General features: G+C 44.1%; 2 protein-coding genes across 4 annotated transcripts; one reads left to right on the top strand and one right to left on the bottom strand.

The window, feature by feature from the left end:
* The first annotated feature begins 43,254 nt into the window (after positions 1–43,254).
* LOC147422949 (uncharacterized) lies at positions 43,255–51,539 on the top strand. Of its 2 annotated transcripts, XM_086501970.1 has the most exons (3): positions 43,255–43,443; positions 43,938–44,105; positions 44,331–51,539. In XM_086501970.1, exons 2-3 carry the CDS (start codon positions 44,009–44,011, stop codon positions 51,050–51,052), a joined length of 6,819 nt encoding a protein of 2,272 aa, XP_086358096.1. In that variant the 5' UTR covers positions 43,255–43,443; positions 43,938–44,008; the 3' UTR covers positions 51,053–51,539. The 2 variants fall into 2 exon arrangements, with proteins under 2 accessions (XP_086358096.1, XP_086358095.1); XM_086501969.1 differs by having other exon boundaries at positions 43,255–44,105.
* A 7,329-nt stretch (positions 51,540–58,868) lies between these two features.
* On the bottom strand, positions 58,869–134,626 carry LOC147422948 (protein EXECUTER 2, chloroplastic-like). 2 transcript variants are annotated; one of them, XM_086502161.1, is made up of 11 exons: positions 133,885–134,624; positions 133,664–133,780; positions 133,524–133,589; positions 133,321–133,427; positions 133,149–133,227; positions 132,354–133,061; positions 131,987–132,113; positions 60,033–60,205; positions 59,865–59,939; positions 59,652–59,744; positions 58,869–59,565 (listed from the first exon to the last, which is right to left on the bottom strand). In XM_086502161.1, the coding sequence occupies exons 1-11, from the start codon at positions 134,464–134,466 to the stop codon at positions 59,464–59,466; spliced, it is 2,229 nt and encodes a 742-aa protein (XP_086358287.1). In that variant the 5' UTR covers positions 134,467–134,624; the 3' UTR covers positions 58,869–59,463. The 2 variants fall into 2 exon arrangements, with proteins under 2 accessions (XP_086358287.1, XP_086358288.1); XM_086502162.1 differs by lacking the exons at positions 58,869–59,565; positions 59,652–59,744; positions 59,865–59,939; positions 60,033–60,205 and adding an exon at positions 131,135–131,455 and having other exon boundaries at positions 133,885–134,626.
* Positions 134,627–144,179: the final 9,553 nt, after the last annotated feature.

Here is a 144,179-nt window from a genome sequence, read left to right as displayed (position 1 = left end):
AAGTGTATTATCTGGTTTGAAGTGGTTCACCTAATTGAGTCAATTATCTTTAGTCATTTCAAATTTTTCATTTAACTGTCAGGGTTCAATTAGTCACAATGGTTGTGATTGATTTAGTGGATTCCGCGCACTTTCTCTGTGAACGAGAAGTTGCTATATTTTTCATCTATGAGACTGTTGAATTGTGAGAATATATATTTGCCAATGATATTGAATATTTGTCTATCTGTTGACTGCAGCTCTAAGAGAAAATGGCCGATGAAGAACAAGATATTGGCACCCAATCATTGCCCGATGATCAACAACAAGCGGCTGTTAATGCATTTCAGTGCATGAAGTCTCTGGCACATGGCATGTCGGCACAACAAGCGACGTGTACTGCTCGATGACTCTCAAAATGGGCAAATCCAAACCACATGCAATGGAAAGAGATCAATAAACAAGTGACAAAGGACATGATCAAGACAATATGGCCATGTGAGGATGCAGAGATCAAGAAAGGAAGGTGGAAGGTTTCGAAGTCCAACCATGATGCGATCAAAGAAAACATTGAGAGGATTTATTTGGAGGTTTATGGCCATCCCCTGCACAATGCAGATTGTGCGCTATATTTTGCAAAAATGTTATATGTTCACTTTGTGCAACAGCGACCACTAGACTTCTCGTCAAAGGAGACAATTGTTGCCACTCATGATTTAAGGGAGAGTTGTGTCACTTTCACTGGAGATGAGTTAGCATTGATAATGGAAGGCACTGGCCTATAGTTAAAAAGAGAGAAGGATATTTACACGACACACTTGGCAGAGAAAGATGCAAAAATAACACGGCTTTCTATAGCCACCCAGACACCCCAACCCTCACAAGTCTGGATGGAGAAAAGCATTCACCGCTTAAGTCAGGACGTTCAAAATCCGACACACTGAGTAAATCCAACACCTGTACAAGGGACACACATCAACCACCTTGTCATGCATCCAGATTTGGTCCCCTCATCTACTTCAAATGCATCCTCATCTTCCCAATGTCCAGTTTGCTACACGAATTTTGATGGATGAAGTGGATATTATACATTGACATGTGGTCATTATTATCATTTAGTTTGTCTTATTCGTTTAATGCAAAACAGTAGTCAATGTGCAATCTATTCACAAGATATTCCACAAGGAATATATATTATGTTTGGCATGGCAAACGAATATAAATTCAAGCAAGCATGCCAAGATACCCCTAGCACAATTAGAAATTTGTTTGATGAGCAAGATGCTGCTTCAAGGCAACACAATTGAGATCAACAAACTATGTACTATCGCGAATATGAAGCATTGTAATTACTCAAAACACATTTGAATACAAGGTCTTTTACAATGGTTTTTGACATTTACTCGTTCTACTCTCAAGCTATATTGAATTTGTTGAGTTGTTATCTAGTTCTAAGTCTGAATGTTGTGGTTCTCCTTGTAATTCAACCTCCACATCTTTTTTCAAATTCTCTTCTATTTCGTCTACAGTGCATTGAGATACACCAACATTGAACTCTTCTTCATCTTCATTTTGACAATCATACAAACCAGGTTGGCATTTCCTCCTCGTAGCCAGCACTTTCAATGTGATTCAATATCTTTTTGTTGCAAAACATATACACTAATTTTTCTGCTCTGTTTGCTAATAGTCTGTTGCGAATAGTGCTGTGAACATACTTGTACATACTCCAGTTTCTCTCTGAACTTGAGTTTGCTGCACATTGTGCGAGTACTTTCATTGCAAGGGGACGTAAGGTAGAGTAATGCTCTCCACCATTCATCATCCACCACTTCCATGCAGGTTGCTCTTTGGCCATTACCAGTACAAAATCATTCACAAAAGGACCTTCTTTTAATCTAAATGCACTCATTTCTTTGATGCAATCAATTCGGTCTTGAGCGTTGGAGTAGAACGTGTTGACCACGTGATAGAAATCGCTTACCACCTCTGTATTGGACATCAAATCTAAATTCCAATACTCTGGATCAAGCATGTAAGCAACACTATGGAGTGGACTATGAGCGCTCTTCCACCTTGCATGAAAATACTTAGCTAAAATCTTTTGTTGTTTTTGCCAGAGAATGGTAATCGCCACTCCTTCTCTACTACAGACTCTTTCAGCTCTTCAGGATTTTCAAGACTCTGTTGGACTGACCACCATGTCATCCACACTTTGCCCAAGTTTGGCGCCCTTTGATCAAGATTGCGGATCGCGAACATAACGGGCATCATTACATGGTATGCATGCATTACACTTCTCCATCAAGCAGCCTTGTTTACATTGCCACATAACATGTACTTTTATCTTTCACTTTTTCTTTCTGCTCAAGCTGCTATTCATCAAAGGCCGCGCAAATTGAATGTGTCAATCACAACGCATTTATTACGGAGAAGTGATTCCAAGGTATAAAAGTGTGTGCAGAACCAAGTTTCAGCAGGAAGTTTCAAGATCACTTCTGACATGCGCATCCTATACAAATCGAGCACTCGTTGTCATTTCAAGATAAATTTCACAACCTGACGTGCTGTATCAATTATTTTCGCGAACCATGTGGTTTCTCCGCTAGTGTACCAATCTTTCAGCACCAAGTTTAAGTTGTGTGTATTACAACCATTGAAAAAAATGTGTGAAAAGCACTTCTTTATTAATTTACTGGCGTTTTTATAATTCTTGGCATTGTCCGTGACTACTTGAACGACATGTTCAGCACAAATTTCTTTAATTACATTAATCAAGACCTCAGAAATATATTTACCACTTTTAATTGCACCAGAAGTATCAATCGCCTTTATAAACATTTCTCCCCTTCGACAAACCAACATTACATTGATAAGCGGTCTTCTCTAAACATTTGACCAACCATCACTCACAATAGTACATCCTGAAAGCAAAATATTCTCAAGTATTATTTTGCCAACACGCTCTTTGACTTCGATGTAACATTTGTCCAAGAAAATATTTCTTATCGTGTGATAAGAAGGAGCTGAAAATCTTGGACCAAACTCACTGATTTTCTTCCATGCAGCCTTCCAATGATTGTTGTCTACCATGACCAAAGCACTTCCAGTAAAGAATATTTCTTTGGCGAGTGCAGTTTGTGCTTCTTCTAGAGACTCCAGACGAAAGCTTTGATCTAATGATTTTTGACGCATTTGACAAACGCCACCTTCATTGTGACGTTTAAAAGGAAGACTGCCTGGAATTTTCTCTTGTTCCGCAGGTTATTCTCCAAGGTTAGTTGGCGTCACTACAGGATCTGTGAAGTTAATATTTGGCTCTGGGAGCTCTTGACTCAAAGCCACAGAGCTATATATATGTTGTCTCTTGCCACCCTTTTTGGCGAGCTCTTCTTTCAAACGCTTTGCAACTGCAGGTGCCTGAGGATGTTCACATATCTTGCAACTCTTTTTAGCGCTACCCAGAAAATGATCCCTAATATGTGGTGCACCACCTGATTTTGTTGTGTAACAAAATTTACATTGCCACTCCATATATCGGCCACATATGTTATAAGCATAATCCCACTCTTTGCCAAGAGCTTTTTTATTCTTTGGCTTCTTCATACCACTTGTGCCCACATTTTGCTCCATTGCTTTTAAATTAAAACTAAAGACAAAATAACCAAATGTTCAGTTTTTGAAACATTTTTTTTATTTTCAATATATATTATAATTTAAAAACCATTCAATATGAAAGTAACCATGATGCACAATATGAGATTTTCAATGCACGCTAGTCAATCCACATATCGATCACCTATATTGTGAGCAACCATACACATTGCAATGTAGTCTATACATGACATAATAACTATAACAATGATTATTTATATGTCCACTTTGATTTGCAAACAATAAGACACATCTAATTTCAATTGCCACAAAAAAACAAACGAAAGCAATAAATATATGATTGGTCATTTTATGCACTAATAATCTATCGTAATACATAATGCACTCTCTGTATAAACCAATGCATGAACTAACGCAAATAAAGCTTCAATTTAATCACTCAATTGAAGACTACTTGTACCCAGTGAAGGACTATTTTAACCCAATCAAGGATTATAGCTCTTATATTGTGGAGTGACAAGTGTAAATCAACTCAAATGCAAGACTTCAAGGATCTTTATATGCCCGGTACACTAGTATAGGACATCCGACCCTTGACTATCGACTCATCATTTACATATGCTCATCTTCTAAAACCAATTACAGCCCTCATTTGGGCCAATGGCTTCTTCGCAATGAGCATGATTCTCCAAGTTTTCAGTTGTTTTGGTTTCATACTTTTATGTCGGTAAAGAATTAAAAAAAATTAGAAGTGGTTACCGAATTAAGAATCACGTTCGGCCCAAAAAAAGGACATGTGACTCTGTAACCTTAGGTCAATTCACAAGGAGATGACTATACCCGGCACTCGTATACACTCCCCAAGTATTTTCCTAGCTAAAAGACCGCGGTTAACACACTGTTAACTATATATAATTACTCCCGTCGGGCTTTTGCATATACCCGACGGGCCCGCGGGGAAAATGAAAAAGCTCAGCGGGCCCGTAGGGGAAAATAGAAAACCCGGAGGGCTAACCGGCTCTATAGGTTTTTGCAGGTCATAATCAAAGTCACGTTAACAATTAACGTGATCACGTGATTTTTTTGTGTAAATACTAAAGTTATTGACGTAATCACCTGATCGTCGTGATTACGTTAATGAAATCCATGTTGGGGACCCATTGATATGTACTCTTAGGTCATGCAGGTTGAGTACTTGCAATATTACTACTTGCTGCAACTACAAGGTTGAAGTGCTAGGTTCATTGGCAGCCGACAAGGACGAGTTAACCACTTTTGAATCTTGGCTATCCTGCAACTTCGCTAGAGTATGCAACATAGGTGACTTTGCTTCAAGGATAGGGGTAAGAGTCGGTGGTCGTGTCGTGACACTACCAGTATCCCAATCAATAGTGCATCTAGTTGCCAACATCCACATGCGTCCAAGGTTTATGTTGCCCTTGATAGTTGCAACAGGCATGACCAAAAATTATTGAGCTACAACCCCATTGTCATAACTGACAAAAGTGTACCAAATACCAAAAAAAAATTCATGTTGACACTCTTGACTTGGATAATACTCTCAGATAGAGGTGGCTTCCCTAACTGACACCAAACTCCATATGACAATAGATTATATTTAGCACCCGTGTCCAATAAGGCGTTATATAGTACTTTTCCATAGGGGCTATTTAGCTCAATTGGGTATCGTAGAGGTGTATCAGAGTCCAACCAATCATCCTCTGTTTCAACGTGGAATGCATGTGTAACTCCAAGGTTGGCCTCTCGTCGGCGGCGTATGTGTTGTTGTCGCTCTTTAGCCTTAGCTTGAGCTTTTATCCTCTTCAATTATGTTTGTGCCTTGGCTGCCTTTCTTTTATGGATGGCACGTAGCTCTTCCTGGCTTAGAGGATCATAGTACCTTTTGAATCTACTCCCATTGAGGAATCCAATGGTTTCAACTCCATCTAGAGTCTCCACACGAATGGTTCCATGTGGGGTGATTTCACATACTCTATATGGTCCTTTTCCCGCATATTTCAACTTTTTCTTTTCGTTACGCACTCCATACATAAGGACTTTATCACCAACATTGATATCTTTGTTATGTAGATGACGATCAAACCGTTTCTTCCTTCTATCTTTCTCCACAAGTGCATTTTGCACTCTAATTGCCTCTCTTCATCTAGACTTTCAAGGATATATAATCGCTCAATTAAGGGGTTACCATCCCAACCTTCTTGACAAGCTACTCGAAGACTAGGAATGACAAACTCCCATGGCATAACCACTCTTGGCCATACACCATCTTAAACAGTGTGCAGTTAATGGAACCTTGTACGCAGTACGATAAGCCCATAAATCTGAAGTCAGCTTTAAATCCCAATCTGTGCGATGAGCTTCCACCATCTTGGTCAAGATAGCGATTAAGGTCTTGTTGGTGCTCTCAGCCTGGCCATTTGCTTGTGGATAATAAGGTGTGGACTTGCGGTGAGCTATCATGAAGTTGGTAGTGAGTTCTTTTATCACTCCATTTATAAAATGAGTACCATTGTCACTCACAATCTCAAAGGGACGACCAAATCTTGTAATAATGTTCTCAAAGAGAAACATGACAATTGACCTCGCATCAGCCTTACGTGTCGCCCTGGCTTTTGCCCACTATGTCACATAGTGGCAACGATTATATATCGAGATTGAGTGCTACGAGTTGCCGGACTAATTGGGCCTACAAAGTCCAAACCCCATTTTTCAAATGGTTGAGTCACTTTAACAGGATGTAAGGGCATCTTATTCTTTTGTTATGTGATCTTGAAACGTTGGCATTCATCACATCCTTTTGCAAAAAGTGATGCATGCTTCAATAAGGTAGGCCACCAATAGCCTGATTGCAACACCTTTCTAACTGTTAGTTCTCCTTAGAAATTTCCTCCGGCTATACCCATGTGGGCTTCTTACAGTATGTATAAATACTCATCCTCACGGGCACAACGTCTAAGAATACCGTCCTTCCCTACCCTATAGAGAGTTCTTGCAATGAGAGAATAAGGTTCACATTCTTTTAACAATTTTCGAGCTATGTTCTTACGAAGCTCTTTGGGTGGAAAACCATTAACTAAAAAGTTCACAATCTTCTCACTCCATTCAGGTATGGTCTCTACTAGGAATAGAGAAGTATCAGGCAATTTATCATCGACTCCAGTAGGGGCTTCACCATTGGATATGCGAGACAAATGATCCGCCATGACATGTTTTTTATCAGTTCTCACTACAACGGTAAAATCAAACTCAAGGAGAATTAACAACCATCGTGTAATCCTTTCCATGGAACAAGGTTTATTTACTAAATACAACAAGGCTTGATGATCCACATAGAATAAAAAATTGTTGGCAAGAAGGTAGTAGCGGAATTTCTTTACTGCATAAAACATAGCTAAACGTTCTCGCTTTGTAGTGGTGTAGTTTCTCTCTACATCATTCAATTGACGACTTGCAAAGCTAATGGGCCAATTTATGTTCTCCTGGTTGAGCTAGAACACACCCAATAGCAAAGTTTGATGCATCAATATGTACATGGAAAATTACATTCCAATCGAGCACTCGTAGAATAGGAGTGCTAGTCAAGGTCTTTTTCAGTGACTCATAAGCATGGTCACACTCCGCGGTCCAATGGAACTCAGTAAGAAGCTTGTACAAAGGACAAGCTATCTCGGAAAAGTTTAAAAATAAACCGTCGGTAATAACCAACATGGCCCATGAACCTTTGTACTCCTTTATAGTTTGTAGGTGGTGACAATTCAGCAATGGCTTAAATTTTTCTCTCATCTGTGGAAATTTCCTTTTTGGATACTATATGCCCTAAAATGACTCCATGTTTAACCCAAAATTGGCATTTGAAGGGGTTTAAGGAGATGTGATACAATCTGCACTTCTTAAACACTTTTTCTAAGCATGATAGATGTTCTTTCCAAGAGGAATAAACACAAAGGTCATCTAAGAAAGCTTCACAAAACTCCCTCAAATATTCTCTAAAAGCAGTGTTTATTAATCTTTGAAAGGTAGCAGTGGCATTGGTTAAACCAAAAGCCATAACACGAAATGCAAACACTCCAAATTCGGTTATAAAGGTTGTTTTTGCTTGGTCCTCTAGCGTTATTGTGATTTGATTGTAGCCAGAGTACCCGTCTAAAAAGCTATAAGCTTCCTTCCCTACAACTCTTTCAAGCACATGTTCTGAATATGGCAAGGGGTAATGGTCCCTCCTAGTGGCGGCATTTACCTTCTTGAGATCCACGCACACCCTGAGTTTCCCATTCTTTTTTGGCATAATCACTATTGGAGACACCCATTCTGAGTACTCAATAGGGTATATGAATCCTCATTTCACAAGCTTTTCAATCTCTTCTTGAAAGATCTTTGCATATTTAGGATTCATTGGGTAGGGTCGTTGTTGAACTGGTTTAGCCATGCTATTCATGGGAATTGTGTGTTGCACCACGGAAGGTGGAACACCTTTCATATCATGATATGTCCAAGCAAATATATTCATGAATTCCATGAGAAGTTCTTTAAGTACACACTCTTTGGTCTCTGTCAGATTTTGGGCAATGAAAACAGGTTTGGACTCTTCTCCTGGGTCTGCTAACTCTATTTCCTTCACTATCGTTGGATCGTCATAGACTCCATTGCTTCCATCGATAGGTTTTCTTTGAGCCTTTGTATACACCACCTTACGTTCCTCTGTGGTGTAGGATTTGAAATGTTCAGGTGCGGGTGTAATTCTATGGGGTCATGTTGTTCTGTGGACTGCGATTTTACTTCCAATTCCTTTTGTTGTTGAGCTAACTCTCGATTTTCTCGTCTCCTTATGGTACGGCTCAACTCTGGCTTCTCTGTAGTCTCTAGTTGTGCGATGTCAATGGGTTGTGGACTACACCACATAACGCTTTGAAGGTATTCACCCCAGTTATCTACCAACTTCTGATGAGCATCACATGCCCCTATATAATTAAGCCATTCTGCAGTAGATTTCTTTTCATTTATTCTAGCACGCACATTTGCTCGATATCTTCGCCTCTTATATCTCTTACTCTTCTTGTCTAATTTTCGATTACGGCCGATCTCTAGTGAAGTGTCACTAGATGAATTGCTACTTGTGTCTTCTGCTCCCTTGGATAGATTGTCATCTAGGGTACCATTGGGCCCTGAATGGTTTGTCCCCACATTTGCACTAAGATTTAACTCAGATTCTTCGTCCTCAGAGTCAATTTCAATTGATGATTCTGACCCCAAATCGTGTGGGCTATAGTCTTGTGAGACGCTACTGGTTCCAATGCCAGTCAAACCTTCATCTTGCAGGTCATCAGAAGCTATATGAATTGCTTCTAGCATATTTAAGGGTACAAGTGGTGGCATTTCATCCCCCTCAGGTGTTACCCAAGTCGTCCCCCTGTTTCCCCAAGTGTCTATGGTTGCTGCTAGGTGGACCCAATCCACATTGTTCGACTCAGTTATCCCAGGTAGTACATACATATAAGGAGAATCTTCCCCAACATCAGTGTCCGCTTTACATGTGTAACAATACTGTAATGGGGCCGAGTGAATTGTGGTGTCAGATCTATGATCAATTACAAACGTGTTTTCTAGAGAATATGCTCACCCAGTTACAAGATCCACTCGAATGACAAAATCTTGGAACTGCAAGTAGACATGGTTTTTAGACCAGTCATGCACCATTTTTGCTTCCCTCATGAAAGGACGTCTCAAGATCATCCCAGATGCCATAGTGTGCTTGGAGAAATTCATAAACAATGAAGGTAATTTTTACTTTATGTCCAAAGACCTTGATCTTGAGATCTTCTAGCATCCCAATAGGTTTAACAACAGACCCATTGGCCATCTTTACTACTATGGTTGTGGTTCCAAGGTGAGGTCTTCCCATAGTCTCCCAGCAATTTTTAGTCACAATTGCTAATCCCAACGCCACCATCAAGTATTTCCTTCACAGTTAATCCCTTGGTAGTGATTGGTATGGTTGCATTGGATTCATCTCCCTCAAAGTATTGTTCCAACTTGTTAACATGTATTTCTACAATAGGGTTCTCATCTAGGTTGGGTTGTGGATCTAAGCGCTCCTCCTCTATTGGCATCTCCCTAACTCCATCCATCTGTGCAAATTGTGGTAGCCCGACCTTCAGTTCTCCATTGAGGAAAGCTCGAAGAGCTAAGAATAGCTCAGGGTCTCCATATAGTTTGGACATGATGGTGATTCTAACTTCGGAATCCATGAAATACATCAATTTGGCAATATTTAACGGCACCTTTTGGACTTCAGTCCCTTGTCGTGGGAAAGATGGGATCTCCCATTTTTCGATAGGGTCAGGTAGTTCCTCTGTAAACATTCTTTCCAATAAGAAGTGAGTACGCCCACTTTCCCATAAATTTAAGTCACTTTCTTCTTGGATGACACTAGGTATGGCTAGGGTTCTATGGACTGTCTAAGGTTGTTTTGCGTAGGGAACATTGTGTCTGTAATCTAAATCTGCATAGGTGCTGGCTCTAGATCCCTTTGGGTATCTTCTACCAAACTCCTTGATTGCTTGACCCGCTCGATCTCCTCTGTAGGGTTTGGATAAGTTCCTATCTTCTTCTTGGATCCTGACCATTGCGGCTCATGACGATCTTCCTGGTTGGTTTCTTTCCTAGTGGTCGTTTTGGTCTCCATAGTTTCACCTGAATCAGAATCCTCTTCAGCGTCGTTCATATATACGGGTCGTCCTCACCATTCCCTATGTTGGTCTTTGAACTGGGGTCTGACTTCGCTGCTTTTTGCGATCTCTTCCTTCGCGTTTTCTTCTTCATTTGAGATTGGGCAATTGATGTTGTGTCTCTTTCTTCCAAAACATAATTTTGTTTTTGGAGCATCGATCATGTGAGTACGTTTACTGGTACCACATGTGTACTTTGTGATGGCTCCTCAGTAACCTCAATCAAGTTTAATGGCGTGATCTTCGGCGCATTTGGATTATTTGGGCATTGGACAATCAAATGATCTATGCCACATTGTTAGAAGCTGGACACACCCCACGGCAACTAACTACTCGGCGGATTATTTTTTTTGTAATTATTCATTCATTGAGGAAAACCTGATTTTTCACCTTGTAAATATTGGGACTTACAGAAGTTTCCAGATTGTATCCCAGTTTTGATAGTTAGATTGAGTAGATGGTTGATTTTGGAACTTTAGGGTTTGAGAATTGTAAGGTATATATACCACTTTTTGACCTTAATGAAAAAACCTTTTGTCATTTTTAAAGCAAGTTTTGAAGTCTGTGAGTGAGCGTACTGTGTACGAGAGTGTGAGCTTCATCTTGACGCTACGTGTGCTCTGGTGGTCGGAATCGAGTGCGGAGAAGTGCAGCGTGTTGCCCTCGACGAGAGCTACGTGTCGATACCTACATTACGCACGTACGGTCCGGTTTTGCGAGCTCCTTCTACGAACTTCATCGGGTGTTTGGGTGAGCATACGTTGTCCGATTTTGCATTCTAGCATATCCACGCGTTCCAATGAGTAGAGCTACACATTAGGCACTTTAGATTTTGGAAACGAAAACCTGCAGATTTCGGCCAGACATCCTACGTGATTTTGCACCGGGTGTTTTGGGTTGGGATTTTGGTTCATAGACCTTAGGGAGAGCGACCTATTGGTATTAGTAGGGTCTCATTCAAGTTCTATGGTCTTTCGAGATTGTTTGATGGGTGTTCGGCTCTAGAAAGCGTCGTAGGAAGTTTTCTCTTATGCACTCTTGAAGGCTGTGACTTAAACAATTGGTAGAGACCTCTGTAGGAATTAGTTAGGAGTCGGTCGAGTGTAGGTTGACACCTTATGCTTGCTTCCACGCGCCTGCGAGTCGAGCTTCGTCCTTAGCTGACATTATATGTTAGGTGAGTTCTCGTTGTGCTGACGTCCGTCGCGGCGTATCCGTCCAACATTGGCACCGCTGCCGGGGACGAAAACCTTAGGTAGTTGACCAAGACTAATCCTTGAGGATTGGGATTTTTGGCTTGCCAAGAATCTTGTTTTACATTTAGATAGGATCAGAGGGTGGAGGACTCTCTAGGTCTTAGAGGGAGTCTAGGAAGCGTGTGTCTCGCCTAGATCCTTCGACTTAGGTAGATTAGGTAGACCAAGATACTTTTAGGTAGTAGTCGAGTTCTTGAGTAGGAGTTGGAGTAGTAGAAGCGACGAGAGGGGAGCTTGAGAGTCCGAAGAGACCAAAAAGCAACCAAAAACACCATTATCACCATTTCACATGATAAGTAGGAGTAGAGTAAGTAGGACATCATGATTCAGGATCTAGAGCATTTCATGCATGTACACTTGCTTGGTAAAGTCATCACAAGTTTGTAAAAGACGCAAAAGTGTGTTTGGAAGCCTAATTGAAGTCCAAAAGTTACTGTGAGTGTTTCTGATAAATCTATAGAGCATCAGGAGCATTCCAGTCAGAAAAAAAAATTAATTTTAAGCCAGGAGACATCCTACGCGTAGGATGTCTATAGGCTTATCTGGTGGGAATTTTGGGATTTTGAGTTGACCAGTGTGTTTAGAAGGTAGGGTTTACCCTAATTTCAATCGGAAAGTGGAAATTTGATCATATAGACCAGATAGACTGAAATTGCTAGACATCCTACCCAATTTGTGCCAAAGCATTATTTTGAGACCAAAACCATAAGATGGCTGCATGAGCATGTCTTGCATGATATATTGAGTGACTGAAAGGGGTTTCATCTCATTTGGGTGAGAAAATTGGGTTCAAAGCGGACTTTAGCACTTTTGACTGAAAAAGGCAAGAACAGCTAAAATTTGGGACTTTTGAAATCCAAACCAAAATCTAAGCATACCACTGGGTTACTGACATCAAGGGGAAGCTGTGGGACAAGTCTGGGGTCAAACAGGCCAAAAAGACATTCTACGCGTAGGATGTCTTCTGTGTGATTTTGGACTCTAAACCAAATTTTGAGTATACCAAAGTGATCAGTAACTCAAGGGGAGCCTGTGCTTTGAGTTTGAAGCCATTCTGATGAAAAAGACATCCTACGCGACATCCTACGCGTAGGATGTCTAAAGCAAGAAATTGAAGCCAGACTTTGACAGTGAGCATAGCAAGGTGTTGTATAGCCTAAGGCAAGCCTCCTAGTTAATTTTGGTCCAAATTGGAGTTGATTAGACTGATCAATATCAGCAACAGGCTGTCGGAACAGATTTCTGACTCATTGACCAGCTAATAGGTGTCCAAATCAAAAAGTAAAAACAGATGTGGGCTCAGCACATCAAGGGAAAACCATAGTGCAAAAATCCAGGCAAAACAAAGCAGGAGACATCCTACGCGTAGGATGTCTATTGAGGCCTACTGAAGAGAAAATTTGACTGGGCATAGACAGTGAGATTCCATTTGGCTTAAGGGTTCCAGAACTTCTTTCAGAAGTGAATTTGGACCTTGTTTGCCTATTTGACGAAGCAAAGACTGAATTCAGACTTTTTCGCGTAAATCGACCAACATCCGAGGAAAGCATAGTTTCAGATTAGCAGACCTAATCCAGAACATCAGCAGTGTATAAAATACAGTAGTGGTTGAGATTAACTCTCCAGTTATACCAATCATTACTAAGATAACCTCTAGCAGATAAATTCTTTGACTCGATTGCCAAAATTAAAACGCTTGTGTACAGGTATATTCAGCAACAAAGCAAGAAGTTGTGCAGAACCTGATTCTTTTCCAGGTGAGTGGTTGGATTTGTGATAAATTGCTTAACCATAACCCAAATGTCACTCGCATTTGGATACCAAAACAAAAGCAAAAGGAACTCCCTTCAGTCCAAGCAACAATGGAAGGCAGACAGCTGCATTTGAAAAAGGAAAACCGACTTATGTGGATGCCAATCAACAACAAACCAGGGGCAAACAAGGGAGTGCCAAAACATCTAACAAAACCGACATCAACAAAATACCAATGGAAAGCAAAGGCAATACGGCCCATAGCCATTCTGGCCCAGCCAATTCTCTCCTTAGAAACAGCTACGGCTCTATCAACAGTGTCGGCGAAGCAATTGCCTTTTGCAAAAAAGACAATTAAACAGAGAGCAATAGAGTTACAGCTGTTACTTGCAAAGAAAAGAGGAAACCTCGACGGCGAATGCCAATAAGCATCTTGCTTATTCCCTTCTCTTGCACAGCATTAATTTTTCCATGCATTGACCGAGTATGCATAAAATAGGGCCACATTAATCGGCCAGGCATTAGCACAACGTTTTTAACCTATGCACGGCACATACTCCGAGGCGATACCTTGTCGTCCGGGAGGACTCTGGCTAGGAGGGGGGGAGGCATTCTCAAATGCGGAACCAATAACAGAAATAGCAAAAAAGGGCATGATTTTCGACTATTTTAAGGGTTGTTGTTTGATTGCGAAATCTTCTAGAGTAACCCAAGTATAGATGCCCTTATGCAGCATGTATCTATAGGTATATGGGGCCAAACGCCAAATGTTAGAGTTTTTTTTGGCCGCACAACAGCATGACTGCATGAGAATTGCACTTGAAAAGATTTATTTTATGTGCTATTTGTTAGCGATACTTGCACTTGATCGGCTAGTTGGAGCTGTTTTGCAGGTAAACAAAGGGAAACGTGAGGGCCAATAGCTAGAGATCAAGCAGGCAATGGAATTGATGCGGTTCAAAACCATGAAGGGAAATGATTATGTTATGCTTGTTTTTCCACAACCTACGTCTCACTTCTAACATCGTTTTTCTCTGCACTATATAGCACATGCTTTGGTTTGCGTGTATGCCATATCTAGAGATAGAGTGCTAGTATGATTGCTATGATAGATATTCAAATAACGCATTGCCATGGGACACCGTGCACTTTGAGAGCACGAGCCGCCAACCAGTTGTAGTGGGGCAAACCATGCGAGCAAGGCCAAGGGTTGTTGCAAGACGTGGGAGAGATGAGACGGAGAGTTCCTCTATAGGTGGCCAAGTCGGAGGAACGGGGGTGTGAACAAAGCCTTGAGGTTTTTTTTTTAAATGGGAAAAATGGGTGATTTAAGGGTTTTTGTTAAGCTCACGAGCCGCGACCAGGTGGGAAAAAAAAAGAGGTGCCGATTGGGACGAAAGGAAGAGCCGCCGTATGCAGGCCAGGCGAGCAGAACGGGTGCTTGAGAGAGGCCATGCAGGCCATAGCCGCGAGGGAAGCAAGAGGATGAGGCTTTCAAGCATGCCATGAGAGAGGCCGTGGAGATCATGAGGCCATGGCTATAGCGGATAGCGAGCAGGCCGTGTTGGAGGTTTGTGTGATCCCGAGGGACGCTGTAAAGCGAGTAGGAGAGGCAATACTCCATATAGAGCCGCTCAATATTGCAGGGGGAGGTTGCTGCCAATACCAAGAGCGGGGGCTGAGAGATTGCCGAGTGCTGAGGCTGTTGCGAGCAGGCCTGAGTGCCATGACCCGAGAGGGAGATTGAGAGCCCTAGTAGGCTGTTGCAAGTCGCGAGCAAGAGGGGTGTAGGCACCTCTGCAGAAAGCACGTGAGTAAGAGAGAGAGACGTGGTGTGGCAGGCCATAGCCATTCGAGGAGAGAGAGAGCGAGCCCTCGTGGACTGCTGTAGTAGCGCGACCCATGAGAGGGTAGGGAGTCCTTTGCTGCGAGGCTGGGGCTTGTTTTGAATAGTAGCATAGCGAGGGAAAGAGGGAAAGAATCCAAGGCGGAGAGTGTGTACTCCCCATCTGAAGGGCGGTTGGTTCTTAGCAATAACTTAATGGGTCCAAGGATGTGATGAATGTAAAGGCCTTTTTTTTGAGTTGGGTGTGAGAATTGTAAAAAGTCAATCACAGATGGGTGCTTGCATTTATTAATAAAGGGACAATAGAGAGAGAAAGAAGACGCTTGGGACGCCTGTTCGGGGCTACTCTTGAGAGAGAGTGAGTGAGTTTTTCATGAGGCTGTTGTGTGTGTGTGTGTGTGTGTGTGTGTGTGTGTGTGTGTGAGAGAGAGAGAGAGGGAAGAAAGAAAAATTACTGCGCTGCCCTATTGGGTGTAAGCTTGTTGTCACGCTGCCCTATAGGGTGTAAGCCCTGATATCTTCAAGCAAAGTGGAAGCCTACGAAGCTGCATCGACGAAAGGTTTTGAAGCCAAAGATAAGTTTTGTAAAGCTTGCTGTAAAAACAGTATTCTCATTATTCAAATTGCTCAATAATTTCACAATATCTCGTTCTCGTCTCGATTTTCGTTTCTCTCTTTCAAACTAAAGACAACATTCTCTCTCTTCCCTTTTGCTGAACTGTTAAGTGATCATGTTCGTGGATAATCATTGATACAATCTGGCACCGAGACTACATTGCACATTCCTTGGTAGCAGATTTTAGCAGTACATCTCCAGCCATAGTTCCTTGTTGGTGGGCTTGGGTTGGGGGTTTGTCTTTTTGTCTTTGCTTGGTTTTTCTTGTCTGGTCCTGCTCCATGGCCCAGGCATAAAAAAATATCCATCACCAAATCAAGCCCCTAGATGTGTGTATATAAGTAAAAATAGCCATTTTTCAGGCAAAATATTGGTAAAACGGAGAAATCCGGCCATAAAAATTGCATGAGAGTGTATATAATGTTTTGCGGTGATGTTTGTGATTTATTATGATTTTTGGGGATCTTTTGGGTTTGATTTGCTATTTTCCTTTTAATTTTGCTAATTTTCGACAGAAAAACTTCAAAAATACAAAAAGCAGGTGAAAAACGATCGTAATGAAAAACAAAAAATATAGGGATGATCAGTGACTATAGGACAACCTATGGTACAGTGGGGGTGCAATTATGAAACTAGAGCGGAAGGCGTGTTTTGGCCAAGTTTTGACCGAAATGCCAAATTTCTGGTAAACAGAGCAAATGGAGTCCAAATCAAGAAATTTTTTAGCATAAACCGCATCTCGCAAGAAGATAGGAGTACATGTCAAATTTCATGAAAAGTGGTTCGGGGACCTCCATTATAAGAAATTTTCATCTTATTTTTAGCTCATTCTCACTATTGACTTTGTGGAGAGAGCTTCTGCCACCTAGAGCGGATCGACCTTCGAGCAGCTTCTACGATGCGCATCACTACCCGACAAGCTCCAGACATGAAAGGTAGGCTCACCACCTTGAGCTTTTTGCGCATGTTTGTCATTATGTCGCGAAAACTAGCGTAGGGGTCACACACAAAGCGGGCGGTAGAGACCTACAAGTAGAGACGGTGGCCTAACGGCTAACCCGAAAGCAACAAGACTTCATCGGCAGCTTACCCTAGCCTAGGAGACCAGTCCTAGATGTTTAAAAGCAGTAGAAAACCATCGGGAAAAACCCTAATTCCCAGAAACCCGCAAGAAGCCACCAAATGAGAAATCGGCGAAACGACTACCAAATGCTACCAAAATTCATGGGTAGGAGCATCTCGACATGCTCGACAAGTCTATGTGACCCACATGACCAAAAAGTGACCCGAGGTGGCACTAAACTTCAGAAACGGCATCAGACACACAAAGCGTCAAATTGCTCTTGCGGTCAAACTGCAAGTCTGTTTGTCACCAAACTTCACGAGCGGCCTTCCTAGACCATCAACAACCAAGTCCTATGGTAGTAGACCACCACAAATCATCGAAGGTATGTAAACGCAACCACGGGTGCTTCTAGAGCGACAAATTGCCAAATGAAGCTCCGGTGAAGCCAAAGTCGACAAAAACCATACGGCAAAGATCCCCAAGGGATCGGGAAGCTATGGAGACCAACATCAAGAAATTTCATTGCCAAAAAGCACTCCAAAAGTCAGAAAACGGCTCGGAGGCTCTGAAGTCCACACAGGGAGTTATTCTCTATCCATTTGACTTTTTTGTTGAAATTAGGCTCAAAAGGGACTCAGGGGGACCAAGGGCAAGCAATGAGAGCACCATCCATAAAAAAATCACCAGGAGACATCCTACGCATAGGATGTCTCAAGGGCACTTCTGGGCACAAACTCCAACATTTTTCATCCTACACATTTTCTGAATGACGTTTATAAGCTATCCACCAAGTCTCATCACATTTGGACCAAAATTGACCTCATATGCATGAAAAAACGCAAAGTTAGGGCATAGAGGCAATAATGGGCCATAAACCTACCAAATCTTGTCCAAATCCCATGAAACTTGCACAACACATTCACCAACACATCAAGAACCAATCTGTGTGGTCAGAAGCAAAAAATGATGAAATAGACATCCTACGCGTAGGATGTCTATTTGACTTTTTTGCCATGCAGGGGATGTTTGATCATTCCAGATCCAATCACCTCATCATCAGGAGCCCATATATCAAGTTTGAAGCCATTCTAATCATTTTTGACCCCCAACACCTTCAAGATACACTTTTTGAGCCCAAAAACACCACACAGGCCCTTACAAGCATCAATCCTTGTCCAAACCCAAATCCAAGAGCATCGCCATGTTCCATAGGCCAAGGACTATCCACAGGACAAGTTTCATGTCATTTTGATGAAAAAGACATCCTACACATAGAATGTCTCCAGCATAAATTTAGCCTTCTATGCAAAGAGTGACATCATGGGAGCCAAAACCATGGTGCAATGAGCCCATATACCAATTTTCAACCCATTTGGACATCAATTGCTACCTATGATGGACTTTCTACCCAAATTGTGACCTAAAGCCTGAATCAACCCAAAAATCTACTTTTTGATATCCAAATCCAAATCCAAGCATATAGCCATGTTCCATGAGCCATACACTACCAGCATGTCAAGTATGAACCAATTCTGATGAAAAAGACATCCTACGCGTAGGATGTCTAGATGAAAATTTTTGGCCAGATTTGCACTGTGAGCACATGCACAGCTTCACAAGTTCCTTTTAAGATTTATTTTCAATTTTCAAGTCATTTTCACAACTAATATGGAAAAAACGCTAACTTCTGACTACTGAGTGCAACAGGATCTATGGCAGCCGCGAAGTCATCGGCAAAGAAGAAAAGAATGACCATCAAGGATTACCTGGAAGAAGTGGAACCCTTCGTCATTCCAGAAGGAACACTAAAGCCCACCAGCACATGGATACAAGAAGATCTGTTAGAGTCCAACGACCTAAAGATCTACCAAGGAGTGTTCAAAGACACTAAAGGTAATGTTATCGAGCTACCAATGCTTCCAAGAGAACTCAATGAGTTCGTACGAAGCAAGATGGCCGGATACTTGGAGAAGATTGATCTCCACAACTACTTTGAAGCAATACCGGCAGGGGTGGACATCAAGAGAGTCTGGGAGTTTGTGAAAAGCATCAAAGAGGATGGAGTGGCCAAAGTAACAGATTTACAAGGCAGGCCAGGAACAGAGATAATCATCACTAAGCAGGTTGTAGCAAATGCACTAGACCTCTCCAACGAGGGGGATAGTGTAACAAAAAGAAGGGATGAGGTCAAGGTGTACCATGAGAAGAAAGGGAATTACACCTTTGAAGATATTGCCAACCCAAGAGTAGCAATCATGAGCCAGTTATACAACCAGTACTTCCACATGTGCACGAAGAGGCAACAGAAGTATAGGATGCCGCCATGTGCAATTGCCACGACATTCACTTGGGCAATGACGAAAGGCACCCCAAAGATAATCAACTATGAGGCATATATACATGACAACCTAGTAAAGATGGGCAACAAGAAGCCAACCTATATAGTGCCAGGAGAACTAATCACCAAGGTGATTTATGGGGCACTACACGCAAAAGGAAAGTGTCCTGACCCCCCGTCTCAGAACGACTGGCTAAGGCTAAAAGAAGACAAGGAAGATGAGCCTCAAAGAGCACCAAGGGTGGCTACAAGACTGAAAAGACGGCTAGAGCCAGTTCAAGAGGAGCAGCCCGAGAAAAAGAAAGGGAAGAAGGAATTTGCCCAAGTGCCTGCCAAAGAAACAAGGTCACAGAAAGCGGCAAGACTAGAGAGGTTGATGGAAAGCTTCCGAGCAGAGAGAGCCCTCAAGGGTGATTTAAGTGAAATCTGGAAGCCTTCTCTAGAGTCTATGTCAAGATCGTCCTGAAGAGTGCAAAGGGACCGATTTGAGGACTATATCAAGAATTTTGAGATTCTTGATGCTGCATCAGAGAATATACCACATGTCCCTTTCACAGAGGAGGAAGTGCAGCAAATACGGCAGGAACTGCTAGATGATCAAGAGAACCAAGAAAGAGAAAGAAAAACTAAAGCAGACAGGGATTTAAAGGGCAAGCCTGCATCTCTACCGGCCAGCCCTAAACCCAGCCCACAGCCCTCACCACCACCCTCACCACCTCCTAGCAGCCCTCCACCAGAAGATAAGGAGGCTGAGGACAAACAAGAAGAACAGCAAGCAGGTGAGCAAGAGCAGAGACAAGAGCCGGAGCCAAAAGAAGAGGCTAAGCCTCGAAGTGAGCAAAAAGAATTAGAAGATTCTTATTACGCATTTTTGGACCTGCTAGCTACAGGATACACGAAGGTAGAAGCCGCCACAGTCGCATTCGACTTGGCGAGGACAGGGCCTAAAGATCAGATGCAAGGCATCAGGCTAGTGGAACTAAAGGAAATTGCTACAGATACAGTGGACCTGCACCCGCCCTCCAACGACTGGGACGTGGTGATGACGAAGCTAACAGGTTTGAGAGCGCAATCCATGGCTTCAGAGAAAGAGATGAGAGCTCTCAAGGCCACTGAAGTAAAGATTAAGATGGAAGTAGACGCTCTGCAAGGACAAAACCAAAGGCAAAAGGAAAGGGAAGCTGAGCTACAGGCCAGCCTAGCAAGGACACTACAAAGCTGCCAGGCAATGGAGGAAGCAAATCAGGCAGCCGCAAAAAGAATGCAAGCAGTTGAAGAAGAATGTCAGCAGCTCAGCAAATCATTGCTAGATGCCGAGAAGGAAAGAGATAACTTGACACTACATTTGACAGAAGAATCTACAGAAGTAGAAGCCATGAGAAACGCCAAGGAAAGGGCTGAGATAGATCAAGAAGCAATCCAGGATGAGGTCCTTGAGCTCAAGGACCAACTCAAAGTAAAAGATCAGACCATCCAGAGGTTGCGAGCATCACCTGCCAGAGTCAGAGCTACTAGCTCGACTCAAATCACAACTGAGAGTCAACTCTATGAAGAACAAATGCAAGAACTTTAGAAAGAGCTGACTCTAGAGAAAAAGCAGAGATTGATGATGGCAGAAGGATCTATCGTCATGCAAACGAGAATGGAAGAAGGCCAAAAAGCCCTGCAAGAGGAAGTAGAAAGCATGAAGAGAAAGCTCGAGGAGGCGGAGAGAATAAACGCCGAACTAAATGACCTCCTCGTGAATATGGGCGAAGAAGCAGAAACGGAAAAGCAAAAACTCCTGAGGCAAATTGAGGAGTTAAAAGGGCAGCAAGCAGGAGAGCCAGAGAGCACAGGGCCAGCGGCCAATGAGGGCATTGACTTAGAAAATGTGGTAGATCCGGTGGACACACCTATGCAAGAGGAAATCCTAGAAGGATCCTCTCAAGAGCCACAGGAAGAGGAAGAAAAATTGCGTAAAGCAATAGAGGTGGAGCTCAGAGAGACCACAAAGGAAGCCTTGGAATGGGAGCAGAGGGTCTTCAAGTCTATGACCATTCAGAAGATCGACGCCAGCAACCTCAGGCGCGAGTGGCTTCAACCCTCTCTCCCATATCCCTTGCTGAAATATGAGGCAGCTACCATAAACAAGCAGATTAGAGAAGAGCCAGTCGTACCCCTTTACAATGCAGATACCTCAAAACCAGAAGGGGTCAAGCTCATTGTTGATTCTCAGCCAAAGTGGAGGAAGGCCTGGCTTACAAAGTACCCACAATACCTAATCCACTTGGTAGAGGCACCGAAAAATATCAAGGACAACCTCAGCTTTTGTCCTCTACCAAGGATCAGGACGTGGAAAGCGCAGGAAATATTTCAAAGAAGCCAACCCACTTGGCTGAACTACCCTAAGCTGCCGGGCTTGAAGGCAGGTGAGAGAATAAGTGTCCAATACATGGTGAAAACCCTAACGAGCGCCATCAAGTTGTTCACTGGCTCACCTGACCTTACATGCATTATGATGAGGAAAATCTGCAGAACCCTCTTAGCAGTGTTCGAGACTTTCAAGCCAGGCCAGGTGACCGACGACATCTTTTTCTTCCAGGATACTTACCGATGCGCTTATGATCTGTCTGGTCAGCCTTCCAAGGAGGTGATACATGCACTGTATCAAAGGATAATGTTTCTACCATCCTATCACCTCCAGGATTTTGAAGAAGCGTTCTACACATGCTTCTTCACAATAAACACTGACATTTTTGGCCCGACAATGATGAGCCTGCACGCAAGATACGAATCTCTACTAAAGATGCGAGAAACGATACGATGAAGAAGCAGATCAACGGCCATGTCGGGGACGACATGAGCAAGGAGGGGGGGGAGTGTTAGAAGCTGGACACACCCCACGGCAACTAACTACTCGGCGGATTATTATTTTTGTAATTATTCATTTATTGAGGAAAACCTGATTTTTCACCTTGTAAATATTGGGACTTACAGAAGTTTCCAGATTGTATCCCAGTTTTGATAGTTAGATTGAGTAGATGGTTGATTTTGGAACTTTAGGGTTTGAGAATTGTAAGGTATATATACCACTTTTTGACCTTAATGAAAAAACCTTTTGTCATTTTTAAAACAAGTTTTGAAGTCTGTGAGTGAGCGTACTGTGTACGAGAGACAGTGTGAGCTTCATCTTGACGCTATGTGTGCTCCGGTGGTCGGAATCGAGTGCGGAGAAGTGCAGCGTGTTGCCCCCGACGAGAGCTACGTGCCGATACCTACATTGCGCGCGTACGGTCTGGTTTTGCAAGCTCCTTCTACGAGCTTCATCGGGTGTTTGGGTGAGCATTGTTGTCCGATTTTGCATTGCAGCATATCCACGCGTTCACATTGAGTAGAGCTACACATTAGGCACTTTAGATTTCGGAAACGAAGACCTGCAGATTTCGGCCAGACATCCTACGTGATTTTGCACCGGGTGTTTTGGGTTGGGATTTTGGTTCATAGACCTTAGGGAGAGCGACCTATTGGTATTAGTAGGGTCTCCTTCAAGTTTTATGGTGTTTTGAGATTGTTTGATGGGTGTTCGGCTCTAGAAAGCGTCGTAGGAAGTTTCCTCTTATGCCCTCTTGAAGGCTGTGACTTAGACAATTGGTAGAGACCTCTGTAGGAATTAGTTAGGAGTCGGTCGAGTGTAGGTTGACACCTTATGCTTGCTTCCATGCGCTTGTGGGTCGAGCTTCGTCCTTAGCTGACATTATATGCTAGGTGAGTTCTCGTTGTGCTGACGTCCGTCGCGGCGTATCCGTCCAACACACATCGATTACACATGAGTATCGGCATTGTAGACATGCTCGCTTGATTGGTTTGCATTAGTGTGGCATTCTTTTGTAGCCTAATAGGACACTTGGCCACACGATGTGGACCTCCACACTCATAGCATTGAAGAGGTGGCCTCTTAGCACTGTAATTGATATTTTGGCCTCTTACAGCAAGAGCAGCTACTTGATAGACAGGTTTGACTTGTCCCCAGCAGTCCTCCATGTAGTATTGTGGACTTTCTTCAAGCACATGAATCCTATAGGCAATATTAGGGTCTATATTTTCCTCACAGCCTTCCAAACAAAGCAATAGATGACTCACAAACCACTTGATTCATAGAAGTGATTCTTGGATGTGGTGGTTGCGGTCCTAGCACTGGAGGTGGTAAGGGTGTTGTTTGAACAACATTTTGGGCCCTAGGGACCATGTGTTGTGACGTTTGTTCAAGAGGTGGGACCGACATCAATGTAGAAACTCGAGGTGTATCTGCTCATGCTAAGGTTGGTCTATTGGCCATCGCATGCTTAAATACTATGCAATCCTTAGCTTGATGACCATACCCCCCACAGGCATTGCAATTCCCATTGAATTTCACTCTAAAAGTAGGGTATTCACTGGTACTATGCGGACCATAGCATACTGAGCACCATTGTTGCTCCCTTCTTGGATACATATGATTGTTTTGCGGAGCATGATTGTCTCTAAGACTCTCTTGAATGGCCTTGGTGAGATATGCTAAAGTCATCTCAGATATATTTAGCTCCTTCGCAATAGGATTTAGGGTCATTGAATAATGCCCCGATGCTTGCGAGCTAATAGATTTAGGCTTAACAGACACTCTTTCTCCTTGAATCATTAAATTATCCTCCAATTGGATCACATTGGTGGTGACCGCTTTCCAAAAGGTGATACCTCTAATGACTAGGCTATTGTAGATATCCTCGTGTCATAATCCCCTGATGAATCTATCAAGCAATTGATTATTATTGAAGCGCTCATTTGGATTACAACAAGAATTCAAATGCTTTAAGCAACTAATAAAGTCTCTCACCGACTCTCCTTCCTCTCGTTGGGCTTTCTGGAGCTCAGAGGCTACACCTCAAAGCACTCCCTCTCGTATGTATTCCTTCAAGAACAGTCTCCTAAGAGTAGGGTAAATCGTTTTTTCTTCCACCTTAGGGTTCTATTCCAATCCCCAACCTTCCCACTTAAGTTTAGGCTTAAAGAATTACTCTTATACAGGTCATTGTGTTCTCCTAGAGAATCGCATATTTGTTCAAACACTTCGATATGATTTCTCACATCCCCGTCTCCACTAATTTTTTGTGTGAGCTTGGCTATTTGTACTGTCTTACTTCTAGGTTCTCTATCAAGCGTGTTACACATATTCTCAGCAATAGATCGATCGATAGCTTGAACAAATGTTGCCAAGTCACCTAAGTGAGCAGGCACCGTGGGTGAAGGCGCTCCAAAGACTACATGTGGAGTAGGTATTGGCATTGGGCTTGACGCATAGAAGCCCTGGGTTCCACGTTTGGTACAGTGTTGTGCCATGTGGCGGCCCAAAGTTCATATATGTGGCCCTAGGCATAGCAGATGTCGGATGTGACATGCTAATGCTAGCCGGTATGGTCCCACGGAAATAAGAGCTTGGGTGTTGTGGTTGTGGAGCATAGGTTGTTGAAACAATGGGAGGGGTAGGGGCTACATGAGTGCGAGGACCCATAGGTGTATACGATTGATACATCACTTGTAGGTATTGTCGCAGGCATTGGCATTGAGCTACCATGTAGCGGTGCTTTACTAACAAATGAGGTCCATGGTGTGTTTCTCGGCATGCCCATCATTGGGGTAGGCATGGTAGCCATGGTGTCATCAAGGGAAAGATGAGCTAGACTTGGAAAAGTAAAGCTATCACTTGTGGGCTCAGATTGCATTGAGACCCCTGGTGAAAAAACATATAGAGGATCCATCGGGCTTACCGAGGGAGTCTCCATTTGCGATAAGGTTGGTTGTTTAGCCTACTCTGTATCCAAGAATCTCATGAGATCCGTTGAAGGCATGTGGATCCCCTTGTTCTGTCTTTCTAGCTCAATAACCCTATGGATGACCTCACAAACTCTTTGTTGTTGATCCTCCACACTAGTAGCACTCGTTGTGGATTGTAGGACATCTAACCAACCCACGTGATATGTGTGACTTGTGTATAGGACGGTTAGAGTTTTTGTTTGTAGTTCGTACTCCCAGTTCTCATTTAGAAATGCTCCATCTCGGCTTGAGGTGCTAAAGGTGTCCTTTGAACTAGATGCAATGTGGCTCTCTATGGGTTGACCCTTAGTGGTCGCTAATTCAGGAGCACTCGATTGATCTCCTAGCAATGATATTGACATAAGATCTTTCGATTTTAACTCTCTTCGTTGCTCCGCCTTGCGTAAGCTCTCAATTTCCTTTTCCCTGGCCGCAATGATAAATCGCTCAACCTCTTGCACTTCGGCAAGGCTTCTACCATCATGTAATATAACCTCGGAGGGGAATAGCTCTGAAGAGTCAGGGGATGCAGTGAATGGAGTATTCACGTGCGCACTCTCCAAGAGCATGGGGTCTACGTTGGTCATGAATGGCGAATTTACTTCCCCACTCCCTCATTTACATCGTTAGCTCCATGTTCGGAGCGAGTGGCTCTACTAAAGGTTTCCTTCAAGCAACTAAGCACGCTTGGCCCAGACCGTGGGCCATGGCATGCATCTCTTGGCTTGAGCTAGCAGGATTAGGCATTGGGTAACCCTCCATGATGTCGTAGTCAGAGGAAGAGTCACTAGACGCTATATGCGGGTCCTGAGTGGTACTACCTTGGGTTCCCGCTGAGGGCCTAGAGCCTAAGGTAGAGGAATAATGAATGCCCACATAAATGGAGACACTCTCGATGTGCTCGTCCTCTAGCACATGACCAGAGCGTAGGTGCATGTGACCTCGACACTTTAGAGCTGTTGATGAGTGCCCGTGGAGGCCGCTCACCTAGTTTTTTATGTATTGACAACCCAATTTTTTTGTATTTTTGGTCCCTTTTTTAACTGAGCCACAGAATATGACATGTGATAGCTCAAAACGAGCATCTTGGCTAGAGGGATGTGTCCTGCTTTACAGCCCTTGATTCGGTACAGCCCTCGAAATCCTAAAACTAGTCTTTTTCTAGGTGGGGAGAGAAGTAGAATTAGTAAGTCCAAAGGGTGAGTGTGAAGGGGATGGTGGAGGACTTGAGGAACTTGTCCCACATGCCCTCATTCCTTCTTGTGGGGGTAGGGTGTATATATAAGAGTGAGTCTAGTATACATCATAAGACTGAGGACTGAGGCGTGGGCCTCGGCTTGGGCTTCAGACCCCGATCCAAAATTTTCCCAGAACACACTCACATCTCACGCTTAAGTATTTTAGGTCTTTTTTTAATTTTTTTCGGGCGGTTGCTGCGTGCGCGGTTTCAGTGGCCTTTTTGGACCACACATACACTACACCTTTACCTACTCTCCTAACTAACCTAACCTTATCTCTACAGCTAACTAATCTGCTAACTAAGCTCAACTACTCTGCTAACTGCTAACTCACACTGAAGCTTTCTACTCTGCTAACAGCTTACTCATTCACTACCTAACACACCAACTACTAACTGTGCAAATAAAAAACTATGTAAAAGTAGACATTGGTAGAAAATGTAAAGACTGTGTGCAAGCAGACATTGGCAGAAAACACTCATTCACTACTAACACACTAACTACTAAATGTGCAAATTTAAAAAAACTGTGTAAACGGTGACATTGGCACAAAACAGAGATTATGCAGGAAATTAAAACTTGCAGAAAATAACTTCTTCTTCATCTTCCTTCCCAACACAAACACTCACAGAAGAAGCACAGAGTGCCTCTTGAGCTTAGTGCAGGACAATTCCCCGGCAATGGCGCCAAAAATGTGGGCTTCTACCGCATGTATCGAAGCAAGGGCCTTGCGTAACCCTGTGTGCGAGCCACAGATGGCTCCAAGCACGCAACTAGCCTAAACTAGTAAGCTTAAAGATGACGATGGTGTGTCACTCACCGCTCTACGCTTGCTGTCGTGGAGGATTCCTCGCGTGAAGAAGAAGGAGCCGTCGTTGTGCCGCGCTCAACCACCTCACCGCTGTCGTGTCGCTGCAATGCTCGATCACTCTCTCTCTCTCTCTCTCTCTCTCTCTCTCTCTCTCTCTCTCTCTCTCTCTCAAGCACACACACACACACACTCTAGTACACAAAGGAGACGGAGAAGGAGATGGAACAGGAGCACTCTTCTTGCATTGCACAAATGAGAGGATGAGGTATTTTAAGTTTAGATTGACTTTTATATGGGTTTGCCCGTTCACATTTGGACGCCCACACTTAGCCAATCTTACCCAAACATTATAGGTTCCAGTTTTAGAGTGCTTCCTCTCAACGGCGATCACTCTTAACCATTCCTACCTGACCGACAAGCCCTGCCAATAACATAATACACTACTAGCGGGTCCGACAAGCCCAGCCCATGGCTACATAAAAGGTGGTCACTTGGTGGTGGTGATCGCTTGGTGGTAACAATGCTAAAAAAAAAACCTAGGTTTACTGTGATCCCATGTGCGAAATAAAACCTTCAAATATAGTAAATTTGCCTCTAAAACTTCTCATACGTAGGTTTTTCCATGTTTTTGGGAGAAAGTATTGTGTATCTGAGAGCTCAAAAACACCTACGTTTATTGTAATCTAACCTACAAATTTTTAGATTTACCTCTAAATTCGAGATTTGAAGGTAAGAACTCCTACAAAGTTTAGACAAATTTAGTGTAAAAACCATCAAATACAATAAATTTGCCTTTAAAATTTCTCATAAGTATGTTTTCCAAATTTTGAAAAAAACATTGTATACCTGATGCTCGAAGAAAAACTAAGTTTAATGTAAATATAATAAATTTGCCTCCTTGAAAAGTGACCTGAAAGAGTAAGAATCCCTAGGAATGGGGGTGCCAAGGGCCACATAAGTGCATTCCACGAGGCTACATTCAAATATGGTGTAAATGATGACCAAAACATTTTCAAACAAGAAGGTTTTTTAAAAGAGTCCCTCAATAGCCATTTTAGTTTGTTCATGTCCAATACTTGCATGCTGCCACATGCCTTTGAGATATAAAGGCACCTCTATAGTACGCTTCCTTTTGGGTCGAAGGTTTTAGGGAGGAGTAGATGGTTGCTCAACTTGGCTCGTGCTTGCATGATGTGTAAGGGCACTTCAAGAACTCGATACAACAATCATTACATGCAACCATACACGTGTGGTTTCCCTCTCCAAAGAGGAGTTTTGCTAGTCTTTGTTTTTAGGTATTTTTGTATGTGTCTCTATTGTTCACATATCAAGGTGCTGTATTAGGACAAAATTTAAGCAAAATTAAACGTGGCGATATGTTCTTTAATTAGTTCGTGCATGTTTCATTGTATGAGTCCCATGTTGATAGCCAAGCTTATGGTTGGGACCCGTGGTACATAAAGGACGATCGTTCTTAACATTTACTGATTTATTAAGATTGTTGTTTTTAGGGTTCGCGCAGTAGGAGTCACCGTTGTACTTTGCTCTGCTACATCTTGCATGCAAGTGATCGCGAGTTGGGGAGCTCAAGAGGATGTTCTACAGCAAGAGATGCGGTCAACGTCTCACGATCAAGGAGGATGTAGGAGACATGTTCTGAGGAGCGAGGGTCGTCCCGGTGGGAAATGCCTGGCTGTCTCTGCTCATCTCTCTCTATTGTGACTCCTTGACTCCCTTATTTGTGGATGCAAGAGAGGTCGCCCTCCCAATCCCCTCTTGGGTGACAATGACAACTGGCTAGTCCTCGATGGCTTTCGGCAAGGGCGGCGGCTTGTGGCAGGATTCACTGTCCTTGGTCGCTTTTGAGGCTTCTTTTTGGTAGGGTGGACTCCCTTGAAGGTCCGATGTGCTCGTGCCAAAATCCTGGTGAAAACATCCTTTCGCCGATGTCTGGCTCTCCGTGAAAGCCTATTGCTTGTCTTCCTCTGGTTTCGATGGATCTCGTGTTCTACTTACTTCGCATGTTCTTTCTGAGATTATGGTATATGATGTTGTGTTGTGGCTTCCCTTCAGCCGGTTGGGCTAGTTACCTTTTTGGAACTTGTTGAACTACTTATTTGGTCCTCCATGGCTATGCCTCATGACTAAGTAACACATCGCATAAAATCAAGGGCCCAGCAGTCCACGCACGAGGAACCGAGGAGACCGTAGCGGGGAGATGGCTATTAAAACTAAAGCCGACCACGAATCAAACCCTTTAAACCCGGTCAATGCATGGACGCTTACAGTAAATGGTTATTAAAAAGGGGCAAGGGTATAACATGTGTGCATGGGTGAGATGGCTAGCCCATGTGTCACAAAACTTGGGTTGCGAGGTCCTGGGTTCAACATCGAGTGATGGGGGGCCCATTTTTTGCGATGCTCGGGTTTAATATCACCCAATATTGTGCTGCCCGGGCTTAATTTGCCATGGCCTTTGTGCGTGGAGTTTCGGGCTATCATTCCCCTTAAACCCCTCCCCCCCTTCCTTTTGAATGCGCTGTGTTACTTAGTGTTGTGGATGTCCCTCGTTAGCATGGAGTCTTTGTATCCATGTTTCATTTTAGGGGAAATTACCAAAATACCCTCTAATTTGTGGAAATTCTCAAAGTACCTTCAAAAGTGCCCAAAATACCCCTGTTGGATTGTTCAAGATTTTCTAATCTTATACCGTGTGTCTCTGTTTTAATTGGATTGTTCAAGATTTTCTAATATTTAATTCATCTCCAAAGCCTACATAACCAACTCAAATTCTAGTTGAGTTTGTGCTAGGATGAAGGCTTGAACATCGAACAGCGCCTGAGGCAGCTGGTTCATGTGTGCAGTAGCAGGGTCTCGCAGGCATCTTTGCAAGCCAGCAGGTTCCTTCTTGGTTTACGCACGCTCTCTACACCACAGTCCCCACTCTTTCCCTCCCCCCCCCCTCCCCCATTGGGGGAGGGAGGAGTGATGGAGCTCCATGAAGCTCTGCGGAATGGTCTACCCGCTCCCCCTTCTCTGGTCAGAGCCAACACACCTGTAAGGCAAACGACAGGCCCCTCTAATGCTATGATTGGACCCAATATCCTTTCTCAGGCTAACTCCTACATCATGCAAGAAGGGATTGGTATGCAGGTCACCCCTGCAGCAAATCTGGAGGGCAAATCAACCTCTGTTGAAGATGGATCTTTGCTCAATCCCAACATGCTGTTCAACAGAGGCCCTCCCATTCAACATCCTCAACAGTTCTCTTATGCAGCAGTTGCGATGATTCCTGCGCAGCCTTCTCACATGAATATGAATACTGTGGTGGAACCTTTGCACTTTGGAGAGGCGTCGATCCATCATCTGAATTTACCAGGTTCTTCTTCACTCCCTCCCCAACAGATATCATTTAACACTAACACTGTCATGTATAAAAATGAGGGGAAAGAAGGGGCACACTCTGCAAAAGAAGCTATTAAAGTCAATCCTCATGCTTCTAATGTTAATCAACAGTTTAATCTTCCGGAGGAATAGATAGGCATTGAGGAACAACAAAAAGTAGGTGAGGTTCACCACGGATCAGATTTTGAAGGAGAAGCTAACTTGGAAGGAGGGGATTCTGTTGTTTCTGAGGAGGGAGTTACTATTCCCTCTGCTGAGCTTGAACAATGGCATGCTCAACTTCAGGAAAGAGTGGTCATTGGCCTTTGCCATGGAGTAAGACCATCCCTAGAATCCCTTAGGACCTGGATTTTTCAATTACAGACTCTTCGTACCGATCGAGGAGGTGAATACATGTCAGGTGCATTTAAGGATTTTTTGGGAAAGAAAGGCATTAAACACCAATGCACTATGCCATACACACCACAACAGAATGGTGTTGCAGAAAGGAAGAACAGGTCTTTAATGGAGACGGCTAGATGTATGCTCAAGGCTAAGAGTTTACCTCATAAGCTATGGATGGAGGCAGTTGCTTGTGCAGCACATGTTTTGAACAGGTGTCCTACTCGTGCCTTGAAGACCATTACTCCATATGAAGCTTGGTATGACAGAAAACCTTCAGTCAGTTATCTTCGTGTTTTTGGTTGTCTTACTTATGCTCACATCCCTCAGCAGTTACGTGGGAAGCTTGATGATAAGGCAATCAAATGTATATTTGTGGGGTACAGTAGTGGAAGTAAAGGTTATAGACTTTACAATCCTGCTACAAACAAGATTTTTGAAAGTCGTGATGTAATTTTTGCAGAAACTACTGCTCAACCTATGGTTGCTTTTGATGTACCTCATATGCAGACACATGATGTATTTGAAGGTTTGCTTCCTTCTTTTGTGGAGAATCAAGAATCACAACAGGTTGATAATCTTGATCAATCTTTTGATCAGCATGTGACACCGCATGATGTAGACGAAATTGTGCGTGAAGAGCAAGAAGTTCTCAGGGAAGAAAGAACCTTGCCTAAATGGGTTCAGAAAACTTTGCAGGATAGCAAGTTGGATGCACCGTTGCCACGAAAAACACGTGCTGGTACTACTTTTGGCAGAGAGCAAGTAGATTTGGCTTGCTTTAGCACTCTTTGTGATGCAGATGAGCCTGATTCATTTGAACAAGCTTTAGAGTGTGTTCAGTGGAAAGATGCTATGCAGCAAGAAATTGATTCTATTCATAAGAATCATACATGGGATCTAGTGGACTTGCCTACAGGTAAAAAGCCTATTGGTACAAAGTGGGTTTTTAAGGTAAAAAGGAAACAAAATAGTACTGTTGACAGGTACAAAGCAAGGCTTGTAGCAAAAGGCTATGCGCAACAGAAAGGCATAGATTATGATGAAACCTTTGCTCCTACTTCTCGTGCGTCCACAGTTAGATCACTAGTTGCAATTGCTGCTCATCATGGTTCGAAAGTGCATCAATTGGATATCAAAACTGCTTTTTTGAATGGTGATTTGCAGGAAGAAGTTTATGTAAGTCAACCAAGTGGTTTTGTTGTAAAAGGTCAAGAGCAAAAGGTAAGTAGATTGCGTAAAGCTTTGTATGGTCTCAAACAGGCTCCAAGAGCATGGTATGAGAAGATACATACTTATTTGATTGGCCAGGGATTTCAGAATAGTCCAACATAAAGTACTTTGTATGTCAAAAAGAGAGATGGAGTTCTCATTATGCTAACACTTTATGTGGATGATATGCTTCTTACAGGCAATAGTGCAGATGAAATTGAAGCGTTTAAAGATGCTTTGACAAAAACCTTTGAGATGTCTGATCTTGGTTTGCTACATTATTACTTGGGTATTCAGTTTGTGCAATCAGAGGATGGCATATACATGTTGCAGGCAAAATATTTGCATAAAATTTTGGACAAGTTTGGTATGCAAAATTGTAAACCAATCTCTACACCCGTAGAAACTGGATCAAAGTTGAGCATGCATGATGCTGGAGAACCTTTTGATGTACATACTTATGCAGCAGCCGTTGGTTGCTTGATATATTTGGTAGGCAACACTCATCCAGACATTCAATTTGGGGTTTCACAAGCAAGCAGATTTATGCACAGCCCAGGTATGCATCATTGGCAGGCTGTGAAGCGCATACTTCGTTACCTTTCAGGTACCCCTAATCTTGCCATGTTCTTTCCAAGGGGGATATGTATGGAAAGCACAATTCTATGCAGCTTCTTGGTTACAGCGATTCAGATTGGGCTGGTGATTTTGACACACGACATTCCACAAGTGGCAATTGTTTTTTCTTGGGAAATGCATGTATATCTTGGCTAAGCAAGAAGCAACCCACAGTGGCTACATCAACTTGTGAAGCTGAGTACAGGGTAGCTTTCACTGCAACAGTTGATTGTGTATGGATACGCAGGTTATTGGCAGATCTTTGTGAGTGTCAACAGGCACCCACTACCATTTTCACTGACAGTCAGAGTGCTATGGCAGTTGCAAGGAATCCAGTATTTCATGCAAGAACAAAGCACATAGAGGTTCACTACCACTATGTCAGGGAAAGGCTACATGCAGGGGAGATCACACTAACTTACTGTCCTGTCCTACAGGATAACATTGCAGATCTATTTACGAAGGCGTTATCACGAGAAAAGTTTGAAGCTTTCCGAAAAGCTTTGGGCTTACTCTCATACACATGATGATCTGCTACCTTGTACGGATTCACACTATCACTACAAGGGGGATTTGTAGACATGTAGTAGTGTTAGTGTGTATACGCGCTTCACCAGGGGCACTTTTCTCCCACTGGGTTTTTCCCCCTGGACATCTGGTGTGAAAGGACACCTTATCTCTTAGGGTTTCATATAAGCTTTGTAGCTCTGAGTTTGTAGATACACTATTATTCTAATACAGAGAGAGAGACTACAGAGATCTCGTACACAAGCTCTGTGTCTTCTCCTTCTCCATCTTCTTCCTACTCTGAGTTGCTGTCTTCCTTCTGTTTCCTGTTTCATCATCTTCAACAGGGCCCAGGCCATCAAGCTCTGGCTCAAAGATACAGGGGTCAATCCTGACTTTATTTGTCTGCAAGAGCTTAAAGTTGCTGGATAGTCCCTCAATAACAATCTTTTGAGAGTAGGAACAGGGCTAAAATGGTTTACAACTGATCATCAACATGGCAGAGGAGGTTCAGCTATAGCCATCAGTGAAAAGTATAGCCATATGGTCATAAATGTTCATAAGGGAGCTAATAATTGTTGGGTTGCTATCACTTTGAGTAGTCCTTTTAATTTTACCATTGTCTCTCTGTATGCCCCCAACTCCATTGCTGACAGGTGTACTGCTTGGGCTGATTTGGCTATCCTTCCCCAGCCTTGCATCATAGTTGGAGACTTTAATATGGTGGAGGATATACAAGACAGGTGGAATAATCAAGGACAATGTGTACAAGGAGCATAAAAGGATGTGTGGGACCAATTACTATCCAAACAAAACCTGCTGGACATTTCTCAGGCTACAGGGTTTACTTGGTCAAACAGACAACAAGGTAACTCCTATAGAGCTACAAGATTGGATCGTCTATACATGGATGCTGGTCTTGTTCATCGATTTTGGCAAACCTTGTGCTGGACAGATAAGTCTCTTTTGATTTCAGATCATACCCCTGTTTTGTTTGAGCCTCCACAAGGAGGCAGTCACTTACAAGGCAGGATGGCCGCACATTGATCAAACTTTGCTTAAAATTTCATGTGTGAGAAATAAGGTTCAAGAAGTGTTTGATTCTGCTTTCAGTACTAATGAAGGGGCCTTCAAATCCTGGGATAGAGCTGTTAAGAACACCCAAAAACTTCTTACAGAGTTTAAAAAAAGGGCTAAGGAAATTAGAATGAGCAGAAGGATGATGATAAGTAAAGAAATCTCTGACCTAGAGATTAGCACTCCTCCCAATAGTCCTCCTTCCCCTGACCTCATAGAGCTTAAAGAGAAGCTTAGAAGGGAAGAACTCCTCTCTGCCAAGGCTTGTTTGAACTGGACTAGAGAATATTGGATTGGTAAGCTGGATACTCCTGATAAAGCCATGTTCAATATTCTTAAAAGGAAGAAAGTAAAAGATTTCATTCCTTTCTTAAAAAATCAAAATGGTAATGTGGTCAGTTCTCATGAGGAAAATCTGAAAGTGGCTTATGATTTTTTCTGCTCCTCCCAAAAGAGGGGTTGACTCCACTGTGGCAAGGGCTTCTATAACTAGAATCAGGAGGAAGATGCTTTCCCCTGAAATGGCCAGAATGATGGAGCAGCCCCTCACAGAGGGGGAGTTGCAGGACACTATTGATGCTATGAAACCTGGTAAATCACCAGGTTTGGATGGGTTGCCTAACGAATTTTATCAAACCTACAAATCTTTTTTAACACCTTATCTTATGAAGGTTTGGTATGAGGCCTTGGAGATGGGAGTTCTTCCTTCTTCTATGAACACTGGTGTCATTAGACTTATTCATAAGAGAGGGGGTAAGGAGGATTTAGGGAATTGGAGACCTATAACTTGCCTGACTTCTGCTTATAAAGTGTTCTCCTTGGCCCTAGCTAGAAGACTCATCCCCCTTATGCATCATATTATCCTCCCTGAACAAAAAGGCTTTATCAAGGGCAGGTACATTCTGGATGCAATCATCACACTTTGGGAAGCTATACAGCATGCCACAGATACTGACCAGCTCTTCATGTTTTTCAAAATTGACTTTGACAAGGCATATGACAGGATGGAGTGGGACTTTATTTTTCAATCGCTATTTGATATTGGGTTTGGAAAAATGTTCACTAAGTTTGTGAAGACTCTATTTGGCAATGCTTATGCAAAGGTGGCTATTAATGGTGATTTGACTGATTCTATGCTTCTCAGAAGATCTATAAGGCAAGGATGTCCAATAGCACCACTTTTATATGCCATTTGCTCTGATGCATTGGGATGGCTGGTTAAAGAAGCCATGGCAAAGGGGAGAATCAGAGGTATCTACATCCCTGGTGCCACTAACCAGCTTTGTCTTCAGCAATTTGCAGATGATACAAATGCACTTATGCAGAATGACGAACAATCAGTAAGAGCCTTCTGGGAATGCTTAACCTTGTTTTGTAATGCTAGTGGTTCAGTCATAAATCATACCAAGACAGGTTTCAAAACTGCTGATGGCCAGATTCCCCAAATTGTAAGCGAAGCTGGATGCATTGAGCTGGAAGATGGTAAAATATTCAGGTTGTTGTGTTGAGATGTCGAGCTCTACACCTTGAGCTGGCATCCACTACGGGTCTTGGTCGCTTACGACATTTACTCACTGGCGCGTTAGGTGACCGACACGGAGGATCTCTGCCAGTGATTCTACAGCTGGACTACACTTATAGTGCCAGCCTAGTACGCTTCTAGCGAGTTCACACTTAGTGACCGCATGTACATATGTGCTACTTTTCAGCTTTAGCACTTAGTCATTTTGTACTCTCTTTTCTGTGAAGAAGAAGAAGAAGCTTTCCATCTCTGTGTGCTTTGTGCTTGTCTTGTGTAGCTCTCTTGCATCCTCATTCTTTACATGGTATCAGAGCCTGGTGCAGGCAAGAGAGGCTAAGAGAGCAAGAGCATCACAATCCCTTCGTTCGCAATCCACGACCAGATGCCGAAGGCGCCTTGCGCAGCGAAAATTTTTTTAGGGGTTTTTCGCACAAGTTTCTGAACAGGTCTCCAAAGTGCAGTATACAGAGATTTACTGTACAAGTACAGTGGTTGTATGTACGCTTGATTGTGGACACTCGTTGAGTGTAGAAAGCGTTACAAGAACCACGATAGCAGGTTCAGCAGATTTGCAGGTTTTTGCAGATTGCAGCTATTTTGTCTTAGTGCTTCAAGATGTCTGACGGTTTCAGTCATATTGTTACTGAGAAGCTTGAGAAAAATAACTACCCTGCATGGAAGTTCAGAATAACAAATTTCCTAAAAGGAAAAGGTTATTGGGACTATGTAGAAGGAGACAATGAAAAGGAACCAGAGATTCCCGAGGCAAATGCTACAGCAGAACAAAGGAAAGCTTTGAGGGACTGGCAACAAGGCCAGAGCAAAGTGATGTATTGGCTTTCTATGAGCATCACAGATGGCATGATGGGCTATCTACAGGATGCTGAAACCCCCGCCATTGCATGGAAAAACTTAGGCAGAGTGTTCGAGGTGAACACCAAGGCCAGGAAGCTTCAACTAAAGTCGGTGCTAAATCAGGTTAAGAGGAACAACCTCTCCATCAATGATTATGCTTTGAAGATCAAGAGTATCATTGAGGCTCTTGGATCTATTAAAGTCTCAGTGGAAGACGATGACATTGTCCGTGCATGCTTGGATGGTCTAGGAGATGAGTATGTACATTTTAGGTCTTCCATGAATACAAGAGATGACATCCCCGTGTTCCAAGATTTGATTTCTATGCTTATTCTTGAGGAGAAGAACCTTGACACATCTTCTTCTCATGGCATAAATAATTCTGAACAGGCCTTCTATTCTAACTCCAACAGAGGTAGAGGTAGAGGTAGAGGTCGTGGTCGAGGCCCAAGGGGTTGCAAGGGCCAATTTCTGGAAGGTCAATCAAATCAAAACAATACAGGTGGCAGGGGAAACCAGTCTCAAGGCAGGGGGAGTCAAAGAGGTCGTGGTGCAGGATCAAGCAGGCAGCAACATACTCCAGATAGTAGAGAATGTTGGACTTGTGGTGAAAGAGGTCACATGTCACGTGACTGTCCAAAGGGAAAAGCAAGTAGAAAGAGAGAACAGGGCAACTATGCATCTACTAGCAGAGATGCAGATGACAGCAAAAACGAGCGCATGTTTGTTATGCAACATGTAATGAATACAATGACTGCAGAGAATTCCACCCAAGATGATGTTTGGTATGTGGATTCAGGTGCCTCTAATCACATGACGTCTCGTGGAGAGTGGTTTAGAGATATGCGCAAACCAGATGTGTCAGGCTATGTGCAGACAGGAGATGACACAGCTCACCCCATTGCTCATGTAGGGGACATACCTCTAAATACGAAGAGTGGGAAATCAAAGTACTTAGCAGATGTACTTCATGTCCCAAACATTACAAAGAATCTTGTTTCTGTTGGACAAATGGTTGAGCAGGGTTTGCAGGTTCGCTTCAATCCAAATGGCTGTTATGTAGAAGATTTCCAGAATGGCTGTAAGCTGATCACAGAGGGCAAATGTGTGGGCAGAATGTTTACGCTCAATGTAGACATGCCTGAGGTAAAAGCTGCATTATTTGCACAGGGCACAGGTGTTGTGGCTGATGTTCACATTTGGCACAAACGCATTGGCCGTGTCAATGAGTAGAGATTGCGCAGCATGCAATCAAAACAGATTGTAAAAGGTTTGCCCAAATTCAAGGTGGATGGTATGCATAAAGTGTGTGCAGCATGCCAGTTTGGAAAACAGTCAAAGGGCTCATTTCCACATGAGCGCAATGTATGTAAAAAGCCACTTGAGGTGGTGCACACAGATGTTTGGGGTCCAACCGATACTGCAAGTATACATGGTTGCAGGTATTATGTCTCTTTCATTGATGACCATACAAGGAAAGTATGGGTCTACTTCATGCGTAACAAAAGTGAAGTGTTTGGTCACTTTCAAGACTTCAAAGTCATGATTGAGAAGGAGACAGATATGCAAATCAAGACATTGAGGTCAGATGGAGGGGGAGAGTACTTCTCCAATGATTTTTCAGATTTTCTGCGAATGCATGGTATACACAGGCAGTTTACATGCAGATATACTCCACAGCAGAATGGGGTCGCAGAAAGGAAAAACAGGCACATTGCAGAGGTTGCACGTGCATTGATGAATGAGAAGAACATGCCTCATCATTTCTGGGCTGAAGCTGTAAATACAGCTGTGTACATTATGAACAAGACACCTACAGCTGCGGTGCATGATGTAACACCTGAGGAAAAGTTTACAGTTACAAAGCCTGATTTGGCACACTTGAAAGTGTTTGGCTGCATAGCTTACGTGCATGTACCAGATGAGTTGCGTAGGAAATTGGATCCTAAAGCAGAGAAATGTATTCTTGTGGGATATTCCCTTGAACAAAAGGGGTGCAGGTGCTACAATCCTACTACACGAGAATTACGAGTGAGCAGAGATGTAGTCTTCGATGAGATGAGCAGCTGGTACAGTAATGCACATGGCACTATTGGGGCTGATGTAAAAGATGATGTGGTTGTACAAAATGTGAGGCCACAGTCACAGGTTTTGAGTGGACCACAAGAGTCCTCTTCTCGTGGCTCTGTTGAGAAACCATGGAATGGTAGACTACGTACGCAGGTTACTCCACCAACAGGTACAGGGAATGTATCACGAAAAGGAAAGGAAAAGGTTGATGAACCTCCCTTTATGGTTGATGCATCATCAGGTTTTTCACATGTAGACATGGATTCAGATGGTTCTGAACAAAGTCTTGATGAGGAATTTGGAATTCCGGCTGTCAGGACACCTGGTGTAAGGAAAGTGCAAGAAGATGCTAGAGGGCAAAGGAGTGACCCAGGACCGCGCAGATCTAATAGAGTCAGAAATCCAGTTCAGAAATTGACTTATGATGGGTATCTAGCGCATCACCAAGCTTACATGGCTAAGGTGATACAGGATGTGGAGCCCACATGTTTTGAGGATGCAGTTGGAAATGTGCATTGGGATGATGCAATGAATGAAGAGATGGCTGCATTGGAAGCAAATGACACATGGGAGTTGGTGCCATTGCCAAGTGGCAAGAAAGCTATTGGCTGTAAATGGGTGTATAAAACCAAGCATAAGGATGATGGTAACATTGAGCGTCACAAGGCAAGGCTGGTCGCAAAGGGTTATGCACAGACGTATGGCATAGACTATGAGGAGACCTTTGCTCCAGTGGCAAAGATGACGACAGTGAGAGCTGTCATAGCAGTGGCTGCATCTAGAGGATGGATTATGCATCAAATGTATGTAAAGAATGCCTTCTTGAATGGTGAGTTGCAAGAGGAAGTGTATATAGATCAGCCACCTGGTTATGTCGATCCAGGTTACCCAGATTATGTATGCAGACTTCTCAAAGCTTTGTATGGTTTGAAGCAGGGCTCTAGAGCATGGTATGACAGGATTGCCAAGTATCTTGTCAGTATTGGTTTTAGGAGAGCTCATGCTGATCATTCACTCTATGTACGTGAGAGTGATGTGGGGATTGTGGTCATTACCATATATGTAGATGACCTTATTATTGTTGGTGACAATGCTATGGAGATTGACCATGTGAAGGGTCTTCTCAAACAGGAGTTTGAAATGAAAGATTTAGGCGAGTTGCGCTACTTTCTTGGCATTGAAGTGATCAGGACTCCAGAGGGTGTATGGCTATCACAGAGACAGTATGCTTTGGACATGTTGTCAAAGTATGGTATGGCTGATTGTAAGCCAATTTCTATTCCCTTGGATGTGAATGCAAAGCTGAGTGCAGAGAAGGGTGATGTTGTTGAGGATGTCAACATGTACAGGAAGATTGTGGGTAGTCTAATCTACTTGACTATCATGAAGCCAGACTTGAGCTACACAGTAGGCTTGGAGAGTCAGTTCATGCAACTTCCGAGGAAGCCACATTTGGATGGAGTACGACGCACACTTAGGTATGTGCAAGGTACTCTTGACTACGCATTGTTCTATGTAGGAGATGCACCATTAGCATTGTATGGGTATACAGATGCAGATTGGGCAGGTAGCATTGTTGATAGGAGATCTACGAGTGGCTTCATGTTCTCTTTTGGGAGTGCTGTTGTTACTTGGAGCAGCAAAAAGCAGCCTACGGTTGCTTTATCGAGCACAGAGGCCGAGTACAGAGGTGCAGCAGTTGCGGCGTGCGAGGTAGCTTGGCTACGCACATTACTTGAGGACTTGGGAGTGCAGGTGGACCAGCAGATTTTCATCCATTGTGACAACCTCAGCAGCATGCAGTTGGCTAGGAACACAGTGTTCCATGCTAGGACCAAACACATAGAGGTCCATTACCACTACGTTCGATAGCGAGTGTTGGCGGGCGACATCGACTTGGTCTACGTCAGCACAGAGGAGCAGATAGCGGATATCTTTACCAAGGCCCTCGGAGCTAAGAAGCTTCGACGTTTCCGGACTATGCTTGGACTCTGTGACATGCAGAGCTCGAGGGGGAGTGTTGAGATGTCGAGCTCTACACCTTGAGCTGGCATCCACTACGGGTCTTGGCCGCTTACGGCATTTACTCACTGGCGCGTTAGGTGACCGACACGGAGGATCTCTGCCAGTGATTCTACAGCTGGACTACACTTATAGTGCCAGCCTAGTATGCTTCTAGCGAGTTCACACTTAGTGACCGCATGTACATATGTGCTACTTTTCAGCTTTAGCACTTAGTCATTTTGTACTCTCTTTTCTGTGAAGAAGAAGAAGAAGCTTTCCATCTCTGTGTGCTTTGTGCTTGTCTTGTGTAGCTCTCTTGCATCCTCATTCTTTACATGTTGGGCATTCCAATGGGCTTCGATGTTACTTTTGCCCAGAGATGGGATTGGGTGATTTCAAAGATTAGAAACAAGATGTATAGATGGCAAGGATATCATACCTCCCTCTCCAGCAGGGCTTTTATCCTAAATCACTACATTTTATCTTCTCTAATCTATTTCTTGTCTTGCTGGCAACCAGCTAAATACCAATTGGCCAAAGCAATAGCTTTGTTCGGGAATTTTCTACGAGGAGGAGAACTGGACTGTCCAAGAGTTCCGAAAGTTGCTTGGGAAACATGTTGCCTTCCAAAGGACAAGGGAGGTCTGGGAATTCTAGACCTATCCAGACTTACAAATAAAATGGCAAGCAAATGGATTTTGAGAAGCACTCACTCTGATGATTTTTGGGCCTTATTGCTCAAGAGGAACATCTCTAAGTTCAAATTGCAGACCTACAAATCTTGGGCAGATCTCTCCTTCAGAGACCTCATCACCATGCCCTCCAAATTCATCCCATATGTTTCGAAGCTTGTGTGCAGATTTTGGAATGCCTGGCAGCTATTGAAGAGCAATTGGAGACCTGACCATTCATTTTATGCTAACTTTAAATGTTTTCTTCAAGACTCACCTTGGTATGGATTTTTTGCAGTTAACTCTAAACTAACTGTCTCTAGGAAAGCTCACAAATGCTTCAAAGCTGGAATTACCAAGTGGGAACACCTTTTTGAGAAGCATACCATTAAAGCACAGCAACACATATAGATTCAGTACAACCTCAATGAGAGGGATGCTAAATGGTGTTTAGACAGACTTCAACTTGTTCTCAGATCTTTCCATCTACCACCCAGAGGTGGGAAGTACAAACCTCAACTGAGAGAAATTGCTGGCTGTATTTACCACAAGTACAGGTTACCAGTGGGAGTGGATGATAAATTAAAACTAAAGCTAAATGTCAAATGGAAGGTTTCATGGAGCAGGAGGCAGTGGGCTTACAGGTTTAAATGTATCTGGGCCTACACTATTTCAGTAAAACATAGCACATTGCTATGGCTTATACTGCACCAAGGTGTATGGACAGGTCAAAGAGCTGCAAAGATTGGAGCCTCAGATGGAAGATGCCCAAGATGCCATTTGGTCATTGAAGACCTCCCTCATTTATTCTTCTATTGTAAACATACCAAAGACATATTGGGGGCTGTTCAGAAATGTGTATCTTTCCTTAGGACTCAACCCATTAATATCAAAGACTTGCTGCTTGGTCAGTGCAAGGCTTTGGACATTCCTTTATGGAACATGTGGAGAGGCATCATACTATGGTTTCTATGGACCAACCGAAATGCAGTGCTGTTTAACTCTACCCCAAGACACATTCTTGTTCTTAAATATGAACTAGTTAAAGCTTCAGAGTTGTTGTGCAAGGAGATACAAGAAGCCCTACCTCATGATTTGTCCCTAACTGAGCTTCAAAAGAGTCTAAGGTGGCAGCAATGGAGGAAAAAGGTCCCAAAGTTCTACTCAGATATCAGGCTCAAGATGAAAGACGCTATCATTTTGATTTAGCCTTTCTTTTCTTTGGGGCTACCCTCCCCTTACCTAAGGGTCTTTGTAATATATTTCTCTGTTATAAATTCAAGTTCTACTTTCCTCCAAAAAAAAAAAAAAACTCAAATTCTAGTTATTTCTTATCAAAAGCGTGTTTTGGGAATTTCAGAAAATTTGAAGGGCATTTTGGGAATTTCATTGGAATTTTTGCCAATAAGAGGGTGTTTTGGTAATTTCCCATTCATTTTAATATAATATCACCAACCCTCTGGAGTCTCGAATCTCGATTACATAAGTACCCTGCTATTAAAAAAAAACCATTTACTGAATCGGATGCCCCAACTTTAATGATATGTATCTACTAGGCCTTATGTCATACATCATGTATTCATACCGACAATGCAGGAAATGTGAAGTCACTGATCTGCTACGAGCGTAGCTACTACACGATAATGACAAGGCTTCTGAAGTCAGATGAGACCGACAGCAGCAGAGGCTTTTCTCCTGCTAAAGCGAAAGCGGCATAGCATCTCTCTATCTACCCACTACCACCATGATCCATCTTTTCATCATTCTCTTCTCACACAGCTAGCTAGCTCCCTCCCTCCCTCTCTCAATATATAGCACATTTGCCTCCGTCAGTGGCGTGTGGTGTTGGTTATCTTCTTCCTCCCCTCCCACCCCACCCCAGGCACGCTCTCTTCTCTCCTCTTCTCTTCTCTTTCATGAGATTGCGTGTTTTGGCCTATCAATCGTCGTCGCCAGCGCCTGCTGGATCTCTCTTCCTCCTTCCGCCTTCCGTCCCTTCTTCCTCCTCATCCTCCTCCTTTATCAGCAGGTAAAGCTTTGTTTTCCCTGCTTAGCCTTGTACTTCACTTATTATAATCCATTCTGAAGCGCAGAGACAAAAAACCAAAAACAAACAAAGCCTTCTTAACTGGATGCTCACGAAACGTTCCCTGTTTGCTTTATCTTACTAACTAATTTTTTCCTTGTCCGCTCACACGTCATCCTGAGCAGAAACCCCAACTACCGTTTATGCACCTACTAATCATCAAAACACACACCAAATTTGCGATCAGTCAATTGTTTTCATTTTTTCAGCCGACAAAAATATTTCGTTCTACCCCTTAAGATGACTTTTCATTCCTGATTTTACCTGATCTGCATCTTAACTTTGGTGTGGCAATTTGTTGAGCTGTGTCCATCCACCCCACTTCTCTTGCGCTCTGATCTTACTTCTTCCTGTTTAGCCTTCTCAAAATTGCCCTTGTACATTCATTTCCCTTTACCAGCACTGTGTGTGCTCTTAACTCCGGCCTTGGAACTCAGCTTGCCAGGTCAAAATATATCATGAAGGAAAACTGTGTCGGCTTCTTTGGCACATTCAAGTAGCAGATCAAATGATGAAGAAGATGGATAATACACGCTCCCACTCATGGTGGTGGGACAGTCACATATGCCCCAAGAACTCAAAATGGCTTCAAGAAAATCTCATAGGTAAATCTCTCGGTGTTCACACTCAATCCACTATGATAATACCTGCTTGATCAACGTGTGTATTTCTTGAGAAAATCAGTTTACTACCTTTTGTAAAATGGTGCTTAACTACACTGTGTTGGATAATATGAGAGCTGAGTCCTTAAAATGCTGAGAAATTTCAGTTCTTATGTGATTGCTATTGATGATTCTTACACCAAAAAATGCTCTTTTCCATGGTTGCAGAGATGGACTCAAAGGTGAGTGCCATGCTAAGAATTATTGAGGAAGATGCAGACTCTTTTGCACAGAGGGCAGAGATGTATTACAAGAAAAGGCCGGAGCTTATCAACCTAGTCGAAGAGTTCTACAGGACCTATCGTGCTCTAGTGGAACGTTACACATACTTGGCCAGAGAGGTTCGCCAAAACATTGCCCCTGCATTGCAGGCGCAACTAGCGGTCTCCTCTGAATCAGCCCAAAATTCCCCTGTTGACCTGCATTTAAAACGGGGTATTGATGGGCCTGATATTATTAGTCCATCTTACTCTTACACAGGAGCATCAGAATTTGATTACGATAGCCCCACAGAAGTTTCAACAAAAGGGCAAACAGATGATGAATTTTCTCCGCTTGGATTTCAAACAAACTATGAGAGACGGGCTTTTGGGTTTAAACCCAGATTTCCTAATCTGGAGGAGAGCTCTCATGGGATGTCTGACTCTGGAGGGTTGCATGGCACTGCGGATGTGGATGCTACTCATCTGCAGAAGGAACTTTTGCACCTTCAAGAAAAAAATAAAGATCTGGCCTTGAAGTCCACTGAAGATGTCACAAAACTGGAAAACCTTCAAGTGGAGTTATCCAGCTTGCAATCTAGATTAAGGAGCCTAGAGGCAGAGGAAAAGCTGACCAAAAAGCGGGTGAAATCTATTCAGGAGAAAGAACAGAAGTTGGAAGCAGAGAATCTCAAGCTAAGCCATGCTCTAATCAGCTCTAAAGAAGAGAAAACTGAGCTTCTTGAACAAACAAAGAAGCTGACTGAAGATAGCTGGGTGGCTGACCGGAGGATTGAACTTTTAGAGGATGAAAGGGTGGGCTTGAAGGCAGAAGTGCTTGCAGCTCAGTCACAGCAATTGGAGAGCATCAAGAATCTCAAAAGAAGCGAGGAAGCTGTTCAGAAGTTGCAACTGGCTCTCACCACCTCGGAGGAGGAAAGGCTTAAAGATTCATTTCTGATAGAGATTTTTGAGCAGCAAAGTCAAGATTTGCTCAAGAAAATTTCTGACATTGAGAGGCAAAATGCAGGCTTAACAGATCATGTCTCTGCACAAGCAGTTGAGTTTCAAAACCTGCAGAAACAGTTGACAGATTCTGTGAAAGACACACGACTTTTGGAACAGGCTCTGGATGCAACCTCACAGAAAAAGATTTGTACAGAACAAGAGAAAACTTTGGCTTTGTCTCATTTGAAAGAATTGGAGAAAGTGGTAGAAGAACTTCAGAGGGAGAGAGAAGAGCAGGCTAGAGAGATTGCAAGGCTAAAGGATGCAATTCTAAAGATACAGGAGGAAGGCCTGAGGGTTCAATCAGAGAAAGTGGAGGGAGCCAAGTATGTGTGTGAGCTGGAGACGAGCATTGAGGATGGGCAACAATTGATAAAGACCCTGCGTGCGAGCTGCCAGCAGTACGAAGACAGATGCAAGGGTCTAGAGGTAAAGTACGATGAATTAAATGAGAAGCTTTTATCTTCCTCTGAGGAGGTGTCCAGGCTTCAGCACCAGGTTCAAACACTTGAAGACAAGGCCACTAGTTCGCAAAAGCAAAGTGAAGTTCTCCAAAAGAAGGTTTCTTCTCTAGTTGTGGAAAAATTGTCACTAATGGATGTACTGGAGCAGCAGTTAAAGAAGGTTATAATTACCGAGGGCCAGTATACGGAGTTACTGAAAGTTAGCCAAGATCAGAAAGAAGAAATTAAAGGGCTCCACAAAGAGCTTGTGGAACATCTTGACAAGGTAAGAAGGCTGGAAGAAGAACTTCACCTTGTTTCAGAAGAAAAGATAGCGTTAGTGGAGAAGGAAACAGAGGCTTTTATGGCTCAGCAGCAATTAAAAGATGAGCACATCCACCTGAGGCAACAGTTAGAGCTGAATATTACTTTCACAGAAGTCTTAAATAACAGGCTTCATCGATTAGAACTGGAAAAAGCGGAGCTTGAACAAAAAAACAATCATATGCAGCAAAATGTTTTGGATCTGCAAGCTCTAAACTCTGTCTTGTCGGGTCACTGCTTGGAGAACAAGAAGGCTCTTCAAGCTGCAGAGGAGGTAGTGAGAAAGGTTCAGAAAGATCTGGATTTTTCTGTGTCAAATGTGGAGAAGCTGCAGGAAGATAGTCGAGCTAAGGATGAGCTTCTTAGCAAAATGAAGAGTGAGGTTGAGACTCTAGAAACTCAAGTTGTGCGATATAAGGAAGAAAACAGCTTACTTGGCACGGATGTTGACAAGTGCAATGGAAACATTGCAGCCTTAAAAGCAAAAAACAATGTTCTGAACTCAAGGCTTTTTGATTTGGAAACTTTAAATATAGCTGTAACTGAACGAGTCTCAGAAAGGGATAAGAGTATTCAGCACTTAACCCATGAGCTTACAGCTGCACAGAGGCAGGTTGTAGCATTGAAGGAGAGTTGTGAATTAAAGATTGGTCAAACCCTTGATTTGCAGAAGAAGATTAGTTCTTTTGAGAAGCAATTGACACTTTTGCAAGCTAAGATTTTGGAAAGTTCTTGTATGAAGCAGAGCCTGGAGGCAGTTGTTGAGGGGCTGCAGAAGGAGAACTTTGAAACTAAGGAAGCCAATCAGGCTTTACTTCATGAGCAACAGGGGCTTTTAAATGATGTTGCGGCATTGAAAACCATCAACCAAGATTTAGAAGCGAATTTAAGCCATTTTGCAAGGGAGAAAGCATCACTTCAAGAAGAAAACAGAACTTATTCAGCACGGTGTATCAATTTGGAACAAACAATTAGAAGTTTGGAGACTGATTATGAAGCAGCACAGAAGGAGGATGCTACACTCAGGGCTCGGTTAGCCGAATCAGAGGAGGAGAATTCAAGGAAACTTTTTGAAGCTGAAGGGAGGGTGCAGGATTTACAATTGAAACTTTCCAACATGCTAGCTGAAGAAGCATCTCTCGCTGAGCAACTGGCAGAGAGGATTGGTAGCAACCACACTCTAGAAATTGCATTGTTTGATGTGCAGAAGGATAACGCAGCTTTGAATGAGGAATTAGGCAGCCTTCAGCAACAGGTCTCTTCCTTCAAAATACGAGAAGCTTCTCTTCTTACTGAAATGCACAGTAGCTCAGATTTGATTCAAGCACTATCAGCTGAAATAGAGAAGTTAAAGAAAGGGGTTTTGGATGCTGAAGAAACTGGGAATAGGTTTTCTCTTGATCTGAAGGCAGCCCTAGAAGAGTGTCTGCTCTTACAGGAAAAGATTGAGAATTTGCAACAGGATCTTGAGATTTCTAGGGAAGAAAGAGCCATTTTTGTTAAAGACATTACCAGCCATTCAGGACGGTCCAGTGAGTTAGAATGTGAGGTCAAAAGGCTAGAAGCTGAGAAGGATTGTTTACAGCAAGAATTGTTCAGGGCACAACAGGTAGAACACCGGCTCCAAGAGGATCTGGAGAAGTTGGCAGAGGAAAGACAGAAGTTGTCTTGCACTCTTGATCTCCAGAGGAAGAAGATGGAAAAACAGGAAGAGGAATTGCAAAACCTGCAATGTGAACTGAGCTTTACAAAGGATGAGCAGCAAGCTGTTGCAGACAAAATGAACCTGCTCACTCAGGAGAACAGCGCCCTACTGCAAAAGGTCATGGAAAGCGAGCAGGAATCAAAACAAGCAGAGGAGAATTGCCTGAGACTTCAAACCAAACTCCTTGAACTGCAGGTGGTCACAGCAGCCATCGATGTTGAAATCAGTAACAAGGTAGAAGAAGTCAGACTTTTGCGAGAAAACACCGTGGTTCTGCAATCTGCAAAGTCTGAACTCGAACAGAAGTTGGAACTGTGGTCAAGGAAAACTCTAGAGAAAGACAACAAAGAGAAAATACTTGTAGAGAGGCTTGCTGAAGCTCAGGAGGAAAACTCAAAACTTGAGCTGCATATAGTTGATGTGCAGAGAAGGAACAAAGAATGGGAGAGACACACAGAAGGTTTAGATGCCTTGAAGCAGGAATTGGCTGCAGTGTGTATAGCCAAGAAAGAGCTGGAGCAGGAGCTTGTAGAGTTGCAAGAAGACAAGACAACATGCTATCACAAATTGGAGAAGCTGCAGAAAGAATTTAGATGCCTGCAAGATCAAAAGAAAAAATTAGATTCAGAATTAGAAACCGCCATATTGCAAGGGCATGAAAACATGTCCAAGTTGTCGAGTCTGCAAGAACAGCTTCTTTCTGCAGAAAATCTCAAGCTTGAGCTCAATGAGAAGTATATCAAACTGACTGAGGAACGGGGTGCAGTTGAGAGAAAGTTGCAAGAGGAGATTGTGCAGCTGAGACGGGCCGGTGTTCAAGAGAAGAATGAACTGGAGTTTCAGCACAAGCGTGTTCTTGAACTAGAGGATGAGATTTCCCATTTTCAAGTTGAAAAAGAAGCTCTACTGAGTGACAATGCTTCTATTGAGAATCAGATGATGGACTTGCAACAGCACCTTGTTGAATTGAAGTCTAAGTTATCAGAGAAACAGGAAGACTATCTGAAAGTGTCTGCTCAAGCTGAGCTGCTGAGGGAAGGAGTGTCAGCCAAAGAAAACATCAATCTGGAGCTACAGAAACAAGTCCAAACCTACAGGGAAGAGAATAATGAGTTAGTTCTGAAGATACAAAGTACTGATGGAGAAGTGGTGCAACTTAAAGACAATCTTCACGAAAGTCTCTACGAGTCACAAAGGGAAAACAAGTGGAAAGAAATCAACTGCCAAGTGGAAGGCGAAGAACATGTTTCACTCAAAGTGCAGAATGAAGAGCTGATAGGTGCACTTTCTCAAGCAAAGGCAGAGAATACAAAGCTGGAAACTAAACTTGCACAAGAAAATGCAGCTTTGGATATTGTGAAACACGAGTTGCTTGTGTTGAAAGAAGAAAAAGGTGATGCTTCAAATGGTCGACCAGCAAAGATGAGAGAATTGGTCTCTCATATGCAAGTGGAAAGTGGACGTCTCAATGTGGAGGTCGAGTTGTACAAGAAAGAAATATATTACTTAAAGAAAATCCTTGAAGGACAGGAGTTCCTAGATGTGGGTGACGTTACTCACACAGATGTCAGAGTTGTGCAGGTAATGCTTTGTAATTTGCAAAAGAGCCTTGTTATGCTGGAAGAAGAGGTCAGAGGGCTAAAAGAAGAAGTGAAAATGGAGTTGGGGCAGAAAAGAAGATTACAACTCTTGGTAACAGACTTGCAACTTAATGGTCTACCATACACCTTGCTCTTGAAAAACAAAATTCTTATGTTCTGCAGGGGAATGAAATTACTAGCCATTGAGTGGGAAAAAAAAGCTTTCAAGGAAAGTAATCAGATTGTTGAGTGCATTGAGAAATTAAGCAGAGCAGAGATATTGTGCAGTAGCTTAGATATCCAAGATATAGAGAATAAGAGCTGTGTAGAAGAGGGCACACACCTAGCCTCAGAGCCAACAGGTGCAAGCACCCTTTTGCTGCAGCAACTACAGAAAAGGGTGGAAGAGTTCAATTTCGTTTGTGAGGCTGTGGAAGCTATGTTGTTGTCCACCTGTGGTCAGGATCAGTGCAAGGAACAGGAACAAGGACTCGGTAGCACCTGTAAAGAAAGCATTGATAGCTTACCTATGGACAAGAACTATGTGTTGCTTATCAATCAAGAGCAAGAACTGTCAACTAAGCACGTAGAGAGTATGATGGAGATTGACATGGAGCCGGATTTGATTGTAGATAACAAATCTGAGGGACTGATGCATGAAGATACCGAGATAGTAGATGAAGTAGGTTTGGACCAGAAAAAGGAGATTGACCTCTTTGAAGATTTAGCTCAGCTGCATATCAACCTGGGCATGCGTCTACACCAAGCACTGATGGATGAGAAACTGGAATTGGAATTGCAGGAGCTGAAGGAAGAGAGAGAGAAACTGAAGGATGACCTGCAAGCTCGGGTGGAACAGGTGCGAAGCATGGAGGCAGAGCTGGAAAAGGTGCAGATGATTTTGAAAAGAGGAAGAGAGGGAGATGAAATAGTGGATCCTAGGCAACATCAACAATGGCTGCAGAACAAGAAGAGAGCAGAGAAAAGGGCACGGAAGCTGTCTAAGGAGTTGGTGTTGCAGAGGGAAACTGTAAGAAACATGCAGGATACTGTTGTAGCTTGGACAGAACAGCAGGAGCTAGCAACAGAGATCTTCGAAAAGCAGGTTCTTTCCCTTGTAAGCAAGGAGTGTTCGCCTACGATGGAAGGGTGGGATGCTAATCAGGTGACCCACCTGATGCAGGAAATGCAGAGTCGCAAGGCATTGACACGAAGACATTCAATGGATCTGCAATCAGTGGGGCAGGAATTACAGAGAGTGGGATCCTCGATCCAAAGCACTCAGCAGCAGCTTCTTAAGGAGGAAGAACAAGAGCAAAAAGAAAATCAAGACAGGGTAGGCATCGAAACTATGTCAGTAAATGCTGCCGCTGATGTCACCAAGGATCATCATAAGTTAAGCAGATTTGGGCTAGCATGGCTCATCCTCCTTATCAGCACAGGGAGAAGAGGCTTATTGAAGGAAAGGCCGAAGGATGAGATCACAGCCACTACATCTACCAAGCATGTTCAGCGACATCACATGAGCACTAGCACTATCTTGAGCTCATTGGTGGCTCAGACCAGAAAGATACGTTGTTGTGCCTGTGCTCCAAGCTCTGACCAGCTCAAGTCTCTTGAGGGCAAGTAATCATGTTTTATTTATTGGTGAGAGACACACTGAAAACACTGTATGAAGTGAGTTCTGGGCTTTAATTGAATCAAAGAGACGGATGGAGCATCAGCCTTATCTCCGTCTTTTCTTCAATTTTTCATGATCACAGAGGCTCTACAGTGCATGGCAACTGTTCGTTTCCATTGGCCTCTGGCCAACTTGATCATGCATTAGCAGCCAGGTAGCAAAAAACACCTGGAATTTTGGGCTGTTCCATACACACACAAAAAGGGCCTCAAAACTAACATTCTAAGCGGGGCGGTCAACTGCTATGCTTCTTGTAAATTATCTTCCTTGGGCGTTTACAGCATCCTAGGACTAAGAGAAGTTCCTGTGCCATGCTTGTGAAGTTAACCTGAACCATTATGCCCCTCAGGAGTCACTCCTATTCTTTGTCCATTGATAACAAAGAGAGTCTTCTTTCCTGCATAATACCAATTACTGCTTCCCAGCATTGTATGTCTTCTTATTGGCAATATGTGCCTTGTCTTGCATATACTGTTGTTCTCTCTGCTAGTGTTGATGAAGCCTTGTGGTATTGGCAACAACACTCTTTATTTGATCAAGGGGTGATTAAGAAATTCATAATCGCTCTCCGCCTAGGTGGGCTTGGCTGATGACATCTCTTCTCTTGCAGAATGGCTGTCCAACGTCTTTGGAGCTCCAGAACGAAAAGCCTGAAGGATCTTTGGTCCTCAAATTGCATGACCTGTCTCAGTGGCCCAAAATTCTTTCGATGCATAGCTGACAGACTCTATTCCTACCTTTATATCCTCCCATCTGCCTATCTCTATTCTCAGCTGGTGTGATGAAGTGCGGATTTTCCCAATAGACATTTAAAAACCATGTAAGCGAAGTATCCACATAGCTTGGTCGGATAATGAAGCCATCTGGATAGAGCTGGAGTAAATCGCTCTGGTAGCCCACCATCCTCGTGCATGGGGAAGAGCGAGTTTGATGCACGTAATCTCTCTGTCTCGCCTTAATATGTCAGCTCCGATGATCTTGTTTCAGTCTGATCTATTGAGCTCAAGTGTAGAGGGCAATCTAGATAGTGCGCAAACAGAGGTAGCTTATCAATCTGCATGTTATGTAGGCTCATCCAAGTGCTCATATGGGCATACCAGCAATGCCTGTCATCCTCCGCCAGTAATTGTTACTGCATGGATGAGGCCAATGCTAGTCGTGTGAGTATCTATCTTGAGGGAATGGAGGAAGATCAGGAATGGAGGAAGATCACTGCTTGAAACAAGGCCTCAAGCACCATCGGTGATGCATTGATCTCTGCATGAATGATTGTCTGCAGAATTGAGGCACGCACCTTTATCATGCATAATAGCTACTTGACAAATGTCTCTCCATGCCGCCGTCCCCGCGTCACTAATTGACACCTCCATTTGGCGCGTCACTAATTGACACCTCCATTTGGAAGTGGGATCAATGGCTCACGATCATCGGTTGATCGTGACCGTTGGATTGTCTACGGAATGCAAAAGACTCCCACTTTCTCGGATCTGGGACTTGAACCCACTACCCTCTCCCCCCATGGGATTGACTCTAACCACTAGGCTAACGCGCGCTTGTTGGAAGAGGTGTGTGGGATAAGTTTATAGATCATGGCGTCCCGGACAAGTTTACACCTAATTCACACCGGGTTCGCACTGAGTTTGCACCAAATTTGGTGTGGTGTGTAGGCCTCCCCAGTTCACACCGTGTTCACGTCGAGTCCACACCAAATTTGGTGTGGTGCACATATCTCCGAGTTCACGCTTAGTTCACACCTAGTTTAAATGTCGATCGGACGGCCCGGATTGCACCCGCCTCGCGATGCCTACTGTGGGCCATTGATCCCACCTCCTTGGGGAGGTGTCATTTAGTGACGAGCCCCCCCCCCCCCCCCCCCCCCCACACATTGCTGTCTGATGCGCCTGCACCCCCGATCACCCTTTTGGGCACCACGCTGCCCCTCACCCTTGTGCAGCCTGCACTGCTCTCCTCGCCTCCCACTGGCCCATGCTGCACCCCCTCGCGCTGCTCCTTCCTTGTACTTTTCACCCCATGCTACCAACCCAACATTCCGGCCCCAAGCCCAGCCTGCTTGCCTTTTTGTCATGTTGCTCCCCCTCCCCTACATACTGCTCGTCTTTGCCAGTTGTCATCGCTACTCTTATTGACTTGCAGACCACTGACAGCAGCTTGTCTCACAGTGGCTACTTCAACAAGTCTTTATTGTGGGAATGTGTACGCTTCATGTGGTGATGAAATCTGACATCCTTTGGCTCCGAGCAAGGGCCGTCTTTGCTACAACACCTTGGTGTGCGCAATTGCACATATTTTTAGCAGCATCTTTTAGAGAGTAGGAGGAACTTGGTATGCTTTTAGGTGAGGCAACACCTTGGTGCCATTCACATGCAATGGCACATATTTCTAGCCGCATCTTTTAGAGATCAGGAGGAACTTGGGCTCTTGCTCCTTAAGAGTCTCCATGTTTCTGTGGACTTTTTGACTCTAGAATAGCTGGTACAGCTCCTGCCAAGCCGGATTTCTTTTATCTCACAAGTCAATTAACAATTAGTGGCCATGGATGACATGCAATGCTGGAATGCCCATATGAACAAAGCTCCTGATCCGCTATTAGTCTTCCCCTGAGTTTCTTTCCTAGCCATTGATCCCGGCTATCTTCTCTTCCAAGTGGAACATTGTCAATACTCTCTTCCTACACGTATATAGCATTTATAAAAGTGATGCATAACACGACCTCTTAATAGATGTCTCTCTCTCTCCTATGGATAGATATTTGAGATCTCATTGGATGTTCCTACAACATTTCAAATTCTCCTTTTATCAAGATGTGTGTGTGTGTGTGTGTGTGTGTGTGTGTGTGTGTGTGTGAGAGAGAGAGAGAGAGAGAGAGAGAGGATGAAACAAAATTAATTTTGTTCTTACCCATGTTGTGAGATATATCTTTTGGGATTGTTCCGATGGCATTAAAAATTTTCTTCTTGTTTATCTGCTCTTTGTTCTTACCCATGTTGTGAGATATATCTTTTGGGATTGTTCCGATGGCATTAAAAATTTTCTTCTTGTTTATCTGCTCTCTCTCTCTCTCTCTCTCTCTCTCTCTCTCTTTCTCCTCCTCCTCCCCATAGATGTCATACATGTCTTGTAACTTTTAAAGTACCTTTAAATTGTTGCTCCACGCGAGCATTTTGTTATGTCTTTTTCTCTCCTCTTGCGTCATTTGTTGGACTTTGCATTTCAACACATTAAATACAGCACTTAACAATTGTCCTCTCTCTCTCTCTCTCTCTCTCTCTTTTTGATTTTAGATTACACCTTTGCCTACCAAAATTTAAGGAATTTATAGATTTTTAAGCATGGCTCACATATTAACTCTTAAAAATAAAAAGAACAAAATATCCAAAAATTAGTAAAAGGTCCATCAACGGGGAAATCTCTCTACCCATTTGGGGTGTTCTCTTTCGTTGATTTTAGATTGGTCCCCCTTGCCTGCCAAAATTTAAGGAATTTATAGATTTTTAAGCATGGCCCACATGTTAATTCTTAACAATAAAAAGAACAAAATATCCAAGAATTGGTAAAAGGTCCATCAACTGGAAATCTCTCTACCCATTTGGGATGTTAATGTGAGGGTTGATCTTTGTCGGACATTTAATCCATTTTCTACGGGTTAAAATCTTTAACTATCTTTTTAAAAATATACTAATACCAAAAAATAATATCTTGAAAATTTGAAAAGTGCGTGAAGTCAACGGTAAAATCTTTCTTTCTCTCTCCCCCTCATAAATGTACATGTGTATGCACACATGCAATGTGATGGTCTCTCTCTCTCTCTCTCTCTTTCTCTCTCTCTCTCACACACACACACATAAGCAATGTGGTGGTCTCTCTCTCTCTCTCTCTCTCTCACACACACACACACATAAGCAATGTGGTGGTCTCTCTCTCTCTCTCTCTCTCTCTCTCTCTCTCAATAATGTGGATAACGATCTCTGCATTTGTATGTCATACATGTCCTCAAAGCAAAACAACCTCAAGGAGACGTTAAGCGAGCTTTTTTTTTTTCAAGCTCTTTATAAAAATACATATTTGCAAAAAAAAAAAAACATATCAATATTGGTCTTAAAAAAAGCCCCTTGAAAAGATAAAACCAAATATATCTTCAAAAATTACATTTCTATTAAAAAAAAAATCACTATTTTTTTTTTGTTATACCTTCAAAAAGTAAATTCGCATTAAGTAACAAAACCTCCACTAAAGTTATCCCCTTTTTGTTATGTGCAATCAAACTTCCACATTTATTTTATGTGGAATAGAAAGTCTCTTAATTTTACATTTGAAAAGGCTTGTCACTTCTTACATTTGAAAAAGTTATCCCCTTTTTGTTATGTGCAATCAAACTTTCACATTTATTTTATTTGGAATAGAAAGTCTCTTGATTTTACATTTGAAAAGGCTTGTCACTTCTTACATTTGAAAAAGAAAAGGGTGTCATTTCTTACAATCTTACCCTTTACTTTTGCATTTTAGATTAGATCTTTTGTAAGGTGTTTTTTGAAATGAATAAAGGAGTGACGTGGATGCCCTCTCCTTCCTTGAAAATTTTAAGCTGCATTATAAAGAGTATAGATTTCTCTAACCTTCAAATTATAAATCTCAAATTTAGGTAACGTAGTGGAGGCAATAATTGCTTTTTGAGAGGGATTGGACGCCGATTAGAGCATGCTAAAGAATCAGCCGAGTGATCCACTTATCAATTCTAAGAGGATGGAATGGGACTCATTGTTTAGTCTCTTCATGACATGAGTCGTCCAATTTTCTAGGACATCAATTCTAACAAGATGGAATGGAACTCATTGTTTAGTCTCTTCATGACATGGATTTAGGAAAGAGGGTTCCTCAGCCTCAACGCTATTTTCAATGAAGACCAAGCAGTGGGATCGATGATCGACAACTGGGGCAAGTTTTTCAAAATTGCAAGGGTCATTGGATGTGTTTACTTTTTATGTCCTTACTTACTTTTGCCTGCGCTGGTGTAGCTTACATAAATGTGAAATGGAAGATTGGACAACCAAACCCATGCGGGTGCATGGTTAGGGCAACTGCTAGCCATCGGCTTGAGACCCGAGCCACCACCCGAGAAGTCAACATGTGCAACTTTTTGTAGGCCGTCCATTCTCCTCGAGATCCCCCCCAAAACCCTGCTCATCGTCAATCCCACCACCTGGGGCTTTTGAGATCCCCCCAAAGCCCTGCCCACCGTTGCCCACCGTTGATCCCACCACCCGGGGTTTATTTAAGACCCCGTGGCACATAGTGTTGTGGGTTCCCCAGCCATGTATGTGTTTTTCTTGGGGCTAAGTGGTTGTCTCACTGGGACAATGACAAGAGGTATCCCTCAGAAAGGTCCTCTAGGCAAGGATGCTCGGTGGCTTCACTATATCAGATGCCCTGGAGGTGGCTGGTTCCAAATCGGCATGGAAAAAGGACACATTAAAGGCTTCCAAGTTCCCAGTGCTCATAAACATCTCTGTCTACAGCAGTTGGCAAAGGATGAGGAAGAGGAACGACAATGATTCAGTTAACTCCTTTAGGAATGTTGTCTTCAGCTTTAAGATCTTCAAAGTGCTTGGCCAGTGGGTCAATCATTAACCATAGTATACTACTTATCCAAAGCTCACATTTATAGCAGCTCGGCAGAAGCTGCAAAATGGATATTAAGACCAATCTCCTCAAATGATAATACCGGGCATTGCTAGTCACAAGGAAATGTAACTTCTGTTTAAAGGCATGCCAAACCTGGTGCAACACGACTAACTCTTTGCTGAGGCAGAAGGAACTCCTTTGACGTGGAGCAGTCTGTTTATGGCTAAAAAAAACCCTCTCTAAAGGATGTGCAATTACGTCTCAAGGATTCTGTGTGGTTCAGTCTGCTCATCAAACCTGTTTCCAATGTGGTGTTTGTGAGGGGGCGCCTACAAGTGACTCGAGGCTTGGATTACTATACTGTCAATGGCTGGGTCACTCAATGGAGGGTCTATGGCTCTCAAAGGAAACATGCACAACTGCACCAAATTTTCTCCCTGAGCTGATTTGGTGATAGCTAGCACGATTGAAGATAAAATGGTTATGCCAGAAGAAGTCCTTCAACCTGTTCTCACCTCTGCTCTAGCCATAAAATGGAAAACAATTTGGACCTATGCAAGCAGCAACAAAGTGGCCATTCTTCTGATGCACAAGACTACACAGAAACACAGTAGGGTAAGCGTAAGAAAGTTGGGAGCAAGTGCAACGCAGTTGATGCTAATCTACAAAAAGCGCCGACTATTCAAGGTTTTGTTTGGAGGTCGCTCCTTTTAAAAGAAAACCATAAGCGCTGTTTGAATTGTTTAGAAAGAGACCAAAATGTACATCTCAGGAGCATGGTGTAAGTTTTGCTATCCTGTAGATACATTCCTCCGGATTACAATGAGAAAGACCCCTAGCAGGGGGGCTGACAAGTCACACAACACATGTACAGCTTCCTCATGCTCGCGGGCTATCTTAAGGTTTTTGACAGGGCTTTCACAATGTAGGACTCCATATGGTTTGGTATGTTCACCACAAATGTTCACCCACAGCATTGCATTTTGGCTCAAAAACTCTTTAAAGTCGAGTTCGCATGACAGTTTCTCATGGTGAGACTCGTATCCTGTGGAATGGGCAGTGTGATGTGGAATTGATTTCTGAGATTGCCTGGGTTTGTCAGTGACACATGTGCATGCATGCTACATCAGATTCTCAATCATAGATGTGGTTGTCAATTGGAACAGGGCTCAATAGAGTTACGTATTCAGACGCATTGGAGTTTTTTCCCAGACCGATAAGCAAGCTATTCTCTCATGGCAAATTAGTCATAAGTCTTTATGGACTACCTAGTAAAGCAAGGAAATGGGGAGTCCCAGATGCAAAATGCATGAGGAAACTATTATACACCTCTTCTTCAAATGTCCAGGTAACAACACCGTTACAGTTCTCTCAAGCTGGAATTTTTCAGCTGCATCCATTCTACTTCAAATGAAGCTTCACTTCAGGCCTAGATCAAATGGATAGCTCTCTTTAAAAAGACTAGATGAAGAATTCATCTCTTATCCCCATAAAAGTTCCAACACAGTTACAAGGGCAAAATATGCTCTATGGTTCTTCTTAAGCTTCACTCAGACTAAAAGAACGGGCTTGCACTTTCAAGCTTTATGTTCACTGTAGGCTTTTTGAAAGATGCACAATGTACGTTAGCCTGTTTGTACTTGGTTGGGACCTAGCCTTTCATGTGATCTAGTTGTATCATAATCTCACCCATGGTTAATGCGTACCGTATTTTCATGTTCATGCCTGGGACAGTTGAGAATGACAGCCGCCGTTGCCCCCCCCCCCCCTTTTTGCAGCACTTGAATTATTCTTTTCTTTATAATTCATTCCACCAAAATTCAGAAATGCACTTCTCTTAATGTGCCATGTGAGCTCCTGGAAACAACTGTCAATGCGTGCTTAGTCCTTAGGGTTGACAAGAATTCCAGGAGGAGAGATGAGCAATGCTACCCACTTGCACAAGGCTTCGTAGGTCAGGGATGCCCAAGATACACATTCATTGCAGTTGCTGACTATTGTTTTTGCTTCTCGTGCAAACTGTACGCCATGTAACAAGACTTTCAAGAAACTTGTACACTTTCCAAAAGCACTAACTTATCAAGGAAGAGTGGTTCTTAAGTTCCAAAATTGACTAGAGAGGAGATCCTGATGATATGAGTATCTGTATTCATTCATTCCAGGCAATGCCATGTCTGTCTGAAGACAATGTAATAAATAGCATAAAAGAGGTACATGTATACATAGTGTGTGTAATTTTACCACCATGCAGTAATCACGCTGTTACTTCCATCTCTGTGAAAGTACACCAACACCACACAAGGTGTAAAGGTCCATTAATGTTTATTTGAGGATGTCGCACTTTTCGACTGGAAAATTACAAGTACACTGCCAAAACTAATAACTCTCAACAGTACGTTTGACTAGACTGTACATTTTGTTCCCAACACCGGCAGATCAACAGCGATGAAAACAGCTGTCTGCCAACCCTCAGTTATATGTCATTTGACCCATGTGTTGTCACTCCTGTCACTTTGTTGTCCGAAGCCACGTCCATTTGGGCTCAGAACTCACTAGCAGCCACTTCTTTCACTAGTGCATATGGCAGCAGGCCATCCTCAGCAACCTTGTCAACAGGTCTAAACCACGGACATAAGCAGCTTTCAGGCGTGATCAGCACACCCGACTTTCATGTGTAGTGACATAAAAACTTGTCAAAAGATTGTCGAGGTTGCAGTCACTTAATCAACTTGAAGCTTCAACCGGTTGAAGAGGACTAGAAAATGTCTCTCCGGAACTGAATAGACAAAGCCAAGCTCTGCACCATTTATATGACCAAAACCCTGCACACTCAAATGACATAAGTATTCGTGTTCTCTCAAACTATTTCGATTGGAGCCTTGCATGTAAAATCACTTAGCAAAAATACCTTGCCATCAAGAAGTAGAAGCTCCCCATCAACCCATTGTGGATTTTTGAAACCAGGTTCAGCCAACCTGCCCTGGCCTTTGTACCTTGCAACCTGAAAACGAACGGAAACAAAGGGAGAATTTCAACTCCTTGGAAACCTCCAAACACAGAATACTGCATAGACTCATCAACTGTCTGCTAAAATCAACTACGCAGGCAACTTCAGTCGTACCACTCCCAGCTCCTCTGGATAGATGCCACGGTGCGAGAGCCTACTGTCTTTAGATATCTTAGCCCGGAATGTGACCTGCCAAATTCAAGGCTAAGGTCCACAGTCACTTGCCAAACCTTAAATAAGTGCCTTGAAAACACTTTGACAAAAATGCAAAAAATGCATTACCTGACCAGCTGGTACATTCAAGTCTCCTGTAAGCTTTACCGCTTCAACATACTCGAAAAATTCAAGGGTGTCTTTTATTTTACTTATATCTGTTTCTTCATGCCAATGACCATATTTTCGTCGTAATTGAACCAGCTCAGATGTGTATGGACCAAAAGCACCGATGTATAGACCTGCAATTCGCCAAAGTTTTCTCTCTCTCTCTCTCTCTCTCTCTCTCTCTCTCTCTCTCTCTCTCTCTCTCTCTCTCTCTCTCTCTCTCTCTCTCTCTCTCTCTCTCTCTCTCTCTCTCTCTCTCTCTCTCTCTCTCTCTCTCTCTCTCTCTCTCTCTCTCTCTCTCTCTCTCTCTCTCTCTCTCTCTCTCTCTCTCTCTCTCTCTCTCTCTCTCTCTCTCTCTCTCTCTCTCTCTCTCTCTCTCTCTCTCTCTCTCTCTCTCTCTCTCTCTCTCTCTCTCTCTCTCTCTCTCTCTCTCTCTCTCTCTCTCTCTCTCTCTCTCTCTCTCTCTCTCTCTCTCTCTCTCTCTCTCTCTCTCTCTCTCTCTCTCTCTCTCTCTCTCTCTCTCTCTCTCTCTCTCTCTCTCTCTCTCTCTCTCTCTCTCTCTCTCTCTCTCTCTCTCTCTCTCTCTCTCTCTCTCTCTCTCTCTCTCTCTCTCTCTCTCTCTCTCTCTCTCTCTCTCTCTCTCTCTCTCTCTCTCTCTCTCTCTCTCTCTCTCTCTCTCTCTCTCTCTCTCTCTCTCTCTCTCTCTCTCTCTCTCTCTCTCTCTCTCTCTCTCTCTCTCTCTCTCTCTCTCTCTCTCTCTCTCTGGGTCTCTATGATCTCGCGGCTCATTAGAGCCAAGGCTTCAATACCACGTGCCATTATCCGAGCAGAGCTAGTAGTCCCCCCCCCCCCCCCAACTAGTGGTTGAGGCGCTCACCAGATCAATCTCCTTCATACACTTCATACACTGCATGTGGGAACTTCCTAGAGGCAGATATGCCCGCCTTGCACTTGAATCCTCTCGACAGTTAGCCATGCAGGGAGATACAGCATGCTGGTATGGGGAGATGACATCATGGTTTCAGGCGCATCGGTTCAACATAGACAGGTTGCCACCCTTCTAGTACTCACTGGATGCACCATCTCTCACTCTTACACAGTTCGAGATCACCAGGGTCATCCGCCAAGACTTGACTCTGCTAAACACCAGGAGGACATGGATACAGCCAGCACAGGAGCTGGGCACAAAGATGGCTTTCTACAGAGAGCATCTTCTCCAGCTTACGGAGGACGGTTTTGTGACAAGACCCAGATACATGGACACCCACCTGTCTCATGGGATACAATGTGCTATTGGCCAGATACGCACATCTTCACACCAGCTGCGGATTGAGACTCGGAGATATAGCGGAGTACCAGCAGAGGCCAGGACATGCCCCTTGTGTGACATGGAGCCTGAGCCAAAGTTGCACTACACATGCCGCTGCCCCGTCTACTACCAGATACGAGGCCGCTTCCATTGCTTGATTAGAGAGGGTTTTGGATAATGGGGCTACACAAACACAAAGATAGCCTGATGAGAGGAGAGGCTAGCCAATCTCAAAGACGGATCACAAATTTCTTTGAAACAGACACTGGACAGCCGGAGAAGCTACTCCCACAGCAGAGCTCACATTCTCACATTCGTCTCGCACCAGGGCCACACTTATCGACCAAGCGATTGAGCTGGGGAGATCTAGACGCCCACGACTGCGGAGGACTACACAGCATCGACGGAGGCTACATCAGAAGATTTGGATCACTTTGGCCAGACATGCACGACGCCCGGTCAGACTATTGACCATGGAGGAGATTGATGAGATCCACCAACGACCGCTGCTGGATCTCCTGTGATTTAGCTATTTAGCTTTGCCAGCTAGCTGCGTACTTTGCTTAGTTCACATCGAGCAGCTTAGAATGCCATAGTATTTTTGTTTTGTTATGTTGTTAGTTAGTTTATTTTGTCACTCTGAGCTTTGTATCAGATCCACCACATTGTAACTTTCTGGTCTCTTAGGTCACTTTGGCCTTTTGAAGACGTTAATATAACATCTCCTTTCATCTCTGGAAGACAAGGAGAGCACATGATCGTGATGGTGTGGTGTTATGTCCCGCTAATAGGAGAGGGGATCTAGCCTAGGCGCCGTCGTGGGCGTCCAGTGTCCGGGCGGACGTAGTGTGGGGCCGGCCATTATAATATAAGGGAAGCCAAGGCCTCATTTGTAGTTATCGACCCCCATGGATGGTCATCACTCGAGCGGAATGGATACTTCCCTTGGAGGTGGTGAGCATGGGAGTGGCAAAGAAGAGTTTTCCCCACCAGGAGGTTTTTCCGACCCTCCCCCTTCCCCATCTACGCCAAAGATTGCACTAACTCTTATAGAGGCTTTCGACAAGATGATGATGGACAAGAAGTTAGAACACAAAGCAAGGAAGTTAGAACGCGAAGCAAGAACAGCAGAAAGAAAGGCAGAAATTGATCATAAGTACCAAGAAAGAATGGCAGCCATGGCGCGTGCGCACGAGCAAGCACGCTTGGAAGCCAAAGTAAGACTAGCTGAATTGGATCGTGAGCGCGAAGAAAGAGAAGCAGAATTTGATCGCGAGAACAAAGCAAGAAAAGCAATGAGCGGTTGACACATGAAAGAGATGTTGCGACGCTTTTCTCAAGTGCAGGCACAGATGCAAGAGATTCGGAAAAAGGAGACTCTCTCCAACTCTTCTTCTCCCAAGCAAGACACATATGATTTGCATGATTATGATAAGCCTGATGATTTGAATGACAATGATAAGCATGATGAATTGCATGATAATGACAAGCATGATGATTTACATGATCAAGATGTGATTAATCACTCACGAGCATGTTGATTTGCATGATTAGGATGTAATTCTTCACGAGCATGATGCTTTGCATGACAAAGATGTGATTATTCACGAGCATGATGATTTGCAGGAAGAAACTATGATTGTTCACATGATGGTTTAGTTGATGCTTTTTCTAGTGAGGCTAACCTCATTGCAAATTCGATCAATCACAAAGAACCGATCTTGGCTCTTGAGCCTAAGTCCAAAGAACTCTCTCGGGAAGCATTATGTGTACGAGTGATAAGTCAGTACGCATTGTTCGAGTGTATCATTCGTAATGCTTTCCTGTATTTTAGTTACCGTCCTTATGTGATCCCTTTCCAAAGGCATGCTATAATGTACGTTGAGCACGATTACTCATGAATGAGCACGGACATATGCGGATTTCTCATGAAAAGCTGAAAAGTATGCAATCAAGGAAGTCACATTTTGAAACCGGTCTGTTAACTTCAAAAAGGGCAGTAGACTTTACTTCAAACCTTGATTTAGCTTTCACCCATTGTTAGTCGTCTATTCTACCTGTGCTATAATGACACAAAAGAGGGGAATGGGATACAGGCTGCCAGATTGCACCTGTATGAGAAGACCAACACCAGATTGGCCCCTAAATTAGGCGCCCCTTTCGGTATTTCTTTATTCTTTAACAGAGGGAATAAGGGAATAAAAGCTATGGTTCCCTACAAGCTGCCCCGCACAATCTTGGCTGAATTTCAACTGTTCTGGCCTGATTTCGGTGCATAACTGTACTAGGACCCTTCACAGTCAGTATTCCCACGCATTGGATGACTTTCCCGACGCATAGGGACATTTTGCAAAACCTGGCGAGAATCTGCAGCACGCTGAATTCTCTGTTTTCTGCCCCGGAAATGCACCAGATCACCTGTACAGTAGTCCCCTTGCGTCCCCGAACCTCCTGGGGGTATTAGGGTCCGTTTAGGGCCAAAACCCTAAACCTGCAAAAATACACAGCAGGCTGTAATTCACTGTTTCAGGCTCCCTTTCGCGTGCCGGTCGCATCCGTAGCAAGTCCTCGAGCTCCCACACCTGTAGGGCTACTTGCCCTTTGAATCGGACAGAATTTCGCACGTGAAACCTCTCCGAATTCACCAGTACCTGCGGGGGATTAGCCGCTAGCTAATCCAATACCTGTGCAAGAGGCTCTTGCCTCGGCAATCGCGCATGAACCCACATAACTGTACATTGATCAAATGAAAAGCCCACTAGAGGGGCATAACCATAAAGAATAGGGGAGAGAGAGAGCAGTGAGAGGTGTGCAGGTCATGACATCCTGCACCTCACTGTACATGGAGGGTTAGCCAACACTCCATTGAAGCTCTCCCACCTATGACAGCACTCAAAAACGAGCTCACAGCTGAAAATCAAGTTTTTGCCTTCTCTTTAAGTAGTAAAATGGCCTCAGAGTGCCAAGTGTCACTCATTTGTGCATTTTCCTCCTTTAGACCCTCGTGTCTAAAAATATCTCACCTGCAGCCTTAGTTGACTTGGCCACAGAGTAACAAAATGATCCCCATGTCAAACTGCACGTAATGACGCGAAGACATTTTACCGTCCAAAGATAGCAATCCCTAAAATTTAGGAGTTTCTGCCATTACATTCTTCTAGGTCATCTGACCCTCTTTGTACACTGCAGCCACACCCAGAACTGAAATGTAGCCTATGTAGCAAAAGATTCCGCTTTGGCTGGCCAATGACCCCACTTTGGCTAACCATAGTCCTTGTCCAACCTTAGTGCTCTTTAGCGCTCAGGCCTGGACTCTCTCTGAACAGTTCCACGTTGGCTATGCAATGCAGCGCAGTTAGATTTCCAGAGGGGTGTTTCCAAAAGGTAAAACAAACGAAATTCCCCAAAGAAAGAGAAAATAAACAAAAATGGAATTGCCACTGGCTGGTGACATACCCCCCTCTTGAAATCTCAAACGTCCTCGTTTGCACCTATGTCGTACATGGTCACAGTCAACCTTGGTGTATTCAACACCTCGTCGACATATGTACGACACATACATGCTCATTGTCAACCCTGGTGTATTCAACACCTCGTCGACACATGCATTGCCTGCACGTGAACCCTGTCCCAATGACATAGTGGTAGCTTCGCACTCTGCCATTGCTTTGAGTCATTAACTTTCCAATGACAAAATGGTAGCGACGCATTTTGCCACTGTCTTTTAGTACACGTTGGATCTAGTAACACTTTCGAGCATACCCAAACCGACAGTTTAAGAATGCAGTTACACATGTGCCCTTTAATAGAAGCAATTACTGTATCCTTGACAAACTGACAAGAAATACTCACTTCTATAGCACTAACCAAACTTTTGGACATTCCATAAGAGCAATTGCCAAACTGACAATCTGTACAGCTCTAACATTCATGTAACATGCACTTCATTTGAGCTCACTGTAAGTAACATGTACATAATTTCTTTCAGAAGCCATTGTCACACTGACAATCCATGTAGCTCTGAAACTCAAGGAGTCAAGGTAGGTTGCAAACCAAGGTTTTAAGTTCCCATACTTTTAGTACTCTGCAAGTTCACTTTTTTCCATCCACTTGACATCCAGAGGTGAATAGCTTTTGAACTTTACCAAACAGCACCTTGCAACCTTGCCTTTTCTTTTCTTTCTTTATGTGCCAAAATCTATTCCGGGACCAAAATCTCGTCAAGTTCCTCGACTTCCGGCTGATTTTTAGCTGACATATCTTCTGGCACATCACCCACATAGGATCTGAGAAGACTCACGTGAAACGCATTGTGAATCTTCCAACTCTCAGGCAATTTCAGCCTTTATGCAATATCACTGATTTGCATACTGAGCATCGAAAACAATCTTTCTCTGCTCTTCATCTTGATCTTTGGAGATTAACCTGTGATCTACCCTTATGCTGTCACTTTTATTGGGCTCAGAATTCTCTTTTTGACCCAATTTTGACAGCATAATTGTAGTAGAAACCTTCACAACCAAAAATCCACATATCCAAGTGATTATCCACGCATAATAGAGCACTTTTGCAAACCTGTCCTGGAAATTCAGCACGCTGAGTTCTCTGTTTTTAGCTCCTAAAATACTCCAAATCACTTGTATTACTGTCCTCTAGCTTCCCCGAAGCTCTTGGGACAAAAAGGCATCAAATAGGGTCAAAACCCTAAATCTGTAGAAAAATACAGCAAGCTGTATTTTCTTCTTTCGGGCTTTGTTTTGTGTGCCAATCGCACCAATTCGTAGCCTTTGATCTTCTGCATCAGTAGGACTACTTGCCCTTTGATTTACACGAGATTTCTTGCGAGAAATCTTGTTAAATCATCCTGTACCTGTTTTGAATTAGCCTTTGGCTAATTCGGTACCTGTATGAAATCATTCCAAGTGGAAGGAGTCTGTCCTTGTAACAATAGTGTATTCCACCACTGACTTGCATTTTTTTTTCCCAGAAAAGTGGTAGCTTTCCTGACTTTAAATGCTCCTTCCAACAAATGCTTTGTCAAATTGTTCGAGGAAAGAGAAAACCTTTGTCCTCTCGTCAAAGCCATTGAATGTGTCAATGGACTCACTGATCATCTTCTTTGTATAGCTTTAGCTTATCCATTGACTCCAAATTGTCAAAAGAGACAGTTTGCATAATGGGTACACCTGTGGGAGCCATTTGTACTCCCTGGCCAATAACATGTTGATGTCCAGGTGTCATATTCACTGATGGGATTGAAAAACCAGCCATACCCAAGTTGCCTTGTGACACCCCAAACTGACCTTGTGTGCCCTGAAATCCTGGGTGCAAACCAATGTTTGCATACATGGGGTTGGGCACCATGCCTTGCATACCCCTAAACATTGTTCCTGGCATGCCAAAACTGCCTTGAACTTGATGTGCTATTGATGAAGATTGTATGAACTCCATAAATCTTGGATTCTCCATCAATTGCTTGAACATGGTCACAGCAGTAACAACCTGCAAAGCTTTCTCTGCTTGGCCTAAACTCTCGTCAATTTCATGTGTAGTTGGAATAGGCTGTCTATCCTCTGAAGAGGAACCCTCTTCCTTGTTGCCATCCATCCTCTATCCAAAGAAAGACTCGTAGCCTTTCTCACCTGTATCCAAAGAAAGACTCTCGTAGCCTTTCTCACCTGCAAATCCAAAGAAAGACTCGTAGCCTTTCTGACCTGTATCCAAAGAAAGACTCTCGTACCCTTTCTTACCTGTAAATCCACTCGATCTACTTTCAAACTCTCTGTGTTTTCAAGGTCATCCCAAACTCTCTGTGATTCTTTAACCCAAACTGACCAAGGCTCACTTCTTGAGGAAAAAGTGATTTAATCCCGTCGATGGAACCATGTAACCGGCCTGTTAACTTCAAAAAGGGCGGTAGACTTTACTTCAAACCATGATTTAGCTTTCACCCATTATTAGTCGTCTATTCTACCTGTGCTATAATGACACAAGAGAGGGGAATGGGATACAAGCTGCCAAATTGCACCTGTATGAGAAGACCGACACCAGATTGGCCCCTAAATTACGCGCCCCTTTCGGTATTTCTTTATTCTTTAACAGAGGGAATAAAAGCTGCGGTTCCCTACAAGCTGCCCCGCACAATCTTGGCTGAATTTCAACTGTTCTGGCCTTATTTCGACAACATAACTGTACTAGGACCCTTCACAGTCAGTATTCCCACGCATTGGATGACTTTCCCGACGCATAGGGACATTTTGCAAAACCTGGCGAGAATCTGCAGCACGCTGAATTCTCTGTTTTCTGCCGCGAAAATGCACCAGATCACCTGTACAACGGTCCCCTTGCGTCCCCGAACCTCCTAGGGGTATTAGGGTCCGTTTAGGGCCAAAACCCTAAACCTGCAAAAATACACAGCAGGCTGTAATTCACTGTTTCAGGCTCCGTTTCGCGTGCCGGTCGCATCCACAGCAAGTCCTCGAGCTCCCGCACCTGTAGGGCTACTTGCCCTTTGAATCGAACGGGATTTCGCACGTGAAACCTCTCCGAATTCACCAGTACCTGCGTGGGATTAGCCGCTAGCTAATCCAGTACCTGTGCAAGAGGCTCTTGCCTCGGCAATCGCGCATGAACCAACATAACTGTACATTGATCAAATGAAAAGCCCACTAGAGGGGCATAACCATAAAGAATAGGGGAGAGAGAGAGCAGTGAGAGGTGTGCAGGTCATGACATCCTGCACCTCACTGTACATGGAGGGTTAGCCAACACTCCATTGAAGCTCTCCCACCTATGACAGCACTCAAAAACGAGCTCACAGCTGAAAATCACGTTTTGGCCTTCTCTTTAAGTAGTAAAATGGCCTCAGAGTGCCAAGTGTCACTCATTTGTGCATTTTCCCGCTTTAGACCCTCGGGTCTAAAACTATCTCACATGCAGCCTCTGTTGACTTGGCCACAGAGTAACAAAATGATCCCCATGTCAAACTGCACATAATGACGCGAAGACATTTTGCCGTCCAAAAATAGCAGTCCCTAAAATTTAGGAGTTTCTGCCATTACATTCTTCTAGGTCATCTGACCCTCTTTGTACACTACAGCCACACCCAAAACTGAAATGTAGCCTCTGTAGCAAAGGATTCAGCTTTGGTTGGCCAATGACCCCACTTTGGCTAACCATAGTCCTTGTCCAACCTTAGTGCTCTTTAGCGCTCAGGCCTGGACTCTCTCTGAACAGTTCCACATTGGCTATGCAATGCAGGGCAGTTAGATTTCCAGAGGGGTGTTTCCAAAAGGTAAAACAAACGAAATTCCCCAAAGAAAGAGAAAATAAACAAAAATGGAATTGCCACTGGCTGGTGACACATTCCATGTCTCTTCCTTGGCATGACACAGTCGTAGAAAGAGCACAAGAGGATTCAGCATCAAGCATCAGCATTTCCATTCCTCGTGGTGGAGGCATTGACTAGATCAGTATCCTTTATGCACGGTCTATGGGATCTCCCTAGGGACAAATACGCTCAGCTTGCCCTGGAGTCATCTCGACAACTAGCTCTACAAGGCGATAAAGCATGTTGGTATGGACAGAAGACGGCATGGTTTCAGTCGCATGCTCTTAACATGGATAGATTACCTCCGCTTCAATACTCCGTGGATGCACCCTCCCTATCTCTCACACGGACAAAGATCACCATACTCAGACGTCGGGATCTGATTCAGCTAGATACCAAGAGCACATAGATACAGCCGACACAGGAATTGGGCATGAAGATAACCTTCTACAGAGAGCATCTTCTCCAACTCATGGAGGACAGCTTTGTTACTAGGCCTACATACATGGATACACAATTATCTCAAGAGATAAGATGCGCTATTGGACAGATACGCACATCCTCACATCAGCTCTAGATCGAGACTGACCAATTTCGAAGGGTGCCAGCAAGGGCCAGGACATGTCACCTATGTAACTTAGAGTCACAAACAGAGCTGCACTACACGTCAGTGCCCCGCATACTATGAGATACGCGGCCGCTTCCACTGCCTGTTCAGAAAAGGCTTCGGACCCTTTTCTATAGTCATGAGATACAAGGATCAGAGATGTCTTGGATTGTTCCTGCTAGAGCTGCGCAGCCTTAGGGAGAGCTTACTGAGGACATCAAGGGAAAGACGGTCTCAGAGACGAATCACAGATTTCTTTACACCTGTCAAAGGAGAGCCAGCGGAGCAGTCATTACAGCAGATCTCAGAGCCTACTCATACTAGAGGTACGCTGCTTGACAGAGCAGATATAGATCACTCTAGCTCGACATGCAAGACGCCCAACCAGAGTACTGATGAGATCCGACAGCGACCGATGCGAGATTCCATCTAAACTCACAACACCCAACCCCCCTCCCCTTATTTCCCTTCTCCTTAGTGTTAGTTCTTTGTAACTATGTAATTTTTGTACTCAGACATCGTATCAAATTCACCAATTGTAACTTTTTGGTCTCATAGGTCATTTTGGCCTTTTGAAGACGTTAATATAACAGTTCATTTCATCTCTCTCTCTCTCTCTCTCTCTCTCTCTCTCTCTCTCTCTCTCTCTCTCTCTCTCTCTCTCTATATATATATATATATATATCAAAAGAGAAATATACCTTCATAAGTTCAGAATATTCTGAACTCACAAATTATAAGAGGGTATAAAGCACTTAAAATCTATAAAAGCAAGGGACACAAGAAAAGAAAAGAAAAACAAAAACAAACAACCAAACAAACTAAATCACTTAGTTTGCTACGAAACAAAACTGGATAAAACAAAACATGATTAACTTAAAAATGTTTTTAGAAAAGGCATGTGTAAAATAAGTTGACGCAACTTACTTAGCTTAAAACAAGTACTCAACTTTAAGCAAAAAAAGATAAGACATCTTAAAAACTTAATCCTAGAAATCAAACTTCACACAACAACTTCTAAAGGAACACATTCTTAAGTCCTCACGTAAGCTAAATACGAAATTGAAAAATGAATACCACTAAAACCTAGAAGAGCAAGAACCAAACTTGACAATATGTGATCTCAACTTCGTTGCTTGTCCAAACAGGAAGAATAAGATTATCACCTTTATCATGCATAGCTTGGACAACAGCTATGACATCCCTACTCACGTCGCTAGTGCCCAAGAGTAGGTGCAGGTTTATATAAAGGTCATTCATGCTTTGAACGTACTCTACAAAATCAGCGAGCTGAGTTTCTATCACCCTCCGGAGGTGATGGGCATACTTAGCCATGATAAAGGCTAGCATTTGTCAAGCTATAGTAAAAATATTAGAAGCGCTAAAGATCAAAACAACAACATAAGGTGTTATTAAATCAAACAATAAGTGGGCTCTTTAGCTCCCCACTTCTATTGAATTTACTACTGATTATCTTGAACATTCCAAAGGAAGAAACATTAAAAATAAACTTACTACGATGCAAAAATGAACAAACCTTTTTCATGATTCTTTTGAATGAGTATCCTTTTTCAACTAGTAAAGAAATAAGATGGCAAGATTGAACAACAAAAACAGATTCACTAGAACAAAGACGAGAAAATATAAATAGTTGAGAGCAAATGACACCATACTTAGCTAAAAGAGAAATGTACGAAGAAATGTGAGGCATACGGATGATATTTAGATTGGCGTATTCTCGTTCAAGGCGCTTATCATAGATATCTACTTCTAATCCCGAGGGAGTCTGAAAAATCTTAAGGTCTAAAAAGGCACAACAATCATTATTTGTGGTACAGTTAAGTTCACAAAATTGCTTGGGATAAATTCCTCCACCTATAGAACTCGAATTCAAGTACATAAAATCTTGAAAAGAAGGAAAGTCGGGGACAAAAAGATCACCTACAAAGCGTCTTACATTGCATAACTTGTGCAAAAATATTGGGCAAGTGTTAGCAAGGACAAGACGCTCCATAAAATAAAACTCATAACTAAAAAGATAGAAATTAGCAAGAAAAAGTTCCAGAGTTACCGGGGAACGCCCCCTAGCCCCCGTTCCGGCGTTCCGGCGTTCCGGGGGGTAGTTCCCTTCCCGAACGTCCCGGAACGTCTGACGTTCCAGGTGGCCAGTGCAAACCGGAATGGCCGTTCCGGAACATTCCGGAACATTCTGGAACACCCCCGGAATGTTCCGAAATGCCCCTGGAACGACCAACGGCTACAAACAAATTTGGCAAAAACTGGAAAAATTGAAGTAAATGTTTGGGCTTCTTTTTGAAGTGTGCAAGGCCTCAAGGACTCATAAAATGCACCCCCCTCCCCCTTTCTCTCCACAAGCTAATCCTCAAGGGTCAAGCTCTCTCCCTCTCACACTCTCAAGATCTCTCCCTCTCAAGACTCACTCTCTCAAGGCTCAAGGCTTCAAGCCTTCAAGCTCTCTTCCTCTCCCTCCCACTCTCTCAAATCTCTCCCTCTCCCTCTCACGCTCTCGAGTCTCTCCCTCTCACTCTCTCAAGCTCTCTCTCTCTCTCTCATCTTCATCTAGTCATAGCAAGGTTGAATGGTCTTCAAAACGAGTTTTTTGTGAGTATTAGAGTCAAAGCACTCTAATACTCCTTGTATTTAAACACAAGGAGCTAAAAAATGCACTATTTGGGTGTTTTATAACCTCCCGTTCCGTGCCGTTCCCGTTCTGGACCACTAGCCGTTCCCCCGTTCCGCGGGGATCCCGTCACCATTCCCATTCCGCGTTCCGGGTAACTATGAGAAAAACAGCACAATTGGTGCCCATAGGGATACCAATTGTTTGCTTGAGAAGAGAGTCGCCGATGGTTATATATAAATTGTTCAAAAGAAAATCTAACCAAGATATGATGTCAATGTCATCTACAATCCTGGTGAATCTCTTTCCTCCTTTGTCTACATCTACATTCTTACTTTTCAGTCATAAGTAGTCAAAGTTCAAGGCTTACTTTTCTACTAGCAATGCCTTGTACCTATCCTTCTCAAGCTTGTACGCAAAAACTTCGGAAATAAGAGACTTGACTCTAAATTTAAGGTCCTCCAAATTTAGCTTCGTGTATACCGTTGTAAAGTCAAAAGTTTGGAGACATAAAGGAGAAGATTTCCTCTTGAGGCTTCTTGAAGAGTTCAAAAACTTTAAAACAGGAATCACACCTACTGAATCATTTAAAATCCAACTTGAATCGGTAGGTACGTTTGCTTTCTTTAGCATATTTTTCCACAATTCATTCACGCTAGGTAAAATGGCTTTAAAACAATAACTAGAGCCCTTCTTGTGCCTGTTACATGTCTAAAAGACATTGGAAAAGTAGAAGAAGTGCAAGAGCTCTTGAAGCCCATGAGTATTTCAAAACCCACACACAGGTGCTTGGAGAGTTGGCAAGAAGGGAAGTGATGAGAAAGCAAGGCCCAAAGAAAGAGCATGCATTATACGTTTCTATACACTAGGAAGGAGTTCCTGAAGAACAGACCAATACTCAAGCAAACTAGGATCTTTTTGGGTGATGACCTCACTCTAACACAAGTAGCACACATGCAAGAGTTGATGCCTGAGATCAAGGCGGCGAGGGAGAAAGGGCAAATTGCTTTCTACAGGGGAAGGAGAGTTGTGGTGTTGGAAAAACGCACCACATGACGGTACGAGACCTATGGAACCAACCTTAAATTGGCAACATGGAATTGTAACGTATCAATGAAGCTGGCGGCACATTACCTAAAGTGACGGGATACCATTGGGAGACTACCTGTAGGCGGGAAGTGAGATATACGCATAGAGGACGGGGGTCAGGAGGTGTAGCAGTCCTATTCAGAGAGGAGCTGCAACCCCTCGCTCGTATTGTTCGAAGGGATGAGCAGGCCAGATATATGTGGGTCAGAGTGAAAGCGGAGACAAGGAGGCCACTCTACATTGCAATATGCTATTTTCCTCCAGCACATCTCATTATGCATCGCTCAAGGGGGAGTCACCCTACATGATATTGGATGAGGACATCTAGGAATGGAGATATCATTCTTTTGGGAGACTTGAATGCCAGGACAGGCCAGTCTCACACATCTTTCTATGATACCTTAGAGGAAATGTTGAGAGAATTGGATGTCAGCGATGTAGGATTGGCCAGGTGTTCACAGGACGAAGAGCAACTGGATATGGGGGGTATCTGACAAATTTGGGGACTGCACATGGACTGGCCATCTTGAATGGCCTCCAGAGATTTCTAGCGTCGAGTGGCATCACTTGTTTTCCCCAATTATATACCCTCTATTCAGGACTTTATAGTTGGGCCCACGCCTATTGGGATAGCAATAGATCATGCTCTCCTCACGTTTACCGTCTCATTCCAGTTAAGCACAACTCGATTGGCGCAAACACCTACGCATACCCAATACACTTTTACTTAAGAGACTGATTCTGTCTACATAGATGGTATTTACAGACCCTTATGCACAAAGGATCCAGGGAGACCTTCGGGGAGCTCACTTATATATTGACAGAGACACTACAAGATGCAGTAGCAGAAGCATACCCACACATTGAGCCTGGACAGGGGCGACATTCTGGGAGAACGCCCCAAAATAGCTGGTATGATGAGGAGTGCAGAGAGACCAAAGCCGACTTCAGAGGAAGGTACTTCTAGGAGTCATTACTCACAAGCAGTCACGGATTGCTACTCGGCGTTAGGTACGACGGAAGAAGAGGGCGTTTCTAACTCGGCAAGAGCAGGATTTATCTCAGTTGTTTTCGAGCCACGATTCAGGCAAGGCATGGCGACTCTTCCATGAGCACTCCCTCCCACCGGTCCTCACTTCTACGGAGGTATGGGGTCAGTATGCATCATCCCTCTAAACAGATTCGGGGCAGCCACCTCTTCTAGATCTGCCAGAGCAATGCCCACACCCGTGCTTTCTTTACCGCCGAGATGGTAAAGAAAGCCATTGACAAGATGATGACTAGGAAAGCATATGATCATGATGGCTTGATAGCATAGCATTTTAATACTTTATACATGCTAGGGATTTGCTTGCAGGGCTCCTAGCAGTGATGTTCAACCGTGCCATGTGCGAGGGCCTACATGATACTTGGAGTTTGTCCACGATCGTACCTATCTTCAAGTCAGTGGACCCTATGGAGCCTGAGAACTACCGCACTATCATGATTGGACACACATTGGCACGTTTGTACGCATCCATCCTTGAGCAGCAGTTGAGTGGATGGGCAAGAAGAGAGGGCGTACAAGCAGCAGGACAAGCGGGTTCAAGAGAGGTTTCTCTACTCTTGATGATATTCTGACACTCGAAAACATTATTGAGGAGGGGAGATCACGTGGGAGACGGCTCTATTGTTGCTTGTTGACTTCCGCAAAGCCTTTGAGACAGTGCCCAGAGCTAGATTGATGCGCAAACTGCAGGAGATGGGGGTACCCAAAGAGTTGATCAAGGGGATCATGGCATTTGGTTCACTCCACTATTGGGGTGAAAGAGGGTTGCCCGCTATCTCCTACACTATTTGGCATGTATGTGGATGAGGTTGCTGACTACATTGAGAGGAATGGTGATAGAGGAGCACACTTGGCAGGGACATGGATCCCACTACTGTTACATGCTGATGATATTGTGTTGAATTCCGACTCCCCGGAGGCGATGCAGCGTCCTTTAGATGCTTTGTCCACATTTGCCCATGATAGTCCATTGTCTATAACCTGGGGAAAACCAAGGTTATGGTGTTTTAACACCACACCACAATGGGTCATGAGGTAAGCACCCACTTTTACATATGGCCAGAAGATGGTGGAGTATACAGATGCATACACCTATATTGGGATAGTCTTCAGTGGACCGATGTTTTCATTGAGGAGAGCAGTAGAGACTCGATTGATGAGAGCTTATGCAGCCTTGGGAGGATTGGAGAAGATGTTTCGCACGTTCAGTTTCAGGAACCTCGAACAAAGGTGTGGCTTTTTGACACTCTAATGGCTTCAGCTATGCTTTATGGGGTTAAGATTTTGGGGCCCTCAGTGGACCACCAAGGCAGATCTGGTAGCACTCATGGATGGAGATGAATGGAGAGGCCTCTATTCTCTATGATCTCTCGGATGATTCGGGCTAAATAGCATGTTGGTATGGGCAGATGACATCATAGTTTCAGACACATGGCTTCAACATGGATAGACTGCCTCCTTTCCAATACTCCTTGGATGCACCTTCCCTTTCTCTCACATGGACAGAGATCACTAGACGTATATGTCAAAATTTGATTCAACTAAATACCTGAAGCACATGGATACAGCCAGTACAAGAGTTGGGCACGCAAATGGCTTTCCATGGAGAGCATCTCCTCCAACTAACAAATGATGGATATGTGATCATACCGGCCTATATGGAGACTCATTTATCCTATGGGATACGATGTGCTATTGGTTAGATGCGCACATCATGGCATCAGCTAGAGATTGAGACTCAGAGATTTAGGAGAGTACTAGCAGAAGCCACGATATGCCAGTTATGCCATATAGAGCCAGAGACAGAGTTACATCACATTTGTCATTGTCCAGAATACTATGAGATACGAAGGTGCTTTCAATGTCTATTCAAAGAGGGCTTTGGACCGTTGGCTAGAGTCATGATGTCACGTGCACATCTAACCCTATATGTACGTGGACAAGCTACTTCATGACATGGGTTCAGTTCAATTAGATTAGGAAGTGTTCCAGCACTTTTGTGAGTCTGTTTGCAGACCGTGCATGTCCAGACACTTAGAGTAGATGCATATCCTTTGGTTGCACACAGCATGACCATCAGATTTCCATCAGAACCCATCAGGAGCATTTTTACAGTGCATAGACCTAATTTCCCTATTTTAGCCAATTTTCACTTATTATTTTTAGGTGACTTTTGTAGGGAACTAGGTAGGGCAAATCTAGCAAGCAAGTATGTAAGTAAAGCTAGCGCTAGCACTTTCTGGCAGAAGAGGCAGCAGGAACCAAGGTTCAACAGGCACCTTCTCAACAAGACCCCAAAGACACCTAGCATTTTTACAACAAGACCCCTAGCGTTTTCTGCATCAAACAGATAGCGTTTTTCAGCAAGATCAGCCCCTGGCGTTTTTGCATAGCAGATCAGCCCCGGCATTAGCAGACACACCAGATCCTTAGCGGTTTTGCATCAGGACAAATTTCAGCCCTAGCGTTTTGCAGATTCACCACGACCGAATCACCAGAAGCACCAGCGTTTTCAGTTTTCAGCAGTCCGACACCGCAATAGAAGTCTTAAACCTCACAGATCTCACCTTCCCGCAGCAGATACTCGCCGCACGATCAGATCCATCGAAGTTTGCAGTTTCAGCCCGGAAAACGCAAATTTCAGCATCTGCGTTTTCAGCACGTCGTCGTCGCATCGTCGTCGTCACCGACATAGAGTCAGGAATTCAACAGATACAAGATTTGCAGATTTCAGCCCTTAGCGTTTTCAGCTTTTAGCCATCTCGTCGCCATCATCATCGTCGGCAAGACCATTGCATTCAGACCATTGTGGAGATTTGTGCAATCAATAGTAGACCGCTCTCGCCATAGAGAGTGGGGCCTTCGAAGGAGGGTTTGACAACTTTTCTGGTGTCGTATTCTTCTCTCTTTATCTCTAAGTCTCAGCACCTTCATTCACAGTGTTCGCCACTTTGTTTGTGTCCATTGCACACTCTCACTAAAGGAACGGAAGGCTCTCCCTTTTGGTAGAAAAAGGAACCTTGAGCACAGTTTGGAGCACTCATCTTGAGCAACGTTCAATATTCACTTCCGTTGCACCTTACATTGGTATCCAGAGCTTTGGCAGTGTTCTGTATCACTCTAGGATAGAACCACAACAACCACAAAATTTATTTTTCTTATATTTTTAATATTTTCTTTTTGCTTGTTGCGGTCGCGCGTAACCCAAGTCCTCTTGGGCGTGTCGATTCCTAATCGTGTTTTTGAAGAGTGACAGGAAACCCAAGAAAGAAGGGCTTGTCAAATCATCATCACCATGTTTATCATTCTAGTCTACATTGGTTTGCTTATCTACATTGTATGCACAGTCTTTACAGAAGACTAGAATTTTTCCAGTCACTTTACATGGAATGGGTATGTTCATGCTTTTGTGTTGGAAGTGGTTTCACGAATTTTCATCCTCAGAGATTCTTGAAGAAGGTAGACGCATGACTATAGACGAAGTTGAAGCATTGAAGAAGCCACAGATGACTGTGTCGCTTTCGACGTGGCCCAAAGAAGCAAGCATTGCAGACCTTTATGAAGTTCAAGTATCGCATGACCAACACATCAGAGTGGGCAGGAGAAGAGTCCTTCACAAGATTCCAGACACTGTTGGCAATCTCCCTCGACGCCACACAATTCGGTACCAGTACCTCACTTTGAAAAGGAGGGGATGTCACATGCACATCTAACCCTATGTGTACGTGGACAAGCTACTTCATGACATGGGTTCAGTTCAGTTAGATTAGGAGGTGATCTGGCACTTTTGTGAGTCTGTTCGCAAACTGTGCATGTCCAGACACTTAGAGTAGATGCATATCCTCTCGTTTCGCATCGTCGTCATCGCCATTGTCACCGACATAGAGTCAGATTTCAGCCCTTAGCGTTTTAAGCTTTCAAACGTCTCGTCGCCGTCATCATCGTCGTCGACATCGTCGGCAAGACCATTGCATTCAGACCATTGTAGATATTTGTGCAATCAATAGTAGACCGCTCTCGCCATAAAGAGTGGGGCATTTGGATGAGGGTTTGACAAGTTTTCTGGTGTCGTATTCTTCTTTCTCTATCTCTCAATTCGGAGCACTCATCTTGAGCAAAGTTCAACATTCACTTCCGCTGCACCTTACATTTTCATGAAATATCAGGATCAGGGATGCCTCAGATTGTTCTTGCTAGAGCTGTGCAGACACAGGGAGTCTCTCGAGGAGACCAAGCAATGGGAGACATTCACAGAGGGAGATCACCGACTCTTTAGAGCAAGGACTTAGCAGCTAGATGAGCATGCTTCACAACAGACTTCAGAGCCCACTTCTACCAAGGTATATTAGTGGACAGAGCCACTGAGCTCGGGAGAGCTAGACCACGTCTACAAGGACCACGACATTGACAAAGACTCCATTAGAGAATCAGGATTATTCTAGCGCCCAATACGACTATTTACAGGTGCCGACATGGACGAAGCTCTTCAGCAACCAATGCAATACTTTCTCGGACAACACGGGATGTCGGGCATCCTCGGGCATGAATGAAGATGATGATGATTTCAGTTTGACAATTTTAGTCTTTTAGTTTAGTCTTTCAATCTACTTCATTTTATTTTATTTTATTTTTGTGACTAGACATTGGATTAGATTTACAAGGATTGTATCCATTTGCCGCACAGGTCATTTGGGCCTTTTGAAGACGTTCAAAATAACATCTCTCTCTCTCTCTCTCTCTCTCTCTCTCTCTCTCTCTCTCTCTCTCTCTCTCTCTCTCTCTCTCTCTCTCTCTCTCTCTCTCTCTCTCTCTCTCGGTGTGCACTGTTGTGTAGGCGAATTAGGGTTTGCAACGAAGTAGCAGAGAAGCACTAGTATTGTCAGGTCACGACGAAGCAGCGGCAGTAGAATTAGGGTCCGAAGCTGTCATCGATAGCAACTGTTAGCGTTCGCAGCGCTGTTCTCCTGGTAAATTAGGGTTTGCGTCACGTCTCTGCAAGCAGATTAGGGTTCATGTCAGTCTTTAGCAGCCAGCTCTAGGGTTCGTGTCACGAGGACGTGGCAACTGCTAACCTTAGTTGTTGGTTTCTTTCCAATGATTTTTGTTTAATTTTTGAGACCCTCTTTTTGAAGTTGCAAATGGTCGAACATTGTAGGGCAATGTGAACAGTAGTTTCACATGCAGACGGGAAGTTGGTTGGCACTGGAACTCGTAAAGTAAAAGGATGTCTAGGCTCAGTTCAAGATCATGTAGGTACCCCCGTCGCACTTAGCAAGTTGGTGGATACTAGAAAGTGAACTCAATAAAGGCTTAAGTCAAGGTGGGATCATCGACAGAAAGTATCTGACAGTTGGGCCACATTACACTTTTGGATGCAGTCCAATGAGGATAGATGGTTCGATGACCAGTGGGAGCCCAACGGAAACATCTCTTAAAAATTAGGGAATTGCTATTTTGGGCCATGAAATCTATTCGCGTCATTAGCTTCAGAATGACAAGGGAAACATTTTATTACTTTGCGGCAAAGTCAACTGATGCACCATTTGAGAGATTTTTAAGCAGGAAGTCCAATGCTGGGAAACTACATGCATGAGTGCCAAGTGGGAGAAAAGAACTCATAACTGTCATTTTGGAGCAGTTTTAGAGGCTGATAACTCTGATTTTCAGCCATTTCTCTCCATTTTTGACCTTCCCATGACTTTACCTAGGACCAAGGAGCTCATTTTCAACGTTGGAAGGCATCAGATGCGTGTTTACAAGGCTGTTTTGCTGCGTTTTCAGCAATACGCAGGTTTTGGCAGCCATGGAAATCTTCCCCTTTTGCATCTATTTGTTCAAGATGCATTATAGGTCAAGCGCAGAAGAGGGGGCGCTCGATTTATGCTGGGGGGATGCTTCATTGAGAACCTGTCTCACAAGTTAAGAGCTACGGAGTGCTTTCTTTCCCTCTCATGTACACTGTGGTGCTAGAAGTGATGCCCTGCACACACTGCTCTCTCTCCCCCCTACGTGCAGTTATGTGATGCCCCACAAGAGGGCTCTTCATTTGATTGATGAACAGCTGTGTGGGTTCATGCTTTTGTGCTGAGACAAGAGCCTCCTTGAGCAGGAACAGGGGTAGCTAACTGCTACTCCAAAGCAGGCACCGGTGAGGGTCATAAACTCACCATACAAATGCGTTTTCAGCGCTGGATGCGCTGTGAATTGACTGTTTTTCAGCCATACGGACGCCAGAACCTTTGGGAATAGTGCCCCACTAGCAGAGGACTGTTTGGGGCTGAAAACAGGGCAAAAACCAGTAAATACAGTGTGCTGAATTTACTGTTTTTGGGCAAAAATCAGAGGGTATGCATCAGTGGAAGTGAGTTCTAGCAGGGGAATTGGTTTTGCGCAAGTTTTGGGGCTGTTATGCTACCAAATTTTGGCCAAAACTGGTAGAGCATCTAGCGGGATACAAGTAAAGGATTCCCAGGACTCTACTTTGCAATTTACCCTCTCAAAGTATAAAGAAATACCGAAAGGGGCGCCAATTCTGGGGCCTACAGGTTGTCGGCGTCTACTCGAGGCATTCTAGCTTCCGAGCAGTGTGTATATTGAAGTGTTAATTCCCGTCGCAGGTTTCCTGGGCACGTTCTCTCTGTGTGTGTCTAAAGTAAAGAATTTTGGGTGAAAGCCAAAGCCTACCGCCCCATGGGCCGGTTTCAAGATTCCATTGCCGGGATATCAATCACTTTTTCCTCAAGAAGTGAGTCTCGGTTGTTTTGGGTAGAGACACAGAGCTGACAGTATTCTACTGTATGACTTTATGAAATGGAATTCCTCGTTATGATACTGATTTGTTCTCGACTTCTTTTAAGTGCAGGAAATGATAGATGAAATGACTGCATCATTTTGGTCTGATTGATCTCGAATAGACATGGTTGCAATAGGGGTTAGTCAATCGGACATCGATGAGGTCCCCATTGGATCTAGATGCGATTGCTAGCTACATTGCCGATAAATCATGGTCTAGGATCCGAATGAATGTTGAATGTCATGTGATGTCCTGTGATATCTAGTGATGTCCTGCGATGTCCTGTGATGTGACTGACGATTGGTACATGTGCTAGATGTGTGTTCCTAGTACGTAGGTACTAACAGTCAGTGTCTGCTAAAACAGTTTATGGCCTCTGTCTGTTTTGCAGGCATAATCGAGGGCGATTACAATGCTTTCAAGAGGGGGGTATGTCACAAAGTGATGACGAGCCTGCCCAAGAGGAAACCTTGACTACGACTGAAAACCCTAATTTTGAAAACCCTAATCCTAAAACCTGCAAACCCTAAAACTTGCCAAAAACCCTAACCCTAAATTCCACCCGGACCTAGCCCTAACCCTAACCCTAACCCTAAAAGGCAGCAGGGGTTGAACCCGAAAATGCACAAAAAGGCTGACGTGACATCGTACGGCAGTCCCGAAAATTACGACAAGATTTGCGCCGGGAAAAACAACCTTTTGCTCAACGCAATTGGGGAGAGAGAGAGAGAGAGAGAGAGAGAGAGAGAGAGAGAGAGAGAGAGTACTTTTTCTTTATTTTTAAAACTCAAGAGAGCTTTTATTTTTAGGCTTTTGATCTGAAGCTTTTGGGGCTCTGCTTTTGGCATCCCTTGTAAACAATAAATATGTGGATTGGGCTCCTACTCTGCAGAGCATCTGGATGGAGAATTTGAGAGTGAGACCAGATCCACTCTTGTACTTTGAACACTAATTAATACATAAAGAAATACCGAAAGGGGCACTAGTCTTTGGGGCCAATATCTCTAGGCACGGAACTCCGCCGAGCCAGTGCAAATCTATTGTGAATTGTGAACTGTTTTGAAGTGGTTATTTGGTGTTGTCGTGATTGATTCTTGACTTGGAGTGTCCAAGTCTGTTACATCCAATGCGGAGAAATTGCATGCATAAGCGCCAAGTGGCACTTTTTGGCCAATTTACCATGTTTGGGAGAACAGAAATCGTAACTGTCTTTTTGGAGTAGTTTTGGAGGCTGATAACTCTGATTTTCAGCCATTTCTCTCCTTTTTTTAGCTTCCCATAACTTTACCTAGAACCAAGGAGCTCATTTTCGGCATTGAAAGGCATCAGATGTGTGTTTACAAGGCTGTTTTGCTGCATTTTCAGCGATACGCAGGTTTTGGCAGCCATGGAAATCTTCCCCTTTTGCATCTATTTGTTCACAGATGCATTACAGGTCAAGCGCAAAAGAGGGGGCGCTCGATTTACGCTGGGGGGGATGCTTCATTGAGAACCTGTCATAGGTTAAGAGCTATGGAGTGCTTTCTTTCCCTCTCATGTACAGTGTGGTGCTAGGAGTGATGCCCTGCACGCTACACACTGCTCTCTCTCTCTCTCCCCTACGTGCAGTTATGTGATGCCCCACAAGAGGGCTCTTCATTTGACTTATGTACAGCTGTGTGGTAACTGGTTTCATGCTGTTGTGCTGAGGCAAGAGCCTCCTTGAGCAGGAACAGGGGTAGCTAACTGCTACTCCAAAGCAGGCACCGGTGAGGGTCATAACCTTACCATACAAATGCGTTTTCAGCGCTGAGGATGCACTGTAAATTGACTGTTTTTCAGCCATACGGACGCCAGAACCTTTGGAAATAGTGCCCCAATTGCAGAGGACAGTTAGGGGACTGTTTGGGGCTGAAAACAGAGAAAAAACCCAGTAAATACAGCATGCTGAATTTACTGTTTTTCGGCAGGAATCAGAGGGTATACGTCAGCGGAAGTGAGTTCTAGCAGGGGGATTGGTTTCGCGCAAATTTTGGGGCTGTTATGCTGCCGAAATTTGGCCAAAACTGGTAGTATCTAGCGGGATACAGGTAAAGGAAACCCAGGACTCTACTTTGTAATTTACCTTCTCAAAGTATAAAGAAATACGGAAAGGGGCGCCAATTTTGGGGCCTACAGTTTGTCCGCGTCTGCTTGTGGCATTCTAGCTTCCGAGCTGTGTGTATTGAAGTGTTACTTCCCGTCGCAGGTTTCCTTTGCACATTCTCTCTGAGTGTGTTTAAAGTAAAGAATTCGGGTGAAAGCCAACGCCTATCGCCCCTGAGGCCGGTTTTAGTTCGCTTCACACTTAGGGTTTGTTGCAAGAGGAGTCCACAGCTCTCAACAGATAGTAGGGGACAACACACAAGAGACGGCAACACACACACACTCCACAGGCAGGGGACAGGAAGCTCGCCATAGCACGCATCAACGGAAACGGTCAAATTCAAACCCTGAGCCCTGCTTGCGCACTGCCCTGCGGGCTGCATTCCCCCCCCCCCCCCCCCCCCCCCCCCCCCCAACAAACCCAAAGTGCCGACATGCCGAAGAACGCCTCGAAGGAGGAGACGACCAAGTCGCCAGAGATGACCAAGCCAGATGATAAAATCACGTCCTGCATCGCAGATACCCTCAATGTCTTCACTTATCGACTATACAAGCTTGAGAAAGAGGTCGAAGGATTGACCAAGGAGAAGGAAGCATGGAAGAAGAAGAAGGAGAAGGAGAAGAAGTGGAAGGAGAAGAAGAGAAGGAGAGAGAAGAAGGGAAGAAAGAAAAGGAAGAGCTTAAGGAGCAAATCGACCTCCTCCGTGCTTCTATCCCATCCCTCACCCCCAGAGGAGAGATCAAAGCGGAAGCCAAGGGAGCCCTCGAAAAGAGGAGTCTCGCCCTTGTCCAAGTCTCGCCATTCGCTCAAAAGCAAGAAGCCTACAACAAAAACTATTCTGAAGAACACCTTTCAGCAAGTTTCCTCTACGACATGCTAAAGCTCGATGCAAATCTAAGAAGTAACACCCTTACAATCATTCAATCTCTGTACCCGCGTGCAAGGCCTAGTGGCGGGCACCTCCCTGTACAACCCTCACAGTCCTACATGATTTCCTATCCCGCCACTCCCCTCACTGATTACACGAGTCCTCGTCTCACTGTATCTATTCTTGGGCGCCAATTCTCCAATGTCATAGTCGATGGTGGATCTGGCATCAATCTGATGCTGAAGTTCACTATGTTGGCTTTACGTCTGCAGCCTACCCGCCCTGCTCCCTTCACAGTTACACTGGCCGACCAGAGGAGAGTCTACCAAGTGGGCATAGTGGACAAGGTGCCTCTACAATGGCCCACTCCACGATTGGGGTGAAACAGGATTGTCCGCTATCCCCTACACTATTTGGCATGTATGTGGATGGGGTTGATGACTAAATTGAGAGGGATGGTGATAATGGAGCACAGTTGGTAGGGACATGGATCCCACTATTATTATATGCTGAGGATATTGTGTTGATTTTTGACTCCCCGGAGAGGGGATGCAACGTCCAATTTCACGAATCTCAAACAAAGTTGTGGCTTTCTGACACTCTAGTGGCTTCAGCTGTGCTTTATGGGGTTCAAATTTGGGGACCCTCAGTGGACCACCATGGCAGATCTGGTAGCACTGATGGATGGAGATGTATGGAAAGGCCTCTAGTCTCTATGATCTCACGGCTGATTCGGGCTCACGCCTCAGTGCCACATGAGATTATTTCAGCCGAGCTAGCTTCCCCCCCTCTCGTAGTTACGACCCTTACTAAATCAGTTTCCCTTCATGCATAATTTATTGGACCTCCCCAGAGACAGGTATGCTCGACTAGCCCTTGAGTCATTCTGAGAACTAGCGCTACAGGAGGACACAGCATGCTGGTATGGGCAGATGACATCATGGTTTTAGTCACATGGCTTCAGTATGGATAGACTGCCTCCATTCCAGTACTCCTTGGACGCACCCTCCCTTCTCTCCCACGGGCAAAGAGCACTAGACTTACGTCAAGATTTGATTCGACTAGATGCTTTTATAAGGGGGCCCCATGCTAGCAGCCAAGAGTGCTTCTCTCTCTCTCTCTCTCTCTCTTTCAATAAAAGTCAGGGCTGTATATTACTGAGCACAATATAATCCCCAGCGGATGCCAAAATAGCCTATCACGTGGGGTGTACAAGCTGAATGTAAGGGTGAGAGCCACTATAGTGACAACTCGACTAGAACAATCTCATGGTGGTCTGTGTGATGAGTGGAGGAGAAACCACCGAGGGGGGGCATAATGCCATGTAATCTGGCCACCTGTAAGTGTGAAGAAGAGTGGGGATCGGGCCCAACGCCGAAGGAAGGCAAAGCGTCGAGCCTCGGCTGCTCGAGATGTACCTGAGGAAGCCAAATCAGGGTGTGAATGATGTCCAACCAAATGGCAGTGAGGGTATCCTGAAGGAGTTGTGGAGCCGCACTGAGAATGTGAAGACAACGAGCTCTCCAAACATTCCATAGTGTAATGCTAGTGATTACTGAAAAAACTTCATCACGTGTCTGAGAATCCCCCTGCCAAGCAATCTGTGGTAACATAGCCAAAGTCCCTCGCCGATAACCAGTCGAGGTAAGCATAAGAGCTGGATCTGTGTCTGAGCCCTCGTAGAAAAGATGCGGTCCGGGCATCAGCATCAACCATGAGACAGAGCCCCAAGTGAGAAATCCATGCTGAACACCCGCTCTGCTAAGTAAAAAGCAAACTGGTAGCCACACTACATGAGAAGTTGAGCATGACCAAAGACAGTGTACAGGTGACTCAAGTAGTCACAAAGGACAGCGAGTACATAACGGATCATGACCCATAGTAGCTAGCCAAGTCCCAACTAGAAGTCCTGCATGTGCAATCATCCACATGAAAAAAGAAATACGACGAGCCGCATGTAAATCCCAGATGGCTGACCAAAACTGCTGTAGATAGGCATGGGAGAGACCTGAATGTAACCAGAAACGCATACGAGTGGGCTGACCTGGGTGCTGTCTCATCAATGCTAATCTTCCAATTCTGACAGTGTACTCAAAGAATGATACAGGTGCACCGGTGAGGTTAGAGTGAGGCCAATGCCACTCTCCTGGGTCCCAATAAAGCTGAGATAGGGCACGACCCTCCCACACCCAAAGCCTCCAGAGTGCGGCATCAACGGAAGCGAAACGGGGGTCAACACAACGACGCTTCCCGCGGGAGCCAACTACTCGTATGGCCTCCCATCGAGCGCCGGGGTAGACAAGGTGCGAAGAGGTGGTATCATATGTCAATCTAGCATGAATCCCCTGGGAGTAGTCAGTATCAACTGTGAACAACATGGTGTCTAAACGAACTAATAAGAGAGTGCTCTGAGCAAAGAGGCCTTCCCAGCCACAATGTGGAGGCATCTGAACCGTGCCTCGCATGACTTCATCCCATTGTGAAGGAACGGCGGAGTCAATCTCAAGCAGTCTGTCTGTCACCCCGCGACCAATGTCATAATGTTCTGCCACAAAATCTGCATCCAGCATACCTGTCTCATGAAACAACCGCATAGAGGCAGCAGGGCCAGAGTCCCAAGCAACCCAATCAATGTGAGTGTCTCTCTCTCTCTCTCTCTCTCTCTCTCTCTCTCTCTCTCTCTCTCTCTCTCTCTCTCTCTCTCTCTCTCTCTCTAACACACACCTGCAAAAAAACGCACGCAGCCCCATTAAGGTAGGCTCATTACACACACGCCCCATAATGTAACCATTGCCACAATGTGGCTACCTTTATGAGGCCTCTTAGAAAGCTTGATTTTGCACAATGTATAAAAAACAATTTTAGCTAGGAGACAAAGAGTTCATAGCACAAATGGAGACTCTGGGCAAGATTTATACCAGAAGCACATGGATACAACCGAGCCAAGAGTTGGGCACGAAGATGGCTTTCTATAGAGAACATCTTCGCCAACTAACACAGGATGGATATGTGATCGGACCGACCTATATGGACACTCATTTATCCTATGGGATACGATGTGCTATTGGTCAGATGCGCACATCATTGCATCAGCTAGAGATTGAGACTTGAGATTGGCACATTTAGGAGAGTACCAGCAGAGGCCAGGATATGCCAGTTGTGTCATATAGAGCCAGAGACAGAGCTACTGTCACCAGGAGGTGTATTTTTTCTTGTTGCCTTCTCTAAATATGTACTACATTTCTTTATTTCTTGTTGCGTTCTCTAAATATGTGCTACATTTTTAAAAAAAATTTACTTGTTTTTCCCAAAACCCTTGAAAAGGTGTAAGTGGACATTGCATGGCCAGTGTGAAACGGCTACAGCTAGGCAGGTTTCTCACATCGGGAGTATAGGTCAGTCGGTTTGGGACTGGTCGAGCCAGTTAGCACTGAATTTTGATGAGTATGAAAGCCTGTGTGCGCCAAAAGGTATTTGGGCCACTCAGCAAGTCACTTACAACTTTATAAGTTGGTGGGAACTAGGGAATTAACTCAAAGGGGCAAGATGGACACTTGGCAAAAGGAGAGGCACCTGCAGGACACCTCAGCAAGAGGGCGGCGCCGAGTTTGATGTGGAGGTTGATTATTGCTTCAACATGACTTTCAGTGTGTGTGTGAGTAGTGGGTGCAGGTTCACAACTTTAATAGAAAGCTTGCCATCTCCTTTGTCTCATGTAGCACGATGATCTACTCTCACGCATCTCTCATTCCCCTTTGCACATTTCATAATGCCCCTCATAATGCCCCACTAGTTGAGCTACTCAGATAATCATGCGCGTTTGCCAAGCCAAGAGACTTCTAATTAGGAACCAGATTAGCTAATTGCTAATCCCCCACAGGTATGCACAGTTCCATCGCGAAAGAATGCGAATTTGGAGAGTTTTCTCGTGTGAAAACTCGTCCAATTTACAGGGGAACTGTCCCATTGCATGCGGGAGAGCTTGGGACAGGCAGTGTGTTCACTCCACTAAAAACAATCCAAAACAGAGAATTACAGCCTGCTGTGTTTTTCTGCAGGTTTAAAACTGCAAGAGAACGCCAAGGGAGACCTAGGAAATCCTTGGGATGCATGTACAGGGTTTTGGGCACCTGACAGTGACAAGACAGGGAATTTCAGCATGCCGAAATTCTGTTACAGCTCACCACAAAGCTCTTAAATTGAAAGAGATTCCTTCCTAGACGGGTACTTTTGACCTACATGGGTTCTGGCGCCAATATGCTGCCGAAATCAGGTTGGAAACCTGCGTTTTCAGCCTTCACCAAGTATGGACAGCTTTGTGAGAGTGTGATCTAAGTGTGCAAATCGTCTATTTTCAATCGAATAAAGAAATACTAAAAGAGGCGCAAGTCTTTGGGGCCGATTGGGTGTCGGTCTTGTGTGCGCAGTGACATTCTAGTTGTTGGACGCATCTGTGTTCTCTTTTCTTCCCAGTGTTGTGTGTAAAGTTAACAGGTAAATGAAATAGTACCGCCCTCTACTCTGTACAGGCCAGTTATATGGTTCCATCCACGGGATAGTCACTTTTTCTTCAAAAAGTGCGGCGTGGATTATTGTGGGTGAAAGCAACACAGAGCTTGTCGTTATGGCGGAGAAATCGTTATGACGGAGAAAAGAGACCAAGTACCTGAAGAGGGATCTTCCTCACGCGGCACAGAGAAAGTTCCTTCAACTCTTCAAGAAGAGGACAGGTTGTTCAAAGCTCAACTGCGTAGCTGCATGGAAATGTTTCAGCAGTTGGCTAACAACCCAAGGATGTAGGAGTTCTTACTGGCTCCTATACAGGAATTTCAGGCTCCGACAGTGGGTTTTCAAGCCCCAACATAGGGAAAAAATGTGGAAGATTTGTTTTGGGAGGTTAAGAGAAACCTCAGTGGAATTTCTTGTTAACCAGAAGGGGTTGTACTAAATTTGTAGGAAGTCATGGTTTTTCTTTTTTTTGGCACAGATAAGTTCAAACTCAGCTAGAACTAATCCAAGGCAAATTTTGATATCTTTGGTCATATCAGTAAAGATACAATTCGAAGCGTCAGAAATCCATTTGAACTTATGCTTATGTATCTTATAGGTGGAAAATAGTACCGGTAATTTAGTGTCATGCACGCTCGAGGGAAAGCCCATGTGGTTAAGCAACCAGCGGTGTCCAATAATCCCAAGCAATTTGCTTTAGCTAGACAAGAAATTTGTGAATGGTCAAGGGAGTAATGAACATGCTATGCATCGGACCTTTCCCTTACCTACTTCAAACCTTGGTTATTTTGGAGGTGGTTCAGTGTTTCAAGCTATGGCTGGACCTTCCACCGGTTTATGCCAGGGAATGTGTTCGGGACAATGCAAACAGACATGGTTAACCCTATGTATGGGAACATGGGTGTCCAACCAGGTTAGAGTGTCTGGAACACAATTTGGTTAGAGTGTTGGTCCCGCCACCCCCTGTCATGTGACACATCCAACCCTATGTATCCGTGGACAAGCTACAACATGATCAGGGTTCGGTCAGTCCAGTCAGTCTAGAGTTAGAAGTGATCTGGCACTTTTGTGAGTCTATTCGTAGACCATGCATGCCCAGTCACTTAGTGTAGATGCATATCCTCTGGTTGCACACAGTGTCACCAGCGTGTGACTACTATCTATCCTTTTTGTTGATTTCTTTCTTATCATCTATTTACTTTCACTTTTTGGAAACACCCCTCGGGAAATCTAACTGCCCTGCATTGCATAGCTAGTGTGGAACTGTCCAGAGGGAGTCCAGGCCTGAGGGCAAGAGAGCACTAAGGTTGGACAAGGACTATGGTTAGCCAAGTGGGGTCATTGACTAGCCAAAGTGGAATCCTTTGCTACAGAGGCTACATTTCAGTTCTGGATGTGGCCACAGTGTACAAAGAGGGTCGGATGACCTAGGCTGATACAATGGAAGCATCTCCTAAAATTTAGGGAACTGCTATTTTGGGACCTGAAAATGTCTTCGCGTCATTACGTGCAGTTTGACATGGGGATCATTTTGTTACTCTGTGGCCAAGTCAACAGAGGCTGCAGGTGAGATATTTTTAGACCCGAGGGTCTAAAGCGGGAAAATGCACAAATGAGTGACACTTGGCACTCTGAGGCCAGTTTACTACTTATAGAGAAGGCAAAAACGTGATTTATAGTTGGGAGGCTCATTTTGCAAGTCTCTGTCACAGGTTAAGAGCTATGGAGTGCTTGCTTTCCCTCTTATGCACAGTGCGGTGCCAGGAGTGATGCCCTGCACGCTACGCACTGCCCTCTCTCTCCCCTTTGGTAGTATGTTATGCCCCTCTAGTGGGCTCTTCATTTGACCAATGTACAGTTGTGTGGGTTCATGCGCGATTGCCGAGGCAAGAGCCTCTTGCACAGGTACTGGATTAGCTAGCGGCTAATCCCCCCGCAGGTACAGGTGAATTCGGAGAGGTTTCACGCCAGAAATCTCGTCCGATTCAAAGGGCAAGTAGCCCTACAGGTGCGGGAGCTCGAGGACTTGCTCGGGATGCGACCGGCACGCGAAACGGAGCCCGAAACAGTGAATTACAGCCTGCTGTGTATTTTTGCAGGTTTAGGGTTTTGGCCCTAAACGGACCCTAATACCCCCAAGAGGTTCGGGGACGCAAGGGGACCGCTGTACAGGCGATCTGGCGCATTTTCAGGGCTGAAAACAGAGAATTCAGCGTGCTGCAGATTCTCGCCAGGTTTTGCAAAGTGCCCGTATGCGTCGGGAAAGTCAGTCAATGCGTGGGAATACTGACCGTGAAGGGTTCTAGTACAGTTATGCTGCCGAAATCGGGCTGGAACAGTGGAAATTCAGCCGAGTTTGTGCGGGGCAGCTTGTAGGAACCACAGCGTTTATTCCCTCTTTTGAACAATAAAGAAATACCGAAAGGGGCGCCTAAGTTAGGGGCCAATCTGGTGTCTGTCTACTCATACAGGTGCAATCTAGCAGCCTGTATCCCTCTCCCCTTTGATGTGTCTTGAAAGTACAGGTAAAATAGACGACTAATAATGGGTGAAAGCTAAATCAAGGTTTAAAGTAAAGTCTACCGCCCTTTTTGGATCAAACAGGCCGGTTTCATGGTTCCATCGACGGGATTAAATCACTTTTTCCCATAGAAGTGAGCCTTGGTCAGTTTTGGACTTGAAGACACAGGGGATCATAGACCAGACACAGGGAATTGCAATTATGGCTGACAGACCAGATGATGTGACTGAAGAGGTTTCCTCTTCACAGGGTCAACAGACACATGAAGTGGGTGAGTCCTCAAGACCACCACAGACTGATGATGATATATTCAGGACCCAGTTGGCTACTGCTGTGACTATGTTCACACAAGTAATGCAGAATCCGAGGTTTTTAGCCTTTCTGCAACCTCCGGTTCCGTCTCAGCAAGTTGGGTCACTGGATCATATTCAAAAGCCTGTTAAGGCTCGAGCACAGGTGATTCATACCGCAGAGTCAATGGAAACACCTTTACACTTGACGGAGAACATGCAGTCTCCACAACGTATGCCTAAGGTGCAAGAACAGGTGGCTGAGATGCCAGTTTTTCAAGCTGTACCAATTCAGCCCGCCACCTTTCAACCGCCTATAGCTGGTTCTAATGGGCAGGGAAGCAACCTACAGGCTATGCAACAGGTCTTCCCACCACCTTCAGTACACCCTGGCTATTTTGGAGGTGGATCCGTATTCCAAAGCATGGCTGGTCATGCACCTGGAAATCAGTTTTATACGCCAGGAACAGTGTTTGCGGGTGCTCAAACGATGATGCCTAACCCCATGTACAGTGTCATGGGTATGCAACCAGGGTTTCAAAGCACTCAGGGACAATTTGGGATGCCACAAGCAAATTTTGGTATGGCTGGAATTACAAATCAGCAGCCAAATATGGCATTTCCAGGTCAAGTTAATAGCGGCCAAGGAACACAGATGAACCCTAATAGTGTTCCCATGTTTCAGTCACTTCCATATGACAATTTAACGCCGCTGGAGAGGCCAACTCCGTACAAAGAAGGTGGCAAAGGTGTGTCATTCACGACCTTTACAGGGTTTGATGACAGGAAGAAGGCTCTCTCATTCCTCCAGCAGTTTGATAAGGCCTATGCAGGGGGAAACTTTACAGAGGCTTCAAAGGTCCGCAAGGCAGCCACTTTCTTGACAGGGAATGCGGGACAATGGTGGACAACTTTATTGCTTCAAGGGCAAGCTCCGTCCACATGGATTTACTTCAAGCAGATTTTTGCAGCAGCATGGTTATCTGATGATTTCGAAGCAGATGTCATGACAGAATGGCACCAGCTAAATGCTGCCACTTGCAGAAATCTGGATGATTACAATCGGAAGTTTTGGAAAGCTCTACTTCCAGTAACTTCCTATAGGTTTGTGCCATTGACAGAACAGATTGAAAAATACTGTTGTGGCCTACCTAAAGGATTGAGAAAATACTGCACGAAGACAAAAGTCACTACTTTGACGCAGCTCATCGAGGTAGCAAACACTGGCAATGGTTTGCTCAAGGGAGAAGATTGTGAATTTAACACTGGCGTCAAGGCAGGATCAGGCAAGAAAAATTCAGCCAAGAAGCACGTTCCCAATGAGGCTCCTAAAGGGACTCAGGAGTCAGCCAACGCAGGGAAAGACAAAGCTACGGCTGAATCAGAAAAAGGACCAGCAAAGAAATGGAAAAGACGTTTTCCTCGCAAGTCAGAAGAGCAAAAGAAGGTCCTGAGGACAGAGAACAAATGCTTTATATGTGAGCAGCCTGGCCACATTGCTTACAATTGTCCTACAAAGAAAAGGCCAGCTGATTCTGAAGACAAGGAAGACAAGAAAGGAAAGAAGCCCATGGCTGGTCTAGTGCCAGATATGGTGGGCGACAAGCCAAATTCAGATGCAAGTGAGCTTTGCAGAGCATGGGGAAAGGTTAGGGATCAAACAGTGCTTAGCTTCTTTGATCCAGGTGCCAAAGCCAACTTCATTTCCCCAGAATTGGCTTCAAAGTTGGGAATCAGACCTGAAGAGATGGGGTATACAGCAGAGGCAGGTTTGGCATGTCCTGGCCATACAGAGGCTGTGACACCCATCATTGGAAAGTTGCGTCTACATATCCAGTCCTATGTAGATGCTGAAGAATTTTACATCATGCCACTGGACGGATGTGATGTGTTGTTAGGTATTCCTTGGTTGTTTCGTGTACAGGGAATCATGGATGCCTACAACAAAAAGATCACTGTACAGAGCAGGGGAAAGACTCACATTCTGGATGTAAAGCTTAAAGGGGAGTCTATTCCTACTGTATCAGCTTCTGCTATTACTTCTGTAATGAAAAAGCATCTTTCTGCGTACTTGGTTTTTGCACGTGAAGTGTCAGATTGTGATGAATCAAATTTATCTGTGCTAGATAAAGAAAGGTCAATGTTTTTACAACAGTATAGTGACTGTTTTTCCGATTCATTACCGTCTCAATTACCGCCAGAGAGACCCGAGGACCATGCGATAGATTTGGTGCCAGGCTGTAGCCCACCAAATAAGCCTCCGTACAGGGTTAGTGCGGCTCAGCAGAAAGAGATAATGGGCCAAGTACAGGAGCTGTTAGAAAAGGGGCTGATTCAGCCCAGTTCATCTCCATTCTGTTCTCCAGTGTTGTTGGTGCAGAAAAAGGATGGCTCATGGCGTATGTGCATCGACTACCGTGCACTGAACAAGAATACCATCAAGAATAGGTTCCCTATACCTAGAATTGATGATATTATGGACAAATTAGAAGGAGCAGCTATGTTTAGCAGGATAGATCTAAAGAGTGGGTACCATCAGATCCGCATTAGATCAGAGGATGTGCACAAGACTGCTTTTAGAACGACGTTTGGCCTCTACGAATTTTTAGTGATGCCCTTTGGTCTCACAAATGCTCCTGCTACGTTCAATAGGATGATGGACAGAATTTTCCGTCCACACCAGCAGTTTGTTGGTACATTCTTTGATGACATGATAGTCTACTCAAAGAATGAAGAGGAGCATAGGCATCACTTGGCCATTGTGTTCAAAGAGCTACGCAGTCATAGGTTGCTCATCAATGCAAAGAAAAGTGAGTTTTTTCTCGAAGAGATTCACTTTTTGGGACACATTGTCTCAAAGGATGGTGTCAGAATGGATCCTGCAAAAGTCGAAGCGATCAAGTCATGGCCAAATTTGAAGACGGTGCATGATGTCCGAAGCTTTTTGGGACTATGCTCCTATTACAGAAGGTTTATCCGAAATTTCGCTGAGATTGCTTCACCTTTACATGCTCTTCAAAAGAAGGCAGTCACCTTTAGATGGACACAGAAAGAGATTTCAGCTTTTAATCTCTTAAAGGAAAAGATGACTTCAGATCCAGTCATTGTGTTGCCAGATCTTAGGAAGTCATTTGTGGTCCAATGTGATGCCTGCGGTAGTAGCATTGGTGCAGTGCTAATGCAAGATGGCAGGGTAGTAGCCTATGAGAGCAGAATTTTGCAAGGGCCAGAGATGACCATGCAGGTCTATGAGAAAGAGTTACTGGCTGTGATTCATGCGCTCTTAAGTTGGAAACACTACCTGCTAGGTGCAGACTTTGTTGTCCAAACGGACCATCAGACCTTGCGATACTTCTTGACACAGACAAAGTTATCTGAGAAGCATATGCGATGGGCAAATATCTTGTCCATGTTCCATTTTCAGATTGTGCATGTGGAAGGCAAGAAGAACGTTGTGGCTGATGCCTTGTCAAGGAAGCCACAAATTTCAGCTGTGTCGATTCCTTATCATCATGAACTTGATGATATGAGAGAACAGTATGCAAATGATGAAGATTTTGCAAGGGTCTTCGAGCAACTAATGGATGGACAACGTCATGAACACTATCTTCTTAAAGACGGGTTCATGATGATGCATGGCAGATTGTGTGTCACAAAGCCATTGCGACGCAAAGTTATGGAAGAGAGTCATGTCCCACCGTATGCAGGGCATCGTGGTATCGATGCTACAGTTAAAGCGGTTGAGACATTCTTCTATTGGCCTACATTGAAAAGAGATGTGGATGCCTTTGTGCGAGAATGCCTAATATGCCAAAAGGTCAAGTTTGACAGGCAAAAGGCACCAGGGTTATTGCAACCACTACCTATTCCAGATAAACCATGGGAAAGTATTGCTATGGATTTTATCTTTGATCTTCCGAGAACGCAGACAGGAAACGATGGTATTTGGACCATTATTTGCAGATTCAGCAAACAGGCTCATTTTATTCCTGTCAGGAAGAAGATAAAGCCAGATCAGATGGCACGCTTGTTTATGAGCAATATTTTCAAGTATCATGGCATGCCACAGTCGATTATTAGCGACCGTGATCCACGCATGACTAGTTTGTTCTGGAAAGGCTTGTTTGAGAATATGGGCACCACGCTCAAATTCTCTTCGTCATTTCATCCTCAAACAGATGGGCAGTCAGAAGAGGCAAATTCTACTGTCCTAGATCTGCTGAAGTGCTATGTGTCAGAGCATAAAGGAAAGTGGGAGCAGTATTTGCCATTGGTGGAGTATGCATACAATAATACAGTGCATTCATCAACTGGCAAGGCACCTTTTGAGATAGTTGAAGGTGGCAAGAAAGTTCCTCCCATACTGCATACAAAGGACAAGATATTTGAAGCAGATAAGTATGTTCAGGACATGGATGAAATGTACAAGAAGGTCAAAGTGGCCTTAGAAAGGACTCAGGCAAAGCAAAAGAAAGCAGCTGATCGTCACCGTCGTGAAGTGGTATATTCACTTGGTGATTGGGTGCTTCTACGGTTTGAAAAGGCAAGGTTAAAGAAGATGAAGGGCAAGGAAAGACTGTTTCCAAAGCTCAGCATGCGTTACTATGGGCCTTTTCAAGTATGCGACATAATCAGTGATGTTGCATATAGGCTCAAATTGCCTGACAGTTGGAAGATTCACAATGCGTTTCATGTGAGTCTTCTCAGACCCTATGTGGGTGATGTGCCAGAAGATATGCCAGCTGAAGATCAGCCGGAAGTCGAGGAACTTGACGAGATCTTGCTCCCTGAACAGATTTTGGCACACAAAGAAAGGAAAGTGAAAGGCACGGTTGCTAGGCGTTACTTGGTAAAGTTCAGAAACTATCCACCAATGGATGCTAAGTGGATGGAAGAAGGTGAACTTGCAGAGTCACCAACTGTGTTATCACTTTACCTGGAAGCCTTCGATTTGCAACCTACCTTGACCCCTTGAGTTTCAAAGCTACATGGATTGTCAGTGTGACAATGGCTTCTGAAACAAATGATGTACATGGTATTTAAAGTGAGCTCAAATGAAATACCTGTTACATGAATGTTAGAGCTGTACAGATTGTCAGTTTGGCAATTGCTCTTATGGAATGTCCAAAAGTTTGGTTAGTGCTATAGAAGTGAGTATTTCTTGTCAGTTTGTCAAGGATACAGTGATTGCTTCTATTGAAGAGTACATGTGTAACTGCATTCTTAAACTGTCGGTTTGGGTATGCTCGAAAGTGTTACGGGATCCAACGTGTACTATAAGACAGTGGCAAAATGTGCAGCTACCATTTTGTCATTGGAAAGTTAGTGACTCAAAACAATGGCAGAGTGCGAAGCTACCACTATGTCATTGGGACAGGGTTCACACGCAGGCAATACATGAGTCGACGAGGTGTTGAATACACCAGGGTTGACAATGAGCATGTATGTGTCGTATATGTGTCGACAGGTGTTGAATACATCAGTCTTGACAGTAAGCATGTACGACATAGATGCAAACGAGGACGTTTGAGATTTCAGGAGGGGGGTATGTCACCAACGTGTGACTACTATCTATCCTTTTTGTTGATTTCTTTCTTATCATCTATTTACTTTCACTTTTTGGAAACACCCCTCGGGAAATCTAACTGCCCTGCATTGCATAGCTAGTGTGGAACTGTCCAGAGGGAGTCCAGGCCTGAGGGCAAGAGAGCACTAAGGTTGGACAAGGACTATGGTTAGCCAAGTGGGGTCATTGACTAGCCAAAGTGGAATCCTTTGCTACAGAGGCTACATTTCAGTTCTGGATGTGGCCACAGTGTACAAAGAGGGTCGGATGACCTAGGCTGATACAATGGAAGCATCTCCTAAAATTTAGGGAACTGCTATTTTGGGACCTGAAAATGTCTTCGCGTCATTACGTGCAGTTTGACATGGGGATCATTTTGTTACTCTGTGGCCAAGTCAACAGAGGCTGCAGGTGAGATATTTTTAGACCCGAGGGTCTAAAGCGGGAAAATGCACAAATGAGTGACACTTGGCACTCTGAGGCCAGTTTACTACTTATAGAGAAGGCAAAAACGTGATTTATAGTTGGGAGGCTCATTTTGCAAGTCTCTGTCACAGGTTAAGAGCTATGGAGTGCTTGCTTTCCCTCTTATGCACAGTGCGGTGCCAGGAGTGATGCCCTGCACGCTACGCACTGCCCTCTCTCTCCCCTTTGGCAGTATGTTATGCCCCTCTAGTGGGCTCTTCATTTGACCAATGTACAGTTGTGTGGGTTCATGCGCGATTGCCGAGGCAAGAGCCTCTTGCACAGGTACTGGATTAGCTAGCGGCTAATCCCCCCGCAGGTACAGGTGAATTCGGAGAGGTTTCACGCCAGAAATCTCGTCCGATTCAAAGGGCAAGTAGCCCTACAGGTGCGGGAGCTCGAGGACTTGCTCGGGATGCGACCGGCACGCGAAACGGAGCCCGAAACAGTGAATTACAGCCTGCTGTGTATTTTTGCAGGTTTAGGGTTTTGGCCCTAAACGGACCCTAATACCCCCAAGAGGTTCGGGGACGCAAGGGGACCGCTGTACAGGCGATCTGGCGCATTTTCAGGGCTGAAAACAGAGAATTCAGCGTGCTGCAGATTCTCGCCAGGTTTTGCAAAGTGCCCGTATGCGTCGGGAAAGTCAGTCAATGCGTGGGAATACTGACCGTGAAGGGTTCTAGTACAGTTATGCTGCCGAAATCGGGCTGGAACAGTGGAAATTCAGCCGAGTTTGTGCGGGGCAGCTTGTAGGAACCACAGCGTTTATTCCCTCTTTTGAACAATAAAGAAATACCGAAAGGGGCGCCTAAGTTAGGGGCCAATCTGGTGTCTGTCTACTCATACAGGTGCAATCTAGCAGCCTGTATCCCTCTCCCCTTTGATGTGTCTTGAAAGTACAGGTAAAATAGACGACTAATAATGGGTGAAAGCTAAATCAAGGTTTAAAGTAAAGTCTACCGCCCTTTTTGGATCAAACAGGCCGGTTTCACACAGCATGATCATAAGCATTCCCATCAGAATCCATCAGAATCAGTCAGGGGATTTTTCCAGTGCATTTAGCCTATTTAACCTATTTTTGGCATTTTTCACTTATTAATTTAAGTGACTTTCCAACAAAAGTAGGTAGGGCAATTTTGTTAAGTTTGTATATAAGCAAACTAGAGCTACCACTATTTGGCAGAAGAGGCAGCAGGAGCACAAGCTCAACAGGCAACTTCTCAACAAGAACCCCCTTGGTGGCGTTTTCTCCTCCAAGCAAGAAACCACAGCCTTGGCGTTTTCCTCATCAAGGGATCATCGCAGAAGACCCACAGCCCCTAGCGCTTTTGATCCAGTATCATCGCCAAGCTTTCATCCCACCTAGCGTTTTCAGTCAACACCATAGCCTGGCGTTTTTGCATCAACAGGTCCTCGCCAGAAGATCCCAGCAGATAGCGCTTTTGCATCAACATCCTCGCCAGCAAAAAACCTCAGCCTAGCGTTTTTGTGAACTTCAGACTCTAGCATTTTTGGTCCCAATTTCAGCCCTTGCATGCAGCGATTTTCAGCATTAGAAGACCATCAAGATCAGCCCAAAGAAGTAGCAAATTCAGCCCGGAAAGACAATCAGTTTTCAGCCTAAGGACACCTCAGTTTTCAGCCCTAAACCTGCAGATTTTCCGCGTCAAAGACCCACAGAAAACAGCCCCCAAAATCAGCGTTTTTGGACTAGTCGCAAATTTCAGCCCATAGCGCTTTTGGACAGCAGTAGCAAGATTGCAGATTTCAGCCCTTAGGTCGACTTCGTCATCACCGTCGTCATCGTCGACACAGTCTAGACTTGCATCAGTCACATGCATCCTCATTGTACCAGTTTGTGCAATCAATAGTAGACCACTCTCGCCGACGAGAGTGGGGCCTTCGGAAGAGGGTTTTACAACGTCTCTGGTGTCGTATCTCTCTTCTCTCTATATATCTCGGTCTCATACACTTGCACGCACAGTGTCCGTTCACTTTGTTTGTGATTATAGCACTCTCTCATTAAGAACAGAAGGCTCTCCCTTCCATAAGAACAAAAGGAACCTTGAGCACAATTCGGAACACTCATCTTGAGCAAAGCGCAAACATTCATTCCGATGCACCTAACACCCCCCCCCCGTAAAAGTATCTTTATTACAGAGGAGAAGTCCATACAAGCACTTGAACCGAACGTATTACCACGTTCGTTCTAGAATAAAACTTGATGGTTCCCGCAAGCCTCAGCTTCCTATTCCTAGGGCAAAACCCTATTCCAAGGAACTTCCGTTCCTTATTCCAAATCCTCGAGGATCAAGGTTCTCGCCTCTGAATCTCACCTTCCAGACTCGGGGTATAGCATCCCTGCAACTCTCTCTTCTGGCTCGGTTTCCAAAAACCTCTTTCTGCAAAATAACTCTGCTTTCTTGAACACGAGTCCTACCTTGGGAATCTCAACTTTCGGATCCCCAACTGGAGAGTCTACCACTCTCGAATCCATGGATCTACGTCCCAAACTCGAGCACGAAACCCTTGGGCTGATCTGGCTCTAGTTCCTCGGAGCGCTTTTCTTCTGCAGAGGCTCATGCCTTCCTCTGCTCCTATTCCCTCACCAAGAGCAAGTACACCTGCAAACAAATACTTAGAGATCATAACATGAAAATCGTTACCTTCAAAGTCTCGACGCTCGAAACACAACACATATGACGCATCAGAAGTACTCGTTCTTGGCTTCCTTACAGATATTGCCTTTCACAATGCTCCCGCCATTACTCTAAATGACACACTAGGAATACTCTGTACTCGGATGTCTCCAGTGAGAAAAACCCTCACTTAAATTTCAATAATTCATTTAGAATTATTTTCCTGTTGTTCTAAGCGAGAAAACCCTCTCACTTATAAATCCAATAATTCATTTAGAATTATTTTTATGTCAAATAAAGCCAATTTAGCAACAAGAAGAACATCTCCCATTGGTTGAATATGCTTACAATAACACGGTCATCAACCGGTAAGGAAGGAAGGAAGAAAGTCCCAACCAATTTGCAAACTAAGAACAAGATATTTGAGGCAGACAAGTATGTGCAAGACATGGATGAAACATACAAAAAGATAAAGATTGCTCTTGAGAAGACTCAAGCTAAACAAAAGAAAGTTGTTGATCGTCATCATTATGAACTTGTATTTTCACTTGGTGATTGGGCAGTTTGATATAGCTTATGCATGGGGGAATTTTATAGAGGCATCCAGGGTCAAGAAAGCTGCAAGCAAATGTTTGCATCTGCGTGGCTGTCAAATGAATTTGAAGCGGATGTCATGTCAAATTGGCATCGACTCAATGCGGCTTCTTGTAAAAGCTTAGATGAGTACAATCGGAAGTTCTGTAAAGCATTGCTCTCAGTAACTTCCTACACGTTTGTGCCACTGACAAAGCAAATAGAGAGTATTGTTGTGGGCTGCCTAAAGGACGGACTCACCAATTACTACATAAGGAACAAAGTGGCCAACCCTTACTCACCTATGGAAGTTGCCAACACTGGTCATGCTTTGTTGAAGGGAGAAGACAATGGGTTCCGAGAATGTGAAAGGGGGTAAGTCAAAGAAAATACCAGCAAAGAGGTCCTTTATAAAAGTGACTCCTGAAGCTTCCCAAGAGTCGGAAAGAGCAGAGAAAGTTGAAGACTCAACCAAGTCTTCTTGAGGACATGCCAAAAGAAAGAAAAGTTAAAGGAAAAGTTGCACGACGGTATTTGGTGGAGTTCAAGAACTATCCGCCTATGGATGCGAAGTAGATAGAAGAAAGTGAATTGAGAGTCACCAATTGTATTGCAGCTTTACCTTTAAGCTTTTGGTTTTCAATTCACGTATTCTCCAACTCGAATGACTTCAGTAGACCAAAGGTCAAAGGGCTTGGCACGTGCTCAAAAGAGGGGTGATGATAGAGCTAGCACTTTCACATGTACATAAGGATTTAGTGCAATAGAAGTGTACCTTGTTTGACAAAAGTATGAAGGTCTCATCAAGTCATTATAAATTGTACACATGTTTCACAGTCTTTCTTGCGCATACATGCCATTATAAAAGGGTGCTTGCTATGGTAAGTCATCTATGGCATGTAGATTTGGCATGCAATCGAGGACGTTTGCGATTTAAGGCCCCGTATGTCACAAGACTCTGACAACCAATATATATATTTGCAGGTTTCTTTCCCTTGATTTTTATTTAATTTTTGGGACCCTCTTGTTAAAATCACAAATGCCCGATAATGCATGGCCAGTGTGATGTGATCGTTAGCCGAGAGTTTCACCCACAAGAGTCACGACCAGGCAACCACGATAAGGTTCGATTGATCACCATTGGAATCTGAATAGTAAAGAAGTGGCTAAGCTCAATTAAAGTCATTTAGGCCCCTTGCCAAGACTTTATAAGTTGGTGGGTACTAGGAATTTAACCAAAAGAAGCAGACAGGACACATGGCACAAGGAGAGCAACCTGCAGGCCACACTCTCTTCCGGAAAGCTCATGAGGCTATAACCGGCCTGTACAACGTAGAGGGTGGTACTATTTACCTGTTAACTTTACACTGAGCACTAGGAAGAAAAGAGAACACGATTGCGTCCAACGACTAGAATGTCACTGCGCACACGAGACAGACACCAAAACTGACGCCCCTTTCGGTATTTCTTTATTCAATTAACAGTTGACGATCCGTACACTTAGGCTAAACTCTCACAAAGCTGTCCAAACCTGGAGAGGGCTGAAAAACGCAGGTTTCTGACCTGATTTCAGCAACACAACGGCGCAAAAACCCTTGTAGGTCAAAAACACCCGTCTAGAACATATTCCCTCGCAATTTAGGAGCTTTCTGATGAGCTGTCACAGAAATTCAGTGTGCTGTAATTCTCTGTTTTTCTGTTGTCAGGTGCCCAAAACCCTGTACATGCATCCCAAGGCTCTCACGGAGTTCCCTTGGTGTTCCCTTGTAGTTTAGGTGCGAAACCCTAAACCTGCAGAAAAACACAGCAGGCTGTAATTCTCTGTTTCGTATCGTTTTTAGCGGAGCGAACACGCCTGCGCGCGTCCCAAGGGCTCCCGCACGCAATGGGACAGTTCCCTTATGAATTGGACAAGTTTTCAAGCGAGAAAAATCTCCAAACTCGCAATCTTCCGTGATGGAACTGTGCGTACCTGTGAGGGATTAGCAATTAGCTAATCCGGTTCCTGTTCAGAAGGCTCTTGCCTTGGCAAACGTGCATAAACCCTCATAACTGTACATATTCATCTGAGTAGCCCAACTAGTGGGCCATTACCATATGTGCCAAAGGGGAGAGAGAGATGCACGAGAGCAAGTCATCGCGCTACATGAGACAGAGGAGAAGGCAAGCTTTCCATTAAAGTTGTAGACCTACACCCACTACTCACACACACACTATAATTGCACTTGTGAAGATCAAATCAGCCCCCAGCCTCATTTGGGCGCCTCCTCTTGCTGAGGTGTCCTGCAGGTTGCTCTCCTTCTGCCAAGTGTCCAGTTTGCCTCTTTGAGTTAACTCCCTAGTTCCCACTCACTGCGACTTTCCTAGTGGCCCAGATTTCCTTTGGGACACAGAGCCTTCCATACTCATCAAAATTCAGTGTTGATTGGCTCGACCAATCCCAGACTGACCCGACCTAGACTCCCGATGTGAGAAACCTGTTCGGTCGTATCTGTTTCACACTGGCTGTCACGAGGACGTGGCAACTGCTAACCTTAGTTGTTGGTTTCTTTCCAATGATTTTTGTTTAATTTTTGAGACCCTCTTTTTGAAGTTGCAAATGGTCGGACATTGTATGGCCAATGTGAACGGTAGTTTCACCCGCAGACGGGAAGTTGGTCGGCACTGGAATCCGTATGGTAAGAGGATGTCTAGGCTCAGAGCAAGATCATACAGGTCCCCCTCGTCGCACTTAGCAAGTTGGTGGATACTAGGAAGTGAACTCAATAAAGGCATAAAGTCAAGGTGGGATCACCAACAGAAAGTATCCGACAGTTGGGCCACATTGCACTTTTGGATGCGGTCCTAATGAGGATAGATGGTCAGAAGACCAGCGGGAGCCCGACGGAAGCATCTCCTAAAAATTAGGGAACTGCTATTTTGGGCCGTGAAATGTGTTCACGTCATTACCTTCGGTATGACCAAGGGAACATTTTAGTACTCTGCTGCAAAGTCAACTGATGCACCAGTTGAGAGATTTTTAAGCAGGAAACCCAATGCGGGGAAATTGTATGCATGAGTGCCAAGTGGCACTTTTTGGTCAATTTACCAAGTTTGGGAGAAGAGAACTCGTAACTGACTTTCTGGAGCAGTTTTGGAGGCTGTTAACGCTGATTTTCAGCCATTTCTCTCCATTTTTGAGCTTCCCATGACTTTGCCTAGGTCCAAGGAGCTCATTTTCAGCATTGGAAGGCATCAGATGCGTGTTTACAGGGCTGTTTTGCTGCGTTTTCAGCGATACGCAGGTTTTGGCAGCCATGGAAATCTTCTCCTTTTTGCATCTATTTGTTCACAGATGCATTACAGGTCAAGGGCAGAAGTGAGGGCGCTCGATTTATGCTGGGGGGATGCCTTATTTGCAACCTATCACAGGTTAAGAGCTATGGAGTGCTTTCTTTCCCTCTCATGTACAGTGTGGTGCTAGGAGTGATGCCCTGCACACTACACACTGCTCTCTCTCTCCCCTACGTGCAGTTATGTGATGCCCCACAAGAGGGCTACTCATTTGACTGATGTACAGTTGTGTGGGTTCATGCTTTTGTGCTGAGGCAAGAGCCTCCTTGAGCAGGAACAGGGGTAGCTAACTGCTGCTCCAAAGCAGGCACTGGTGAGGGTCATAACCTCACCTTACAAGTGCAAAATCAGCGCTGTGTATGCGCTGTAAATTCACTGTTTTTCAGCCATACGGACGCCAGGATCATTGGGAATCGTGCCCCACTGGCAAAGGACAGTTAGGGGATTGTTTGGGGCTGAAAACAGGGCAAAAACCAGTAAATATAGCGTGCTGAATTTATTGTTTTTGGACAGGAATCAGAGGGTATACGCCAGTGCAAGCGAGTTCCAGCAGGGGAATTGGTTTCGCGCAAGTTTTGGGACTGTTATGCTGCCGAAATTTGGCCAAATCAAATGGTATCTAGGTGGATACACGTGAAGGATTCCCAGGACCTTACCTTGTAATTTACCCTCCTAAAGAATAAAGAAATACCGAAAGGGGCGCCAATTTTGGGGCCTACAGGTTGTCTGCGTCTGCTCGGAGCATTCTAGCTTCCGAGCTGTGTGTGTGATTAAGTGTTAATTCCCATCGCAGGTTCTCTTTGCAAAGTGCTCTGTGTGTGTGTATAAAGTAAAGAATTTCGGGTGAAAGCCAACGCCTACCGCCCTACGGGCCGGTTTCACTGGCCATGCAATGTCCACTTGCATCTTTTCAAGGGTTCCGAGGAAAACAAGTAAAAATTAAAATAAATAAAAATATGTAGTACATATTTAGAGAAGGCAACAAGAAAAATACACCTCCTGGTGACACACCCCACCCTTGAAATACTGCAAGCGACATCGCTTTCATGCCAATAATACATGCGGATATCTCTTGATATCATATATATTCTATGATGGGAATCCAAGATATACATGCTTCCGCAAATGTAACGTTGGACGGTTAAACAATCCCACCAACCTGGCTACCACACATATATCAAGCATAGAAGTCTTCTGGTGTACTCTCAAGCACAAACTTCTATAGCTAAATTCTGTATGGAAAGAGTAGATACAATTGCTTAACTACTCTCTTGAGCATCATGAACCATGCTCTTACCTTGGTCCAAAAAGGCTACATCAAGTCATTGTAGGTTCCATTTGAAAGGCTTCAAGATACAGTTGCGATAGCTGAGGTGAATCAATCAATTCAGGCTCTTCAAAAACTATCCATCTTTGGATGCCAAATGGATGGAACTTCACCAAGTAGCGTCTTGCAACCTTTCCTCTAACCTTCCTTTCCTTATGTCCCAATATCTGTTCAAAAACAAGGATCTCATCCAATTCTTCCACTTCGGGCTGTTCCTCATCAAGCATATTCTCTGGCACATCACCAACAACGGCATGAAATGTATTATCCAACCTTCTGCTAGCTTCAACCTGTAAGCTACATCGTTGATCTTTTCAGAAATCTGTAAAAGGACCATAATATCGCATATTGAGCTTAGGAAACAAACCTTCCTCGCCCTGCCTTTTCCTTAACTTGGCCTTTTCAAAGCGCAACAGGACCCAATCACCAAGTGAAAATACAAGTTCACAATGGTGCATTCAGCAGCTTTCGTTTGCTTAGCCTGAGTCTTCTCAAGAGCAATCTTTATCTTCCTGTATGTTTCATCCATATCTTATACATACTTGTCTGCCTCAAATATCTTGTCCTTAGTCTCCAAAATGGGCGGGACTTTCTTCCCTCCTTCCACTATCTCAAATGGTGCCTTACCTATGGACGTATGCACAGTGTTATTGTAACCATATTCGACCAATGGGAGATGGTGTTCCCAAGTTGCCTTGTGCTCTGACACACAACATTTGAGCAGATCCAGGATAGTAGAATTTGCCTCTTCTTACTGTCCATCAGTTTGCAGATGAAACGAAGATGAAAACTTTAGCGTAGTGCCCATATTCTCAAACAATGCCTTCCATAAAAGACTCGTCATACGTGGATCCCCGTCACTGACAATTGACTGAGGCATCCCGTGATACTTAAAGATATTTCTCATGAATACCTTGACCATGTGTTCAGGCTTTATCTTCTTCCTAACAGGAATGAAATGGGCCTGCTTACTGAACCTACAAATGATAGTCCAAATCCCATCATTGCATGTTTGCGTCCTTGGAAGATCAAAGATAAAGTCCATCGCTATGCTTTCCCATGGCCTATCAGGGACCGGCAATGGCTGCAACAATCCCGGTGACTTTTGCCTATCAAATTTGACTTTTTGGCAAACTAAGCATGATCTTACGAATGTGTCAACATCTTGATGCAAAGCTGGCCAATAGAAGAATTCCTCAACCCCTTTCACTATCGCATCAATTCCACGATGCCCAGCATAAGGTGGAGCATGACTTTCCATCAAAACCTTTGGCCGTAACTGTTTAGTAACGCATCACTTTCCATGTATCATGAGAAAGTCATTCTTAAGCATATAGTGCCCATGATGTTGCCCATCAAGCTGATCATAGATCCTTGCAAAATCTAAATCTTCAGCATATTTTGTCTTCATTTCGTCTAGTTCACATGGTATGGAATTGACACTGTGAAATTTGGGGCTTTTGTGACAACGCATCAACCACCACGTTCTTTTTCCCTTGCCAAGCACAATCTAAAAATGGAACATTGACAAGATGTTTGCCCATCACATGTATTTCTCAGACAACTTCGTTTGTGTGAGAAAACATCGCGACAGATAGTGTTTCCAACTAGTGAGAGCATGAATTACTGCTAGCAATTCTTTCTTATTAACTTGCAAGTTCCTTTCGGTTTTCAAAAGAATTTTACTCTCATATGCGACTACTCAGCCATTCTGCATTAGAACTGCACCAAGACTATGGCCACATGCATCACACTGAACCACAAAAGGTTTCAAAAGATCTAACAAAATGATTACCGGATTTGATGTCAGCTTCTCTTTCAAGTGTTTGGAGGCTAAAATTTCCTTGGTTGTCCACTTGAAAGTAACTCCTTTCCCTTGTAGTGCATGGAGTGGAGAAGCCATCTCAACAAAATTTCGTATGAATCTCTTGTAGTAGGAACATAAGCTTAGAAAGCTTCGAATGTTCATGTACGGATTTTAAGTCTGTCCATGACCTAACTGCTTCCACTTTGGCGGGATCCATGCGTACCGCATCCTTTGAACCAATGTGCCCAAGGAAGTGAATCTCTTCCAGAAAGAATTCACTCTTCTTCGCATTAATGAGTAGCCTGTTATAACCGGCCCGTACAACGTAGAGGGCGCTACTATTTCAATTACCTGTAAACTTTACACAAAGCACTGAGAAGGGAAGAGAACACAGTTGCGTACAGCGACTAGAATGTCACTGCGCACACGAGACCGACACCCTGTAGGCCCCAAAGACTGGCGCCCCTTTCGGTATTTCTTTATTCAAATTAAAGTAGACGATCCGACCACTTCGCACAAGCTTTCACAAAGCTGTCCAAACCTGGCGAGGGGTGAAAACGCAGGTTTTCGACCTGATTTTGGCAACATAACGGCGCAAAAACCCCTGTAGGTCAAAAGCACCTGTCTAGGACGGATTCCCTCGCTATCTGGAAGCTTTCTGGTGAGCTGTCACAGAATTTCAGCGGGCTGTAATTCCCTGTTTTTCACTGCCGGGTGCCCAAAAGCCTGTACACGCATCCCAAGGCTCTCACGAGGCTCCCCCGGTGTTCCCTTGCAGTTTAGGTGCGAAACCCTAAACCTGCAGAAAAACACAGCAGGCTGTAATTCGCTGTTTCGGATCGTTTTTAGCGGAGCGAACACGCCTACGCGTGTCCCAAGGGCTCCCGCACGCAATGGGACAGTTCCCCTGTGAATTGGACGAGTTTTCACGCGAGAAAACTCTCCGAACTCGCAATCTTTCGCGATGGAACTGTGCGTACCTGTGGGGGAAACCCACAGGTACGCAGTTTAGGTGCGAAACCCTAAACCTGCAGAAAAACACAGCAGGCTGTAATTCGCTGTTTCGGATCGTTTTTAGCGGAGCGAACACGTCTACGCGTGTCCCAAGGGCTCCCGCACGCAATGGGACAGTTCCCCTGTGAATTGGACGAGTTTTCACGCGAGAAAACTCTCCGAACTCGCAATCTTTCGCGATGGAACTGTGCGTACCTGTGGGGGATTAGCAATTAGCTAATCCGGTTCCTGTTCAGAAGGCTCTTGCCTTGGCAAACGTGCATAAACCCCCAGAACTGTACATGTTCAACTGAGTAGCCCAACTAGTGGGGCATTACCATATGTGCCAAAGGGGGGAGAGAGATGCACGAGAGCAAATCATCGCGCTACATGAGACAGAGGAGAAGGCAAGCTTTCCATTAAAGCTGTAGACCTGCACCCACTACTCACACACACACTGTAGGTCACTTATGAGTCAAATCAGCCTCCTCTCTCATATTGGGCGCCTCCTCTAGCTGAGGTGTCCTGCAGGCAGCTCTCCTCCTGCCAAGTGTCCAGTTTGCCCCTTTGAGTTAATTCTCTAGTTCCCACTGACTTATAAAGTTATAAGTGACTTTCCGAGTGGCCCAGACTTCATTTGGCGCGCACAGGCTTCCATACTCATCAGAATTCAGTGCTAACTGGCCCGACCAGTCCCAGACTGACCGACCAAGACTCCCGCTGTGAGAAACCTATTCGGCCGCAGCCGTTTCCCACTGGCCATGCAATGTCCACTTGCACCTTTTCAAGGGTTCCGGGGAAAACAAGTAAAAATAAAAATAAACAAAAATATCTAGTACTTATTTACGGAAGGCAACAGGAAAAATTCACCTCCTGGTGACACCTGTTCTTATGTAGCTCATTGAAAAGTGTGGTCGAGTGATCCCTATGCTCCTCTTCGGACTTTGAGGAGACAATCATGTCATCAAAGAAGTACTCACACAGTTTCTATGTGGACTAAAAATTATGTCCATCATTCTATTAAACGTGGCAGGAGCATTTGTGGGACCAAATGGCATGACAAGAAACTCATAGAGACCTAAACAATGACGCTCTCTCAAGCCGATCAAGAATGTCATCTATCCTTCGTATGGGGAACCTATTCTTGATGATATTTTTATTCAAGGCGCGATAGTTAATGCACATGCGCCATGAACCATCCTTCTTTTGCACTAGGAGTACAGGCCCCTACGCTAAAAGCTCGTTGACCTGACTCATAATCTCTTTCTGCTGGGCTGCACTAACCCTGTACGACGGTCTATTCGGTGGACTAGAACCTGGCACAAGATCTATGGTATGATCCTCAGTTCTCTCAGGAGGTAACTCCCTCGGCAAAGAGACCGAAAACAATCACTGAAACCACTCCAAAAAGTTGACATGTCTTTATCTAAGGTAGACAAATTAGATACAACTTCACGTACTTCTTTTGCAAAGATCAAGTACGCAGAAAGATGATTCTTTGATGTATTATTGGGTATCCCATGGTGTTACAGGTTGCATGCTATGGTGGATGCTTACAACAAAAAGATTACCCTTGTACATAGAGGAAAAACTCATTTCCTTGATGTAAAGCTTAAAGGCCAGTCTGTTCCAGTTGTTTCTGCTTCTGTTAATTAATCTGTAATAAACAGCCCTCAAGTGGCATAAAATGAAATTCTTCCACATCCACATAGCTCTGAATGTGCGGAAGAAGCTTCCCCATAATGGGAGTAACATGCTCTGAATGACCTGGGCATGCCAAACCTGCTTGACCTGTCATACCCATCTCCTCTGCACGAATGCCCAGCTTTGATGCCAATTCTGGTGATATAAAATTTGTTGGGGCTCCTGGATCAAAGAAAACCAGCATTGTCTGGTCTCTAACTTTGCCTCAAGCTCTACACAGTTCCGTGGAATCTATGTTTGCCTGGTCACAACCAAATATGGGACAAGTCCTGCGCTTGGCTTTGGATTCTTCCCTCTATGATCTGACTTGTTATCCTTATCCTGTGACTTCTGCAAAATGTAGCCTTTCTTGGCCTCTCTAAGAGCTTTCCTTTCTTCAAAGGTTTTGCTAGAAAAATGTCTTTTTTGTCCTTGTTCTCGTCCCGAAGAAGATTTAGACTGCTCCTTTGACGTGTCAGCTTCTTCAATAAAGGGCTTCTTTGTGGGAGGCACAGAAGGCTTTGCTGCAAACATTGCCCTAGGCTGGAAATTGTTTGCCCTGGGACCCTTTCTTGCGGTTATTAAATCCATCTCCCTTCGACAAATTGTTGGCCACTCTTGCATTCTCAATCAACTGGAACATATTCATGACAGTAGTCTTTGCGCAGTAGTCCCTGATCTTCTTGGGCAATCCGCAACAATACTTCTCAATATGTTCTAACAATGGCACAAACCTGTAAGAGTGACCGGCAACAGTGCAACCCAAACCCGTTTATGTCACGTGACACATCCAACCCTATGTGTCCGTGGACAAGCTACAGCATGATCAGGGTTCAGTCAGTCTAGTCAATCTAAATTTAGAAGTGATCTGGCACTTTTGTGAGTCTATTCATAGACAGTGCATGCCCAATCACTTAGTGTAGATGCATATCCTCTGGTTGCACATAGCATGATCATTAGAATTCCCATCAAAATCCATTAGAATCAGTTAGGGAAATTTTCCAGTGCATTTAGCCTATTTTCCCTATTTTTGGTATTTTTCACTTATTATTTTTAAGTGACTTTCCAACAAAAGTAGGCAGGGCAATTTTGCTAAGAAAATATATAAGCAAACCCAAGTTAGCACTAAATGGCAGAAGAGACAACAGGAGCACATGCTCAACAGGCACCTTCTCAACAGAACCCCAGCAGAACCCCAGGACTCTAGCGTTTTTGCTCCTCAGCAGCTTGGCTAGTGTTTTTGGACCAGACTCCGCAGATCAGCCAGCGTTTTGCCCTTGCAGATCCCCGGCGACAAGAACCCAGCAGATCAGCCTAGCGTTTTCGCATTTGCAGAACCGCGGCGACAGAAACACCATTTTCAGCCCTAGCGTTTTTGCATCTGCCAGCAACCTCAGCGTTTTGCAGATCTATCGCGACAGAATCAGCCCTAGGACCAGCGTTTTCAGTTTTCGGCAGTTAGACTTCGCATATCAAGTCCCGAACCTCGCAGATCTCACCTTTCCGCAGCAGTTCCTCGCCGCACGGTCAGTTTCCGCAAGGTTTACAGTTTCAGCCCGGAAAACGCAGATTTCAGCATCTGCGTTTTCAGCGCGTTGTCGTCGCATCGTCGTCATCGACATCGTCACCGACATAGAGTCAGAATTCAGCAAATAGAAGATTAGCAGATTTCAGCCCATAGCATTTTTGGATAGCAGTAGAAAGATTGCAGATTTCAGCCCATAGGTCGACTTCGTCATCACCGTCGTCATCGTCGACATAGCCTAGACTTGCATCAGTCTCATGCATACCATTTGTACCAGATTGTGCAATCAATAGTAGACCACTCTCGCCGACGAGGAAGGGTTTTACAACGTCTCTGGTGTCGTATCTCTCTCTCTCTCTCTCTCTCTCTCTCTCTCTCTCTCTCTCTCTCATTCACTTGCACGCACAGTGTCCATTCACTTTGTTGTGATAATAGCACTTTCCATTAAGAACGGAAGGCTCTCCCTTCCATAAGAACTAAAAGCAACCTTGAGCACAATTCGGAGCACTCATCTTGAGCAAAGCGCAAACATTCATTCCGCTACACCTAACATGTTGTAAGCAATGTGGCCAGGCTGCTCACATATAAAGCATTTGTTCTCTGTCCTCAGAACCTTCTTTTGCTCTTCTGACTTGCGAGGAAAACGTCTTTTCCATTTCTTTGCTGGTCCTTTTTCTGATTCAGCCGTAGCTTTGTCTTTCCCTGCGTTGGCTGACTCCTGAGTCCCTTTAGGAGCCTCATTGGGAACGTGCTTCTTGGCTGAATTTTTCTTGCCTGATCCTGCCTTGACGCCAGTGTTAAATTCACAATCTTCTCCCTTGAGCAAACCATTGCCAGTGTTTGCTACCTCGATGAGCTGCGTCAAAGTAGTGACTTTTGTCTTCGTGCAGTACTTTCTCAATCCTTTAGGTAGGCCACAACAGTATTTTTCAATCTGTTCTGTCAATGGCACAAACCTATAGGAAGTTACTGGAAGTAGAGCTTTCCAAAACTTCCGATTGTAATCATCCAGATTTCTGCAAGTGGCAGCATTAAGCTGGTGCCATTCTGTCATGACATCTGCTTCAAAATCATCAGATAACCATGCTGCTGCAAAAATCTACTTGAAGTAAATCCATGTGGACGGAGCTTGCCCTTGAAGCAATAAAGTTGTCCACCATTGTCCCGCATTCCCTGTCAAGAAAGTGGCTGCCTTGCGGACCTTTGAAGCCTCTGTAAAATTTCCCCCTGCATAGGCCTTATCAAACTGCTGGAGGAATGAAAGAGCCTTCTTCCTGTCATCAAACCCTGTAAAGGTCGTGAATGACACTCCTTTGCCACCTTCTTTGTACGGAGTTGGCCTCTCCAGCGGCGTTAAATTGTCATATGGAAGTGACTGAAACATGGGAACACTATTAGGGTTCATCTGTGTTCCTTGGCCGCTATTAACTTGACCTGGAAATGCCATATTTGGCTGCTGATTTGTAATTCCAGCCATACCAAAATTTGCTTGTGGCATCCCAAATTGTCCCTGAGTGCTTTGAAACCCTGGTTGCATACCCATGACACTGTACATGGGGTTAGGCATCATCGTTTGAGCACCCGCAAACACTGTTCCTGGCGTATAAAACTGATTTCCAGGTGCATGACCAACCATGCTCTGGAATACCGATCCACCTCCAAAATAGCCAGGGTGTACTGAAGGTGGTGGGAAGACTTGTTGCATAGCCTGTAAGTTGCTTCCCTGCCCATTAGAACCAGCTATAGGCTGTTGAAAGGTGGCGGGCTGAACTGGTACAGCTTGAAAAACTGGCATCTCAGCCACCTGTTCTTGCACCTTAGGCATACGTTGTGGAGACTGCATGTTCTCCGTCAAGTGTACAGGTGTTTCCATTGACTGTGCGGTATGAATCACCTGTGCTCGAGCCTTAACAGGCTTTTGAATATGATCCAGTGACCCAACTTGCTGAGACGGAACAGGAGGTTGCAGAAAGGCTAAAAACCTCGGATTCTGCATTACTTGTGTGAACATAGCCACAGCAGTAGCCAACTGGGTCCTGAATATATCATCATCAGTCTGTGGTGGTCTTGAGGACTCACCCACTTCATGTGTCTGTTGACCCTGTGAAGAGGAAACCTCTTCAGTCACATCATCTGGTCTGTCAGCCATAATTGCAATTCCCTGTGTCTGGTCTATGATCCCCTGTGTCTTCAAGTCCAAAACTGACCAAGGCTCACTTCTATGGGAAAAAGTGATTTAATCCCGTCGATGGAACCATGAAACCGGCCTGTTTGATCCAAAAAGGGCGGTAGACTTTACTTTCAACCTTGATTTAGCTTTCACCCATTATTAGTCGTCTATTTTACCTGTACTTTCAAGACACAACAAAGGGGAGAGGGATACAGGCTGCTAGATTGCACCTGTATGAGTAGACAGACACCAGATTGGCCCCTAACTTAGGCGCCCCTTTCGGTATTTCTTTATTGTTCAAAAGAGGGAATAAACGCTGTGGTTCCTACAAGCTGCCCCGCACAAACTCGGCTGAATTTCCACTGTTCCAGCCCGATTTCGGCAGCATAACTGTACTAGAACCCTTCACGGTCAGTATTCCCACGCATTGACCGACTTTCCCGAAGCATACGGGCACTTTGCAAAACCTGGCGAGAATCTGCAGCACGCTGAATTCTCTGTTTTCAGCCCTGAAAATGCGCCAGATCGCCTGTACAGCGGTTCCCTTGCGTCCCCGAACCTCCTGGGGGTATTAGGGTCCGTTTAGGGCCAAAACCCTAAACCTGCAAAAATACACAGCAGGCTGTAATTCACTGTTTCGGGCTCCGTTCCGCGTGCCGGTCGCATCCCTAGCAAGTCCTCGAGCTCCCGCACCTGTAGGGCTACTTGCCCTTTGAATCGGACGAGATTTCTGGCGTGAAACCTCTCCGAATTCACCTGTACCTGCGGGGGGATTAGCCGCTAGCTAATCCAGTACCTGTGCAAGAGGCTCTTGCCTCGGCAATCGCGCATGAACCCACACAACTGTACATTGGTCAAATGAAGAGCCCACTAGAGGGGCATAACATACTGCCAAAGGGGAGAGAGAGGGCAGTGCGTAGCGTGCAGGGCATCACTCCTGGCACCGCACTGTACATAGGAGGGAAAGCAAGCACTCCATAGCTCTTAACCTGTGACAGAGACTTGCAAAATGAGCCTCCCAACTATAAATCACGTTTTTGCCTTCTCTATAAGTAGTAAACTGGCCTCAAAGTGCCAAGTGTCACTCATTTGTGCATTTTCCCGCTTTAGACCCTCGGGTCTAAAAATATCTCACCTGCAGCCTCTGTTGACTTGGCCACAGAGTAACAAAATGATCCCCATGTCAAACTGCACGTAATGACGCGAAGACATTTTCAGGTCCCAAAATAGCAGTTCCCTAAATTTTAGGAGATGCTGCCATTGTATCTTTCTAGGTCATCCGACCCTCTTTGTACACTGCGGCCACATCCAAAACTGAAATGTAGCCTCTGTAGCAAAGGATTCCACTTTGGCTAGTCAATGACCCCACTTGGCTAACCATAGTCCTTGTCCAACCTTAGTGCTCTCTTGCCCTCAGGCCCGGACTCCCTCTGGACAGTTCCACACTAGCTATGCAATGCAGGGCAGTTAGATTTCCCGAGGGGTGTTTCCAAAAAGTGAAAGTAAATAGATAATAAGAAAGAAATCAACAAAAAGGATAGATAGTAGTCACACGCTGGTGACAGTAGGAGCACATGCTCAACAGGCACCTTCTCAACAGAACCCCAGCACAACCCAAGGACTCTAGCGTTTTTGCTCCTCAGCAACTTGGCTAACGTTTTTGGACCAGACATCGCAGATTAGCCAGCGTTTTGCCCTTGCAGATCCCTGCGACAAGACCCCAACAGATCAGCCTAGCGTTTTTGCATTTGCAGAACCGCGGCGACAGAAACAACATTTTCAGCCCTAGCGTTTTTGCATCTGCCAGCAACCTCAGCGTTTTGCCGATATATCGCGACAGAATCAGCCCTAGGACCAGCGTTTTCAGTTTTCAGCAGTTAGATTTCGCATATCAAGTCCCGAACCTCGCAGATCTCACCTTTCCGCACCAGTTCCTCGCCGCACGGTCAGTTTCCGCAAGGTTTATAGTTTCAGCCCGGAAAACGCAGATTTCAGCATCTGCGTTTTCAGCGCGTCGTCGTCGCATCATCGTCATCGACATCGTCACCGACACAGAGTCAGAATTCAGCAGATAGAAGATTAGCAGATTTCAGCCCATAGCATTTTTGGACAGCAGTAGAAAGATTGCAGATTTCAGCCCTTAGGTCGACTTCGTCATCGTCGACATAGCCTAGACTTGCATCAGTCTCATGCATACCATTTGTACCAGATTGTGCAATCAATAGTAGACCACTCTCACCGACGAGAGTGGGGCCTTCGGAGGAGGGTTTTACAACGTCTCTAGTGTCGTATCTCTCTTCTCTCTCCATCTCTCAGTCTCATTCACTTGCGCGCACAGTGTCCATTCACTCTGTTGTGATCATAGCACTTTCCATTAAGAACGGAAGGCTCTCCCTTCCATAAGAACTAAAAGGAACCTTGAACACAATTCGGAGCACTCATCTTGAGCAAAGCGCAAACAATCATTCCGCTACACCTAACAGTTTAATGTACTCTTCCAGATTCGCACACTGTTTAGCATTCAACTCGTACCACTTCAAAAGTGTTTGTCAGCCATGCAGGCACAAAAAGCTATTTGAATTGGACCCACGTTGTTGGGGCTTGACCCTAGTTCAACAATGCGGTCCACCATTGAAGCGCATTCCCTTTCAAGAAAGTGGCAGCCTTGCATATCTTCGAAGACTCTGTGAAGTTTCCTCCAGCATAAGTTGCATCAAACAGTTGTATGAAGGTCAAAGCCTTCAGTTGATCTTCAATTCCTCAGAAAGTTTCAAACTTTACTCCTTGCCCACCTTCCTTGTAATCCTTTGGCCGACTCAAAGAAGCCACATTATCATAAACAGGTGCCTACAAAAGTGGTGCTCCATGATTGCCCATTGCGCACTCGCACCACCTGTTTTACCTGTCATATCTGCATTTTGGGTGTATGGCTGCGAACAACAAGCCATACCAAATTGTGTTCCAGGCACTCTAAATTGACCATAGGTACCCTGAAAACCTGGTTGGACACCCATATTCGCGTACATAGGGTTACCCATGTCTGTTTGCATTGTCCCAAACACATTCCCTAGTAACCTGTGGAAGTTCCCTGGCATATAATATTGAAAGGTCTAGCCATAGCTTGAAACATTGAACCACCTCCAAAGTAACCAAGATAAGTAATAGGTAATGGAAGGGTCTGACACATAGCCTGTTCATTACTCCTTGACCATTCTTAAACGGTTCCTGTCCAGCTAAAGCAAATTGCTTTGGATCATTGGACACCGCTGGTAGCTCAACCATATGGGCTTTCCCTCAAGCATCACGAGTCCTCTGCGCATTAGAAATCTCCTTTTCCTGCAGTGGCTCAGTCGTGCCCTGTGTAGGAGGCTAATAACCCTTTGTCGTAGCCTGAAATTCCTATGTAAGAGCCTGTAAGAACTCCTATATCCTTGGGTTGCTAGCCAACTGCTGAAACATGTCCATGCAGCAACGCAGTTGAGCTCTAAACAACCTGTCCTCTTCTTGAAGAGTTGAAGGAACTTTCTCTGTGCCAAGTGAGGAAGATCCCTCTTCAGGTACGTGGTCTCTCTTCTCCACCATAACGACAAGCTTTGTATTGCTTTCAACCACAAAATATCCCGTCAATGGAACCATATAATCAGCCTGTACAACGTAGAGGGCGGTACTATTTCAATTACCTGTTAACTTTACACAAAGCATTGAGAAGAAAACAGAACACGATTGCGTCCAACGACTAGAATGTCACTGCGCACACAAGACCAACACCCTGCAGCCCCCAAAAGTGGCGCCCCTTTTGGTATTTCGTTATTCAACTAACAATTGACGATCCGTACACATAGGCCAAACTCTCATAAAGCTGTCCAAACCTGGTGAGGGCTGAAACGCAGGTTTCTGACCTAATTTCGGCAACACAACAGCGCAAAAACCCTTGTAGATCAAAAACACCTGCCTAGAATGTATTCCCTCGCAATTTAGGAGCTTTCTGGTGAGCTGTCACAGAAATTCAGCGTGCTGTAATTCTCTGTTTTTCTGCTGTCGGTGCCCAAAACCCTATACATGCATCCCAAGGCTCTCACGGAGCTCCCCTAGTGTTCCCTTGCAGTTTAGGTGTGAAACCCTAAACCTGCAGAAAAACACAGCAGGCTGTAATTCTCTGTTTCCGATCATTTTTAGCGGAACGAACACGCCTATGCGCGTCCCAAGGGCTCCCGCACGCAATGGGACGGTTACCCTATGAATTGGACGAGTTTTCACGCTAGAACTCTCTCCAAACTCGCAATCTTACGTAATGGAACTGTGGGTACCTGTGGGGATTAGCAGTTACCTAATCCGGTTCCTGTTCAAAAGGCTCTTGCTTGGCAAACGCGCATAAACCCTCAGAACTGTACATATTCATCTGAGTAGCCCAACTAGTGGGGCATTACCATATGTGCCAAAGGGGGGAGAGAGATGCACGAGAGCAAATCATCGCGCTACATGAGAAAGAGGAGAAGGCAAGCTTTCCATTAAAGCTGTAGACTTGCACCCACTACTCACACACACACTGTAATTGCACTTGTGAAGGTTAAATCAGCCCCTAGCCTCATTTGGGCGCCTCCTCTAGCTAAGGTGTCCTGCAGGTTGCTCTCCTTCTGCCAAGTGTCCAGTTTGCCCCTTTGAGTTAATTCCCTAGTTCCCACTCACTTATAAAGTTGTGACTTTCCGAAAGGCACAGATTTCATTTGAGGCACACAGGCTTCCATACTCATCAAAATTCAGTGCTAAGTGGCCCGACCAATCCTAGACTGACCGACCTAGACTTTCGATGTGAGAAACCTGTTCGGCCATAGCCGTTTCACATTGGCCATGCGATACTTGCGCCTTATCAAGGGTTTCGGAAAAAACAAGTAAAAATACAAATAAATAAAAATATGTAGTACATATTTAGAGAAGGCAATAGGGAAAATACACCTCCTCGTGACAGAGGCGCCCCAAAAATGAGGGGCTGATTTTCGAGTCATTATGCTACACAGTGTGTGAGTGCTGGGTGCAGGTGATCACAGCTTTAATGGAAAGCTTGCCTTCTCCCTTGCTTTATGTAGCGCGACGATTTGCTTTCGTGCATCTATCTCCCCCCTTTGCACATACGGTAATGGCCCTCTAGTTGGGCTTCTCAAATGACCATGTACACTTCTGGGGGTTATATGCACGTTTGCCGAGGCAAGAGCCTTTTGTACAGGAGCCGGATTAGCTAATTGCTAATCCCCTTCAGATACGCACAGTTCCATTGCAAAAAGATGCGAAAATAGAGAGTTTTCTCGCGTGAAAACTCGTTCGATTTTAAGGGGAACTGTCCAATTGCGTGCACGAGCTTTCGAGACACGCCTGGACGTGTTTGCTCCGCTCAAAATGATGCGACACAGAAAATTACAGTCTGCTGTGTTTTTTTGCAGGTTTAGGGTTTCGCACCTAAACTGCAAGGTAATGCCAGGGGAGGCTCGCGAAAGCCTTGGGTGCTTATACAGGACAATTTAGAGAGATTTCCCACAAGGAATCTCGTCTAATTCAAAGGACAAATGACCCTACAGGTGCGGGAGCTCGAGGGCTACCCACAGGAGTGGGCACGCGAATCGGAGCGCAAAACAGAGAACTACAGCCTGCTGTAATTTTTTGCAGTTTAGGGTTTTGGCCAGTTTTGATGCCTACATGTCCAAGGAGCTTCAGGGAAGCTAGGGAATCACCGAACAGGTGTTTTAGTGCAAATTGGGGGCCTAAAACAAAGAATTCAGTGCGCTGTAATTTCTCGTCCGGTTTTGTAAAACAGAGAATTCAGTGCGCTGTAATTTCTCGTCAGGTTTTTGTAAAGTGCTCTAAAGTGCGTGGAACACATTGTTTACTTCAGATTTTGTCCATGCAGGCTTCTACTATTGTTATGCTGTCGAAATCGGGTTAGAGTAAGGGAGCTTCAGCTCGATAAAAGTGAGACAGCTTGTAAAAGTTTAGAGGTTTTTTTCAAGTTTAAGAATAAAGAAATACCCAAAAGGGACGCCGGTCTTTGGGGTCTACAAGGTGTCGTTGTTTGCTTGAAAGCGCTCTAGCTGCCAAGCCATCTTTTGTTTTGAAGTGTTGAATTCCCATCATAGGCTTATACGTAGCATTCTTTTGTGTCGCAAAGTTCAAGTAAAGTTTGCACTATTTCAAGGGTAGGTATGTCACCAGGAGGTGTATTTTTCATGTTGCCTTCTTTAAACATAAACTACAAATTTTCATTAATTTTATTTATACTTGTTTTCCTTGAAACCCTTGAAAAAGTGCAAGTGGACATTGCATGCCAGTGTGAAACGACTACGGCCAAACGGGTTTCTCACATCGAGAATCTAGGTCGATCAATCTGGGACTAGTCGGGACAGTTAGCACTGAATTTCAATGAGTGCGGAAGCTTGTGTGCGCCAAATTGGAATTTGGGCCACTCAGCAAGTCACTTACAATTTTATAAGTTGGTGGATACTATGAATCAAACAAAAGGAGCAAACTGGACACATGGCAGTAGAAGAGCAACATGCAGGTTTACACAGTTCCAAAAGTCTCACTCAAGAGGGGGGCGCCCAAAAACTGAGGGGGAGGCTGATTTTTATCAAAAGTGAACCACAATGTGTGTGTGAGTAGTGGGTGCAAGTTCACAGCTTTCAAAAAGGGCGGTAGACCTTAGACTTAAACCTTATTTGCTTTCACCCATTTAATTTGTCGCCCACTTTACCTGTACTTTACCTGTACTTTCAAGACACAACAAAGGGGAAAGGGATACACGCTGCTAGAATGCACCTGTACGAGAAGACCGACACCAGCTTGCCCCCTAACTTAGGCGCCCCTTTCGGTATTTCTTTATTGTTTAAAAGAGGGAATAAACCCTGTGGTTCCCTACAAGCTGCCCCGCACAAGCTTGGCTGAATTTCAATTGTAATTCTCTGTTTTCAGCCTCGAGAATGCGCCAGATCACTTGTACAGCGGTCCCCTCGTGTCCCCGAACCTCCTGGGGGTATTAGGGTCCGTTTAGGGCCAAAACCCTAAACCTGCAAAAATACACAGCAGGCTGTAATTCACTGTTTCGGGCTCCGTTTTGCGTGCCGGTCGCATCCGTAGCAAGACCTCGAGCTCCCGCACCTGTAGGGCTACTTGCCCTTTGAATCGGACGAGATTTCTGACGTGAAACCTCTCCGAATTCACCTGTACCTGCGGGGGATTAGCCGCTAGCTAATCCAGTACCTGTGCAAGAAGCTCTTGCCTCGGCAATCGCGCATGAACCCACATAATTGTGCATTGGTCAAATGAAAAGCCCACTAGTGGGGCATAGCATACTGCCATAGGGGGGAGAGAGAGCAGTGCGCAGCGTGCAGGGCATCACTCCTGGCACCGCATTGTACATAAGAGGGAAAGGAAGCACTCCATTGAAGCTCTCAACCTGTGACAGCATGAAAATGAGCCTTCTCCTCTCTAAAATAAGCGCCCCCTTCTCTTGCATGAGGAAACTACACAAAAATGTGCCACTTGGCACATTTACAAGCCATTTCCCGTTTCGGGGTTGCCGCCTAAAAATCTCGTGACCGGTTGCCGAGTTGACTTCGCAGCAGAGTTGTAAAATGTTCGCTAGTCATATCCGAGGTAATGACGCGAACACATTTTCAGGTCCCAAAATAGCAGTTCCATATTTTTTGGAGATGCTGCCATTGTATCTTTCTAGGTCATCTGACCCCCTTTGTACACTGCAGCCACACCCAGAACTGAAATGTAGCCTCTGTAGCAAAGGATTCCACTTTGGCTAACCATAGTCCTTGTCCAACCTTAGTGCTCTCTTGACCTCAGGCCTGGACTCCCTCTGAACAGTTCCACACTAGCTATGCAATGCAGGGCAGTTAGATTTCCCGAGGGGTGTTTCCAAAAAGTGAAGGTAAATAAATAATAAGAAAGAAATCAACAAAAAGGATAGATAGTAGTCACACGCTGGTGACATACCCCCCTCTTGAAATCTCAAACGTCCTCGTTTGCATCTATGTCGTACATGCTCACAGTCAACACTGATGTATTCAACACCTGTCGACACATGTACGACACATACATGCTCATTGTCAACCCTGGTGTATTCAACACCTTGTCGACACATGTATTGCCTGCGTGTGAACCCTGTCCCAATGACATAGTGGTAGCTTCGCACTGTGCCATTGCTTTGAGTCATTAACTTTCCAATGACAAAATGTAGCTACGCATTTTGCCACTGTCTTTAGTACACGTTGGATCCAGTAACACTTTCGAGCATACCCAAACCGACAGTTTAGGAATGCAGTTACACATGTATCCTTTAATAGAAGCAATTACTGTATCCTTGACAAACTGACAAGAAATACTCACTTCTGTAGCACTAAGCACACGTTTGGACATTCCGTAAGAGCAATTGCCAAACTGACAATCTGTACAGCTCTAACATTCATGTAACATGTACTTGATTTGAGCTCACTTTCAATACCATGTACATCATTTCTTTCAGAAGCCATTGTCACACCGACAATCCATGTAGCTTTGAAACTCAAGGGGTCAAGGTAGGTTGCAAATCGAAGGCTTCAAGGTAAAGTGATAACACAGTTGGTGACTCTGCAAGTTCACCTTCTTCCATCCACTTAGCATCCATTGGTGGATAGTTTCTGAACTTTACCAAGTAACGCCTAGCAACCTTGCCTTTCACTTTTCTTTCTTTATGTGCCAAAATCTGTTCCGGGACCAAGATCTCGTTAAGTTCCTCGACTTCCGGCTGATCTTCAGCTGGCATATCCTCTGGCACATCACCCACATCGGGTCTGAGAAGACTCACATGAAACGCATTGTGAATCTTCCAACTCTCAGGCAATTTCAGCCTATATGCAACATCATTGATTATGTCGCATACTTGAAAAGGCCCATAGTAACGCATGCTGAGCTTTGGAAACAGTCTTTCCTTGCCCTTCATCTTCTTTAACCTTGCCTTTTCAAAGCGTAGAAGCACCGAATCACCAAGTGAAAATACCACTTCACGACGGTGACGATCAGCTGCTTTCTTTTGCTTTGTCTGAGTCTTTTCTAAGGCCACTTTGACCTTCTTGTACATTTCATCCATGTCCTGAACATACTTATCTGCTTCAAATATCTTGTCCTTTGTATGCAGTATGGGAGGAACTTTCTTGCCACCCTCAACTATCTCAAAAGGTGCCTTGCCAGTTGATGAATGCACTGTATTATTGTATGCATACTCCACCAATGGCAAATACTGCTCCCACTTTCCTTTATGCTCTGACACATAGCACTTCAGCACATCTAGGACAGTAGAATTTGCCTCTTCTGACTGCCCATCTGTTTGAGGATGAAATGACGAAGAGAATTTGAGCGTTGTGCCCATATTCTCAAACAAGCCTGTCCAGAACAAACTTGTCATGCGTGGATCACGGTCGCTAACAATCGACTGTGGCATGCCATGATACTTGAGAATATTGCTCATAAACAAGCGTGCCATCTGATCTGGCTTTATCTTCTTCCTGACAGGAATAAAATGAGCGTGCTTGCTGAATCTGCAAATGATGGTCCAAATACCATCGTTTCCTGTCTGCGTTCTCAGAAGATCAAAGATAAATCCATAGCAATACTTTCCCATGGTTTATCTGGAATAGGTAGTGGTTGCAATAACCCTGGTGCCTTTTGCCTGTCAAACTTGACTTTCTGGCATATTAGGCATTCTCGCACAAAGGCATCCACATCTCTTCTCAATGTAGGCCAGTAGAAGAATGTCTCAACCGCTTTAACTGTAGCATCGATACCACGATGCCTTGCATACGGTGGGACATGACTCTCTTCCATAACTTTGCGTCGCAATGGCTTTGTGACACACAATCTGCCATGCATCATCATGAACCCATCTTTGCGAAGATAGTGTTCATGACGTTGTCCATCCATTAGCTGCTCGAAGACTCTTGCAAAATCTTCATCATTTTCATACTGTTCCCTCATATCATCAAGTTCATGATGATAAGGAATTGACACGGCTGAAATTTGTGGCTTCCTTGACAAGGCATCAGCCACAACGTTCTTCTTGCCTTCCACATGCACAATCTGAAAATGGAACATGGACAAGATATTTGCCCATCGCATATGCTTCTCAGATAACTTTGCCTGTGTCAAGACGTATCGCAAGGTCTGATGATCCGTTTGGACAACGAAATCTGTACCTAGCAAGTAGTGTTTCCAACTTAAGAGTGCATGAATGACGGCCTGTAGTTCTTTTTCATAGACTTGCATAGTCTTTTCTGGCCCTTGCAAGATTCTACTCTCATAGGCTACTACCCTGCCATCTTGCATTAGCACTGCACCAATGCTACTACCGCAGGCGTCACACTGGACCACAAATGACTTCCTAAGATTTGGCAACACAATGACTGGATCTGAAGTCATCTTTTTCTTTAAGAGATTAAAAGCTGAAATCTCTTTCTGTGTCCATCTAAAGGTGACTGCCTTCTTTTGAAGAGCATGTAAAGGTGAAGCAATCTCAGCGAAATTTCGGATAAACCTTCTATAATAGGAGCATAGTCCCAAGAAGCTTCGGACATCGTGCACCGTCTTCAAATCTGGCCATGACTTGATCGCTTCAACTTTAGCAGGATCCATTCTGACACCATCCTTTGAGACAATGTGTCCAAGAAAATGAATCTCTTCCAAAAAAAATTCACTTTTCTTTGCATTGATGAGCAACCTATGGCTGCGTAGCTCTTTGAACACAATGGGCAAGTGATGCCTATGCTCCTCTTCATTCTTTGAGTAGACTATCATGTCATCAAAGAATGTACCAACAAACTGCCAGTGTGGACGGAAAATTCTGTCCATCATCCTATTGAACGTAGCAGGAGCATTTGTGAGACCAAGGGACATCACTAAAAATTCGTAAAGGCCAAACGTTGTTCTTCTAAAGGCAGTCTTGTGCACATCCTCTTATCTAATGCGGATCTGATGGTACCCACTCTTTAGATATATCCTGCTAAACATAGCTGTTGCTTCTAATTTGTCCAGAATATCATCAATTCTTGGTATAGGGAACCTATTCTTGATGGTATTCTTGTTCAGTGCACGGTAGTCGATGCACATACGCCATGAGCCATCCTTTTTCTGCACCAACAACACTGGAGAACAGAATGGAGATGAATTGGGCTGAATCAGCCCCTTGTCTAACAGCTCCTGTACTTGGCTCATTATCTCTTTCTACTGAGCCGCGCTAACCCTGTACGGAGGCTTATTTGGTGGGCTACTGCCTGGCACCAAATCTATCGCATGGTCCTCGGGTCTCTCTGGCGGTAATCGAGACGGTAATGAATCAGAAAAACAGTCACTATACTGTTGTAAAAACATTGACCTTTCTTTATCTAACACAGATAAATTTGATTCATCACAATCTGACACTTCACATGCAAAAACCAAGTTCGCAGAAAGATGCTTTTTCATTACAAAAGTAATAGCAGAAGCTGATACAGTGGGAATAGACTCCCCTTTAAGCTTTACATCCAGAATGTGAGTCTTTCCCCTGCTCTATGCAGTGATCTTTTTGTTGTAGGCATCCATGATTCCTTGTATACGAAATAACCAAGGAATACCTAACAACACATCACATCCGTCCAATGGCATGATGTAAAATTCTTCAACATCTACATAGGACTGGATATGTAGGCGCAACTTTCCGATGATTGGTGTCACAGCCTCTGTATGGCCACGACATGCCAAACCTACCTCTGTTGTATACCCCATCTCTTCAGGTCTGATTCCCAACTTTGAAGCCAATTCTGGGGAAATGAAGTTGGCTTTGGCACCTGGATCAAAGAAGATAAGAATTGTTTGATCCCAGACCTTTCCCAATGCTCTGCAAAGCTCACTTGCATCTGAATTTGGCTTGTCGCCCACCATATCTGGCACTAGACCAGCCATGGGCTTCTTTTCTTTCTTGTCTTCCTTGTCTTCAGAATCAGCTGGCCTTTTCTTTTGAGGACAATTGTAAGCAATGTGGCCACGCTACTCACAGATAAAGTATTTGTTCTCTGACCTCGGGACCTTTTGCTCTTCCGACTTGCGAGGAAAACGTCTTTTCCATTTCTTTGCTGGTCCCTTTTTTGATTCAGCCGTAGCTTTGCCTTTCCCTACGTTGGCTGGCTCCTGAGTCCCTTTAGGAACCTCATTGGGAACGTGCTTCTTCGCTGAATTTTTCTTGGCTGATCCTTCCTTGACGCCAGTATTGAATTCACAATCTTCTCCCTTGAGCAAACCATTGCTAGTGTTTGCTACCTCGATGAGCTACGTCAAAGTAGTGACTTTGGTCTTCGTGCAGTACTTTCTCAATCCTTTGGGTAGGCCACAACAGTATTTTTCAATCTGTTCTATCAATGGCACAAACCTATAGGAAGTTACTGGAAGTAGAGCTTTCCAAAACTTCCGATTGTAGTCATCCAGATTCTTGCAAGTGGCAACATTAAGCTGGTGCCATTCTGTCATGACATGTGCTTCAAAGTCATCAGATAACCATGCTGCTGCAAAAATCTGCTTGAAGTAAATCCATGTGGACGGAGCTAGCCCTTGAAGCAATAAAGTTGTCCACCATTGTCCCGCATTCCCTGTCAAGAAAGTGGCTGCCTTGCGGACCTTTGAAGCCTCCGTAAAGTTTCCCCTTGCATCGGCCTTGTCAAACTGCTGGAGGAATGAGAGAGCCTTCTTCCTGTCATCAAACCCTGTAAAGGTCGTGAATGTCACACCTTTGCCACCTTCTTTGTACGAAGTTGGCCTCTCCAGCGGCGTTAAGTTGTCATATGGAAGTGACTGAAACATGGGAACACTGTTAGGGTTCATCTGTGTTCCCTGACCGCAATTAAGTTGACCTGGAAATGCCATAACATGGGAACACTGTTAGGGTTCATCTGTGTTCCCTGACCGCAATTAAGTTGACCTCGAAATGCCATATTTGGCTGTTGATTTAATATTCCAACCATACCAAAATTTGCCTGTGGCATCCCAAATTGGCCCTGAGCGCTTTGAAACCCTGATAGCATGCCCGTAACACCATACATGGGGTTAGGCGTCATTGTTTGAGCACCCTCGAATACTGTTCCTGGCGTGTAAAATTGATTTCCAGGTGCATGACCAGCCATGCTCTAGAATACCGATCCACCTCCAAAATAGCCAGGGTGTACTGAAGATGGTGGGAAGACTTGTTGCATAGCCTGTAGGTTGCTTCCCTGCCCATTAGAACCAGCGATAGGCTGCTGAAAAGTGGCTGGCTGAACTGGTATAGCTTGAAAGACTGGCTTCTCAACCCCCTGTTCTTGCACCTTAGGCACACGTTGTGGAGACTGCATGTTCTCCGTCAAATGTACAGGTGTTTCCATTGACTCTGCAATATGAATCACCTGTGCTCGAGCCTTAACAGACTTTTGAATATGATCCAGTGACCCAACTTGCTGAGACGGAAGAGAAGGTTGAAGAAAGGCTAAAAAACTCGGGTTCTGCATTACTTGTGTGAACATAGCCACAGCAGTAGCCAACTGGGTCCTGAATATATCATCATCTGTCTGTGGTGGTCTTGAAGACTCACCCACTTCATGTGTCTGTTGACCCTGTGAAGAGGAAACCTCTTCAGTCACATCATTTGGTCTGTCAGCCATAATTACAATTTCCTGTGTCTGGTCTATGATCCCCTGTGTCTTCAAGCCCAAACTGACCAAGGCTCACTTCTATGAAAAAGTGATTTAATCCCGGCGATGGAACCATGAAACCAGCCTGTACTTTCAAAAAGGGCGGTAGACCTTACACTTAAACCTTATTTGCTTTCACCCATTTAATTTGTCGCCCACTTTACCTGTACTTTCAAGAAACAACAAAGGGGAAAGGGACACAGGCTGCTAGAATGCACCTGTATGAGAAGAACGACACCAGATTGGCCCCTAACTTAGGCGCCCCTTTCGGTATTTCTTTATTGTTTAAAAGAGGGAATAAACGCTGTGGTTCCCTACAAGCTGCCCCGCACAAGCTTGGCTGAATTTCAACTGTTCCGGCCTGATTTTGGTAGCATAACTGCGCTAGGACCCTTCACAATCAGTATTCCCACGCATTGAATGACTTTCCCGACGCATATAGGCACTTTGCAAAACCTGGCGAGAATCTGCAGCACGCTGAATTCTCTGTTTTCAGCCCCAAAAATGCGTCAGATCACCTGTACAGCGGTCCCCTCGCGTCCCCGAACTTCCTGGGGGTATTAGGGTCCGTTTAGGGCCAAAACCCTAAACCTGCAAAAATACACAGCAGGCTGTAATTCACTGTTTCGGGCTCCGTTTTGCGTGCCGGTCGCATCCGTAGCACGCCCTTGCGCTCCCGCACCTATAGGGCTACTTGCCCTTTGAATCGGACGATTTCTAACGTGAAACCTCTCCGAATTCACCCGTACCTGTGGGGGATTAGCCGCTAACTAATCCAGTACCTGTGCAAGAGGCTCTTGCCTCGGCAATCGCACATGAACCCACATAACTATACATTGGTCAAATGAAAAGCCCACTAGTGGAGCATAACATACTGCCATAGGGGAGAGAGAGAGCAGTGCGTAGCGTGCGGGGCATCACTCCTGGCACCGCACTGTACATAAGAGGGAAAGGAAGCACTCCATTGAAGCTCTCAACCTGTGACAGCATGAAAATGAGCCTTCTCCTCTCTAAAATCAGCGCCCCCTTCTCTTGCATGAGGAAACTGCACAGAAATGTGCCACTTAGCACATTTACAAGCCATTTCCCGTTTCGGGGTTGCCGCCTAAAAATCTCGTGACCGGTTGCCGAGTTGACTTCGCGGCAGAGTTGTAAAATGTTCGCTAGTCATATCGGAGGTAACGACGCGAACACATTTTCAGGTCCCAAAATAGCAGTTCCATATTTTTTGGAGATGCTGCCATTGTATCTTTCTAGGTCATCTGACCCCCTTTGTACACTGCAGCCACACCCAGAACTGAAATGTAGCCTCTGTAGCAAAGGATTCCACTTTGGCTAGTCAATGACCCCACTTTGGCTAACCATGGTCCTTGTCCAACCTTAGTGCTCTCTTGCCCTCAGGCCTGGACTCCCTCTGAACAGTTCCACGCTAGCTATGCAATGCAAGGCAATTAGATTTCCCGAGGGGTGTTTCCAAAAAGTGAAAGTAAATAAATAATAAGAAAGAAATCAACAAAAAGGATAGATAGTACTCACACGCTGGTGACACTTACTCAGAATGGAGCACCATTCACTTGGGACCTTTACAAATTACGGTTTTTGAGGGACTTAAACGCAAGTTGACTACATGGTCGGTGTGGAAGTTACCAGATTTGTAGAAGTCTTTTGAGGTTTTCTGTGATGCTTGTGGAAGCACTCTGAGAGCGGTCTTAAAGCAAGATGACGATGGCATAGCTTATGAAAGCAGGATGTTGACTAAGCCAGACAAGGTTGCAAAGACCTATCACAAAGAGCTTTGAGCAATCATACATGCTTTGACTCAATGGAGGTATAGTATACGGTGTATGTGTACTTGTATAGTAGGTAAGAAAGTGAAGTCTGACAAGAACATAGCAATCGGACTCCTCAAACCTTTACCAATTCCAAATCGCCCTTGGGAGAGTGTTGCAATGAACTTTGTTTTTTGTTTTCCCAAAACTCAAAGTGAGCATAATGGCATACGGACTATAGTGGGATAGATTCACCAAGCAAGCTCATTTTGTATCACTGAAGACCGATCATTTGGCATAAATGTTTGTCTTACACATCTTTCAGTTACATGGCATGCCTACATCTATTATTTCCGATAGAGATCGCCAATTCATCAATCTATTTCAGAGAGCAGTCTATGAGAATGTGGGCCACTACGCTCAAATTCTTGTCATTGGTTCATCCACAGACCTATGGACAATCAGAGATAACGGATTCAGTGGTGTCAAACTTGTTTAAGTGTTACATCTCTGAACAAAAGTCTCAAAGGGAACGGTATTTGCCATTGGTGGAGTTTGCATACAATAACATTGTTCACACTTCGATGGGGAAGGCACCATTTGAGATTGTCAAGGGCGGCAAAAAGGGTCCTCCTATTTTGTGGACCAAGGACAAGATTTTTCGAGTAGATCACATCGTTTCGAATTTGGAGACTGCATATGCAAAGGTGAGGCTTTGCAAAAGTATCAAGAACGGTGTCACATGCGCATTGCACTTGAGCAAGCGGGGTCCCATAAGTTGGCGAGAACTTCTCTTTTAAAAATAGGCCACTCAACAAGACTTGTAAGTTGGTAAAACTTCTTCTGCTCCTTCTGTTGTTGCTTCTTCTTTTAGGGTTTAGGCCCCTCGATCGCGATCTACAAGTCGGCTAGGGTTAGGCTCGGAGTGAGCAATTTGTGACACGGTGTGTTGGCCCAAATGGCCATAGATAGCATAAGGTATGTTAGCTCTTATAACATCATATCGAGAATGTGAAGCCAAAAAACTAAGAGTTAAGTTTCTGCAAGAGTCTTATTATGAGTTATTCTCACATAATAGCATTTCAAAGTGCCTGCAGTTTTATTATTCTCAAGAACATAAGACAATATTATACACTATCTAAAAAAATGCATTAACATTGTGACTACTATCTTTACTAAATGACCATGTGTTTACCTTACTGGTGATTATTGAGTGGGGACAAGTGAAAAAAGTAAACCTTGTTGAGTTAGTAGTTAGCATCTTCCAAGGTGAGAGATACAAAATGCCTGAATGATATGTGTGCAGTGAAGATTGTATATCCATTCCTAATTTTGTAAAGAAAACTATGACCTAGAAATGCAAATGTCAACCGCACAACAAACATGCTAACACTGACCAACGGCCCATTCCCATTGGTAGCCCTATTGCTGTAAGGAAAGAAACGAAAAAAGTGTGTTTCAGCTTATTTTGATTTTTGCAAGAGAGAGAAATGCGATGACAACACTTTATCTAATTTGAATAAAAAACACTTATCTTTTCATACACATTATTATGATCGTTTACTTACATTTAACCAAATGAGCTGCCCCATAGAGACCCGAAGACCATACGATTGATCTAGTTCCTGATGGCTCTCCTCCAAATCAACTTCCTTATCGCACAAGTTCAGTGCAACCGTAACAAGGGTCTTATTAAGCCTAGTACTTCTCCATGTTGTTCACCAGTATTACTTACTCCCAAAACAGATGGCACAATCTGAATGTACATAGGTTATCAATCTCTAAGAGAAAATGACAAAAAAGAATAGATTCCCCTCAATGTTGTAACCACTTTCCTTATAATTCTCTCTTTACCTGCATATAATCCCTCAAATTGGCAAAACCTTGAATTATTTACAGCAAGAACAAATTTCCGGCCTCATCAATCTTAAGAGTATCTAATTCCCATCACTCTAGAAGATGCTCACAGTACAACCTTATGAACAACTTTTAGACTGCATGAATTTAAGTAATACCTATTAAACTCACTAATCTTTCCGCGACTTTTCATTGCGTGACCATTGATGGATCAAATTATTCAATCATATTTGAAATTTCACAAGCGTCTTCTTCGACGACATCCTTGTTTTTTCTCAGACCAAAAGAGAGCATCAACATCACTTCCAAGTTATTTATGACATAAGGTGTTAGAACAAGAAGCAAATTCACGAGAAGGAAGACTCCCGTTCATAGAGTTTCGGAAATTACGCACGCTAGAATCCAATCCAATTCTCATAAATTGAGTTCTCGGAAATTGGAGTTTCAGGTAACAAAATTCAACAAGGAATATCTCCATAGAATGCTCAATAAATTAGATTCGTTCGATAGAGAAATTAGGAGCAAGCGGATTCGTCATGGGACTATAGGCAAGTCCTCATAAGAAACACAAATCACCGATTTGTAACAAATAATCTCTTCCTCTCAAAATGTAACTTTTCCCTTTTCCGCATGAAATAAGAATGAGGATGGAGAAAAGGGTAAAAAATACTCTCTCTCAGTCGATGTGCTGTCCCCATTTAATCTGAAGCAAATTTCAAGGCGGAGAGGTCCCCACCTGTTGGATTCTCTTTTCTCTCACTTTCTATCAACCTCGTCTATGTTTATGCTTTTTTCAAAGAAAAGTTGAGGTATGCTTCATGTTCTGTAATTGAAAAAAGCAGAAAATACTCTCTCTCAGTCTATGTGCTTGCCCTATTTAATCTGAAGAAAATTGCATGTTGGAGTCTCTTTTCTCTCACTTCCTATCAGATTCGTCTATGTCTTTACTTTTCAAGGAATTGAATTAAGAGAGTGTGATTGAAGTTAAGCTACCCTTCCTACTCTGTGACAATGTGAAGTGAGAAGCTTTAAAAGTGCACTAGATTTTACATAACCATACCTAAGATGGCTAGTCAAAGTCCACTAAATGGGTGTCACACAAACTTTTGACATTGTCATTCTACATTTCACAATAAAAACTTCTTGATGTCAACAAAGAAAGTCGGTCCTAATATACGTTCCACATGTGCAGATTAAGCACACATAATACTAGAAAGAACAAAACTAAATCAAAATATGGATCCATAACAATCAATCTGAAGTGAAATTTTGGGATCATACATTTAACTCCTACATGCACCACTTCTAAAAGGACGTTCTTCACAAGAGCTAGTGTTTCACATGCATTACCAACCTGTCATTGGATCAGTACTGGAATCAGTCAACTTGATTCGCTCGAAGGAAGTACATTTAGACAAACCACGTCGTCGCTGTACTTGACTGATAGCAATCTTCAGAAGTTCTCCCATATCCTTAGATACCTGGAAAAAACAAGACACTGGGATTCAGAACAAAAGAAATCGAATCGCAAAGGCACTAAAAATATCAAAAGGCTTCTATGGTCCCTCTCTTAATCCGGGAGTTGTAGATATAGCGAACTGGGAAGAACAGAAAGAAAGAGAAGCTGTTGGGGTAAAACTCCAGGCACAGGTGAAATTTCTATTATTGATACTCGTAACCTTCATAAATCCATAAACAACGATGACAAGCTGGACACTTACTTTTACCGGAACCTTGTCAAGGTTTGAGACTACTTTTGAGATATCAGAAGGGAGCTCAGTAGAAGTCAATGCATTTGCAACTGAAGAGGCTTTCGCCGGCGGCAACAACTCTTTTATGGGCACTGGTTCCAATATTTCATCTATGTGCAAGAGAAAAGAATCTTTACTTTGATTTTCAATTCTTGCCCGCCTCCTTATTGGAGCCTTTTGAAGTTTATCATCTGATGCACTCTGTAGAGTTCCACCCACAATCAATCTGATGGGTATTTCCCTCTGCACTTCCTGTGCCGACTCACCAACATCTCCAGCTTTCTCTTTGGCTTCTTGTAGTACCTCCTCATTGATAGCTTCATTCCCTTTCTTTGCTCCCTCACCATCGCGAGCATCAACCTCTTCCAAAATCTGTTCAACAATTTTTGGAATATCCTCTCCATTTTGGGCAATGACTCTGAAAACCTTTAGCTTTACATCAGGTATACGATCTTTGATGAAGTTTATTATGCCATTGAGTCCATCATCCACAACTTGAGCATCCCCACTTTTGCCTTTCTCATCACTGAAGGACTCTGTTAAATCCTTAGCTTTAGTGTCCTTCCCATCTTCTGCCATTGTGTTCATATCCACAATGTTTACATCAACATTTACATCAAATGATGTGGGAGCACCCCATAAAGGCTCTGCGCTACCACCTCGTTGTAAATATACCACCTGCAGTTATTGCAAGAGAGGTGTTAGTACAAGAAGCCAAGGGAGCCAAACAATACAATGTATTCACTCAACCCCGGCATAGAATACCTGTTGATGATAACCTTCGGCATCTTTTCTGATGAAAACTTCAAACAATGGAGTGCCAACAGATGCAGATGCTAGTTGCCTAAAACAGAAACGGAATGTCAGCATTTTGAAATCTCTCAGAAGTTCTAAACAAGGGCAGTTATAATTGAACACCAATTCAGATCCTTCCTGCCTTGCAGTGTAGCCTTTCGCTATGAATCTTCCAAATGTAGAGCTTATGTTGATAATGCGACCATAAGGATCATTTTCGCCTTTTGCCAAACCCACCCACCAGCCTAACTGCACATCATACACATGAAATATAAAGCGCGTGAAGAATATAGGGAAAAAACAATTTTCCATTTCTCTAATGTCAAACCGCGGCTTAAAGTTTACCAATCCAGCAGCTGCTTCATCTCTGAGCCTTGTCGCTGTTTCATATCTCTCATTTTCCAATGCCGACTAGAAAAAAGACATAAAATAAGACATACCGACGCTTGTGAGACATCTGCACTAGCAAAAACCATGTGCCCTACCTTCAGGTCAATGAGAACCTCGGCGACCGGATCACATGTGGTTGCTTCTTCCAGAGCCTCCTTCAACCGCGCAGCTTCCTTGAAATTTTCCTCAGTAATAGCGCTTTCTAATTGGAACTGCATCACAATAAAAAGATAGGCAAATTGTTTGTCACCACTGATAAAGACAACATTAAGCTTCTAACGCAAGTTTCAAAAGAACAGGTTGATCTCACAGGCACCTTGAGAGTGGTTGCAAGCTTCTCTTGTTCTTCAACTTGAACGAAATGTTCCCTCCACCGCTCCCAGTCCCAAATCACCTCCTGCTCGATAACTGGCTCTGCTTGCTCCATAGGCTCCATATATTGGTCAGGTTTGGATTTCCTGTAACTGTCAAAGTAGCTCTGCCACCTCCTGCTAGCATTGCTTAATATTTCTCGAAGAGGGTCCCCAATTCTAGTAGCAGCAGCCTTCAGCTGTTGTAAGTCCCACAAAACAGGAGGCTCAGCAGCAAATCCCTCCCCATCTCCGTCCCTAGGTTGCGAACCTTCCGATGAATGATGATTGGATGCTGATGATGGGTCGTTTGTTCCATCGCTGCTACTACATGAAACGGGCACAGCTCGGTTGAAGCTGGTGCCCTTGCGAGAGCGGCAGTCACCTGGGACATAAAGGCGTTGGAGGCGGGGCGTTCTGGAATATGAGCTGAGAGAGGATGAAAAGGTAAGACTCCTGAGCTTCAGAGCCTCCTGCGATGAGATGTGGGTCTCCCCCACGTATGGGGAGCACATGTGACCGACTGTGGTCATGCCGGCTCCAGCCATGATGATACAATGGAACAATCCTCAAATCTATCTGAGCAGCAAAACCCGTCAAAAGAGAGCGAGAGGGGATGATGCCCCTTGCGCACGTGAAGGAATGAAACGGAGTAGCAGCAGCGGCGCCCTCGTCGGAGGAGCCAGCAGCAAAATGCTCACACTTCAGCCTCCCCCTCCATCATATCCACGGGTGTTGATATGGCCTATGGCCACGTGGCAGTATTTGATTCGTTCCTGCCTGGAGAGTTACAGCGTTAAGATTTTTTTTGTAATACGATCTCGCTGAGATACATCGAGAGGAACATAAAAGAGTTTAAGAAACACGTTTTTGATACAAAATTGAGCCTGTAGATTGTTAAAATATTCATTATTATGCTAACATGAGCGCAATCTTTTCATCGAGAAATCATGTGTTGTGTAGAGAGAAAGAAGAGAGAACTTGAACAACAACCAAAAGCAAAACAATAGTAAAGTGTTTCATATTAGAAATTTGTTGACAAAAAAAGAGAGTGAATAAATGAGTGACATATGAAAGTGTGGTGGAGAGTTAGCACATTGACTCTCCAAAAATTTATAAGAAAGAGAGCCATGTCCCTAGTCCCATTCATACTACATACGTTAATCAGTAACGATTGAAGTAACAAACTTGAATTTTAATTGGTTCAATTTTGCACTTTTTGTTTTGGGTACATTCAGAAAAGGTGATAAAAAAGTAGCATCTTTGACACCACTTGTAGGATACCTTTGGGACGCTCTTTGGTCAGTTGCAATTTGAGTGACTTTCAATTTCCAAAGTTTCCTTAAGTAACAACTTTAACAATTCTTGCTCACTCTTTCTCGAAATACATGAGCTTGGAGAATGCACACATGCTGCTCCTTGAGCTCTCTCTCTAGAGTCTCCGCAATTTTCTCTCTCTCTCTCTCTCTCTCTCTCTCTCTCTCTCTCTCTCTCACACACACACACACACACATGCACGCACGCATGTGCACGCCTCTTTGGCAAACCTGTGAACAAAAACTAAAAATGGTTTGTTAGAATCTTTGATGAAAAAAGCTTCACACACATATAGATGGACACCCCCTTGAACATACTTTTGATTAGGATCATGAAGATTAATTTGCAAAATACCAAAAATTACACAACACTAAGCAATGCTGTTACATAGCTAATAGTGCTTGATCAAGCATCAAGCCCATCCATCACAGTATAGAGTTTAGGGAGGAATAGAGAGAGAAGCATTCATGGTGTTAACATGCCAATGACAATGTTAATTACACAATAGAGATAGAGTAGAATGTAGATGCAAAAACTAAATTGATTGATTCAACTAAAGTATGTACAAAAAGATCTCATTATATGGAGCTTGTGAGTGCACGAATGCGGTGCATGTGCGGAGAGTGAGAAGGAGAGAGCACGGGATGTGGGTAGAGCAGCTCAACACTATATGTGTGTGAGAGAGCCCCTTATTCTTCTAACTAGTAAAGAATAAGGTGTGTACAAGTAATAGGCAGTCGTACCTCTCTGGAGTGTCCGAACGAGGTAAGAAGCACATCGCCTTTACCCTAACAATTTCTCACTTAAAAGCGAATGTACTGATAAGTGGTACTACTATAGGACCTAGTAGTATGTATAGTAGGTAAGGGAGGAAACTCATCCCAACCTATGTCCACTGGCTCTCTTGAAGCCAATGCATGCCGCCGTGTAGGCTCTAGCGGTGTGCGAAAGCGTATATCCCTGCTAGAAAACCCTGCAGGTCTCCTGTAATGACCTGCACTGCTCCATGATGCATCATGCTAGTGTCGTTCATCGCATGATTGACAACCCCAACTGCAAACGCTCCCACTACAGCTGCTATGTCATGTCTTGACACACTAAGAGGTCGTACACGAGAGTCCCGAAGGCTAATGACAAACATGTAATCTCGGCCAACATATCCATGACAATCACATCAACGCCATGTGCAATGACCTCTGCCAATCTATCTGCAGTAGGTATCTCGACCCTCGCTGTATCACTTCCAGAACTAGTCACATATGGATGCGTCAATCTTGACTCCAGGGTAGTGGTCACTCCCTCATCATCCATAGGGACCATATCCACATGTCCTAGCATCACCATATCAACCTCTAGCATGAGCATATCAAAGAACTCCATATCGCTCATTTCTGTGATAGGAGGCATCGAGGATCAATATGTTGTTTTGCTAGAGCATGGCCTCTCTAACTCTACATCTCAAAACATGTCGTGCATAGCACTCTAGAGCTCATCCGTGGAAGTACATGTCTGCAAAGTTACTAAGACTGCATCGTCTTGTACACGTGACTCATTGCTTTTCTCCCTGATTGGCAAAACCTCAAAATCCATCATCACCACCACCAGTGTGACTGCTCTAGTCATGCACTCAAAGAGCTAACCTGCTCTACATGTTTGTCCTCAGACCTGTATGCACAACGAGCGAAGTGTCATGTTGCTCATCAACAAAGTGTACTTGCCTAAACTGCAAACGTTTGCATGGCAATGAACTCACTGAGACTATGGCGTCTCTAACACCAAGAATGTAGAGAAGAGTCAAACAAGCACCACAATGGCCTCGCGCTATCACAAGTGAACCTCTCTTCGTCAAGTAAGACTCATCAATCAACTGAACATGATACCCATGATCTCTAAGCTGTGAGATGGAGATCAAAATCCTATGAGTACCATGCACATATTTAACATCATGGAGCACAAGCATACTCCCATGAAAATGAATGTCACCCACACCACGAACACCATCATGTCTCAGAGCAGAGACGTGCTGAACCACTCCCTGCGAGGAGTAACATGGCGTAAAGCACTGCTATCTAGTTGCCAATCGTGTGACAAAGTCTACGTATGTCTAGGTGAACATACGGAAGTAAGAGTGTCTACCACACTCATACTCTCAGCAACAATAGCCAATGGAATCCTCCATTGTCTCCAACGCCTGAAACAATGTCTCCTCATGTGCCCTGGTCTGCCACTATGCTAGCAAACCACATGTCTGTGCCTCTAAGATCTGCGTGATGCACCAACCTGTATATTCAATGGCAAATTGCCATTGTAAGATTCCATAATTGAGCGCAAAACGAGTCTATAGATCAACTCGCACAATGTGTAAATGCATTGTCCAAAAGAACATGAACGCTCAACACAATGCAAAAGAAAACTAGCTGATCAAATACCTGCCACCAAAACTATGGCAAACATCACATAAAGTGCATAACCCTCTACCAAAACCAAGGACCAACCACGCATAAATAGTGACCATACACAATGAGAGCACAAGCAAAATGACCATCCGCATAGGCGCAAGCCAAAATGTGGCTAAAACAGCTCTCCAGCACCTATCACAAAATGTATAAACCTGGTGAGAAAATGACAGAATCTCCTCTATAGTTGGAGCAAAATGTCACCAGAAAAAGAGGAAGTAAACAATGCAAAAGACTATGGCACAATGGCAAACAATTCAGGAATCCCTCGACCGAAATTCATGAGTGTAAAACTCTCGCAATGTCAATACATGAGTTGTACCTGCTGCACAAGACATTTGCAAATTTGTGAGCTAATTGCCAAGCTCACCCAATGCAGTATTGAGGCATACACCCACTAATCTCCCACTTACAGAGAATAACACACAAGCCCTGAGTGCAACTTGCAATGACTACCTGGATTACATCAAATCATGCGCATAAAACTGCCAGAAAAAAATTGCTAGAGTTTCGGCAGTATTTCGGCTATCTGACCATACATGTTAGAAGCATGCTCATAACCATGAGAAAATCATGTGTAAAATCCACTCTCAAGCATACATCATGTCCTCCCACCTGAGAGCAAGCCTGCAGCCAATACCACTCTCACATCCGAGAGAAAACCATGTGTGGAATCCTCCATGCACAACAAACAACTATTGCTGCTGAAATTTCAAAGGTCAAAATCAGCCCAAATGGGCATCACCATTGCGTCCGGAGTGTGCCAAAACCCAACGTTACACCCTAACCTTGCATAAATCGCATTATGTATGCAAAAATTATGCAAAAAACATTGTTTTGGAGCCCGTAAATTGACCAGCAAAAATGCAAATCTGTATTCTTCCTACAAATATGGCTGCAAAAAAGCATACACACTTGCAATACACTCTCCTCTCAAGATTGGGAATGTCCCTCAAGCTTCCATGAGCACAGATATGGTGGTTGCTCACCGAACTCAAGCTCCCACCAAAAGCAAGCTCACCATAACCGAAAGCTCAATTCTTTGCAGCACTCCATTCATCACGAATCCAAAACTCTGATACCAATTGTGAGTCCACGAATGCGGTGCGGTATGCGGGGGAGAGAGAGAGAGAGAGAGAGAGAGAGAGAGAGAGAGAGAGAGCGCGCACGATGTGGGTGGAGCAGCTCAACACTATGTGTATGAGAGAGCCCCTTATTCCTCTAACTAGTAAAGAATAAAGTGTGTACAAATAATGGGCGGTCTGGTGTGTCTGAATGGGGTAAGAGGCACATCGCCTTTACCCCCAATAGAGTTGATCTAAGGCATCTCATCTAGCATCACTTATGACACCATACAAAGGCTCCAAATCAGCCCTGCAAGTTGCAAACTCGTGGGTGACCTTTCAGGGCATTTTAGGAGTCCATTAACTAACCCTCAGTGAGTCTACACCCTCTAGTAATGACCCCCATGGGTACCCACACCCTTGAGTACCTTTTCCACATGCTACCACATGGTTCTGTGCCACGTATGCATCCCAGTAGGATAGAAGAGATACATGCCAACATAGGACAAAGTCCCAATTCCCAACAACCCTCCCCTTGGGGTTTGGACTATGACAATAGAAAATAGCTACGCCAATCCAAGCTGACCATCATCCCCAGTCAAGAGACCATCTCGAATCCATGAGACAACTGATGCTAAACACTCCAATCCAAGAGCACAAATCCAATCCAGGAGTTCAACACACAGCTCTAGTCCAAGAGTCTGCAAAAACCTTTCATTGCCACAACTTGATTGTTTGTCCTCCTCCACTCCTACTTCTTCATCTTTCGACTTTGCTAGTCGCACCATCTTGGTGCTATTGTTGCCATGGTTGCTATGTAGCTTGCTCATGAGCTTTATTGAATGGAAATGCAAAGCTAAATAACACTAATGCAAAACAAAAAATTGATGCTAATTCTCCTCCCCTTGAAATGAGCTTTCTAATCTCCCAACCCCTCATGGCGCAATGGAGCAGTCTTAGCCAAAGGCCAGTGTCTAACTCTGTACAACTGCACATGTCAATATCCTCAGTGATGGATGTGTAAACATATGTAGCAAAACTGTGCTTGAATGCAAATATTTGAACTTTGAAATTCCCTCGAGTGTTATTTCTCTACTTTGCTTGTGTGAAGTACCTCTTCACCGAGGTGAAGCCCCTCTTCACAATAAGCACCTTTGTTAGATGGTGGAACTTTCCTCTCTTTTTCTTTGGAAGCCTTGAGGCAGCAAGCTCGCGTGAGCAGGCCTTTAGACAAGGGGGAATTGAGCTCTTGGTGGTGGCCAAGCTAACGTGGGAAGGATGCCTTGGCTAGTGCGGACCCAAAAACCAATTGTGTTGTAGGTTACCATGCAGGAGAAGTCCATTTGGCTTGAAAAAATGTTGCGTGCGGGATTCCTCGTCTGCGGACATGTCAAAGACTTTCAACTAGGTTTAATCATGATGCTTGGCGTCCATCGAGCGTCCATCCGCCTTACCCATGCTAAAATTAGGTGTTGAGCATTGAACCCCACGGCCACCTTGCTACCTTTCGGAGTCAACGCACTCCACCTACCTCCTTGGCACGTGGAGAGAAGCCGAACCCTTTTTAGACTCAAATTTAGAGAGGCAAAATAGACTGTTCCCACCAAATTTCAGAGGTTAATTGGGGGAACAAATCACCATACCATGCAAGTTGCAAACTCGTGGGTGACCTTTTAGGGCACTTTAAAAGTCCATTAACTAACTCTAGATGAGTCCACACCCTTGACCCTACCAAATAGACCGTTCCCACCAAATTTTAGAGGTTAATTGGGGGAACAAATGGCCATACCATGCAAGTTGCAAACTCGTGGGTGAACTTTTAGGACATTTTAAAAGTCCATTAACTAAATCTAGGTGAGTCCACACCCTTGACCCCCATGGGTACCCACACCCTTGAGTACCTTTTCCACATGCTACCACATGTTTTGTGCCACCTATGCATCCCAGTAGGATAAAGGAGACACATACCAACATAGGACAAAGCCGACAATTCCCAACGTGTGGGAAGGCAAGCCTCTACATATGGCATGATGATGTGAGTTATTATCATCGTTCCCTCTATGATTGGGTTATTGTAATTAGGGTTGCAAGGAAACACACACAGCTTGGAGAAGACGAAGGAAGCTCAAGGCATACAACTGAGAGTATATTACTTAGTGTGCAATGGACAGATAGATAGCCCTAGAGTGATGGGCATATATACAATGCACGCGGGGGAAAAACCTCCTAAAGAGGGAAAAAATGCCCCGATGGTTCTAGCGTGTTCACACAGATCACTATCACATGTATATGGTAACAAATCCCCCCTGGGAGTGATGCGGTGAATGAGGGCTGGCATGAAGAGTAAAGGGAAGTGTCGTGCCCTGAGGACAGGATCAGTCCACAAAGGGGAGCAAGCCCAAAGCTTTGTGGAAAGATTTGAACTTCTCATGAGACAATGCCTTTGTGAAAAGATCTGCAAGGTTGTCATTTGTTGGCACATAAGCCAAGCTGATCTCTCCTGCTGAGAGCCTCTTCCTGACATAGTGGTAATGCACCTCAATGTGCTTTGTGCGAGCATGAAAAACTAGGTTCCTCGCAACTGCCAATGTGCTCTGACTGTTAGTGTAGATGATGTTGGCAATGTCTTGTCCAACACCAAAATCAGCCATAAGGCGTCTGAGCCATACACACTAAATCGTAGCTGTGAAGACTGCCATGTATTGAGCCTCACAACTGGAAGTGGCCACAGTAGATTGCTTCTTGCTCAACCATGAAATACATGAATTGCCAAGCATGAAACAAAAACCACTTGTGGACACTCACGTCTCATAACAACCATCCCAATCTGAGTCCGAAAAAGCATGTAAATCTGGCGGCAATGATCCCCCCTTGGGATAAAACAAGCCAAGATGCAAAGTGCCACTCAAGTAGCAAAAAAAATCCTCTTGAGTGTCTGCCAATGCTTAGACCGTGGGCTATGCATAAATCTGCTGACGTGTGAGCTTGCAAATTGAATACCCGGCCTCGTGTTGCATATATAAATGAGGCAGCCAACAACAGTTTGGTAAAGAGTGACATTAGCAGGATCAACAGCATCATGTAGACTCAACTTCAAACCTGTTTCTATGGGAGTGGCAATAGGTTTGCAATCCTCAAGTCCAAACTTACATAGCAATGTCTCTATGTAACTTTTCTAACACAAGGCAATACCACATCACACTGCTTAAACTGTATGCCCAAGTAATGATGCAACAGTCCCAAATCTTTCATTTTGAAAGTAGCATTCAAATCAGCCTTAAATTCAGCAATATGTGCCTCATTGGGACTAGTGATCAGCAAATCATCCACATAAAGAACAACAATGAGAAGTATATCGCCTACAATGTGCTTTCTGTTGGACTGTTATGAAAGCCTCGTTTGACCAAATGAGTGTCAGCTTTCTCATACCAAGCACGAGGAGATTGCTTCAACCCATACAAAGCCTTCTTACATCTACACACTTTGTCCTCTTGTCCTTTCTTGACAAAACCGCGAGGCTGCGTTACATAGACTTCCTCAAAAATGTCACCATTCAAGAAAGCAGTAACAATATCAAAATGATGTACATCCCAACCAAAATGAGCTGCCAATGCACATAGAAAATGAGCAGCATACGACAAGTGGGAGAAAAAGTTTCTTCATAATCTATGCCTTTCTGTTGCGCATAGCCTTTTGCAACAATTTGAGCCTTATGGTGATCAACCTCACCATCCAGCTTGCGTTTCAACTTGTAAACCCACTTTGTACCAATGGCCTTTTTGCTAGGAGGCAAATCACACAAAGTCCATGTGTCATTTTCTATAAGTGGATCATATTCTGATTGCATGGTAGCCATCCAATTTTTTGAATTATGTGCTTCATCAAAAGATAGGGGTTCCTCTATATCACATAAGCTAGACACAACCAAAGCATAACAATCTGATGGATGAGAGGCATGGCGAGAACTTGAACGAGTACGACTAGACAAAGGTGCATCTAGTTTACTATCACGCAAAGTGTGCACCAGCCATTTTGGCATACCTCTAGCATGCTCATTTTCAACCCTTTCCTCATCAAGTACATCATGTACATTTGCATCAATAATAGGCTGATGTATAACATTATCAGAAACCCCCATAAGGCTATACATTGCCTCATTTGAATTTCAATTCAAACTTCCACCATTGAAAAGAGGCAATAAACTGTCATAAATGTCACGTGAGCTTACATTACTATCTCTAGTACATGACAACAAAGGCTAAACAGAATCTTCCACAAACACAACATCACATGAGACCAAAATACACTTTGTTTGTAGATGGTACAACTTGTAACCTTTGCTTTCAGCACTATAACCAACAAAAATACATTTGACAGCCTTATCATCCAATTTTTTGTGCTACGCTTGTGGCACTAAACCATAAGCCAAACAACCAAAAACACGCATGTGCTCAATAGATGGCTTTCTATCATGCCATGCTTCATATGGAGTCATAGACTGCAACAATTTTGCATGACACTTGTTGAGTACATAAGTGGCACACATGACAGCCTCGAGCCAAAGCAAATGTGGTAAAGCTTGACTCTTGACCATACATCGTGCCATTTCCGTAAGATACCTGTTTTTCCTCTCAACAACCCCATTTTGTTGAGGCATATACGGCAGTGTACATTGGTGTTTTATCCCACGACTAGCCAAATGCATTAAATTCATGAGACATATACCCTCGACAAGAACAGAGGGTGCCCATAGTACATTTTGAGACATTTTCAGCCATAGAACAAGAAATTTATTGAAGCACATGAACACTTCGGACTTAGCTTTCAACGGATATACCCATGCATGCCTGGAGTAGTCATCAATGAAAGTCACAAAGTACAAGTAATTTCCCAAGGATGGAGTTTGCATAGGCCCACAAATATCACTATGCACAAGTTGCAATCTACATGTAGCACGAACTGACCCATCCTTTGGAAACTTGGCACGTTGCATTTTACCCAAAATACAACCATCACAAACATGTTTGACATGTCCTTCAAGAGGCGGCAAAGAAGCAACCATATCATATTTATGCAAAGGCAGCAAACTAACAAAATTTAGACGTCCAAAATGTGCATGCCACAGTTTTTCATCCGAAACAACCCTTGAATGTGCAACCGCATTTGCAAAATTTTGTCACACTTGTCATACAAAGTGAGCTTATACAGCCCACGACACAAAAGGCCATATGCAACAATTTCATCACCAAAACTAAGATCATGAACTGTACATCTGTCATCCGTGAATTTGACTATGAGACCAAGTCTAGCAAGTGCAGATACATACAAAAGGTTCTTTTTGATCCCAGGTACATACAATGCATCAACAAGTGAAAGAACTGCCATTTGCAGCAGTAAGCACAATCTTTCCAACTCTTTGAACAT

Source organism: Adiantum capillus-veneris, chromosome 26 (genome assembly GCF_014529385.1).
Source record: "Adiantum capillus-veneris isolate H3 chromosome 26, ASM1452938v2, whole genome shotgun sequence".
NCBI lineage: Eukaryota > Viridiplantae > Streptophyta > Polypodiopsida > Polypodiales > Pteridaceae > Adiantum > Adiantum capillus-veneris.
Note: the sequence above shows the minus strand (reverse complement) of the source record. Positions and strands in the feature narration are given on the sequence as shown.

Coding starts and splice junctions, on each gene's coding strand:
- LOC147422949 (XM_086501970.1), top strand. CDS start 44,009: ATGATGAAGAAGATGGATAATACACGCTCCCACTCATGGTGGTGGGAC. Junction 44,106..44,330: donor GCTTCAAGAAAATCTCATAG/GTAAATCTCTCG, acceptor CCATGGTTGCAG/AGATGGACTCAAAGGTGAGT.
- LOC147422948 (XM_086502161.1), bottom strand. CDS start 134,466: ATGGCTGGAGCCGGCATGACCACAGTCGGTCACATGTGCTCCCCATAC. Junction 133,781..133,884: donor AGCTTGCAACCACTCTCAAG/GTGCCTGTGAGA, acceptor ATTGTGATGCAG/TTCCAATTAGAAAGCGCTAT. Junction 59,940..60,032: donor TGAATGTACCAGCTGGTCAG/GTAATGCATTTT, acceptor TGAATTTGGCAG/GTCACATTCCGGGCTAAGAT.